This window comes from Cupressus sempervirens, chromosome 9 (assembly GCF_028749045.1).
Source record: "Cupressus sempervirens isolate cs-2001-9-10 chromosome 9, ASM2874904v1, whole genome shotgun sequence".
Classification (NCBI taxonomy): Eukaryota; Viridiplantae; Streptophyta; class Pinopsida; order Cupressales; family Cupressaceae; genus Cupressus; species Cupressus sempervirens.
Window position 1 is genome coordinate 164131479 of NC_143126.1, and position 144179 is coordinate 164275657.

The window sequence follows — 144179 nt, forward strand, 5'->3', positions numbered from 1 at the left end:
GAACATGCAAAGTGATTCATACTAAACAGATCAAACTTCTTGTTACTTTCTAACCATTGTGAACAATATTTGAAATCCTTTAATCAAGGTTGACAGAAGGACCTAATAGTCTATGTAAATCCTTTAATCGAGTGACATTCTAATGGAATGTTCTAAAGTCCTCTAACAAGGCCACTCCTAATAGAGTAATTAAATCCTTTAACAAGGTCACATTTAACGATGTGTTTTGTAACCTCTAATAGGGTTGGCTCCTAATAGGGCTCACTTCAGAAAAGTGAAAATTGGTGACATGTTGCTGGAGGTTTTTCCCAAATTGGGTTTTAACGTAAAATCCTAGTGTCAAACTTGTGTGGATGTTATTGTGATGCTTTATTAATTTAAGTTTACATTCTACAAGTCTTTTATTTTAAGTATAGTGGACAACCAATTAATGTTGCTAATAGTTTACAGTAGAGGTCGAGCAATGGAATGATAAGATTTGAAATTGTTTAAGTGTTTGTTTATTCAATTGGTACATATGAGCCTTGGTTAACTGATTCACCCCCCTCCCCGCCCTCTAAGTTATTCTAAATATTATAACAATTGGTATCAGAGTATTGGTGCTTGTAGAGAGAAGTTTGAAGGTACTCAAAGCTAAAGATCATGACATACAATAGAGAGGTACCAAAGTTGAACAAAGATTTTTTTCCTACATGGCAGAAGTTGATGAGGCTACATATAGCTAGTATTGGTGATGTTGCATTGGGTTTTCTAGATGTGAACATAGCAATAGTTCCCTTGACTGCTCAACAACTGAAAGAAAAGAAAGAACACAAGCAGTCAATGTTGGAGATTGCTTCAACCCTAAGCTATGTTGAGTTTGATGACCTAAAGGAATGCAAGAATTCAAAGGAAATGTGAGATAAACTAAAGACCATCTATGGAGGAGATGATAATGTCTTGAGAACCAAATCAAAAAGTCAAAGAGGTAAGTTTGATGAAATGAGAATGACAAAAGTTGAGAACATAGTACAATATTGTACAAGAATCAAAGTTGTCAATGTTATCAAAGGAGCAAATGGAAAGATTGAAGATGAAACAATAATCAACAAAGAATTGAGAACTCTACTTCCTATTTATTTTATTAGGTTTTCTGCAATACAATAACTTAGATGTACACCAAGTAACAACCTAACTCTAGAAGGTGTGATTGGTAGGCTTACTGCTTTTGAGATGTCTAATTTTGATAATTACACTTCTACTACTATTGAATATGCTTTTAAATCACAACTAGTTCTTAGCAAGAAAGGAAAAGGAAAACATGTGAAAAATAACAGTGATACTTCTAATGATGAAATTGATGAACTTGAGGAAATGATAGCTAGGAGATTTGGAGAGGCAAAGTAAAATACAAAGGTAAACTTCCTATAATATTTTTTCATGCAACAAGGTTGGTCATATTATTACACGGTGTCCTGACAGAGAGGGTGAGGATGAAAGAAAGAGAGCAAGTACAAAGGAAGAAGATATGTCTAAGACTTCAAGAAGAACAAGGACTACAAGGAAAAAGGTAAAAAATATTGTTATGTTGTTGAAGAAGAAACTGATACTAAATCTAAAAGTAATGATGACGAGGTAATCTATGTTGCTATGAAAGAAGATTCTGATGAAGATGAGAAAACTTCTTTAATTTCTTATGTGAACAAAAGTCATAGATGGATAATTAATAGTGGTTGCTCTAATCACATGGCTGGTGATAGAAGTAAATTTGAGGACAGTGGACCATGCAAAGGTGCTTGTGTAAAATTTGGTAATGATGGTCCATGTCATGTAAAAGGTAAAGAGACAATTCAACTAATTGATAAAACCAAATATAACAATGTTTACTAGGTAGAAGGACTTAACTATAATTTGTTGAGTATTTCACTATTAAACAAATCAAGTTACAGAGTTGAATTCCATCACAGCAAGGCCAAAATATTTGATGTTGATGGTAAACTAATTGGAAGTGGTGATCAAACAAGAGGTAACTTGTTCTATCTAGATTTATCTGATGAGACATGTTTGTTTGCACAATATGAAGATATTGTTATTTCATTCTATTTGTAGATGACTACTTTAGAATTATGACTATGATATTTCTTAATGAAAAATATGACACTTCTCATCTGTTTAAGTGGTATTTGGCTAGATTTGAAAAGGAAACAGGGAAGAGTTTGAAGTGCTTGAGATCTGACAAAGGTGTTGAATTCATTTCAAATGAGTTCAACATATTTTGCAATGACAAAGGAATCAAAAGACAGATGTCTGCACCTAGAACCCCTCCTCATAATGGAATAGCTTAAAGGAGAAATAGATCAATCATGGATTGTGCTAAAACATAGATGATGGAGAAGAATGTGACACAAAAATACTGCAAAGAAGTTGTAAGTACAATTGTTTATACTCTAAAAAGAGTACAAGTCAAGAAAGGTACAAATGCTATACCTTTGAATTATCATATGGTTATGCACCTAATATGAAATATTTTAAATTTTTTAGAAGAAAATTTTACATACTTAAAGATAATAGGAACGGAAAACTTGATGCTAAAAATGATGAAGGTATATTCCTAGGATATTTCACCAAGAGTAAAGCTTATAAGTGTTTGAACTTTAACACTAACAAAATTGTGAAAAGAGAAAATGTGAAAGTTGATCAATTTATCGAGAAAAATGAAGTTGAATGTAAGACAGAACCTAAAGATTACAATTCATTCATATATCATATATGTGAATGATAGTGCTCCAGGAACTCCACCTGAACAAGAAAACAAAGATGCAGATCCTCAGCAAACTGAGAATGCCAAGTTGCAATAGTAAATTGTTGAGCAGCAGACTGTGGATGTCGAGAAACAGATTAATGATGTCAAGTCACAAACAGAGGAAGTCGGACAAAAAGAAGGAAATGTTGAACATGCAGAACCTAAACAAGTGAGAGACAATGAGCTTCAAATTACTTTTCAAGATGAACCTATTGAAGAACAAAGAAGAAAAGAGTTTGTGTTAGAAAAATATGTCAAAAGACATCACGCATCTGAAAAAATTATTGGAGATAAAGAGTCTGGTGTTATAACAAGAAAAAGATTCATAAGTGAGACATGCTTACTTTGTGAGTTTGAGCCCAAATCTATGAAAGATGTTTTGGAGAATGAAGAGTGGATATAAACTATGACTGAAGAAATTGAACAAATTGAAAATAACAAAACATGGTTTCTAGTAACTAGACCTAAAGACAAAAATGTTATTAGAACAAAGTAGGTATTCAGAAAAAAGATGAATGAGAAAGGTGAAGTCGCAAGGAATAAAGCTAGATTTGTATGAAAAGGATATGCACAAGAGGAAGGTGTTGACTCTAGGAAAACATTTTCCCCTATAACAAGATTAGGTGTTAGAACTATGCTTGCATATTCTTCTTATAAAGGATTCGAGGTATATCAAATGGATGTCAAATCTGCATTTATAAATGGGATACTTGAGGAAGAAGTATACATAGAGCAGCCTATGGGATTTGTGGACCCTAACAAGAAGAACATGGTATGAAAGTTGCACAAATATTTACATGGTTTGAAACAAGCCCCAAGAGCATGGTATGAAAGATTGCATAACTATTTGTGAACATTGATTTTGCAAGGACAAATGATAACAATAATCTATAGTTGAAAACTAAAAAGAACAATGGGGTATTGTTATCTGAAATTTGTTTTGATGATATCATATTTGAAGGAAAGGAAGCATTATGTAAATCATTCGTTGATAAAATGAAGGAATTTGAAATGTCAATGTTTGGTGAGATCAAATTCTTTGTTAGTTTACAAGTATATCAAATGAAGCAAGGTATCTTCATTACTTAGTCCAAATATATAAAGAAGATACTGAAAACTTTTGGGATAGAAGATTCTAAACCAGTGGGTACACCTATGATTACTGGACACAAACTATCTAAGAATGAAAATTTTGTTGATGTAAACTAGACACAATATAGATCAATGATTGGTAAACTGCAATATATTGTTCATACAAGACCAGATATTGCATTAGTTGTTGGGATTGTTGCTAGATTTTCAACAAGTCCTAAGGACAATCACGTGATGGTAGTAAAAAGAATACTTAGATATATGAAAGGAATAGAAGACTGTGGATTGTATTACAAGAAGAGTGATAGGTTTTAACTAAAGGTATTTTTTGATTCTGATTGTGCAAGAGATGTTGATGACAAAAAGAGCACAAGTGGTGGTGCATTCTCTCTAGGAAAGAGAAGTTTCATGGACAAGCAAAAAGCTGAACTCCATTTCCTAATCAACAGCTAAAGTCGAGTATATGGTAGCAACAGTAAATTGTTTAAATATTATTTGGCTCAAACAATAGTTGAAAGGAATGAAGGAAGAAATTATTGATTCAGTGGTTATCTATTGTGATAACACAAGTCCTATTAACATATCAAAGAACCCTGTTACGCACATAAAGATAAAACATATTGCTATCAAGTATCATTACTTGAGAGAGCTAGTTCAAGACAAAGAAGTGAAATTGGAATATGTGAACACAAAAGAGAAAATTGCTAACATATTCACAAAAGCTTTACCTAAGGATGCTCATGAATATCTTAGAGGTAAACTAGGGGTGATTCCCCTAGACAAAGTTACTTGAGCTAAAGTGAAGCACTACATCAAATGTGTTGTATAGATTATCTTACACATTGATGCAAACAGTTCTACTTTAGGAGTTTCCTAAGGTAGTGGTGAAGAAGAAGAACAACATAAAAAATTAGTCATGTGAAGGTGACAGATGAAAAATTCAGACTTGACATGCAATTATATACATAATCAAGATACATGAGGATAAGAGATAGTGTCTTTGGCATTGTCGTCAAAGAGGGAGAGATTGCACAAAATAAAATTCTAGAGGGAGAGATTGAAAACCTAGAGGGAAAAATTGCACAAATCTTACTAAATGAGAGATTATCTTCAAAGAGGGAGATTCAAGAAAGGATAAATTGGATGCTAGTAGAGACATGCTAAGTAAGAGGGAGTGATTACTTAGAGGGATTTCCTAAAATTTTAAGAAGTGTTACCAAATCAGAGATATGCATAAGAATGAAACTAAGGATATTAATAAAAGATCTGATACATTAAGAGTGTTACTCGAAGTTATACAATTTGGATTGTATGGTAACCTGAAAAAGAGAAAAATAGAAAAAAAAATAAAAAAAAATTGAGGTGTTCCCATCAATTCCAAAGAGGGAGATTGTTTTTTATTAAGTAAAATAGGTTTTTTACAAGGGTTCTTGAAACCCACCAATTAACATAATTTTAAAAAAAACTAACAGTTAAGGTCTAGCAAACAAGCATCAAAAATAACATCAAACCATACTTAGCCACCAAACAAAAGCAAAACCCAATAGGCCAAAAGCCAGGGAACAAGCAAAAACCAAGAAACGTGATCAAGGGACAAGTTCATTAGCCATCTCATGTTTCTCTAACTCCATCTCATCATTGGCCTCAACCTTGTCAGTCTTCAAGTGGCTATCATCCTGATTAGCCTCCTCATCCCTCTTTTTCTTTCCCACTCTCTTTTTTCTACTCGGGCTTTCCCCCTGCAAAGACACCTCCTCCTTGAACACCCTAGTTCCCTCTTTGTCCGTATCCTCCTTCCCCTTTTTATTTTCCTCCATTATCTTGTGCAACTAAATGATGTTATCATTTATCCCTTCAATAATGTTAAGGCTCTAATTAGCCGAGCTGTGAAGTGTAGTCTCCATCCTTTCCACTCTTTTTCAATCTCTGAAACTCTGGCCTCTAGTTCTCCAATTTTGACATTGTCACCCTCCCCTCCCGACCTTTCTTGTCCCTGCAACCTAAACTTAATTTCCTCAATTTCATGAAATATCCATTTTATGGATCAAAAATTATCCACGAGGTTGTTTATGGCATTGTTCATGAGGTTCAAACCCATTTCCCGTGTATTATCACTAAGGATCACCAAGACCAGATCAATAAGTTCTTCCGACTAAATTTTTCCATCCCTTCCCTCTAGCACCTCCTTGTTAATATGTTCTCTAAGAAGCCCCATCTTTGTTGTACTTGCATGGAAATTCCTCCATACATTTTTTTTACCCTTTTTGTCTAGAGAAATCGTAGTTTTTACCATGCCCTCTTCCTCCTTCCTCTCTTCCAGAGCTTCATAAATTTTATCCTTGCCCTTACCGCTAGCCCTCTCAGCTTCCTTCTCCCCTCCTCTTTTCCTTTTAACCAAGCTCTCCACCTTCCTGCTTGCCTATGCCTTACTAGGTCCCTCCTCTTTTCCTTTTAACCAAGCTCTCCACCTTCCTGCTTGCCTATGCATTACTAGGTCCCTCCTCTCTCACATTGTCTTCCCTATCCATGTCCATCCCTTCTTCTTCATCATTATACTCATCCTCTGATTCCTCCTCCTACTTTATCCTTTTCTCTAAACCTCTCCCTGGCTTCTTTTTGTTCTTCTTACCTGTATCCTTCATGATTTTCACCACCTCCTCTTATTCTCCCAAGTGCATACCTGCACTATCCTCAATGTCTAGTGGGAGGTCAGAGCTCTTTATATCTTCGGACAAAACTACCTTCTGGGAAACAACCCTTCCATGAGTTTGAGCTTTAAAATGCTCATATAATAGTAATAGAAAACCCTCATGGAAGGTAGGGTTAGAGTACACTTTCTTCTTATAGTCCATTATACTCTTATTAGCAGAGGAAAACAGATAGTAGGGAATGGAGATCTTAGTTCTGTACCTGAAATGATTTGGAATAACAAAATGGTGGGTTCAAATCCTATCAAACCTGGTGTTGAGCATAATGTAGGAAATAATTACCCTTGGGACAAGCCTCCACAACTTCTTAATAAAAGCAAGCTCATAATAGGCACACGTCTTCATAAGATCCTTCATTTCCTTTGAGTCCTTGGCAAAATCCTTCACCACACTCAGGGAAATTTTCTTGTCCCTATAGAATTTAATGCCCTAGTTAGGGGAGTTTATCACCTCGGCAATAACTCCTTCATTGATCTGAAAATCCACCCCATCAATCTTCACCTTCGCCTCTCTCCATGTCTTCACCATTAGATCTGTAATCTTCGGGTCCCAGCGATGAAGTCTTTCAATGAATGACAAGATACCTCCTTCCCTCAATTCCTCCCACACCTTCTAACACCTCTTCCACTTCTCAACTTCTCCCTTCAGCTCCCTTGTATGCCTCTCTCCAACCATGTTGTTGAAAATAAAATAACAGAGACTCTGAACTTTCCCTTCTCCAAGCACCTAGACTTGGTTTTTCTCCTGAAGCTTGTACTTGACTCTGACCTCGGAAAAGAAAAAGATGTAGTAATTACCATAAGCCCTTAAAATCACCCATAAAACATGCCAATAAACCCCCCCAATTATGATACCTCTAGATCTGCTCGTGTCAAACTCTCATTACTTTATACATCATATTCTCAACATTAACTGCCATAATTGCACATTAAGTTTCCCATTTTCCCCTGAATCCTTTCCAGTTCGATAATATTTTTTGTGTTTGTCAGCAAAACCTCTCCACTTGTCCATCTTTGTGATGTGTCCCTCCTTACTACCTCATTTTCTTCACAGTAAACATGTGACACAAAGACCTTTTCGAATGACAAAAAAATAAATTTTTTTTCCTCTATCATATTCTTTATACTCCATGTTGGGGGGTGATCTCCCTTTAGGCATTTAATAATGTTATTTGAGTTCCCCTCCAACCAAAGGCATTTGACCCCAACATCTTTAGCCAGTTTCATTATGTGAAGGCCAGCACTAGCCTCTACATAATGGTTAGATTGAAATCCTAGGGGGAAAGTAACCACTACTATCCCATACCCATGACCATTTCTAATCACACCACCACAACCTGCCTCTCCTAGATTGCCTTTGACCACACCATCAAAGTTGGCTTTATGCCAACCTTTTGGGGGTAAAGACCAGGAACATTCCTTTCTTTTACTCTAAGAATAAATACCACTATCATTAACACCTACAAAAGGGTTAGTTCCTTTTATAAACATATAGTTTTCCAAAAGGGCATTTTGAATTTTACAAGACACAATCCTAGTTGTTAGGTTAGCATCCCTAAAGATCTGGTTATTGTGTTCCTTCCATATACCCCAGCCAAAATGAAGTAAGGCCCATTTACTAATAGTTTGGATCCCAGTTTCCCTCCAAGAATTTTCCCACCATTTTGGCATGGGTTTTTCAAAGGACACACCTATTAGGAATAGGATGTCCTCTCTTGCATAAGTTATCAATAGTCAAAATCTTGTTCTGGAGTAAAAGCCAAAAAAAAATTGTTGATTTTAGGGGTAAGACCAGGGTACCAAGCTTTCGCCCATTCCGGTCTCAAATCCTATTTCATAGTATCATGGTACCCTGAGGTCATAGAATAGGTACCATCTGAAGAATTCTCCCAAACAAGCTTATCTTGATCCTCATTCACTACCACAGAAAGAAGAATAATCATAAGGGGTTTAAGGTCCATTGAAATGGAAAATAGATCCCTCCAACCCTGGTCTTGTCTGTAATATGATACAAATCTCTCAAACCTCTAGATGCAAATGCAAGCCCATCTTTCAAAATCAGGGATGACTATAAGAGGCCACTGAATCAGCCAATTATCTTGCTAGAAAAGAGTATCATCTCCATTCCCAACACACCATTTCACCCAACTATTTGCAACATCTCTTGCACTTAGGAATCCATTCCAAATATTAGATCCCCTTAGAATTGATTTACTAAAAAGAAAGTTTCTAATTGAAGGTCTATGAAGATATTTGTCTTCCATGATGTCCCTCCATTCCCCTTTACTAGAAAAGATTCTCCAAACCTATTTAGCTTAGAGGGCTTTGTTGAAAGGATGTGGTTTCCTTATCCCCAAACCACCATTCTATTTTGGGAGACACACATTATCCCAAGCCATCGGGTGTAAACGCATGTTGCCTTATGATCCTGACCAAAGAAAGTTCCTCTGGATCTTCTCCATGTGCTCTGCAAACTTGCTAGGAATCCCAAAAAGACTTAAAGCATAGGTTGGAAGGTTCTAAAGAGTAGCTTTGACCAATTGAATCTTGCTAGCTTGGCTAAGAGTGACTCCCTTCCATCTAGCCATTTTTTTGTTAAACCTGTCTAATAAGTTATTCTAGAAAGAATTTGGGGGTCTCAAACCCATGGGAAGACCCAAATAGCTTGAAGGAAGACTTCCTAATCATAGCCCAGAATGTCAATAATCTTCCTTTGATGTTCAACTAGAGTGTTAATGAAGAAGATAGCACTCTTGTTCCAGTTGATAAGCTGCCTCGAGCCCCTAGAATAAGAGCTCAAAATGTTTTTCAGTGCCCTAGCTTCACCAACAGTGGCCCTCCCACCCATTATAGTATTATCAAAAAATTGTTGGTGAGAGAAAACCAGGGGACCAGAAGATGGTTTAATCCCAATCAGTGCACTCGAAATTCTATTAACAGAAATCATTCTACCAAGATAGTCAACCAAGATAATGAAGAGAATGGGGGATATCAGATCCCCTTGTATAAGACCTCTGGATGGCTTAAAAAAGCCCGAGGGGGAACCATTAACTAGCACCGCTAGGGAGGTAGTAGTCACCAACTAGCTAATAAGTTTGATAACCCTTGAATTAAATCCAAAGGTCCTAAGAACTTTGAAGAGAAAGGTCCAATCCACACGATCATAAGTCTTAGACAAGTCAAGCTTAAGGAGGAAACCTTCTCTCTTACCTTCTTCAAAAGAGTGGATCACTTCATGGATAGTCATAATAGAATCTAGGATTTGACGCCCCTAGACAAAACTAGGTTGTTAAGGAGCTATAATAGAGGGGAGAACTTTGGTGATCCTTGAAGCCAACACTTTGGAAATAATCTTATAAAAAGAGTTACACAGGCTGCTAGGTCTGAATTGGTCCATAGAGTCTATCTTTGCCACCTTAGGGATAAGCACTAGGAAAGTAGCATTAATCTCCTTGAGTAGACTTCTAGCACCAAAGAATTCTTGCACAACTTTAGTTACATCCTGTTGAACCACATTTCAGAACATCTGGAAGAAAAAAGATGGGAACCCATCCAGACCTGGGGATTTTTCTGCTGCTAGAGAGAAAATAATCTGTTCCACTTCCTAAGGTGAGGGAATAGCCCCAATCATCTCATTCTCCTCAAGTTGGATCAAAGTTGGAATGTTAGATAAGATTTACAGCTGATCATGTTCATTTAGATTTGGGTCTTTCACAAGAATATTAGTGAAGAAGGAAATAGCCTCACCAACTATTTCATCTTCTTCTTCGAAAACCTCTTCTCCCTTCTTGATGTTGCTAATTTTGTTATGGACTATGTGCTTCAACAAAGAGGTGTAGAAGAACCTAGTATTCCTACCTCCCTCTTTCAACTAGATAGCCCTCGACCTCTATTTCCAATAGGTCTCTTCTTGACTAATAACATTATGAAGCTAGAACAAGATAGATTTATCCACCTCCATCCTCTCGTCATTATACCCCTCCTTTTGAATAGCATCATGAATGATACCTAGGTCCTTCGAGATCTGAGCTTTGGAATGAAAGATACTACCAAAATCTGACTTGTTCCACTTTCTAACATTCAACTTCACATTTCTCAATTTCTTAGCCACCTTGAACATAGCAGATCCCTCAATTTGGATATTCCACCATTCCGAGATATGAAGCCTAATATCCAGGTGGGAAGTCCACATTTTCTCAACTCTGAAAGGGAACTTCCATTTGATATCAATAAGATCTAAAATAAGAGAAATGGGTGAGTGATCTGAACCAGCCCTGGCCATTAATGATAGATTGCAAAAATAAGAAGACATCCAATCTAAGGAGATAAGATCCTAAATACAATCTCTTCCCACTCTTATGTTACTCCAAGTGAAGAGACCTCCCTAAAGATCAACATCAAGATAGGCTAGATCATTGATAAAATCTGAGAGGTCCATCCGACTGTCCAAATCTAGTGACAAACCTCCATGCTTTTCATCCTCCATTAAGGGAGTGTTGAAGTCCCCCATAATAATACACATTCCTACTTGAAATCTAGATAAAACATTCTTAAATTTAACCCAATAATTCCTCCTACCATTCTTATTGTTAGAAGCATATACATTCAACAAAAAATAGGCTTCTTTTCTATTAATATTTTCAACATGAATGAGGAGAATATTACCTTCACCATAAATAACTTGAGACTTAAAGAGATAAGAACTACATAAGGTAAGCAGACCACCCAAAGCTCCTTTTGAATCCATTGCGAAGCCCTCCATACTACTACTAAAAGAAATTCTTTCTACTACCTCCTTTATCATTTTAGTTTCTTGAATAAGGAAAAAGTTAGGCCTGTGATCCCTAATCATATTTCTGATTACCTCTTGTTTGTGGGCTCCATTCAACCCCCTTATATTCCAGGATAGGACCTTCATTTCTTCTTTGTGAATCAGATCTCTAGGATGGTCCTTTGGCTCCCATCTACTAGGTTCCTTCTAGTCTCCTCTTTCCTATTCTGACTATTACTATTCCTTCCAGGAGTGTTAGGTCTTGCTCCAACATCAACCTTAGCTCTGCTTCTTGTTGCAGCTAGGGACACTGGAGAAGGGTCCCAGCTATTCTTTTTCTTAGTTATCGATGTCCATTTCCCTTGGCTTTCATCAATACATATCACAAACAAAGCCTCCATATGTGTGAGTTGCCTTGGTGATAAAGATCTAACCATTTCCACCACTCTAGAAATCTTCATTTGAGAGGCAATCCCCATACTAAGATTATCGCCTCAGTTGAGTATCACCTCACCTAAGAGAGTTGCCTCCTCCTTTTTCTCCTTGACTTGGATCTTGGGATCATAAGGAATTTCCTTTCCTACTGCTGGTTCAGCACTCTCCTTTCCAGGCTGAACCTTTTGGATAGCTTCACCCTTAGGGGATGACTGCTTCAAATCTTCTTGATCCTCTAGCCCAACCACCATCCTCTGCTTCTCAGATACTGGCCTTTGTGATTCCTCACTAATAGTTTTGGGACATGATAGTTCTATCCCTAGCCCTTCCTCTACCACCAAAGTAGGAGCAACCACCAGAACCTCCTATTGTTGCTCCAAACCTGAATCTTTATTGGTAATTCTCTTTCGTTTCCACACTTTCTCTCCCTCTTTCGAACTTTCGATACTATCCTTTGTTATTCCCTTTGCCCTGATCTTATTCTAATTCGGTTTTCCAGCTTTCTTCTCCAAGACCCTAGGCTAAATCTTAGCCACACGGCCTGCCTTCTTACAATGGAAGTAGGCAAATGGGACACTTTCAAAGTCTAGCTTTTGAATATGGGTTCCCAGCTTTAAGTGTAGGTACACCACTTCCGGCATATCTCTACCATCACTTACTCCAATGCATATTCTTGCATAAGTTAACTGACTCCTCGCCACCATAACAAGGTCAATGGATAAGAGTTCCCCAAAGGATTTAGCTATTCCATCGAAAACATCCTCATACCAAAATTCCATTGGAAGTTCTAGTAGACAGACCCAAATAGGAGCTTGGACAAAGAAAGAATCGTTAAGATCCAACTTTGAAGTTCATTTCTACAATGCTAGTGTCAAGCATCCAAAGGACCAGGATCTAGCACACAGAATCCTCATGAGATCCTCCATACAAGAGAACTTAAAAGAGAGGAAACCCTTAGCCATAGCCACTATCTCCACATGCGCTTTCACTTCCCATTTGTTTCTCACATAGGTCCTCACAATATCAATATTCAGCCTTAGCCCAATGAACTTCCCAACCAGAGAGGACGCAATTGAAGCAATGTTATGGTCTACCAGTTCATCAGGGATTTCAATAGTGAACATACCCTTTTCTTTGTCTGAGATGTCTTTGATCTCTGGGAAAGAAGACTTACTTGTAGGTTTAATCCCAAAGAGAAAAGACCATTTCCCTTTCAAACCCGAGTCAAGGACCCTCCGCTCATTCTGCGGGCCCAACAAAATTCTTACAGAGGCCAAAACCTCCTTTCTCAGGGCCTATTGTCATACCCGTGGGCCCTCATTTCCTAAGGGAACAATATTCCCCTAGCCTTTCTCCTCCTGGTCATCCCCAAAAACCTACTCTGCTCCATCCTGGACAGATCCTCCCATTACTGAATTCAAATTTCCAATCTCTCCAATTCCCGCTCCAACACCCACTCCTTCCCCGTGCACCATTGAAGAGGGAGATTGTTGGAAACTACAATTGGAACAATTGTTATGTTGTCATTGATGTCAAATCTATTGGTAAGACAGTTTGCTATCTGATCTAAATGTCATATCTACTTGATTGATGAAGAGGATTTGAGAAGTTGCTCATAACAAAAGCATCTAAAGGAAAGATTGAGTTATGAAGAGGAAACTACAAATGGACATTTGATTAGTTAGACTTTGACAAGACAAAGTGATTGTTTAAATCATGTTGATAGAGGAGAAGACAGTAATGTTCAAGTTTTGGCAGCATAAGCAAAGATAGACCACTTGTGTAAGCTTGACTGAGTAACAGAATAAAAGACTAAGAAATTTTGATGTACAATGTCAACTGAGTCACAGTAAGTGTTGAGCAAATCCAATGTTGACCAAGCATCGGTATGTACCGAGTGACAGTGTTGATGTCGAACGGGAAGTTCTATAGTGACCAAGCAATTCAGTGATGATTGAGTGTCAGAACTTAGTGTTGTTTGAGGAACAGCATTTTAATTATTTGTGAGTAATCATAATTTCCAACCGACTAAGTTGATTTCTTGGGATATGGAAAATGTGTTGAAGATAAGGATCGATGAGTTGGATCAATTAATTCTAGGAGAGGATTAGGTAAAAGATCTAAGAGATGAATTCAAGGAGAAGTTTCTAGAAAAGAAGAGATAAACATAATGGTGATTAGATACATTATATTTGATGGATCGAATCGTGAACCCTAAGATCTATGGTGTTGATTAAGCGGCAAAAGATCATAACTGTCTATTTAAGGAGGTACAAAGGTGAACTTTTATGTATGCATGTGTGGAAGAGAAGAGAGGAGAGAAGTTGTCTGTATGTGAAAGAGTTCCAAATAGTTGGAGTTGTTACTGATGTTGTTGACTGGAAAATCTAAGAAGAATGCTTAATTAAGTTGAAGAGAAGTGTAGGGTGATTGCTTGAAGAGTTGTCAAGCGAATATGAAATTGAGATGACAATGGAGGCCACACAGTAAATTAGTATGATTACTCGAACAGAGATATGAACATGCAAAGTGAGTTGCACTAAACAGATCAAACCTATTGTTACTTTCTAACCATTGTGAACAGTATTTGAAATCCTTTAATCAAGGTTGACCTAACAGTCATAAGGACCTAACAATCTATGTAAATCCTTCAAGTGGGTGACATTCTGATGGAATGTTCTAAAGTCCTCTAACAAGGTTGCTCCTAACAGGGTGATTAAATCCTTTAACAAGGTCACATTTAACAGTTTGTATTGTAACCTTTAACAGGGTTGGCTCCTAATAGGGCTCACTTCATAAGAGTGAAAATTGATGACATGTTGCTGGTGGTTTTTCCTAAATTGGGTTTCCACGTAAAATCCTAGTGTCAAACATGTGTGGATGTTATTGTGATGCTTTATTGATTTACATTTACATATTACAATTTTGTTATTTTAAGAACAGTGGATAGCCAGTTAATGTTGTTAATAGTTTACAGTAGAGGCTGAGCAATGGAATGATAAGATATGAAATTATTTAAGTGTTTGTTTGTTCAATTGATACATATGGACTTTGGATAACTGATTCACCCGCCCCTGCCCCCTCCCCCTCAATTATTCTAAATATTCTAACAGTAAATGACCTAACCATTGGTGACTATTGAATGAGCACTTATTTTTTCAATGGGCCTCCTAGTATACCAATATTACAAAGTACCTAATTGGAGGATGAACACCTCCCCATTTATCACTAAGATAATAAAAAAAATCCCTTTAGTGGAGAGGAGTCATCCTTACTCATAGATATTCATCTATCTCTCCTATGGAAATAAAGATAGATGGCACTTTACAACCCTATAATGTTACGTGTAAGTGGATTTGTCAAGATGAAGATAGAGGGCACTTTGCTACCAAAAGAGTAACATTGAAGAGACAAGGGTATAGTGAGAAGCATTGCGAATGAGTTGATGTTTTTCATTACGAGTTAGGTTATCAAGAATTATTTGGTCATGGAGATAAGAACAGATAGTAGCATAGAGAGAAGAGCCATGACCAATAATAGTAAAAATGACTCGGTTATCTGGGGAATCATAGGTAGGATAATATAGCCCTTCCACCAAGATTTGTGTTCTTGTAACTATAAGATGGATGTCAAGGTAGCCATTGCATCAGTAGCCTTATTTTCAATCTACAAAATTTGTTGAAAGGTTACAAAGGTGAAGTAATTCCTCAAGGCATCAACCAACTTCTTGTAAGGATTGGCTTGTCATCCTTAGTTTGATAGTCATTGTAAGAAATACATCTAGAATAAAGGAAAAACTTAAGTAAGAGAAAATTAAAAAATAAAAAACTTAAGCAAAAGAAAAAATATCATTTTAAAATTATATGAACAATAATTTTTTTTTAAATTGATTAATATTTTCATAATCAACCTACTCTAACCAATACAACTATAAATAAACAACCGCGTCTATATCTTTTGATAGTGACAAGAAGCTACTACTAGTCAATATTGCATAAGGTTGCAATAAAATATATCAAAAGGTGTGACATTTGTCAAAAGATGGTTCGTCTTACTGAAGTGTTAAGATTTGTTTGCAACCACAGTTGGTATTCGCACCTTTTGATAAATGGGGTGTCAACTCGATTGATTTAGTTGATCCTCCTATTAGGAAGGAGTATATACTATAGTGGGCAAATTATTAAACAAATTGGATAGAATTTGAAGCCCAGTTGCATGTTAAGGATAACTAAGTGGTATATTTACTATATGAATAATTTTTTATTCATAATGGGGTGTGTCGCCAAATTATCATCGGTAAAGGATTACAACTTTCATAAAACAAAAAAGACAATAGAGAAAGCTTTCATAAATTACAAGACATTCGTCTAATGATCAAATATAATTTTTCCACTATTGCCAAATTAACATGCATCATCTATCACAATTTTCTAACTAAATACTTTCATTATTTTATTCATTTAATTGACCATTTAATTTATTTAATCAACAGATTTATCATTAACAATTTTAAAAAAAACTTAAATATTATACGAGTTACTTATTTACTTGCATAGAAAAAAATCTATTTGCCCATTCATTTTGAAAATGCTTTTTTCTATTTGAAGGGTACAATTAAACTACCTTGGTGGTTATAGCAAAGGGTTTCAATTCAACTACATAATTCCAAAAATATTTTGAATTATTTGTAAAGAAAGCTATAGTTTGCTAAGAAATGAGTAATTTGTAGCCTATACAAAGATTAGTCACTGAACTTTTAATTTTTAGCAAACAAGTGATTCTCATAAATAAAATTAAAAAAATATTAAATCAATAGAAAAATATTAGCAACTATATTTATCGATTGATTAGTTTATAGAAATATATCATCTAGCAATCACCCTCGTTAATTTGCTCAACCAATTGTACAACAACTCTTTCACATAAACTATTTGGAAAAGTACTTAAGTTTTTGTTTGTTTTATAAAAAAAAATTGTTCTCTAATATCACAATAACTTTACCAATCTAATTTCACATCTACCACACATTTGAACTTCATTTTAATATAACCTTTTTTATAAAGGCCCAAATTCTTTGCTATAAATGCAAACTTGAGTAGAGAGAATAAATGAAAAAAGCTCCCCTAATTTTGACCAACCTAGATAAATATTATTTTGAGAGGTACAATTAAACTATCCTGATAGTTATAGTAGAGTTTGGAGCTAAATTGTCTTGGTGATTACATAGGGCTAGAATTCAACTACACCAATAGACAAAAGCTCTATTGACATAAAAAAATATTTGTTAAATTGATAGAAAAATTTAGCAAGTAGACCAAAACCCAGCCACTCAACAAGAACCAATACAAAAAATATACTAATACTCAAGACAAAGAATCCATTACCAATTTCTTTTTTAAACTAATAATAAAATTTGTAACAACTAATGTCAATTTTTTTTCTTATTCTCTAAAATCCAAATAACTTTATCAATCTAATTTTAAAGTATAATCCCGTCTCACTCACAATTTTTATGTACTTAATTTTCACGTATTCTTTTTTAGAAGGCCCAATTTATCCTTATTAGCTAAATAGCAAACAAAAACAAACAAACAAAATTATAAAGCTAGTTTGAAAAAAAAAATATCCCCTCGAAAGATATGTGTTCTAGTTTGTTGTTTAGAGGTTGCCCAAATTATGTGTAACTACTTTAACAAACCAATATAAAAGTTCAAAAAAGACTCCAAAATCAGATAGATACCAACCAAAGCATGGGGAAAGAGAGAGGTCAGCTAACTTTAGCCAACATCCTTTGCATGAACCCTTCAAGGTCCTCCAAAAGCTTCCTAGCCAAATCAAAGCCAGGGAAGACATGAAAAGCATGCACAGCATTCTCATACCACAAAACCTCCACATCCTTCCCCATCTTCCTCAAATACTCCGCATACCTCATCTGCCAATCCTGCAAAATATCCAGCCCTCCAATCACCACCAAACTTGGCGGAACCGCCAAACCAGAAATATCACTACAATTGGGCCCCACCACATTAGCGGCAAAATGGTCTCTATTCGCCCCCACCGGCAAAAACGCCCTCCAATACCAATCGCTATTCTCCACATTAATAAGAGGCGCCGCCGTCAAATTCACCTCCGCCGCCGTTCTCTCCTCGCCGCCGAAATACGGCTGAATCAACACGTGCGCCAAAACTCTCACCCCCGCCACCTCATCGCTCCCCTCCGCCACGCGGCATCCGACGTGGTGCACTATATTCCCGCCCGCGCTGTCCCCCATCAGAAAGCACCGCGACAGGTCGGCGTGACGTGGCAGATCCTCCGTCCGACTCAGCCACGCCAGCGCGGCAAAGCAGTCGTCGTAAGCCGTCGGAAACTTGTGCTCGGGTGCCAGCCTGTAATCCACGGAGGCCACAATTACACCAACCCGCCGCGCCAGCCTGCGGCAGAACACATCGTACGCCACGTCGGCTGCTGACAGGGCACAGAAGCCGCCGCCGTGGAAATACACGACTAACGGAATCTTTTCGCCGGGGGTTTCGACGGGAACGAAGAGCCGGAGCCAAACGCCGGTGGAATTATCGACGACGACGTCTCTGGTGTAAACGCCGTTGACGGGATTTCTGTTTTCCGGCGCCCTTCGCTCGAGCCATTTCGAAAGGCGTCGATTTATTGTCCCGTCGCTTCTGCGCGTCAAAAAACTGGCGTATTTGACGACCTGACATAAAATCCGGATTTTGAACGGAACGGAATTGACGCTGCCCTTCTTCTCTGCCATCTCTGCAAACAAATTGTAAGGAATTTGAGGAAATAAATGGAGAAATATTGACGCCTCCGCTTTAATTAGAAGAAATAAGTTAATGGAATTATTGGTGGAGTTGGTAAACAGTTTTTATGTGATGAAAGGAACACGCTATTTTAGTTGGGTCGCCGTCATTGTAGTTGGAAGATAGCCAGTTTTTAAGTAAGGTTTTTGGAGGTCTCATGCAAAGGAAAATAGCCCGTGGCTAAATAGCCGAAGGAATGCATTCGATGTGACTGTTTGTTTGATTTATTAATTAATTTAAAACTCTCAGAACCATGTTTCTGTGATTTCTAAATTAATTAATTAATCAAGAAAAACGTCACATTGGATGCAAAAATTCGGCTAGATAGATGTCCCCAGAAATATAGGAAAATCTCTCATACCAAAAAACAAGGAAAATAAGTGGTTGTTGACAAAGGTTTCATTTTTCAAGTATATTATGATTAATAGGAAAAGTTCTTTTGGCTTTTCCACTTTTCAGCAGCTTTTTAGAAATAGATGACATGCATTGTATCTTTGCATTAAGGATGCATTGTATCTTTGCATTAAGGTCGTGGAGAGTCTAGATTGGTATTATGGTTTTTTGAAGATTTTTCATGAGAAAAGATAGGTGGAATAGATAGGAATGAAGAAATTATGAGTGTGCAAGTTGGTATGGTATGGTGGTTCAAGTACAAAGAAGTCATGGGTGGTGGGTGTGACAAGTTCCTACTCTTGTTTGTTTGATGTTATGTGTTGAAAGGGAAGGGTTTAAAAAAAAGTCATGCTAGACTTTAATGTTAGAGGTGGTTGGTTCTTTACATTATTAATAAATATGTTTTTGATTTGTTTTTAATTATTATAAGAAAAATTATATAGTTTTGGCAATCTTTTAAATTTATTCTTTATTGTTATTAATTAGATCTAATGATTGTCAAATATGATTTAGCTCCGTGTTTAAATATGTATGTCTTTTAATTCAAACATGTTTCACTAATCTTGATACATATTTAACATTATATATTAAAAGGGAATAGTTTATAAAGTCTTGTCCTTCATAATTATGTATTGCTTAGGGGTAGCTCTTAGCTCTTAGTATAAACGATCTTGTTGGCTAGAGTGTGTTGATTCTTTATGCAAATAAATATATTTTTTGATCTATTTATTAGCTCTCTGTTATAATTGATTAAAGCGAAAAAGTATATACTTTCAATATTTTTGTCATTCATTTTTGTTGTTTTCGGTTAGATTCAATAATTAATTTTAGAATATGACTTAACTATTTTTAAAATGGTCACTGAGCCCACATTGTACTATGTAGGGTCACTTAGTTCAAAACATGTCAGACTGATACCAATATATTTTTAATTATCTTAGTGATGCAGGAGCATCTTGGATTTACTTGGTGACTACTTCGGAGTTCATGGGAGGAGGCTCAGTAGTTGCTTTGGAGGGTGTTTGGACTGGTACTCGGTCAAAGAAGGATTGGAACTCAGCATGGTCTATGGAGCTCTGCATGGTCTGGTAGCTCGACATGGTCTTTGGTTACTCGGTATGGTCTAGGGAGCTCAGCATGGTCTATGCAGCTTGGCATGGTCTTGGGAGCTCGGCATGGTCTATGGAGCTCGGCATGGTCTTTGGTTGTTCGGCATGGTCTAAGAATTTGGTGTTTGTTTCAAGTTGTATAACTAATTTTCCACAATGAGTTAAAGGATGAAACTTTTAGAGATTGAAGAGAGCCTAGACTTCTACCTACGGTTCGAAGCTCGAGTTCGAATTCATTCGGAGCTAGAAGATATCACAATTTTACTAAGACATCGATTTTGAGAATTTAATTGTTGTAGGAGGCCGACTTTGGCATTTAATTTATGTATTTGCATTTAATTTGTGTTTTGGGCCGACTTGTGGCTTAGATTGGTATAAGTAGGGGTTGTGGGGAAGTCTTTAGTCATTATTCATTCACTCAGAAGAGGAGTGGGTGTGGCAAGTAGCTGAAGAGCGAGTTTTCCTGAGTCTGTGAACAAAGCGCCGAATGTGAGGCAGTTTACAGTAGGATTGTGATGGAGTTGTGAATGTGTGGACAGAGTGCCAAATGTGAGGCAGTTTACACTTGGATGAAGTTGGAGTAGAGCTAGTAGCTGTGGCTTGGAAAATAAGGAGACAGCTTGGTGGGCTTGCGAGCACAAGTTGAGATCTTCCTTGTGGGTTTCTACCAGAGTGTGGATCTGGACTAGCTAGGGTTTGGGTTTGGATCTTGAGGGATCTTGCAGAACTATTACTTGCTTTGTATTTGGTTGTAACCGGGAAGGCCTTACAGCCTGGTACATTGCATGTAATCAGTTATATTTTATGAATATATTATTTGATTTGTTATTAGATCTTGTGTTATTGCTTCCTGTTATTGTGTTTCCGCTACATGGTTTTATAGTAGGGGGCTAGGACATCTCCTTTGGGGATGCTCTTGACCTGCACTGCATCAGGTGGTATCAGAGCGAAGGTTGTTCTTGAGTGTGTAGACAGATCGCCGAAGCTGAGGCAATTTACACCAGGACCTTGGGAGGACATGCAAATTGATCAATGGATGTAAAGATGGGAGTTTGATCTTGTTGAGGCATGATCGTAGAGAGTTTGTGGATTACAGATCTATGGTCCTAGACTTGTGATGTGGTTCCTGATTGTTCATGCAAGGTGGCAGGTTGCGATCTGACTTGCAAACAATTCAAGGTTGTCACGAGGAGCGTGGGAAGGATATTTTGCAGAGGGTTTTTGGAGATCTTGGGAGATGGCTCTAAGAGGATTGGACCCTGAGATGCTTGCAAATTTCCATGATGTGGTGGAGAGGAGGTTTGATGTGGTGGAGAGGAGGTTTTTTGAGATGATTGCTCGATTTGAAGCTAGCTTGGTTGATCGTGTTAAGGATGGGGTAAGGAAGGAATTTCGTAGCTATTTGTGGAGTTGGAGTCCACCGATCTAGAAGAGAGTCGTTTGGCCAATTAAGAGACTTGTTTGTGAGAGAAGATGGCATAACAAGGTCGAGGTGGAAGAGTTTGGTTTTGTTGATCAATTTGTGGAGTCTGATAGAGAACCTGCAGAACAGCTAGAAGTTATTGCTGAAGATATTCCTAACCTTGTTGATGCTCGGATAGAGGTTGGTTTTCATGATCAGTTGGTTTAGTTTGACATGGAAATCGCAGAGTGCTTGGTCATGAATGATCTGGTTGCTGTTGGTGGTGAGTTGTGTGTTGCAGAGCATCTTGTTGTGAGCAATGAGATGGTTGGTGTTGAGAGTTTGGCATGTGTTGATGGAGATCTTCATATTGTCACTGATGTGGAGTTGGTTGCTGTTGGTATGGATTCACTAGTTGTTGATATGGATGGGGGTTTGTTGATGAAGCATTATGTTCAGTTTGTTCCTAGGAGTGAGCATGATGATTGGTTGGATGAGATTCTGGTGTTTGACAGAATGATGTGGATGTGGATGATGTGCAAATTGATTTTCTTATCCCTATTGGAGTGGAAGCCTTTGGTGAAGATGAAGTTGGTTGTTGCTCTTTCTTTGGGCATCAAAGTGTGGGACACACTTTTCTATTTACCTGGAGAGTCTGATGCAGGAGCATCTTGGATTTACTTGGTGACTACTTTGGAGTTCATGGGAGGAGGTTGAGTAGTTGCTTTGGAGGGTGTTTGGACTAGTACTTGGTCAAAGAAGGATTACTCAACATGGTCTATGGAGCTCTGCATGGTCTAGGAGCTCGACATGGTCTTTGGTTGCTCGGTTTGGTCTAGGGAGCTCGGAATGGTCTTGGGAGCTCGGCATGATCTTGGGAGCTCGGCATGGTCTATGGAGCTCGGCATGGTCTAGGGAGCTCGGCATGGCCTTGGGAGCTTAGCATGGTCCTTGATTGCTTGGCATGGTCTTTGGAACTCGGCATGGTCTATGGAGCTCGACATGGTCTTTGGTTGCTCGGCATGGTTTGAGAATTTGGTGTTTGTTTCAGGCTATATAACTAATTTTCCACAATGAGTTAAAGGATGAAACTTTCAAAGATTGAAGAGGGTCTAGACTTCTACCTACGGTTTGAAGCTTGAGTTCTAATCCATTCGGAGCTAGGAGATATCGTAATTTTACTAAGACATCGATCTTGGAAATTTAATTGTTGTAGGAGGCCGACTTTGGCATTTAATTTGTGTTTTGGCCGACTTGTGACTTAGATTGGTATAAGTAGGGGTTGTGGGGAAGTCTTTAGTCGTTATTCATTCACTCAGAAGAGGAGTGGGTGTGGCAAGTAGCTGAAGAGCGAGTTTTCCTGAGTTTGTGAACAGAGCGCCAAATGTGAGGCAGTTTACAGCAGGATTGTGATGGAGTTGTGAATGTGTGGATAGAGTGCCAAATGTGAGGCAATTTACACTTGGATGAAGTTGGAGCAGAGCTAGTAGTTGTGGCTTGGAAAATAAGGAGACGGCTTGGTGGGCTTGCGAGCACAAGTTGAGATCTTCCTTGTGGGTTTCTACTAGAGTGTGGATCTTGAGGGATCTTGTGGGTTTCTACTAGGGTTTGGGTTTGGATCTTGAGGGATCTTGCAGAACTATTACTTGCTTTGTATTTGGCTGTAACCAGGAAGGCCTTACAGCCTAGCACATTGCATGTAATCAGTTATATTTTATGAATATATTATTGTGATTTGGTATCAGATCTTATGTTATTGCTTCATGTTATTGTGTTTCCACTACATGGTTTTCTAGTAGGGTGCTAGGACATCTCCTTTGGGGATGCTCTTGCCTTGCACTGCGTTACTTGGACTTAAGTATAGTTATTATTATCCCTTGGATTGAACTATGAATGTGAATTTGTTCACTATTCTCAAATTTTGAATTCTTATTTTTCAATGTTAAGGATACCAAGATTTGATTAACAATCCTCGACATGGACTACAAACAAATTTAATTATGTGTCTAAACTTGTGTAGCCAATAACAATATTATGTAATGCTTTCATATAATTAGATATTAACTATAAAGTATCAAAGAACAAATTGTATTCTTCATTTTGTTGGAAATAGTCATCAATCATCATTTGTTATCATCAAGCATCACCAACAATCAGTGACACCACTTATTGACACTTAGAGATCTTTTGGACATAAATAGTTCTCAACTTGTAGTAGGCTTCAAAATTTATTAACTCAAAAAAATTCATCACCAACCCCAATATCAACATTCAATTTTACCTAATTTCCCTTTACTATGGTTAACTCAATCCTAGGGGTTTAAATCTCCTCAAGTGTCACACTTCCATTTGTATATGATAGGTTTCAAATGGTGCTATACAACATGATATTGTTTTCAAGACAGACACACACAATTGAACATTATTTGTAGAAACTAGAGGGAAAACTCAACATTAGAAAGAAAAAAAATGCATTGCCTACATCAAATTGCAAGTACGATCCTACAAGCAATAGCTAACCTAGACAACTACCAAAATCCCAAATAACTAACCTTTTCTAACTTTCTTTTATAGAAACAAATTCACACAAAACTACCAAATGATGTTTCATAAAACCATGTAATTAATACCATGAGATTACAAAACTATTGACCCCACATTTAATTATTGAGTACTTTTTCACTTAATTAATATTTCCCCAACATTAGATTAAATGTATTTCTCATGAGACACCCAACATTAAATATATTTTTAATTTTACATACTACATGTAATGTTAATTCTTATTAATGCATGTACTTCTAGTTCCCCTTAAATGCATTATACAAAATAATAAATTAAACATTATGTAAGGTGTACAACACATATTTTCTAACAAATTATTTAATCTAGTACAAGCCATTACATATGTCAAGATACCAACAACCTTATAATAAAACACATTATATGTATCTTATAAATCAACATCTAACTTTGGTTACACATCAATTTCAAAATTTATTGTTTTCAAGGTATTTATTTTAAAATTGTGAATTAGAAAACATTATGAAATAGTACCAACGTACTTTTAAATAATATTATTAACATAATTTAAATAGGACAAATATTTTTATGAACTCATTCCCTACTGATCTATAAATTCAAAATTAAGTGCTCTTATAAATCATTCATGTTAAATACACTAGAAATCTGAGTTTTAAGCCCCATGATCATAATGTTATCATTACCAAGAAGCACATTATCATCATACACCTAGTGATGATTGGAGAATTATTATTAATGCATTTGGTATAAATAGAGTGATCCTCACTACTTATAATTAAATGCAACTCCAATTTTGGAATCATTGAACTTTTGCTATTGTATCTAAGGCAATTGTTTTAAATTATACAACTATGTTAACATGCAAACTAATATTTTTCTTTTTCACCTACCCATTTAGCTAACATATGTAAATTTTCTTCAACATACATGTGTAAGAAAGTATTTGTAGTAACCATTTCCCTTACTTCAAAAAATTGCATATGAAATCAATAAAGGTTAAGAATCTAACTTAGATAGTTTAACATCCTCCAAAATTGATTCCATGTCTTCGGGAGTAGCTCTTAGTCGTTATTCTAGCTATTTTCCCTTTTAGATTGGTAACAGCTTAAGAAAAATCTTAAACAACCACTTGCAACTAATATGATTCCTTCAATCATAAAAAGTGATAAGATTTAAAGTGTCACATCTATCTAAGGATATCATCTCCTCTTAAATGCCCTCATATCTAAGAATTATGTATTTTCAAAGAAAGAACCTCTTTGAAAAATCTTTCAAAATAAATACATGATAAATAAAAATATATCATAGAAATTTAGTGAGATATGAATGTTAATTAGGTTACATTGTCTCATAAACCATCTCAAAGGCAAAATAAGTGATGGTGCATATCTCTTTGCATGCTCAACCTACTTCGAAATCACTTGAATCATGTTCTTCTTATCTATCCTTGAATACATCATCATGTCCTTCAACATGTGTGTCTTCTTGCCTCTTGACCTTAGTCTCAAAATGCATTATTTTCTTTTTATTTTTCCTTTGGTTGTTTCATATCAAAAAATATTCTACATTCTTTGAAACCACATACATAAACTAAATTTGCTTTCTAAATGAGGGATTCTAAATATTAGAATCCTTTGATTTCTAAATATAACCAATAGAAATGTATTTTTAGCCTTAGTCTGCAACTTAGACCACTTTTCTCTAGGAACAAGGATATAGATTTCGCAAACAGTGATCTTGAGTATGAAATAAAGAATTTCTTACTTGTCCATGCCCCACAAGTCTTTATATCAATAAGGTCCAAAAAAGGAGATGTACATGATCATGTAACAAGTAAATATAGAAATAAAGATGAGGATGGGCGGGGGGGGGTGGTGCATACAATTTTCACCTAGCCACTCAATGGCCATATGCATTTATATCAAATGGCTTTCTACTTGGTGACCTACTATTATTACCTTGGTCCATTCAAGAAAAAATCATTGTCCAGAAGAAGTTGTTGGGTAGGACATTTATTTAAATTTAGTTAGTGTTAGAGTAATTAGATGTTTTCTAATTAACTATATTCTACTTAAGCTAAACTTTAGGCATATAATAATTAATTCTTTTATTAATTATTATCTTGCAACCTAGATTTGACCTTTTAGGGTTTTGATTTCCTTTAGAAGGATGATCTCTCTTTGTAATATTCATTTCATTGAATACAATTTGCAATTCTTTTTTGAATCTCTGAATTCAAGCCTCTATAGCTTTGCTCCTCTCTTTATATAAAAGATGTTTGCATACAGTGATTCTTGAGAGTTGTGGGGTTGAGCTTTCATCAACTTCACCATGGTATCAAAGCTTCAAACTTTCATGCCCCTATTCTCTTCATAAGAGGTTTGGCTTTAGTTTTCAGATTTGTGTTTTCCTCTTTCAAAGAGTTTTAGTTTTTAGAAGTGTTTTGTATTGGATCTGGGGGGGTCACTTTTTTTTTATGCACTTTGAGCCCAAACGGAGCTCACCAATGGATTTGTAGCACCCAAAAATCCTTCTTTTCATATAAAATTTGACCAATTTGGACACAATTACAATCTGAGGTAAAATAAAATTTGCCTCCAGATCAAGCACGGATCCTGAGGTGGCAATTCTATTTTTGAAAAAATTAAAATAAAATAAAGGTAAGCAATACTTTTACTAAAAATACCACTCACATTAAAGTGCATGGATTATGTTTTTGAAAAAAAAAAAATTTAAGTTGTCAAAAAGCACCTTTCTAAAAAAGTAGAAGTAATCATGCTTTAAGGCATTTTATGAAGGTTACCAGCAGGTATGCAGTGACATCAGCGCATGAAAAGTACACAATTCAACAGCTGACATCATCTTTCCATGTAAGCTCCTATATTGCAAGTGTCTAGTCAACAGTATTCAACACGTCATTAGTAACATGTCATTGTGCACAGTTAGCATTGGGCCCACATGCCACATCAGTGACACATCAGCATGCCATTTTTTGCTCTAATGGTCATTTAGCCATCAAATTTATAGAGGCATTTATGATGACATCCTCACTACATCATGCCCTTTTGCACCTTCTGTTCCTTTTTTACCTACCTGTGGTTTTTTGGTCATGACAAAATAACTTTGTCATATGGAGGTATTTTTTGACAAATATGATATCATCAAAATTTTGACTCGTCACGATGGTGTAGGTTATTTGGACTTCTGGTTTTTTTTGGCTTCCTATTGATACAACCAAAATTAGGGTTATTATTTTACATTCTAGGAGACATATCTTGAGCATATGATCTATGATTTGGAAATTATTATATCACTGGAAAGGTATTTCAAAGCTCTTTCCAATTATGTTTGTTTTTCTAGATTTTGCTCCAAGCACATTCTATTCAGTTTTTTGCATTTTGGTGGATATCTTTGTCGTTTCAGGTTTGGGGATCAATTTTGTTGCTTTAGATAATTTGTCATGGGTTATACTATCTATTGTATCAGCCTTATGTCTCTTATGGTCTTTGTATGCATTATTGCAAACAGACTAAGATAAAGTGTCATGTTCCATCTATATTTTCATTTCAGTTGTTTTGTCTTGTTTTGTCTTATGATTCAAGTAGTGTCATATGAGGACACTCGTACAAATTATTGTATTCTTTGGATTCAACAAATCTTATGCCTTATTGTACATGCACTACTCTGATTAAAGTGTCATGAGGGATTGATGTTTCGCCTATGTTTGTCATCTTCCTTTGTCCAGTGAGTATTCCCTTTTCTGACATTAGACTCATGACGTGTTTGAGATTGATCACCTCAGTATACACATATATATTCTTTTGTGTATCTTGATCATGGTTCCTTGACATGCAGTTCTTTTGGCTCACTTTTCAAGCTATCTATCACCTCACCCTCGTTTTCATTAGGGGGTTCTTAGTTCTTATGCTTCTTTTGTTCAATGGAGCGAGCTGTGTATTTAGTATATGTTCCTATGTACTAGGCGGATGCAATGGCTGGGTACCTATGCATTTCGATGAGATGGATTATTTACCATATAGACACTCTTCTTTATGTTTCTACTATGGTTGGAGTCTTTCATGTTTGATCGATTTGCTCTTCAAGCTTTGGTGTTTCATGTCATATGTATCTTCAAGTTCAGTTGTTTCCCTTTGTCTGCCTCCTAATTCAAGCAGTGTCTTTTGAGAGCACTCATGCACATTATAGTCTTTTCTACCTAGTCAAGTTCTAATTCAGTGGAGGTTCTTCAAATCAGAAGTTACTTTTGACAAAGTTTTGTAGCTTCTACATGCTTCAGTGGTGGTCTACATGATCATTTTATTGTTCCTATCTTTAGGGACATTCCCTAGTTTGGAGGGTTCTTCAGTCCTTCGCTAGTTCCCTTAGCATTCCTTTCATCTATTCTTGGAGTAGGGTTTTTCCCATGTGATTTTCTCTATTTCGCCTCTTTATAGATATTTGATTTGTTGGAATTACAATAGGAAAGGTAAACTATGAGAGAGGGGGGGGTGAATTAGTGCTTTAAACTTTAGCCCATAAGAATATTCACCATACATCCATCTCTCATATTCAATATGTAAACTCAAATACCATATAAAACATATACATCTAAAGTATGTAAACAAGTAAGCATTCACACATATATATGACACAAGATATGATTACCTAGAAACCCTCTAATGAGAAGGTAAAATTGGAGTGGGGATGACACCCACAAATCTTCACTACTGCAGTAATAAAGTGTATCCAATGAAGGTTACAATGTTTGATCATGAAACATGATCTACCCTGTGTAAGGTATGCCCTGTTAAAGGCTTACAAAGATAGTTAGGTCTCACCCTGTTAAAGGATTTCAAAACCCTATTAGAAGTGTGTCTAGTTAAAGGACTTCAACTCATAATTAAGTAAGCACCTTGTTAGAGGATTTTAATATATCCTGTTAGGACTACTCTGTTAAGAGATTAACTAATTCACCTATTAGAATGTCTCAACAATGATCCTGCGATTAGCACTTTGGTGCTTGATGATAGATCACCTCTATAATGTTGTATACTTGATCCTTCTTGATCAGATGTCTCTTTGTTGTTCACCGTTTCCTTCCTCTATTCTCCTTTTGTTGATTTTGCAATTCAATTCAAATCATAATGTCTTGGTCACCATGAATGTCCTGGTTTGCGCATGCAAAGCTCTCCTTGATCATTCATTCATTCCCTCTCTCACACATATGAAGTTTAGGGTTTGTCCTCCTTAAGAAGACCTAAGTGACTTAGGGTTAGGTACGAATCAACGGTTGTGATTCATCCATATTGCCGCTTAAACCTTCTCTTTACCTGATTGGGTGCATATAATACATAGGGATTTCCAATTAAGATTCATCCTTATTGCCAAAATATCGTAATTCAATCCTTGAGTCAGCCCAAAAATGGTTTACATAGTAGTTTGTGCCAATACAAACAACTATGACAAAACTGTGTTACTCGACATCTGAAGTCCCTGGTGCTCGGCACGTACTTCAATGTTGTCACTTTGCATCTGAATGACTCGGCATACACTACTTGCTCGGCTCCTGAATCACTAGACACATACTGTCTGCTCGGCACTTGAGTGACTCGGCACTCACTGTTTACTCAACATGTTCTGACTTATATGTTGTGCTCGGCATAGTTACTTGTTCAGCATGAACTAAGTAAATGACTTAAGTGTATAAACACTCACTAGTCAAAACCAATCTGAGATTAACATGATTTTGCTTGGGTACCTCATTAGGGTTTGTTGTTAGGACCCAAGTCTACTTTTAGTAGTAGTTTCTAGGTTTTTAGCTACTCCCTAAGTTTATCAGTAATGCATGTCCCTACTTGACTTATTGGATTTTTTTTTACTAGATTCTTTTAGGCCTGTTCTATTATTATGTTTTATGATTAGTAGTGTTGGATTACCAGAATTGATTAGTTGTATTTCATATTCAGTTGATATATATATATATACACGTTGAGGTACTTAATGCCAGTTATTTTAGTTATTGAATGATGTTAGTTAGATGAATGATTTTTATGTGGTTTATATGGATTCTTACCCCATACTTGCATGTGTATGGTGTGCATGTACGTTTTCTTTATGTTTGACGTTTCTAATGTGGTTGAGGAAGGGAGTCATAATCACCTGCTAGTCAAGATCTACACGATGAACCACTTCCTATCATTGTCTATTTAGTTTAGAATATTGTGTTTGTACATGCGTGAATTTTATGCAGATTGTAGGTATCCGATATCGACTTCCCTGAATTGCCAGGACGAGCGTACCCTATCATAGTATTTCAATGGTATAAGTGGGGAGATAACTCTTGAGTCCAAATCGTAAACCCTAAGCCAATTGTTGTAGAAAGTAGGACAACTATCTAAGTTAGTTGACCTTTATGAATTCATCAAGTGACATGAATTCATGATTTTAACCCTAGAATTTAATTTTTGTCCTGTGTCTTCAGTTGTTGAGTTGTCGTATTTGGTTTTGTGGGTCTGTTGTGATTTTATGTTATAATTAAATCAAATTAAAAGATAATTTAATGATTTAATTTAATGATAATTTTATAAAGAAATTTGATAGTTGATTATATTTAATTAATTGAGAAATTAATTAAATAAAAGAATTGAATTTAAAGATTTTTTCCCCTCCGGTGCAGCATGGATCCACAAAGGAAAATGGTGATTTTAAAACTGGCGCGGGGCACATTTCCTCTTTGGATGGTGGCAAGTTTCTTCTTACAAAACAGTCAGCCCTCCAGATTGGCAGATCGAAGGGCTTGGATAATGGCGTGCCAGGGGTTATTGTTGAAGAACATGGTCTAGGAGGCAAATTTAAGGCTTCAAAAGGGACAAAGAATGGTCAGGACCAAAGAAATGAGATAAACAATGGTAGTGAAAATAATTGTTTTGGAAGAGTAGGGAGTGTGGGCAGAAGTAGCGGGAAATATGGAGGAGAACGCCAAGGTGGAGGCAGAAAACTAGGTTTAGCTTCAAAGACCCCCTGTGCAACAAAAAGAAGGAGGGATTGTTTGTAGTTTTAGATACAAGGGCAGAGGAGGAAGTGATGCATAATGTTTCAATCTTCTCTAAGTTGGGATTAATAGGAAGGTTTTGTGGTTTGTGGCCAAGCTTGAGTGAGCTGCATAAATGGATCTCAGAAAACTGGGGACCCCTGTTAACAGGAACAGTCCAGATTTATCCTGTAACTAAAGGGTTTTTTATCGTAGTGTTTGAGAACACCCAAGATAAAAAGATGGTCTTGTGTGATTATTTTTGGTGTTGGGAGGACCAAAATGTCCTGATGCTGAAACCATGGCACCCAAATTTTCGTCCAGATTCTGAAAGTTTTGAGATGATCCCAATATGGGTAAGGCTTCCATATTTTCCTTTACACTTATCGTTTAATTCCTGTTTGGGAGCTATTGGGAATTCGTTAGGTGATTTTTTAGTGGTAGATGAAGGATCCTCAAACTTGTTGCATTCCACCTATGCTCGAGTTTCAAAACCTCAAAATATTTCACTTGGGCTACCGGTAGATATTGAGATCAAAACCTCAAAGGGTTGCTAGATTCAACCCTTGGATTATGAAGGCATCCCATTTAGATGCAGGCGATGTCACCAAGTGGGACATTTGGCTGCAAATTGCTCAAAAGTGAGAGTCCAGCGAGAAGCATCTTGGTGGAAAGATAGCAATGAACAGCACTATACGATAGTGAAGACTATGGACAGGGGTGAGAAACAAAAGAGTTACTCCCAAATTGTTACGGATTCTCCACAAAGGATATCTCCATCAGCCACAAATGTGCCTCCAAAACTAAAGAGAAATTTACCATTGGAGGAAGGAAAGGGCAAGCTACAGGCTGGAGTAGGAACGGATACTCCAGAAGGACAGGAGAAGCGTAAACACTATGAAAGGGCTCCAACACAAGTGACATTGCAAAAAAAGGGTAATGAAGGGGTTTCTCATACCCAAAAGGAGACAGCATGGCAGATGCAAGCTACAAGAGTGGAGGATGGATGGCAGGTGTTGAAGGGTAAAAAGAAGAAGTGGGGGGCAAAAGAGCCTTTTGAGATGATCCTTCGTTCTCAGTCTCGGGCAAGAGGAAAGACTTAGTTCCTTACCCATGGTTTAGTTGTTTTTTCCTAAGGTATTGATGTTTTTGAGTTGGTTGTATTTCCTCTTGTTGTTACTAGTCCAGGCCAAGGTTAACCCAGTTTATTTCAATACTACTCTTATTATCAACCAAAAAAGAAAAAAAGTCTCCTAAATTAATTAAATGAAAGAATAAAATTTAAAGATAAAGTTATAGCTCTAATTTTGGTATATTTATAATTATTTAATTTAATAATAATTTATTTAGAAGTTTTATTAATAAACTCTAAATAATATTATTCGTTAAATTAATAAATATGATATTAAAAACATCTCATGATTAATTAAAGCGAGAAAGAAAATTAATTTAATAAAGATATTTTAATTTAAATTGTATAAAGTTGTTACACGAAAATTGTAAATAGAAAATTTAATATTTAATTATATTCAATTATTTGAAAATTAATTAAATAAAAGAATTAAATTTAAAAGATTAATTTAAAGTTCTAATTTTAGCATATTTATATTTATTTAATTTAATAATAATTAATTTAGAGTTTTATTTTAATAATAAACTCTAAATAATATTATTAGTTGAGTAATAAATATTATTTGATTAAAAAGAAAATATTAAAATATGTTAATATTTGATTAATTAAAAAACTAATTAAATTTATACTTTAAATAAAAAGTCTAAATTTAGAAGTCTAAATTTAGAGGTCTAAATTTAGAAAATTGGTTAAAGAAATATTAGAATATGATGTTATTTAATTAATTAAAAATGTACTTCATTTCAAAATATTTATTTTAAAAGTCTAATTTAAGAAATTGGATAAAAATAGAATTAAAATATTAAAATATTAAAGATTTAATATTGTTTTATTATGATTATTTAATTATTAATTATTAAATTATAGTTGCATTTAAATAATGAGCTTTAATTATTCTTATTAATTTAAATAATAAACTATGCTTTACATAGTGCTTACACTAATTAATAAGTGGAGGAAAAGAAAATATTAAAAGAATATTTTAATTTAAAATTTCTTTAAATGTGCATGAAAGAATTAAAATTTAGAAGATTTGATTAAAGTTCTAATTTGGGCGTCTTTATATTTATTTAATTTAATAATAATTTATTTAGGGGTTTTATTTTTAATAAACTCTAAATAATATTATTAGTTAAATTATTAAATATTATATTAAAAACGTCGCATGATTTAATAAGGGAGAGAAAGCTTTAATTTAATAAAGTTTATTTTAATTGGATTGCATAAAGTGTGTGCATGAAAATTAAAATATAGTAATTAAAGACAAAGGGTTTTCACATGATTGCATGATCAAAGCTTTGATTCGGGGGAAAAACTTTTTATTAAGGAAATTAGAGCTCATTTCTAGATACACAAGTTTGGAGGAGCCAATTTTCGAAAAGAAGGTTTTTGAAGGAAAAGGAAGATTCTTGCATGTTTGTGTGTTCATTGTTTTAACATTAGATCTAGGTAGGATATTGTGAGTTTGTGTAGTAGTTGCCCGTTCTTCGAATTCCTGTCTTCTTCGTGTTTGTTGTGTTTATGTTTTTAGAAGTTCTTTGGGTTGAAACTCTTGTTTGAGAAAATTGATTTCCATTATAGAATTCTCTCTGATTTAATCTGAAAACTTTTAGTAGATATTGAACTTTAGGGTTTTCAAAACCTAATGAATTATGAAATTCACTTTTGTATGCACTTTATTTAACGTGTGATTTACTGGTGTTGGGGTTTTTGGGTTTGACTTAGCTTTGGCCAGTCAGGATGTTTGCTAGAGGCTCGGGAGTTTTGTTTTGTGATGTCATGATGTTTTTATCTCAATCTTTTATACTCAACCACACTAATGTGTCTGGTATGCTCTATGAGATGTTTTGATGCATTGATTTTTATTGCTTTCCACTGTTCCTGTGTGAAACTAAGGTGAATGGTGTGACCTATCTAATATAACTTTTGAGTCTTCGATCAGTTGTATTTGGATTTCTTTTTAGTCGCTTGTATAGGACTGAGGTGTTTGTATGATTTGTTCTCGGTAATGTCATGTTATGACATGGATTGGTTTATGTATACTTGATTTTGGGACAGTCCTATTAGGATGATCGTATTGGTGGAATCCGTGATTATGATCATTTTTTTTTCAATACTTGTCAGTTGCTTGTTTAAGAACTGATGTGTGGTATGTGGTCTTTTGCAATCTTTTGATTTTACTAAGCTTAGGGTAGGTTATCTATATGTCATGTCGGGAAGTAGCTTGCAATGGAGGTCAGGGCCCAAAGTGGTTGCCAGGGTAATCCAATGTAAGTGGTTTAATAAGTGAAAACATTACACTAAATGGGAATAAAATGAACCTAATAAGAGTCTTTGTATTTCCTCGCCCATGCCTCGAGTGCTAGTACAAACTAGGATGGGGGTAGAGAGGATGCTTGGTTGCGACCATGCATCGTTAGTATGCCTTGTTAGTATGAAAGGATACTAGTGCCACATAGTCACTAGGGGGTTGGGGTCAAGTTAGACTGCCAGGGTAACTCTAGCATTAATTCGTGCGATGACACTTGCCCACTTGCAAAGTAGATTTCCTACATGTCTGTGTTGCCTCTGGGATTAGTTGATACTTGTGTCTTGGTACCCTTTGAGATAGTTTGCTTTTAGGTGATTCCTTAAACCTAGATGTTGGTTTTTGATTGTTGAGTTTGTTATCATGTTTGGGACTTGAGACTATCTCCTCAGCGCAGTGGGAGTGGGCCTTTTTGGGTTCCACGAGGTCAGGTGGTAGTGTTTTTTCTTATACCATTGAGATCCGACCGTCAGATGTCATTATTGGATGTGTTCGTGCAGATGTTCATTTCTATCTATTCCTCTATTTCTATGATGGATGGTTGTACTATTGTATTGTATTTGATTTCATAAGATCTTAAGAGATGATGTAACTTATTTCATGATGTATATTATTTCGGCCTTTCATACCTTGTGACCTGTTCAATGGATGATTGTGCATTTTGTTTATTGCCAAGTGGTATCATATATAATTGTATATTATTTAAATGGATTCATACTTGTACATTATTCTTTGATGAGGATTTATTATATATTAGATTTATTATTAATTAAACTTAAATGTGATTCAACATCATGGAACCCTTAAGAATTGTAATCTATTTTATTATATGTGTTTATGTGAATGTTAATTGCTTCTGATGTGTTATAATTGTTGTTGTTAAGTTATTATCTTTAACTTTTAAAAAAAAATGTTTGACAAACTTAGTATAACTTTAGGTTAACTTCTTTTGGGTCACATAGGGGGGCATTACATTATCTTAAGGGGGGTGTTAGAGTAATTAGATATTTTCTAATTAACTCTATTCTACTTAAACTAAACTTTACGCATATAATAATTAATCATTTTATTAATTATTATCATGCAACCTAAGTTTGACGTTTTAGGGTTTTGATCTCCTTTATAAGGATGATCTCTCTTTGTAATTTTCAATTCATTCAATACAATTTGCAATTCTTTTTTGCACATCAAGAATGTCTCATCTTCTTTGGATCTCTAAATTCAAACCTCCATAGCTTTGCTCCTCTCTTTCTATAATAGGTGTTTGCATTGAGTGGTTATTAGGAGTTGTGAAGTTGAGTTTTCATCAACTTCAACAATTAGCATAGTTGCATGTATTGATTAAATTATTATATATTATTTAATTAATTGATGTAATCTCTTATCTAAATTAACTAATCCATTTTCTCTATTAAATAAAAAAAAATTACAAAAAATTCTTATTTAATTCATTTCATATTTTTCTCCTTGATCTAAAATAAGATTTAAATTAATTAATTCTATTTTAGCACGTATCTACTAACTTTAACCACCCTTTAATCCATTTCTCGAATGTAACCCTTGGTCCCAACTGACCTTATCCTCTTACCTCCATATAATACCAACCCTCTATTAAGTAACCCTCCAACTAATACAAGGCTTGAACCTCTCCTTCACCAATCTCATCCTAACCTCTCTAAATGTGTGCATGTTTCTATTTTAAAGAAATTAAAAAGGTACTTCAATTTTTAGTGGTATCCCTCCAAAATTGCACTTAGCCTCATTTTGCATGTCATCCTTTGATATGCCTCTTGTCATTTTTGGTGATTAAGTGTCACATTTTGAAGACTCGGCACTTTCAATCCAAATCATATTTAAATCTTATGATTTCCTTCACAAATCATCCACATTCACATTAAGCATCATTTTAATGCTAATTTGACTTTATAGTCCATCATCTATAGTTCTCATTTTAATCATCATTTGCATACATTTTAACACAATTCTATCCATCATCAAATCCATAGTTTCACCTTCACTTTATGATGCAGTGCAAGGCTGGTGTACCCCACTTAGAGGTGACCTAGCCCCCAGCAAGCAACCACACAACAAAAATATAACAATAACAAAGCTATTAAAATGGCTCGGAAGGCTCCTGTGAAGGTTCCCGCTCAAGGTGGGTTTCAAACCTTTGCTCCTGCCCATCGTTTGATGAGTGCTTTGGGGGATTTTCTTCATTCCCAATGTGTGGCGTGGGATGATCCTCCTGTTGCGGCATGGATTGTCCCTGTTGTTCCTGCTCACGTTGCCCCTCTATTTTTTGTTGCTTCTGGGTCTCAGGCTACTATTGGGAGATCCGTTATCTCCTATGTGGACGTTGATGCTTACAAGGCAGGTATTGGTGGTCCTACTTGGGGGGGGGGGGTTTGGATCTGGTGGTCCTGTAGTGAAGAAGGGTGCTCGTCTAGCTATGCCTGTAAGTAACCTGCCTATGCTTCACCTAAATTCTAATATTGTTGATGAGATCAAGACATATGAGGAGGATTACTTTGCTTCTACTGCTATTTTACATTTTAGGGGTTTTTGGCCCTCTCTTTCAGATCTACATGCTTGGATCTCCAAATTTTGGGAACCTATCATTTCATATTTAGTTCAGATTTACCCTATGGCGAGGGGTTTTTTTCTTGTGAAATTTGCAAATGTTGAAGATAGAAAGTCTATCATGTGCAGTGGTTTGTCTTGGGAGGAGAGGTTCCCCTTGATGGTCAAACCTTGGTATAAGGATTTTGACCCGACTACTAAATCCTTTAATAAGATTCCTCTATGGGTTTGGTTGTCGGATCTCCCTCTTCACCTGTGGCTTGATTTAGTCCCGGAGGCTATGGAGGAGGCCCTTGGGGACTTTTTGTTGGATGACTCGATGTCTTCCAATGTGTATAGGGTGATGTATGCTTGAATTCTTGTAGAGATTGATGTTTCCAAGGGGCTCCCTGAGATGATTATGTTGGCCTCTCCTTCTGGTTCTTGGCTTCAACTTCTTGATTATGAGGGAATTCCTTTCGAATGCAAGAAATGTCATAAGACATGCCATCTTACTGCGAGATACTCCTCTGAAAAGGTTAGATCGAAGAAATCACCTTCTTATTGGTTGGGGGTTTCGGATGATCACAACACGATTCGGAAAGTATCCTCTATTGCAGATGGGTTGGAAAGCTCTTCTCAAATTGATCTTTCTTTGATGGAGGATTTTTTTGTTGTCTCTGATGAGTGAATTGTTGTCCCTAGGGCAGTGACTAGGAATGTTGATGTTGTTCCCTCTTTAGTTGTTGGTATGAATGTTGTCCCTTTGGCAGATCTATTTTAGCATGGTGATGTTGTCCCTTCTTTTGATGTTGTCCAAAACTCTGGTGTTGGTGTTGTTTTAGATGTTTTATCTCCTATTGTGAGGGGGTTGGGGGTTGGTTGTGGGGCTAATGGCCCAAATTAACAGAATGCTACTAGGAAGGTGGAGGATGGATGGACATCAGTAAAATGAAAAAGCTTAAGTCCTCCAAACCTTTATTTGATATGTTTTTATGATCTCGAAAGACGGGACCAAAATGAAAATCTTGATGGTTTGTAATGAATAAGGTTTCAGGTCCTTTCAAAACCTGGTGCTCGCCTGCTCTTTTAGAGGCTATTCCTTTTAGTCAGGCTCTCCTAACCTTTAATGGCCTATTGGTTTTTGGGTTTTGTTCGGGTTTGGACTTAATTTCTATATCTTTTGTAATCTGTTGGATTTTAGGCTCTTGTTAAAACATGTTTTACTTAATCAAAAAATAATAACAAAGATATCCAACTCCAAACAACACTTATATTCTCATAATTTAACCATAAGATTTACATCCAACATGCTCGACTGTAAGGCCTTCCGAGTGACAGCCAATTCAAAGAAGAATAAAACTCAATCCCCATATGTGAAGATCCACCTCCTAGCTATCATCCCTCAAGATGCTCCTAGCTACTCCATGCTCAACTAAAATGACTCTAGACGTCACAAGACCCTCTATTTATAACAAACCAAGCCACAAGTCAACCTGACAGTTTAAATAATACTTAGGACAAGCCCCAAGTTTACAAGATAACTAAATCATATGATAAAGTAACATTATCCGGCCTTAGGCATAGGCCCACACTTTATCTAACGATCCACATCTCAAATCGCACAAGCCAACTCCCAAGGATCAAAGCTAGCAAAAATAATCTCTAAAGTACGCCCAAAAAATAAGGAATACATTGCCATCAGCCACCAAAAGATATCTAAATCCAACATGAACCATCCAATCAGTATGCACACACAGGAAAAGGTCCATAGAGAGGTCCCAAACATAACCCTAAGCTTGCGGAACACAAGGTCCACAAATTCCAAGCTTGATGACCCTGCATCAGACTCCCAAGGTAAATAAAAAAGTGTGTCCCACACTTTGATGCTAAAAGAAATATCTGCACTCAACTTCATCTTCACCAAAGGCTTCCAATCCATCAAGGAAAAGAGAAAAAAATTGCAAATCCAACATCTATGCTTCATTCGTTCAAACATTAAAATGCCACAACTAACCCATTAGCATCCTCACTCACAAGAACAAACTGAACATCATTAGGCTTCACAAAAAATCCCTACAACTTATCACAACCACTAATAATAACATCCTCGAACATTAAATACATGTCAGCAACATCATGAAAATCCCAAACCAAATCACCAACAACATGTATGCCCAAACCCATAATAGTAGCAATATGTAAATCCTAAGCCATGTCAGCCACAAGGAAATCCACATTAGCAATATGTAATTCCAAATCATGCAGTTCCTCAACCACATCAGCAATATGTGAATCCACATTAACAACATGTAAATCCAACTCCACATTAGTAGCAATATCCATAGCACCAACATGTAGATCAATGTCCATATCAGCAACAAGAGAATCCTCAACCATATAAGCAGCAACATGTGAATCCAAATCATATTCAAATCAGTAGAAATATGTACATCCTCAATCATCTCAACAACAACATATAAATTCATATCAACAACAATATGCAAATCCTCATCCATATGTGAATCCTCATCAACACAAGTAAAACGCTCATCATCAACAATCTCATCATCCACAATAAGATGCTCTACAATTTCCAAATCAAATTCATCCATCTACTCATGAAAACCAACACATACCTTATTATCTTCCACAAAGTCAACCTTTACCTCTTCCTTAATATTAAAGTGTCTTCTTCTCTTCACAATCTTTCTAACCGGCCAAACAACTTTCTTTCTAATTGGTATATGCCAACTCAAACAAGGTTCCATCATCTCTTCAATCCCTTGTTTGAATTTAGCCCAAAATTGATCCAACTTATCCATCAAGTTCCTCTCAAGGTGCAACTATCTCACATCGGCAATCTAATTGCAAGACTATAGCTACCTCACACTTTGTAATCTACTTTCCATCTTTACAACCTGTCTTAACTCGATGATATGTTCATTCAAGGAAAGCATCATCTCCCCATATCAAGGTTTCATAACCAAAAAGATCCATCTAAGAGTCCTCTACAATTGCGAGCCAAGACCATGATATGCCACCTCCCAAAAAAGATGTTTAGGGCTCTAGAGACAATTATTTTACCACACAACTAGCACAAGATCCAAATTTTCTCTAATACAATCTGATGTAGTGCAAGTCTGGGTGTACCCCACTTGGAGGTGACCTAACCCTCAACAGGTAACTGTTAGTTTGTGGTGACTGATCAGGAAAGTATTGTACATACTTCATTAATTCTTTGGTGTTCAGTGCATCACCTCGAAAAAAAATTTGGGGTTGTGGCCCATGTTGTGGCCGACATGTTGTAACCCTAAAGCGGCATAAAATTACTTGTATAAAAGGGCTTAGGGTTAGGTATTTTCTTTTTAAGTTGTGATGCGAAATTGGTTCTTGCGGCGGTATTGAGTTGTAAGGGATTACAGATTGTAATTAGGTTGTAATCAGTGGATCATAATAATATCGGACTTGTTGTTTGGTGGACGTAGCCCAAGGATTGGGTGAACCACATTAAATCTTGGTGTCTTGTTTCTTTTCTGTGTGTTCTATTATTTTTGGTTATTGGTTATATTTGCATGTAATTGTTATTTCTATCTGTAGTTTAATCCTAACAAGTGGTATTAGAGCAAGGTAGTTTTTTCAGTTATCCTCTACAGGAAAGTCTCACAGTTGATTGAGAGTCTCACGGTTGAGTGGAAGCAATGGCAGACGAGGGTAAGCTAAGGGTTGACAAGTTTAATGGGCAGAACTTCTAGTTATGAAAGATGCAAATGGAAGATTATCTTTATCAGAAGGATTTATGGAAGCCATTAGAAGACAAAGCCAAGAATCAGGGATCTATGTCAAATGATGAATGGGATCCATTGGACAGAAAGGCACTTGGAAGCATTTGAATATGCATGGCACCATCAGTGGCATTTAATATTACAAAAACAAAGACAACAGAAGAATTGATGAAAACCCTAGCGACACTATATGAAAAGCCCTCCGCTTTAAATAGGGTATTTCTCATGAAGCATTTATTTAATATGAAAATGACAGAAGGTGGATCTGTTGCAGATCATTTAAATGAGTTTAATACTATATCAATTTTGATGAAGAAATTAGGGCTCTCTTGATTTTGTGTTCTTTGCCTGAAAGTTGGAATGGCTTGGTAATGGATGTGAATAATTGTGTTCTTGGATCTAGTACCCTAAAATATGAATATGTGATTAGTGTTATTTTGAGTGAGAGAACTCGTAGGAAATCGTCAAGTGGATCTACATCAGAAAGTGCTTTGAACACACAAAGTCAAGTTAGAACGACTGAGAGAGGATGTAATTCCAAAAATCATGGGAAATCAAGAAGAAAGTCAAAAGGGAGGAGGTCTCAATTGAGAGGACTAAATGATTGCTAGTAATGTGGGAAACCAGGGCATAAAAAGAAAGATTGTTGGAATCGAAAAAAAAATGAAGGAAATAAACTAGATGGAGACAAGGAGGCAAATGTCTGAAGATGATGCTTTACTTCTTTCTTTAGAAAATGTTAAATGTTGATGATTCATGGGTTTTAGATTCTGGTGCTTCATTTAATGCTACACCTCATAGAGGTTATTTCATTGATTATGTCCAAGGAGATTTTGGGCTTGTTTATTTGGGGGATAATGAACCCTATCATATTGTTGGAAAGGAAAAAGTTAAGATTAAGTTGTAGAATGGGAATCATTGGCTACTACATGAGGTTAGACATGTTCTAAGGCTGAGTAGGAATTTAATTTCAGTAGGGAAACTCGGTGATGAGGATTATGTAGTTACTTTTAATCATAAAAATTGGAAGGTTACAAAAGGTTCCCTCGTAGTAGCAAAAGGTGTGAAAGTAGGCACCTTATATTTTGTACAGGTCATATTGTTCCTTCTACTTTAATGTTTCAGAGAAAAATGAATGTTCAGAAACAGTTGAACAGGGAGAACAAATAGCTGTTGTAAATTATGATACAGCGTTGTGGCACAACAGACTTGGGCACATGAGTGAGAAAGGTATGAAAGTACTTCATTCAAAGAGAGTTTTACCAGGTCTAAAATGTGTTAATATGGATTTCTGTGAAAGTTGTGTGTATGGAAAACAAAAGAGAGTGAGTTTTGTGAAGACTGGGAAAGAAAATAAAAAGGAGAAATTAGAGCTTGTGCATACCAATGTATGGGGACTGGCTCACGTATCTTCCCTTGGTGGCTCTCATTATTATGTTAAATTTATTGATGATGCAACTAGAAAAGTATGGGTTTATTTCGTTAGACATAAATCTGATGTATTTCAAACTTTTAAGAAATGGAAATGGTTGGTTGAAAATGAGACTGGTAAGAAATTAAAATGTCTCAGGTCTGATAATGGTGGTGAGTATTGCAATCATGAATTTGAAGATTATTGCTCCACTAATGGTATTTGTAGACAGAAAATTGTTACAAGGGCTCCACAGGAAAATGGAGTGGTTGAATGCATGAACAGGACTATAATGGAACGTGCAAGGAGCATGAGGTTGCATGTTGGGTTGCCTTACACATGTAGGCGGAGGCTATCAATATTGTTGTATATTTGATTAATAGAGGTCTCTCTACCCTTTGGGTTGTGGTATTCCAAAGGAAGCATGGACTAGTAAGAAGGTGAGTTATTCTTTTCTCAAAACCTTCAATTGTGAAGCATTTGCTCACATAGATTTTAAAAATAGAACCAAGCTGGAAGCTAAGTCAAAGAAATGTGTATTTGTTGGATATGGCATTAATGAATTTGGTTATAAGCTTTGAGATTTTGAAAATCAAAAAATTGTAAGAAGCAGAGATGTCATATTCAATGAGAAAGTGTTGTACAAAGATCTATTGCAGCAACATGAGAAGAAAGAAGATGATTATGTAGTGTTGGATGATACTCCACAAGATGATGTTCCAATCATTCCTCATGATGTGCAACAACTGCAACAAAAAATGCCATAGACACCAGTGCATGTTAGATGGTCAACAAGGCAAATTAGACCTCTAGAAAGATTTTCTCCCTCTTTGTATTCTATTTTATTAACAGATGTTGGTAAACTTGAATGTTATGATAAAGTTGTGTAGGTGGATACTAAGATTCAGTGGGAGTCTACAATGAAAGACAAAATAGACTCTTTGCTGAATAATAAGATATGGGATTTATGCAAATTGCTTGCAGGTAAAAAGGCTTTACAGAATAAGTGGGTTTATAGGTTAAAAGAAGAGAAAGGAGGTAAGAAAAGATTTAAAGCCAGGTTAGTTCTAAAAGGATTTGCACAGAAAAAAGGAATTGATTTTGATGAGATATTTTCTCCTGTTGTTAAAATGACTTCTATCCGTACTGTTTTAAGTATTGTGGCTACTGAAGATTTGCATTTAGAGCAACTTGATGTCAAAACAGTCTTTCTTCATAGTGATTTGGATGAAGAGATATATATGGCTCAGCCATGGGGATTTTAGGTCAAAGGTAACGAGAACTTAGTGTGCAAATTAAAAAAAAGTTTATATGGCTTGAAGGAAGCATCTCGGCAATGGTATCTGAAATTTGACAGTTTCATGCATGAGCATGGATACAATAGGTGTCATTTAGATCATTGTGTTTACTTTAAGAGGTTGGATGATGATAGCTACATTATTTTATGTTTATACGTTGATGATATGCTTGTAGTTGGGTCTAACATGGATCACATTAAGAGGCTGAAACACCAGTTAGCACATGCATTTGCTATGAAGGATTTGGGTGTAGCAAAAGAAATCCTTGGTATGAAGATTTGCAAAAATAGGAAGAACAAGAATTTGATGCTATCTCAGGCTGATTATGTTGAGAAAGTGTTGCAACATTTCTCTATGGAGAATGCTAAAGCTGTCAGCACACCTTTACCTGGTCATTTGAAGTTGACTAAAGAGATGTGTCCGAAGACACAAAAAGAGGAGGATAAGATGTCCAAGGTACCCTATGCTTCAGTTGTAGGAAGCTTGATGTATGTTATGGTATGCACTAAGCCAGATATTGCACATCCAGTGGGAGTTGTTAGTAGGTATATGAGTCATCCAGGAATTGAGCATTGGAATGCAGTCAAATGGATTCTCAAATATTTGAGAGGAACATCTAATAAGTGTTTACACTTTGGGGGCTCTACTACTGATTTACAGGGCTATGTTGACTCAGATTTGGTAGGGGATATTGATACTAAGCGGAGTACTACAGGTTAAGTCTTTATTGTTGGTGGGGCAGCCGTGAGCTGGGTTTCTAGGTTACAGAAAGTTAATGCTTTATCCACTACAGAGGTAGAGTATGTTGCTGCTACAGAGGCAGCCAAGGAGATGATATGGCTTCAGTTCTTCTTGGAAGAATTGGGACACCCTCAGAAGGATAATTATTTGTTTACAGATAGTCAGAGTGTCATTCATCTTGCAAAGAATTCAGCTCTGCATTCAAAGACCAAACACATACAGTTGCGGTACCATTTCATTCGGTCAGGAGGATGGACAATTAAAGTTGGACAAGATACATATAGATGACAATCCAGTAGATACGTTTACCAAGGTAGTAAAAGGGAGAAGTTGAACTCCTCTTTAGCTTCGGTTGGTCTTCTAGCCTGAACCTGAATAAAAGAATAGCAGAGTCCAGGGTGGTTTGATCCAATCGGAGCCCCATGTGGTAGCGGTATTGCTATAGGATCAGTCTCCAAGTGGGAGATTATTGTCTAGTGTGGAGTTTGATCAGTCCCCAAGTGGGAGATTGTTAGTTTGCAATGACTAATCAGGAAAGTATTGTACATACTTCATGAATTATTTGGGTCATGGCTGACGTTGTGGCTGACATATGGCCAACATATGGCTAACATGTTGTAACCCTAAAGCGGCATAAAATTACTTGTATAAAAGGGCTTAGTGTTAGGTACTTTCATTTTAAGTTGTGATGCGAAATTGGTTCTTGCAGCAGTATTGAGCTGTAAGGGATTATGAATTGTAATTAAGTTGTAATCGTTGGATCGTAATAATATCAGACTTGCTGTTTGGTAGACGTAATCTAGGAATTGGGTGAACCACGTTAAATCTTGGTGTCTTGTGTTATTTTCTGTGTGTTCTATTATTTTTTGTTATTGGTTATATTTGCATGTAATTGTTATTTCTATCTATGATTTAATCCTAACAGTAACCACATAGCAGAAATATAACAATAACACAAATATTCATATCCAAATATTCTCATAAGATAACCATAAGATTTACATCCAACATGCCTGACTGTAAGGCCTTTTGGGTCACGACCAATACACAGAAGAATACAACTCAATCCTCATATGTGAAGATCCACTTCCTATTTATCAACCCTCAAGATGCTCCTAGCTATTCCATGCTCAACTGAAAATCTAGACATCAGAAGACCCTCTACTTATACCAAACCAAGCCACAAGTCGGCCTGACAAATTACATTAAATAAACACTCACTTCAAATAACACTCAAGCCACAAGTCAACTTAGCAGATTAAATAACACTTAGGACATGCCCCAAGTCTATAACATAACTAACTTATATGATAAAATAACATTATGTGGCCTTAACCATAGGCCCACACTCCATCCAACGATTCATATCTAAGTTTGCACAAGCCAACTCCCAAGGATTGAAGCTAGCAGAAACAATCTCCAAAGTCCACCAAAGAAATAAGGAACACGTTATCAGCAGCCACCGAAAGAGCTTTAACTCCAACACAATCCATCCAATCATTATGCACACACAAGACAAGGTCCATTGAGAGGTTCCCAAACATAATCTTAAGCTTGCAGAACATAAGGCCATGAAATCCAAGCTTGATGCTCCTGCATCAATTTCATCTAATATATCAAGGAGCATATTGGGCACTCTTGAAGAACAATTATGTGAGCATGTATATCAAATTGCTAAAGTAGAGGACAAATCCTCAACCAAGGAGGCTTGCGAATTTGTACCACATGCTTTCAATTTGCTTAATTAGTCTTCTTTTAATGTTCATTCTTGGGTTTTTGTTGTTAGCTTGTGTATTTTAGATTCTCAACTTATAGCCCTTTTAAACATTTTTATTATAAGTATTTTATTGCACCCCCAATGGGAGCAACTTCATAATTCAAACCTCAAACTTGTTATTAAGTGTTATTTTTGTAGATTTCAAATTTTTTGTAGGAAAAAACAAGTAGCAAGTAATATCTGCTTCAACTGAAGGCAACTCGGCTATAGGTCCAACTTCCAAGAAGTGATGAGAATGTTGCTAGAAATAATAGAATTAAAGGTGTAAGAAGTGGGAATGTGAGCTTGGTAATCCACATGTAGGTATAATGTTTGGCTCATTTAACAAGAAAATGAAGGATTGCACTAGTTTTTTAAGCATTATGCTTTTTATACTCTCAAGTATGTTGATTTTAATGCATCTTCAGAAAGGGGGGAAGACTTTACAAGCAATGGGACTTCTCTATGTTTTGCAGACTCTATATCGATTGGATTACAGTGGCTTTTTACGCTCTATGTTTCTTATGTTCTTAGGTCTATTCATTTTAATACATTTTTAGAAAGGTGTTAGTGACATAATAAACAGTGGGTTTGCTCTATGTTTTCTAGTCTCTGTTATATCTTTGTTTTCTATCAATCATTAACTTTTTTTTAAAGGGCAAGAAATCTATATGTTCAAAAAGTGGCAGGATTAAGTTGTTAAGTGGTGTGATTACTTATTGTCTATTTGTTGTCATTTTTTCTAATGTATTTTTACTATTTTTGCACTAATGTTCCAACCTACATTTTATTTTGTTTGTTTTACTAACTAGTTTTGCAAGTGTTTCCTATAAGAAGATCCCAATTGCTAAAATAACTAACCCTTTTTTTTAATTTAGACCAAAGTGGAATTGCCTTTTACTTTCTCTCATAAAGTATTTTGGGGTTTTTTAATAAACTTCATTTAATTCATGTGTTTTTTTTAATTGGGAACCAATTCAATTCATAATTTTAGGGCATGATTTCAAGTTGAAAGGGATTCCTTTTGTGTTGTAAATACTTGCAACACATTATCAAACAAATATGCAATAGTTTAGGGGTGTTTTTGTTTATTTTATTTTGACCCCAAAAAAGTTGGAAAACCCTAGTTTCAAGATTTTTGATGTTGGGTTTCAGTTCTCTATATAAAATCAAATTTGGTAAAAAATAAGGGTTGAAAATTTTTCATTTGAGCAAGAGATATTATTGGTGTTGCAAAGTTGGTGTGGATTCCTTTAATCAACTCATTAAGTGATTCAAAGGATAAATTCGTCTTGCTCATGTGAATGGATAGTATGGCTTTACAATTTGATGACATTTTGACAAATTTACAAAAGTTGTTTCTTTGTTTCATTAGATGATTACATCATGAATATTGTGAATTATGGATTTGACTCCACAGTATTATGGGTATTTGATCAAATCTTAACTTACACATGCAATTTTGGATTTATAATGGTTCATGCCCATTATTGATATTTTTTTTTTACAATTTGAAGTAAAACTCTTGCAACCATATCTTTTATTTTCTTTAAATTTAAGATAGTTAGATTCCATTATTATTTGCTTTAGAATTATTTACTTAGCATGTATTATTAGAATAATCTTTAATGCTCACTATTGTAGTTTACTGTAAATATTAGAATGTTTCTAATATTTAGTTGTAGTGTAGAATAGAATGTTTCTATTCTATTCTATCGTCCTTTTGTATATATTGATCGTTTCGATCTCTGATTAATCAAGCAAGTGTTCTGCCATTTACGTTTGTAACATGGTATCAGAGCGAGGTTAAATTTTCTTTGAAAATAATAATTTCTTACTGAAATTATCTGAACCTGGTTTTCGAAATTATTTCTTCCTAAATAATTTTGCTTCGTTATACCTAGTTCAAGCTAGGGTTTGGATGACTGTAAATCACGTTTTTCTATGGTAAAATCGCGGCTCTGGAAAATTTGAAAATCGCTGGTTTTTTAAAAATCACGTTTCTTGTTCCTTGGTGATCTGCGTCTCAGTTACAAACGGCGGATCTTTGGTCTATGCTTGCGACTGACATCAATCAAGACAAATATCTTCTGGTTGCAAAGACGTCAATCCGCCATTTATTTCTGCAAGTTCGCGATTTATTGGAGGTCCAACGTTCGCAGGTTTATGGTCGTGTTTTTTGCCCATTCGTATGACCTCCAGGCATCGGTGTTCTGATTTTCGATGTTTGTATGACCTCCTCCATCCTGCCGTGACCTCCTTCTAGCAATGGTCGACTGTAAAACCACCATTTTTTTTGCTAAATCGACCTTCAAAGCCAACGACTAGGGTTTTGCCCGAAACCTTACTTTGTGGGTCTAGACAAATTTTTCTGTTTGCAGATTCTTTGTGGGTTTTTCGAGATCTTTAATGGGTCTTCATCAGATTTTTGTGGGTGTCTCGATTTTTGTGCCTCGATTTTTGAGCCAACATATCCGAATTCCGACAGCGTATTATTTCTAGATTTTTCAAGCTCTCGTCCATATACTTCTCCATTTTTTTTGGGTCATTCATTTTCTCACCTCGAAATTTGTGCCATTTGAGACATTTGCATATTATGACCATCTGTATCAACAACATCACAAGTCAAACTCAATTCAACAGCAAGCCAATGCTGCCCAGCACTCAGAGCAGAAAGAATCTCTCTATCATGCCTTTATGGCCAGCATACCTACAAATCATGCGAAATCTTCTGCCTGGTACATCAATTCTGGTGCCTCTCGACATTTCACTCATAGGCGTGATTGGTTTGTTGAATTCACTCCCTATTCTGATTCAGTCATCTTTGGAGGCGGCGAAGAATACAATATTGTCGGAAAAGGCAATGTTCAGATTCAGTCTAGAGGAAGAAAACTCATGTTTCTCAATGTATGTTATGTTCCTGGCATGAAACATAATCTTCTGTCTGTTAGTCAGATTATGAAGCACTCTCCTCAGTTGGATGTCGTCTTCAGTGGAAATAAGTGTTCAATTATTGATCGTGCTTCTCGCACTATCCTTGCTATCGGTCTTGAGGATCACGGTATTTATAGACTTATAGATTCAGGAGATTCTCTTGAGCATGCCTTCATCGCTGAATCATCCGCTCTCAGCAGCCTCTGGCATCAGCGATATGGTCATCTGAACATGCAATATCTAGCACAACTTGCTCAGGATAATTTAGTCCATGGCCTACCTAACATCCAGACCCAGAACCATCGCGTTTGCAGAGCTTGCCAAGCAGGGAAGCAACATAGGACACCATTTACGAATGGCGAATCATGGCGGGCATCTAGAGTGCTACAGTTGGTCCACGCTGATGTATGCGGTCCTATGAATACTCCTTATTGAGGGTAGAACCTCTAGAAATAAGAGCATTCAGCACAACACAGTTAATATAGCTCTTATGGCAAACATCCATAGTATCCCTGAGCCCCAGACATATGCAGAGGCCAAAGGAATTCCAGAATGGGAACATGCAATGGATGCTGAGCTTCAAAGTCTTCAGAAGAACCACACCTGGGTTCTTTCAGATCTTCCTCTTGGGAAGAAACCCATTAGCTGTAAATGGGTCTATAAGGTCAAGTACCATGCAGATGGTACCTTGGACAAATACAAAGCCAGACTTGTTGCTCGAGGATTCACCCAACGTGAAGGCATTGACTATGAGGAGACATTTGCTCCAACAGCTAAGATGAGTACTATTCGTATTCTTCTTGCCATTGCAGCTCAGTATGGTTGGAAAGTTCATCAGATGGATGTGAAGAGTGCTTTTCTCAATGGTGAATTACAAGAAGAAGTCTACATGACACAGCCCCCAGGTTTTAAGGTTGTCGGTTCAGAACCAAAAGTATGTAGACTCAAGAAGGCCATCTATGGTCTTAAACAGGCTCCTAGGGCTTGGTACATAAAGATTGATCAGTACTTGGTTACTCAGGGATTTCAACGCAGCCCGTCAGATGGTAATTTGTATATTAAACACCCTAGTAATGAAATTCTTTTTCTTGTTGTCTACGTGGATGATCTGATCATTACTGGGAGTTCAAAACATTTGATTTCAGATATCAAACAGGATCTATGCAGAACTTTTGACATGACCGATCTTGCATTGCTTCATTATTGTTTAGGTATTGAGGTTTGGCAGACTGACAACAGTATTTTTTTGTCTGAGTCCAAGTATGCCAGAAGTTTGCTTGACAGGTTTCGAATGCAGGATTGCAAACCTGCCTCCACTCCTATGGAGACTGGTCTGAAATTGTCCGCACAATCTGATTCTCCTCCTGTAGATGAAACACTCTTCAGGCAACTAGTAGGTAGTCTCATCTATCTTACTACTACTAGACCTGATCTTAGTTTTGCAGTCAGCTACATCTCCAGGTTCATGACAAACCCCAAGACTGATCATTGGATTGCAGCAAAACATGTATTACGCTATGTACAGGGTACTTCAGTTTATGGTCTTTGTTATACAAGGAGTACTACTCCTCAGCTCCGTGGATTCGTCGATTCTGATTGGGTCGACTCAGTTGATGACAGGAAATCTACTTCTGGTTATGTGTTCAGTATCGGATCTGCAGCAATTACCTGGACCAGTAAGAAGCAACAGGCACATGCCCTCTCCTCTACAGAAGCAGAATATAGAGGAGCTGTCAAGGCAGCTTGTGAAGCAGTTTGGCTCCGTCAGATGCTTGCAGATATGCATATTTCTCAAGCGGGTCCAACTTCTTTGTTTTCAAACAATCAAGCAGTACTCAAACTCGCCAAAAACCCAGTGTTTCATGAACGAACCAAGCACATAGAGCTTCATTGCCATTATATTCGACAATTAGTAGAAGATGGAACTATTCAGTTACTCTATGTCCCTACCTCAGAGCAACCAGCAGATATTTTCACAAAACCCCTTGGTCCTGACAAGTTTGTTAAATTCAGGGGATCTATTGGTGTAGTAAATAGATTGAGCATTATAGGGGGGTATTAGAATAATCTTTAATGCTCACTATTGTAGTTTACTGTAAATATTAGAATGTTTCTAATATTTAGTTGTAGTGTAGAATAGAATGTTTCTATTCTATTCTATCGTCCTTTTGTATATATTGATTGTTTCGATCTCTGATTAATCAAGCAAGTATTCTGCCATTTACGTTTGTAACATGTATCTCATTATTCCAAAAAATTAAAAAAAACTTAGAATCATTTTCAGACATTCATTAATCAAATCAACAAGTCGACATTGTGAACATTCACATAATATTTTGAGACCTCTCCCAACATTGTAGTGCCCCTTCTTTCCAAAACGTTGGGAGTGATATCTTACTATATCAAGAGAGGGACTCTAGCCCCAAATTCCTTATCGTTGTATTGTGCTAACAAAGCAGTCAACAAGGTCAAAAAATTGTGATAATAATCAAGTCTTTTAAAAGAACGAAGAGAGTAGAATTTAAGTATATGAATTGATATGAAGGACTATCGACCTTCAATCAAAAGAAACATCCTTGGGAACTATCTTATATGTAATAGCAACATGGTTCTAAGAGATCAACTCCATACAACTTTATCTTGTTGATAGTATTTGGGGTGGTGGGAGGAGATAAAGGGGTAGGTTGAGCACCTTGAAGCTATCTCTAGCTAACTCTTTTTTTGAGTAAAGTTCGCTCGAGATTACCACAATCTTAAGTTATATGCTACAATTATGTACAATAGTAAGTAGGAGCATTTCAAGCTCTTGTAATGAATACAACCTATATTTAATTTACAAATGTGACTTGGATTTTGTATTTGATCCCTATGGGCTTGTAGGTGTTATGAATTGGTGAGAAGGCTTGTCCCTACAGATAGTATAACATTTTTGCAATTTTGATGATGAAGTAGGTAAAATGCTTGATGGTTCCTAGTGGTATATAAATGATCCAGTGTTGCAATCATTTTCCCTCATTAGATCAAAAGTAGAGAGATATTGTTATTTACATCACATAACTTATCTTGAAAGAAAGGTGAGACACTACTATTTATTGGGAAAACCCCACGTTGAATGACCTAATTGAAATCTCCCACTACCTATAGTATAAGGTCAATATATATCAAATCATTTTCCTATTGCTCGTTGGAGAGAAAAGAAAGGTGACAAAGTATCCATCAAACTATATCATGCACATTATATAACTAGCACTTGCACCTTTGAAGGGTGCAAGGATAACGTCGATAGTTTGATATATAAGATGATGCTACAATATTTACCAATTTTCAATATTATGTCCAGTAACTCACAGTCTTGAAAAGTTATCTTTTGTTTTTGGCTAAGCAATACTATAAGGACTCTTGGGTAATCAAGAAAGTGAACATATCTCTGATTTATCAATATAAAAATGATTAGTCAATGGGTGGGTCTTCGCTTTAGTTGCATGGTGTGAAGATACACAAACAAATTTGTTGCAAAAGCATTCAACTTAATTTATACATCTATACAAGCTGAAAATGACCATTTCAATTTCAATTTTAAGAGTTGGTTCCATGCTTAGATAGCACCATGGTTACAAACTCTTTCAGATTTAATGCATAAGATCATCTCAAATCAATATAAATTATCAGTCTGGAGCATTCCAGATCATACTTCAAAATAAAATTTGAACGGAGAAATAAAACTTTGAATGGGGGCATGCACATTTGTAATGGATAGAATCCCTGCTAAATCCAAGCCAAAGAGAAACTCGGAATCACAGTATGATGAACATAAAAATTTGTGAGCCACAGATTCATAGAAAATATGCACATTCTATACGTCACATGGGGGAAAACGCACTCATAGACACGGCAGGGCAGTGCAACGATGGCGCCATTCCAGATATTTCTAGACTTCGTCACATGCCCCCTTTACCCCCTCTAGAATAAGTTGTAGGGGCCTATAATTTCATGGGCTAAGCCCCATAGAATTTTAGGGCTCCTGAAACATCGCGAGGTTGCCATAAGGCGAGTGCCCAATTAAGCCACTTCTCTTTAAACACGAGGTAAGATCCCAAATATAGATAGGAGGCCACTCATCGAAACGCAAGGATCGATTGGCACCAAGAAATCATTGTTGATTTCCATTTTTTTTCTCTTACAATGTATTGACGTTGTTCATCCAAAATTTAGAGCAACCAATGAGTTAAACACACCCACCAGATTTGACATCAACAAAACCCCACATTTTCCACGCTACAAATAGCTAAGAATATCCTAAAGAGTCATCCTACCACTAACCAGAACTTTAAAAAGCTCACTAATTTGTCTTTCAAAAGGTGTCATATCATTTTCCAAATCTAAGATACATTTCTTCAAAGTCTGCACAGATTTCCTCAACTCCAACGCTTGGTTTTCATTAGGAGGGATAGACTTGATAGTCATGAGTGTGTTAACCAAATCGTACAAACTACATGAAGATAAATCGACGACTTTGAGATCATAAAGAAGCGTGCAACAATTGCCCTTGTTTCGACCCTTTTCGATCTCTTCCCTAACTTTAAGTAAATATCAAGCTAGATATCTAATGCAACATGCTATGACCACGTTGTTAACAAGAAACACTTGTATCTCACCATCCCAATTCAACCCCCTTAAGATCCCTCATACACGAAACTCTAGTAAACAAGATTAATTCCTCCCACTTAAATCCTAATCTACTAAACTTTAAACACAAAGCTTGCCAAATGCAAATAATAGATCAAACTAAACTTGAAAACTTTGATGCAGAATTGTGCACCCACTTAATATTTTGATTCACCCACCTAATATTTCATTTTGGATTTGTGAACGCACTTTCTATTTCAATCTTACCCAACAAACCAAATGCTCTAGTCAACTCACTTATCCACATAAAATACCTAAATAGCACTTATGTGGGTAAAAAGCAAAATAAGTTTCAAATTCCACTTTCATTGGAAGAGGACATTTATTTGTACAAATTGAAGCTTGCTGATAATATCTTACAGTGTGATTGAATAGTTCCATATAAATGCTATTCATTAAGTCTTCCATTTTGCAAAGAATATTTAAAATTATTTAAGCACATTGAAGAAACAATTGAGTGTGTGAGTGTGTGATATGCCTTAGTATATGTTAGATAGAGCAGAACGTTGCATTAATTGATTGTTGTAGAAGTAAATATCATGAGCAGTATATTGGGAGGTGGGCTCAAAGAAGGGGAAGAACATATTCCATTTCTTGTGCATCTTATTCAAGTGGGCATCACTTGATTAAGAGAAAGGTATTCCTATAAATAAACTCAAGCCTTTGAATCATGTGTACTTCCCACCAACAATGACTATCCAGCCATATCATTCAATATGGATGTATGCATCCCAAAAAAACCCATCTCTAACAACTGTCCTAAAACTCTATGCACAAACATGATACATTTTCTTATGTCTAATCAAATGTCATTTACTTTTAAACAATGGAGAATATTTTTTACATTTCAAACCTTTTACAATTATATTGCATATTTATGGAATTTCATGTAACATAGTTGCTTTATTTTTTATTTTTCCATTTCTTATTTATGATTTCTCAGCAATAAAAATTATAATTTAGTACTCCATGCACACACTCGTGTGTGTGTGTGTGTGTGTGTTTAGTAAAAAAAATTAATTAATTTTAATTTTGTTATAATTCAATTATATTTTCTATGCAATTCGAGGGAATATAGTTGTTTACTTTTGTTATAAATGTATCATAAAAAATTTATGTTTCAAATTAGCGCATTTGATTTTCATTATTAAATTTTTCATATGAATTAGTGATTTAAGTGTTTTATTATTTAAGTTTTAAAAATACAAAAGTAATATTAAATTTTTTAAATGTAATTATCTAGATTTTTTTTTTTAAAAAAATAATATATTATATTACTATCACTTTTACAAGATAAAGATGTATTTAAGGTGGGTAGTTTTATTTGAGCGCTTGTGCCATTCTACTGGATTATTCTTAGATAATCAAGCAAAAATAAATATAAATATTTTAATAGAATCTCCCATAATTCTAATTCTAAGGAATCGAAACATTTATCAAATCTTCCCCAACTCTATCATATGCATACCCGTATTTACATCCAATCCAATCCTCAATACTGACCTTCGGTGTCTATTTCTTGACAGCCATATTCACTCATTTATAAACCCATTTATTTCCCTTCTCATATGAACACCTGTGTAATTCATTGTGTATTGGTTACTAATTATTGTGTATTGGTTACTAATTATTGTTTATTTCCCAACTTCCTAACCGCCATATATAATTGGATTCTTCAATAATGATTCAAAAGAGGGTATGCACAGTCGTCAATTCCTGAATTCCAATTCTGGAAATGCATATAAGGCTACTGTTCCTTTAGAACTGATCTTACGTGATTCCTTATTTCTAATATTGTTTAATGATTGGGAGATGGGTTTCTTGATCTAATTGACAGTGATTTTTTATATACAATGAAAATGTGTATGTTCGATTGGCTAGAGTAATACCAAATTGGATATACAAATCCATCTCATTAATTTACACTGCAGTTTGAGAACAACTTATATATACACCGCAACATTAGAAGAGATCATGATGATTACGAATACGGCAGAGTTTTTGTTGGGAACAAAATTCTTCTTGCTCACAATGTTACCACTGTCATCTAGAAAAAGTGATGCATCACACCCCTGTTATGGACATACGCACTTCATAAATATCCGGAGTTTCTCCCATATGTATGGTTGCAGGTTTGAATTACAATTATGAGTTTTAAATAGGAGAATTGGAGACATTATCACAGAACAGGCTTCGCACAGCATTATAAAAACCAAGATCTCAAGTATTTTACTGAAGCTATGGCTGAGCCGAACAAATGCTTGATCCACGATTGCACTCAAGCGGCCATTGCCTGTAATCCATGCTCCCATCCAGCAGGCCTGTTCAAAGCATATTTGTATCGCTCTGAAAATGGTGATGTTGAAGGCACTTCTCGTACCTACACGACATTGACAATTTTTTGGACACCGCTTCAACTGAGTTTTCTATTTTCCATTTCCGTCACTGTTCCTTCTTTCCCAGCGTCCAACTATCGGAAAATCCGAACAAACCGTTCAAAGATGTTCAAGGAGTGAAGCCTATCGGCTTAATAATGAATTAGCTCCAAAAGTGAGAAACAATGGTGACAAGTGGCTTGTTTGCTGGTTGGGGAATAAAATATCTTATTTTCATTATCACAGGGAAATAAGTAAGGCAATAAGTAAGGCAATCACCTTATCAATCACAACAAAAAATTATGAGAGAAAACTCTCGTAGCTAGATTTTTCTCTATGGAGATTTGGTCTAATGGAATCAATTAAAAAAGGTCCTACTCTATGAGGTCCCTTCTAAGGATTAATATGCTTGCTAGAAAACTCATTGTAGAGCACCACAACCTCCTTGGCATCAAGAGATAGGAGGTCCTCAACATGTTGGATAGTATTTGGGAAAATCTACTCACCATGGAATAGATCGACTAAAAAGATATAGATTGTGCTATTGCATGTCCTTATTAACAGGAATTGATTACATGAATTCAAAACACCCTTATGTATAAAAGAACAATGAACTCTTCTACTGGATGTGCTCCACCAAGAAGAATCGAAAGTTTACTTTCTTAGTCCCACCAACATCATTATAGAGTAGGGTCACACATTCACAATCTTGGCTCCCGTCTTAAAATGGTTTATATTATTAGGACTTTGTTAGTGTCCTCTTTGTAGATATCAGCAAATTCCATGAAGCCTTGTGCAAATAACGAGTATCACACTCCTGCTTAGACATTTTCACAGGAAACCGGTATACAATGGAATGGAGACTGTCAATTTATAAGTGTCAAAACCATTGCTTAACGGATCAACCCTTTGATAGCTGAAAACGATCTCATTGGCTTTACACACTGGAAATCATCTAGCCTAGAAGCCTCACAATGGTTGCTAAATATAGAGTTGTACTCATCATTATTAGTCAACTGAAATGGTGCTTTGCGATGCTTTATATTTTATCCTATCATAGATTTTAAGTGTTATTCTGCCAGGCTCCTTAAATGATAGTATTCTTAAACTACTCCATATTATTCTATACTTTCTAGCTCGCAGAATTTTGGGGCTATGCTAGACACACCCAATTTAAGTTTTACTTCATAACAAGGAAATCTAAGTGAACTTGTATGAAGCAAATAATGCAAAACAAAAACAAATTTCAAGAACATAAACCTGGAAATTTACAAGGGATACATATAATTATACAATTCCAGTTCTTATATAAATTATGGACCAAGACTGTTGCACAAACAGATTACAAACCGTAGCATGATCCAATGGTTAACTTAGTCTCACTGACATATATATAAGCTTAACACCGCCACTCTCCTAATCTACCTATATCTTGTATTCTACTTTCATCTTGGTACTTGTGCACCTTCTACGTTCATCACTGTACAAAGCATTATGTCCATTTGCTATAAGATGCCTCACTATAGCACAACATATAACCAAGGGGAAAATGTTATATCTGGACACAAACTATAGACACACTAAAATGGTAACATCAAGAATATATGGCAACTGCAGAAAATATCCACATGCTGGCAGTTCAACAACAAACAAATCTCAATTATCAGCTGCAATTACAAAACAGATCTGGAACATGAGAATCATCCACCTCGTCATCTCCTTTGCCGCTTTGATTCAGGCTGCTAATCCAGAAAAAGACATCATCAATACATGCTTGTCAAAGGGAAAAGGCAGGTGTACTACTCATGTCAAGTTTGTCGTGGAATTTCAGAAATGAAATCATCACAATTCTTCAATATATGAAATGCGTTTCTGTGCTCACATTTACAGTTTACTTGTGCAATTTGACACTAAATTGTTTCGTGCAAACTGCAATTACCAACATGCAATGTTTATAAGTGTGCAATGCAATAGTCTCTAAAGCCCTCAATTACCACAAAAATCCTAAATATCAAGTCAATTAATTATCCATGCTAGAGTTGAAAAGGACAAGGCACACATGAAAGAAATACTGTCAATTCACAAATGTTAAGAACCACAAATCAAAAACCTCAACAGAAAAACACACAAGCAAGAAGATGGTAAGTCTGTGTGGACAACAATGGCAACTTACTGAAGATCACAGAATATTAGAAACAATGGCAAGTTACTGAAGCAACCAGAATTGCAAGATTTGATACAATGCCTTTGTTTACTCAACTCTGATGCAAAACAAGACAATCATGGAGATGGTTTAGTATATGATTCCCAACAAAGGTATTCTGCATAGATATGAAGGTGACACATTGCATGTGCAATGTATGTATTTTCTAGAAAAGCAAAAGTAAATCCTTGCTAGGCATTACACCTGAATAATCTTGGTGTAGATTGAAACCTAATGTAACAAATTTTCATGTTTCTAATTCAATGACTACATATAAAATTTACTAGCTATAGTGAACAATTTAAACCATTGATTGATTGATATTCTACAAACAATGACCCATAAATCCTTGGAGATACTCTTCAAGGGATACTATACATAAAATTGTCTAGCTATAGTGAACAATCTAAACCATAGTCTGATTGATATTTCTACAAACAATGTCACATAAATCCTTGAATATCCTCCGCTAGAGACAACCCACTACCAATATTCTTCTTGTCAACACTGCTAGCACCTTCATACAAAATGGAAGTGATTACAGTCATACATGTTCATTTATTATACCCACATTAATGAAAACACAAAACAAAGATAAAAACAGGCAAAAACAACACAAACAATAACTATATCCTTAAGAAACCCTTACCCTATAACTATAGACGGGGGGGTGGGGGTGAGCAGGCCCCCCCACTATAGTTGAACTATAAAGGGGTGGGGCTCCCCCCAGACCCATTATGATGCATGCAGAGGGCCCCTACTAGAACTATTAGTGCCGGGGTGGGGGGGGCTCGGCGTGAAAACTTCAACAAGAGTGTACAAAATGCATCTATAATCGTAGTCAAGTACATATGCGATACAATGCTCTGTTTGCAATCTAGACAATCACAAATTCACTCCTTATGTCTGCAACACATATTTGCAACTAAGAACCATTGATCTTACAGTTCCAGTCACCAGATGAACTTAAGAATAATGGAAATAATGAGACCCTTCTAAATTAGTCTACGAACATTATATGGCATTCCTCTATCCTTCCATAGTGCCAAAACGGAAAAACAAACATCAAAGGAGTTATTCCATCTTCTATTTTCACAGTGACAAAATTGTCAATTCCAAAAATGATGAGGAGAGATGGAACTAATTAATTGGTTTGCAACTCTTCAATCTCCTTTGTTTGCCTTCTCTAGTCCAACCTTGTCCAACTAGGCCTTCTAGGCCTCACTTTAAGGTATTCTACTTGTTTATATTTCCTTTTAGACCCTCGCTAAATATTCATAGACTCATTCCAAGGTAGATAACAAATTGATCTTTAACCTTACTTCCACATTCGCCATTTGTTCCCTTCATTATTACTATTAAGAGGTTTGGATGCCAACCCTTAACCCTTGTTCCCAATCTCCTAGACACACTGTCCTAGAGCCAAAACACTTCAACCTATGCAAGATTTAGGGATTAAACCTCCTTTAGCACCGGATCTCTTCACCTTGCCTAATTAGGCCTAATGGCTCAATTAGGTCAACCTAATAGGAAAATTGGCTACCATTCTGGACTCCAGAGGGCTCTGACAAGACTAAGACCATTCGCAGAAACCCTTTTTTGCCCTCAAAGAATATCACAAAAACAACTTCTAACTCTTTGATTTGACCCCAGTTCCTTCATAGCCCCTCTATTAGGCCTAAAGACCTAATATAGTCGCAGCATATGCAACTTTGTACAAAACTTGATTTGGAAAATACACGCTAGGATGGATAAATTAAGTCATTTACTACTCAATCCATCCATCCAAACCTCAGTCCTAATGTTTAGGCTATCCCTTCAATGCCTGATGCACTTAACTGGCCTGCCACATAATGGATGTCAGGCATGTGCTTGGGCTTGCTCACAAAAATCATTGCTTGATGAAGCCAGTCTGCAGGTTTTAGATTCTTATAATACATTAGAAAACCTATCATTCTACCAAGTTTCAGAATTTTCGACCTGTGGATTATAGGTTAAAACTAATATTCTTTACCAAACCCTTGGGCAATCAGAGTTTTGAACCACGCAAGAAAGATTTGATTGCCAAATTCACCTATGAACAGATAGACTTCAAACCAAATGCATTTGAAAGCTTACTCAATCTAGTTTCTTACCTTACAAACAGTTGCAATATGAAATGTATGGGAATTGCAGAATAAAATCTCGGTTTTCCATTACTTCAACCACCAAAATCATTCCAACAATACATCTCCTCCAGTCAGTGGTCATCTAACATCATGTTACAACCATGCCAAATAGTCTCAACCAACATTTGAATCTAAACACAACCGTCCCAAACAGTCTCAACAACCATTTGAATCTAAAGACCGTCGGTTGACAACTTGCAACAAACGTTGCAAAAATTGCAAAGTTGCTTGACAACATTTTCAGCAACTTTTGCAACTTTTGGCATATGAACCTAAACTTTGACCTATGACTACAACTTGGACATTTTGCTCTAAATATTACAAAAACAACCAAAACATGCCATTACACCATGCTATTGGCTATATTGGTCACTATTACAATATTTTGCCCTATTGGCTCTGAATGTCCCTAAAGGACATTTTGGTCCCAAACTGGACCCTACTATATTGTATCCTATTACAAGCTTGTTGAAACTTCTCCATGCCACCTTAGACCAATTCATCCTCCCTCTCTGATTGGTCATTGCTCAAGGGCATTGAGTTGCTAGGAAGGTGCTCCTGCACCAAACGAAGAATTCATTGACAAGTACCCACAATCTATGTTAAAATCACTGATTCTAACATATTATCAGTTACAAAATTGCCACATCCTATGAAAAATAACCGCTTTCATTAAAAAACCATTTGCAATCATTAAGATCTAGTGTGAAAGCATTGCCAATTCAAAGCAGCAAAAACATTGAATTAAGTTTTCAATGTAGTTACAAACTTGTGCTTCTATATCAAAAAGACTCCACGATGCTCCAAATTGCCTCAAATACCTCTCTAATAAGAATGCAAGCGTTCCTCCTTTGCAGCACACAAAATTTTGGCAAACTCTTGGTTCTAAGATGCTTAGATAACTTTCTTGACTAAAGTGGGATCTCCGTGACCCCATTGACTGAGCACTTTTGAACAGATTTACCAATCAAACAAAGCCTGATATCATTAGTCAAGATGGTAATGTAAAAGCAACAAAAACTTTGATTTGATTTTAACTAGCAAGCAATCAATTATATGCCAAGAACTAGAGTTGTGGCTCCTGTCAAAGATTAGAGTTCTAGTTTGTGTCTTCACAAACCAATGAATCAGCCTCTAGTCACTATTATTTCCACAGAACTAGTATAAGAGAGATGAAGATCTGAAGTAAAAACTCAATATGTGATAGCTATGCTGCAAGAATCTTGCATTACAAATCAACAAAGACTGAAGTGGCATTATTTTTGCTTTTTTCATTTGCTGGAGGATTAACTTCCTTGCTTATATGCCCAACCCACAAGCAAGGAAATAGATTGCTAATTCCTACAAAAGTGGTCATTTTGCTCTCGCTTCTAAATTTTTCAAACTGCCTGAACTAAAGTAGTGTATAGAAGCTAAGAACAAATCTAAACAGGAGGCTGCCATTAAACTTAAATTAGCAAAATTACCTTCAAGTAGAACATCCATTGCCTGCAAATGGGTGTGCAAAGTCAAGTAATGCCAGCATAGCAATATTTTAGAAAAGTACATACATTATCTAGTTGTGAAGGCTAATAGCAAAAAAGTTGTGAAGGCTAATAGCAAAAACAGGAACCAGACTATGAAGAGTGGTCACATTTTTTTTGCTTGTTTTCATAGCAGACCAATTTGGTTGATAGTTGTCCAAAGGATGTCATGAGGCTTTCTTGTCCAATGATTTGGACAAACAGGTCTATATCATAGTTGAAAAACTCAGACTCAGCAATAATTTGGCCGACCCAAAAAAATTTGAAAAACTCAGATTCGCCAAAAACTCGGCAATAAATCTGCACTTTTATCAAACATTTGAAAATATATAATTCTTTAAAATATTCTCAAAGCACACACAAATACTAGATTATAATGTTTGTTTGTAATTATTACCTAACTTACCATATTCGCTCACAAACATGCAAAATCGGAAGTTGATTCACCCTAAAGTCGAACGCAGTTCGAATTTGGGTCAAATTCATTGCTTGACTGATAAATTCACTGCACATTCGATAAAATGGACCGTCGTCAAATTTGAGCGTATTTTTAACAAATTTCCTTTTAAGCAGTTGAACTGGGGTGAATTAGGGCGACATTGACCGAATGTCTGATGACTTCAGGCAAAATTGATTAATTTTGTTGTTTTTTCTGCTTGCACAACAATGCATGGCAATCACAGAATCAATACCACTTTGAGCGTATTTTTAACAAATTTCCTTTTAAGCGGTCAAACCAGGGTGACTTTGGGCGACATTGACTGAATGTCTGATGACTTCGAGCGAAATTGATTAATTTTATTGTCTTTTCTGCTTGCACAACAATGCATGGCAATCACAGAATCAATACCAATGGCAATCCTCAGAATCAATGGGCTAGCCTCACTATTGAAAAACCAACTGCAATCATAGAATCAATGACAAACACATAGAGAATGAGGTGTCAATGGAAGTATGCATGGAATGAACACTGAAAAGAAACATACTTTCAGTTGTGTCTGCCATTTCTCCTTCTTGTGCTATTGACATTATTCAGCAGAACAAAGAACTCCCACATTTAACGTTGACCAAATTTGCAAGAAGCTATTATGCTTTTTCATTTGGGCGGAAGTGATGTTTTGTGGATAATGTCTACAAATATTAATTACTATTATTTAATTTTTTCACTATAATTATATTAACATTTGTTTAATGATATTTGTATATTTATTTTATTTAATATTATGATATAATTATTTTAAAATTATCATTATAAATTTAAATTATTAAATTAAGATTGTAATATATTATTTAATTATATTTTAATAGTATGTCATATTATTGTCTTAATGAGTATAATATATATATATATATATAATTTTTTATTTTATTTTTTTGTTTAAATAAATCTAGTGCTGGCAAACCCAATACGAACCCGAACCCAACCCCAAAAAATTTTGAACGAATGTCAAACCCAAATTATTAACCTGCATTCGAACCAAAATCCGAACCAACAACTTGGATTATTACGAATTATCTAACACATTTATTTTGTAATTTTTTTTAATAGATCACTTATTACATTTTATTTCTATAGTTATAAATTATATAATATTTATTTAATTTGTATAATTTTTAGTCACAATAATATTCATTGTTATTTAATCCCAATAAAAAACTCCATATTCAAATCTCATATAAAATATATAAAACTTGTGTGCAATATTGCATGTGCACTTCTAAATCTCTAAAACTATGTCACAAGGTTCCAATTAGAGTTCCACAAGAACAAATTTGAAATAAAGTTTGACAAGGAAACACTTTGAAAAAAGGTCAAGAAATTGAATTCGTCTTCTATAAATTAAGATTAATGTTTAAGTTTTTAAATGTAAAAGTAAAATAAAAAACATTAAATTTCGTTAAAACACTCAATAATAATAAATTAAATATTTAAATGTTCTAATTATAATATAAATAATATATTTTTTAAGTTTAACTTAAATATTTTGAAGTCATTAAATTTTTTTAATAATTTTTTTAATTTAGATCAAATATTTTTATATAGAATAGTTTGACTTATTTTGTTTTAATGCTAAAAATAAAATAAGAATATTAAATTTAGTTATAATAAAGGTTGAACATTATAATAACAATTCAATTAGAACAAAATATTAATTAATGTGTAATGTTATAAACATTTTTTTAAGATTCAAAATACATAACCTAATTTTATAGATAAATAAATACCAAATTTGATAGTAAATGAAACCTTCTGAACCAAAAAGAGAGAGAGAGAGAGAGAGATTTATCTTCCTCAGCCGCTATTGCAAAAGCCCAACTCATCAAAATGCTGAGAAATCGCTAGTTTACTGTGCTAGTGTCAAATTTACTACCTCGTGACCACCTGTTCTATAACATGTAGGAAGATAAATGACGACGCCCATAGCAGAAATGCTTTCTTGTGCCCACCGCAAAACTGGTCTGTTGCAGAATGAGGATGCCACAGATAACACATGGCAATTTTTTTTCCATTTTCTCACGTGATTTGGCGAGTTTTTCAGGAAAACAATGCTGCGCGAAAATCATTATATTGTTGCCGATTTTTGCAGTGATAAAATCATCCGGCAATTGGGCTTGCAATATATCGCGAGATCTGCAATATCTCGCAGAGTTTTTCAACTATGGTTTAAAATTTTAAATGACTCAAGCTAAAGTGTATCAACTATGATTATCACATTTGCAATCTTTTCAAGTCCATAGAAACTTAAGTAGGGTCCATGAGCTAAGTACATTGAAGTTGATCGCCAGTTTTAAGATTTTGGATTCAGAGCAAGTCTCTCTAAAACCCAAATATCTATGTCACAAGCAACAATGATGACACTGAGATTCTTAATGCCTATGTTAAGATGTTTCCATCAAAGGTAAGCAAGGTAAGAGTGGCTACTACACTAAACTGGTCAAATCTTGCAAAAAAAAAAAGAAAAATTGACAGGACTAATCTAAGCTTCCTACAATATTATTTGGGTGTAGAATTCTAGCAATTAAGCCATCTCGTTTTTAGGACTGAGTCAAAAAAGCTATGGAACTTTCAAAATGAAAAAAGATTTAGCACAACAAATTATAATCTTTTAGCTAAACTACAGAGATCATACTAAAATTGCCAACCTATAGTGATTCATCATAAGCAGATTAATCACTCTATAGACAACCAGTGAGCAGCTTGATATTGTTACTATGAAATATATATATATATATATATATATATATATATATATATATATATATATTCAATAGAGACGAATGGCTCTGCGAATAAAAGATTACAGGGCGATGTTTCTAAATGAAAGAATTGCAAACAAAATATAGAAAAGGTAACTTCCTAAACCAAGTTGACCATTATAGAAACATTATAATATTTTAATAAACACCCCCCCACACCCCACCTTAATGCCCATTCTTCTAACTACCCTAATTATGACATAACCTTAAGGCTTTTTGATCACAAATGTATAGAAGGCCGCCCCTTCTCTTCAGAATGCTCTGCAACATGAGCCTGCTGCTGAGACTGCTCTTGGTTCTGCAGATTTTCTAGATAATACCAAGATAACCAAAAGCCTTCTGACTTGACTTCGGGTTACAGCAAGGCATGTGCGGAGATATGTAAAAGAAGCACCTGATTTTGGCATTTTGTACAGCAGAAGCAAAGACCCTCGCATGTGATGAAATATGTGAAAGGAGCAACTGACATTGGCATTTTGTACAGCAGAAGCAAAGATCCTCAACTGATCGGTTTTACAGACTCGGATTGAGCAGGTTTAGTTGATGACAGGAAATCTAGGTATTTCTTCAGTCTTAGCACAGGTACAGTCACATAGACCAATAAGAAGTAGCAGATGGTAGGTCTTTCCTTGACAGAAGCAGAATGTCTAGGAACTCTGAAAAAAGGATGTGAGGTAGTTTGGCTTTGAGGGATGCTTTCTAAATATGCAAATGTCTCAAGTAGGTCCTTCACCCTTGTATTGTGACAATCAAGGGGTTATAAAACTTGCCAAGAATCCAGTCTTCCATGAGCATACCAAACACGCTAGCTTCACTGTCATTTCATCTGCAAGCTTTTACGAGATGGATGAGTACGGTTGCAGTATGTTCCAATTGAGGATAAAACTACAAACATCCTCACCAAGTCTCTGAGCCTAGACAAGTTTGTAAATTTAGGGGGCAACTTGGTGTGGTTGAAAAGATGACCATTAAGGGAGGGTACTAGAGTATTTAATTCTTATTTAATGGTCATTTAGTTGTTTTTAGTTTAATGTAGTTTTATTAGATAGTTTCCTTTTTAATCTCCTGTTCACCATTGTTTGTTTTAGAAAAACATCTAGTAATTGCCTATATATACAACTTCGTTTTCATTATTCAATCAAGCAATTACCATTCAGATATTTCTTAAACCCACACAAATAGATCTTTACTTTTCTGTCAGCTGTCTCCTAATTTTAAGCACATCTAAAAGTCATTCATTTGTATGCAAGCAAAGTGTGTGTTGAGATATATCAAAGGTACTCGTGACTTTGTCAGACCTCTCAAAGGGCAACAGATTTTAGATTGACAAGCTATACAGACTCTTTTTGGGACAAACCTATTGCTACTCAAAATCCCCATCGCTGCTCAAAGTGCTCACCTTAATTGTGTTTGCTACAGTTGCAAATTGCATTGGAACAATAAATAAGTAAACTCAAGTACATCTTGAAGAGTCGTTGCATTGGAAAATGCAGGTCTCCTGCAAATAACACATTCAATTTTCAGCATTTTAAAATGTAGACCATTGGGTATCTCCTAGGCCATGGATTATCATTTTACCATGCAAGGCATCAATCTCAAAGAAAAGTTTGTAATCCCCAAACCCCGTGGAATTCCCTGCAAAACAAAAAGAGGCCACCTAGCATTTTTAGGACTTGATTTCTCCTCTCCTACATAATAAGTTTCAAACTCAATTATGAGACAAAGTTGTCAATAAAAAAAAGTATCAAATTTTTCCAAAAAGTTGCCGATCCAGAGGTCACTAAATGTTAGACAGCCAATTATCTTTTTAACAGCCTTGCTAAATACTGCAAAGGCTTTATGTCTACATGTTACACATTTGTTATCTACAATTATTAGACTTGACTCAACAAGAGTATATTTACATATATATACCATAATTCCAAGAATCACGGTGATTCACGCAATTCGGCTATTCGATTCAAGCCAAACGATTTTTTGTGAATCAGTGAATCGAATCAGTGATAAAGGGTTTATGAAATATGTTATTCACTAAATTTCAATGGTTTTTTTAATTTGCCGACTCATGGCCGATTTGATTCCGATTCATGGCTGATTCAAGGTTCAATTCGGCCTTTCCAATTCCAATTCTTGTTACTCTGATATATACACATTGGATATCCATCATTATTGGAGGAATGAAAATGTGCTGATACTGTGGGTACACCCTTTAAATCAAATTTCATCATGCTGAAGAATACAACCATTCTCATCATACCAAATGCATTATTTTATCAATTCCATGAAAATGATTTGGCTGATGCTTCTACGTGCCTTTTTATCAATAGCCTTAGACTAATCATGTTGATGCACCCTATGATCGTCCATTAATATCAACACTGGATATGCTATAATATCGATACTTTGAGTTATTTTCTTGCTATTCAATTAGACTACCAAAAAAGACACCAATTTAACTCGTTGTTCCAAACTGAAAACATCCAATTGACCATCTGGTTTTTATGTTAGGTTTACAATAAAGGTTTGGTGTTAGACACTGGTTTTTATTGCTTCCTTTCAACAAGATTTGATTGTTGTTGATCATATACTTGTGGCGCCATGCAAGGCCCAGAGAATCCCCAAAGGAGATGTCCAAGACCCCAACTAATAACACCACAGCAGAAACTCAACACAAATACAAGATCTTATACCAATCTCAACTTCTTTATTCATAAAACAACTGATTACATGAAATGTACCAGGCTGTAAGGCCTTCCTAGTTACGGCCAATACAAAGCAAATTACAATAACACTTTTAGAAGACCTTGCAAGATCCAACCCAATCCCAGCTAGCCCAGATCTGTAACAGCACAGCAATCTGGCTGAAACTCCAAGCAAAATGTAAACTTGTGCTGGCAAGCCACCAAGCAATCTTCTTGTTTCCTAAGCCCACACTCAACTGCTAGCTCTGCTCACAAATTCGCAACTCCAGATTCCTTCTTGAATCTCTAATCTTCTCAATGCATCACACACTAGTCTCCCACTAACTGACTACCTAAAACACTATCCAAAACCTTCCTTTATACTTGCACGGCCACAAGAAGTCGGCCTAATACAAATAGAATCATCTAGAACCCAAATAAACATAAATATGCCTTAGTCGGCTTACAACAGTCATTAAATACACATAAGATAAATAACCAAGATCCCAAATAGGTCCTCACACATCCCAAGATCGATCCACGTCACAATCACATGCTACACAAATTAAATGCATGTCGGCCGATCAAATCTCCCAAAAACACCATTCAGCAAACCAAACACCGAGCAAGCACGTCCACCGAGCTCCCACAAGCATCAACAAGCATAGGTTCCACCAAGCAAAATATCAACTAAGCTCCTAGGGCAACACTGCACCTAGGAACAACCCCATAATGATTGAGCATCACGTCTTCTCTATGCTCCACGGAGTTTTTGGGACAGGGACGTTTTAGGGGACGAGGATGTGTTTCTAGTACAGGGACGGGTCAAAGCCAAAATTTAGGGGATGGTGATTAAAAACAACGGGAATTTTTTTATATAGAGACAAAATTCAAGTATGCATATCATAACATTGATAAACCATTCACCATAGACATTTTCAAAGATCAATACATGGAAAATTATCAAATGACAAATATTAAGTACCTCCACTATAACATATCACATACATACGTAGTAAAATTAAAATGCCTAAAGTCTCCAAGTATTATGCATGAATCAAAATAGAATAAAGAGAAGTGAAACTAAAATAGTAAGTAGTAAATAGAAATACTAAATGCAATCTTTCCTCACTGCTGCTACTGCAGTTGCTCTATGTTTTTTTCCCTCTTAGCAAGTACATCATATCTTAAAATGAGTAGAAGAATTAGTGTTTTAGTGTTTTAATGGACAAATATGGTTTGCACATTTTTATTATGTCTTTAAGACAACTACGGACCCGCACAAAAAGTAAAATTTACTGTTTTGCGTTTACCCCACTAGCTGGAAAAAAGGGACGGCTAGAAGTTTCGGGGACAGCTAGGGGACGGCAAAGCTGTCCCCAGTACTGCTGGTCGTCCCCAAGTTTCCTGCCCACATTTTTTTGCCGTTTCAAGGACGTTTCCGAATTTGGCAAAAAGGGGACTGCTTTGGGGATGGCAAAAATCCGTCCCCGCATCCCCAGGACGGGGACGAGCCAAAAAGCATAGGGGACGCATCCCCGTGGAACACTGCCTCTTCTTCAACTGAAAACCACTCCAACATACAAGATTGCCAACTACACTAGGATGCTCCTGCATCAACTTGTGCTCCTTTGGAGTTCTTCTTTGTTAATAAAGTACTCCAGTTTGCTTGTATATGGAGTGTGGACACTAAACTCAACTAGTTGTTTTACAAGGCGGGTGACCAATATGCACTACAAGCTCTTTGAAATACATGCCAAAAACATTTGTAACCTCACTTCTATTTTCAAACATCGCTTTAATAATACTTGCAAGTGCTTAAACGATTTTCAGATTAAATGATACTAGCATCATGTCACTTAACACAGTAATCTGTAGCAATCATATGGTAAATTATTTACTGATAGCATTACACATTTTCATCTTTTATCATGCTCGGTTGCTCTAACCACAATATCAGTTAATCCTATTATTGCCTTTGGAGTTCCTTAAGAAGAAACCTAGCTGGAGTGCTCTTCAATCATTGGACATTCTTTTTGGGCCTTCTAAAGTTAAGCATGGTAGCTGACCCATATTTGCCTTTATGTGGTTGGCTTGGGAGTTGGCTAGAGAATTCACAAGGGGTCATGGTACTTGTATAGGGAAGGGAGTGCCATGACAATTGCATAGGTCCATTTGGAGGAATCTCTAGTTCAAAGATAAATCTCTCTTGTATAAGAGGGTGTTCTGCTAAGAACTGATTTCCTAAAGGACTCAAAAATTATAATCAAATTCTAAGAAATGAGGGATTTCCTTCTGGGTGGCATAACAAGAAAGAGTATTGTTTAACTTTATATATAATGGTTAACATATCCACGAATGTATTATTTCCTCTCCTCCTTCAAGGATCTCTTCTACAAGCACAATGTCATGTGGGAACCAACAGATTTTCTTGATATTCAATCTAATGAATTTAAGGTGATTTGGTCTTCTATTGTAGAGCCTAAGAAGTCCCTTTTCAGATGGCTTCTCATTCAAAGGTTTTTTGCTGAGTCATTTTTCTTTAAGTTTTCTCCATGAATCATGTCTGGTACATGATGCTGAAGAATCAGTCTCACTTATTATCTTTTCCCCTTAGCTCACATGGTTTGGAATGTTGTTAACCCATCTCAGCTCAGTTTTTGCAAAGAAAGATGTCATTAGTTGGAGGATATTTTGTTTGGATATATTTAATGAAATGCTATGTTGCCTAAGAATATTTCTAAAATGCAATTGATTTTTTTCCCCTAGGCTATGCAATACATTTAGCTAGCCATGCATAAGAATGTTTTCAAGAGGACCGAAAGGATATTATAAGGTTATCTAAGGAAGTCACTCTTTTATCTTGTTTTCTTGAGTAGAATTTCCAAATCAGTCATAGCCTTCAGTAAGTCCAAAAATTTGCTTCAGATAGTGCCCTAATTCCTCCAACAAATTAAAATGAAGAGCAAAACACCTCATGACATACATATTGTTAACTTGCTTAGGTTGTTGAGACTCGTTTTGCATCTCATACTATTGTTATGAGATGACTTCTCAAGGTGCAAGATGCTTTGATTCAAATGGTCATTTCTCTTCAGTGGGGTAAGTGGAAGGCTTCAAATATAGAAATTCAAATACAGAAAGAGCCCAAAAGGTCAAGGCTTTGGTCTTGGATGATAGTCGGTGGGCTTGTGTGCAATATGTATTGGATTTCACAAAGCCCATCATGACAATGCTTCACTTTGCCAATACAGATACACCTTACTTGGGAGATGTGCATGATGGTATAGACACCATGGTTGAGAAGGTAAAACATTTTATAAAAGCACATGAGCGTGACCCTTCAGAATGTCGAGCCTTATGCAGTAAAGTGGAAGCAATAATTCTTCATCATTGGGAGAAGATGACTACCCTATTACACCTCTTTGCATATGCCTTATCTCTGAGGTATTATAGTGAGGCAGTAATTTCTATGCCAGATAGAATTGCACCATATGCTGATGAAGAGGTTGTTAATGAGTGCTCCAAAGCTTTTGTAAGAATCTTCCAAGATGATGACATGCATGAAAAGGTGAGGCTAGAGTTTGGCTTATTTGCTTCCAGAACAAAGCTTACACCATATGCAATTAAGGACCAAAATAAAATGGGAGCAATCACATGGTGGTACATGTATGGTCAGCCATACAAGCATCTACAACCTCTTGCAATCAAAATCCTCTCACAATTACATTTTGATTTTTGTTTTAAGATTACAACTTGTATTCTACAATCTAGTGTATAACAGCTGTTTAGAACATTTTTTCCATTTTGCCCTCAAGTCCAAACTATCACATATCTCCCATATCACATTTGATCAAAACAAGCACAAGTACAGTAATTAACTCAGCAACAACAATTCACATAACAAAGATGTCTACCGTGTCCGCACATAACATATGGAAGTTCAACAACATTGACTGTTTTTACTTTTTAATGAATTAAATATTTATTGTGCACATGGGCATGAGCCTTTGCAGAGAGGGTCTTACCAAGTTCACAATCGTAAAATGAAAAATAGTCTGTAGTATTTGTTGATAGACTCCTACATGTATGAGGAAGCATTATTACATAAAGGCCTCAACTTCTGATCATTTTATAAAATTTGCATTTAATCAAGAATCATAATGAATCTTGTTATTCCATTCTACTAATATTACTTGCTGGCTGTAATCTATAGACCTTTAATTTGATGTGTTGATATACAAACTATTTGCATCGAGGCCTAAAGCAAAGCATTGTAATCCCCTAGTAGGGGGAAGAAAGAGAAATTGCTTTTGTATTGGTGTGTCTGATATTGAGGAAATGGGTAAAGAGACAGTGTCATCTATGATCGACTAGCTAATACAAACAGGCAGACACAGAGCATACTTGAGAGGCAGAGAGCAAACAGAATAATACCTTAAACCCAGCAATATTTTTGTTTTTCAAAGCTCAAAAAACTACAACTGCTGACATTAACCTTGGCAATAATCTTTTCAATTACTTTTGTCAATTGTCATATGACCATATGGTGTGACAAGGATCTAATTATATCTTTTGGTATTTACATCCTCGAGTCTTGACAACAATTAAACACAGCAAGTCTAATTTCCTTGCTTTATCAACTGCAATGATGCACTTATAGTAGCTGTAGTTTAATTTATTTTACTATCATGATTCAAACACCTCCATGAATCCAGGAGTTTGACAGAATAAACCATGGGGAAAGAAACACACCTTCTTTGCAACTGATTTTCTTGGTTTATTAACTGCAATGGTGCACTTATAGTGGCTGTAATTTAATTTAGTTTACTATCATGATTCAAGCCCCTCTATGAAGCCAGGAGTTTCACAGAATAAACCATGGGGAAAGAAACACACCTTCTTTGCAACTGAAAAATCTTTGACATGGTTTCCTTGTTTCTTGTCACCATCTGTACAATCTGGACAATAGAAATACTCCATAGCTTTTGCCTGTTCTATATTTAGATTCATGCATGCTGGATGAAACCTACAAACAACATACAATAAGAAATAAAACTGCAACTCACAATAGAAAGATGAGATGTTTCAAAAGACCTTAATAACTAAATCATTAAAACATACCACAGAATTTTTTTTATCATGGGAAAACCACACAGAGGATAACTAAATTACTAAGACCTCAAGCACAGTAGTAGTAATAAAAAACTAGACTCTGCTAAAAGTGAAAATAATGTGGACTAAACAAAACTGAATTTTTTTTCTTAAAATGTGTTTTTCTTGGAAAATTGTTCACAAGCTTAAATGCCAAACTAAATAGTTTGCTGATTGCTTGTCGTTCTCAGATTTAATTTATGTTCTCAATAAAACAATTTTTAAAAGCAGTCAACTCAAAGCATTATTGAGAGGACAAGCACATGGAATCATCAAAAGCATTTAATGAAATTGCATAAAATCAAAGAAAGACTGATAACAATTATTGCAGACCTGTGCATAGCAGATTTAATTGGGATTTGCAAACAGAACCACCAAATGTAATGAATCCGTCCAGAATGCCTCCACAAACTGTAATGAATACTTACAGAATAAATGTGGAAGCCTAGACGTCTCCAAGAAGGATAATTTCAAACCAAAGAAGGCAGAAAAGTCACATCAAACTCCACATGTGCTAATACCAAGGTTGGACTCTTCTTCCAAGAGGGGCGATTTCATCTATTAATTCAAACATGCATCAAAACTTACATATCACATGTGGATAGGTGACACCTAGTAGCTGGAAGTCCATTGAATTAATACCCATACACAGAAAATGATTTCTCCTTGAAATACATGCCAATATATAGTTTCATATGTAGCTGAGATGATATGGCCAGCACTGTGAAAAATGATCAAATTCACCAAACTCAAACAGTACCCCAAAAAGGAATCCAACATACTAAAACCATGCAAACACCAAACCGTAGACTAAAAACCCCCTTCAAAACATGCTGAAAATCTTTATCCTCAAACTCCAAAACACACACCAAAAAACCTCAAACTCTTATCTTCTAACAATAACCAGCTTGAGTGGGTCTTTCACTACTGAAACCGGTGTCCTAAATGAGGGTATCTGTCCTCAAACCAGCAGATTGTCCTTTCTGGAAATACTCCAGCAATACTTTGTGCCAAAAATAAGATGATGAACTGAGAGCCAAAATGTTCTTTTTAAAGAACGAAGAGAATTAGGGTAACACCTGTTTAAAAAGTCATTTTCCCTCCAAAACTCTATGCCCCCTTTGGGTTTCTTTATTTATTTTTATCTCCTTGTGTATACCTTCCTAGGCGTCCACCCTCTTTGCATTTTTATAACATTTTTGCCTTTAACATTTAGTGTCCACTTTCAAAGGCATAATATTAGCCTCATGTTGAATAAATACATTGGTTACCTTTTAAAACAACATTGTCTAACTAGGACATTAGGTACTTTTCCGAGAGATTTAAAGATGGTATTAAAAAAACCAATAAGCCAAATTAATCAAATATTTCTTTGAAACCTTTTAACACGCCAAAGATATAAATAGAAGCTCTGCACTACTGGAGAAATGGTGGCCCACTGGATTACTCTAAATAGTAAGTACTCTAAATAGGTCCCTGCTAAAAATAGAAACCCTGCCGAAAAGCTCTGAAAACTCCTGTATGAACTCAGCTAGGACACAAAGTCCCTTACACTAAACCACTAAGCCTACTGGGACATAGAAATAGGCTGACGTATTAACCATCAGATCAAGTGAAAACAGGGGGCATTACAAAAAAACAATAAATCTCAAGTTGCAAACAAAGAGAAATCTCTCAAGGAATATGTGTCATTGTGACCACCTCTTTACTACACTTCTCTAAGTGTCACTGCCAAATTACAAAGCTCCATCATGCAACAAAGCATTATTTTTTAAAAACACTTGAATGGGGTAGCAACCAACTAGTGCCCAATACATGGCCAACTCTGATAGGCAATTGCAATTTCACGTCAAATATTTATCTCAATCCCTATGGACTATAGAGGTGGCTAAAAATGAAACATTAGGGCCTTAGCATGTATACCACCAGGTATGTCATTTTAATTGCTTTGTTTTTCAGGTACCTCTATGTTTCTGCTGTAGGTGTGACCCAAGTATTATCAATCTACATCTTCGTTTTTCTTGAATTCTTTTATAAAATCTGTACTTATTGCTTGCTGTACATCCTATATTGTCGTTTGCTCAAGCCATGAAATTCAGAATTTCAAGCTGGTCCAGTATTAACCTACAATATAGTACCCCCGGAGCAGTAACATAACCTTTGATTGAACATATTTGAAACAGTCATCATGCACCATTTGATTTAATAAGGCTGTTTGCAATTTTTCAGGCATCTACAACATTGTTAAAGGGCAGCAATAACATATAGGCCTTTATTCCCCCCCCCCTGATGTGCAATGGGTAGATAAAGTTTCCAACTGGTCAATTAATGGTTAATTCTCTAAGAATTGAATATAAAACCATGAATTTTTGACTTTCCATAGAATGATGGCCATTATCAGCCAACCACAAGCAATTAATATTCTCAATCCTAACAGGACAACAATTATCTTCCTGCACAATCTGATGACAAGCACAAAAATCAAGGTCAACTCTTTCTTCAAATGATATCAGGTGATGCTTATCCAAAAACAAAATTACTATCCTTGACCTTTTTGAAACTATAACTTGCTAAAAACTAATATAGAAGATGTGTACAAAGAGATGTGAAAGTTTGTAAATGAATTTTGCCTTAAGGTGGAATTCCAAATGATGAAGACTCAGTCAGGCACTATCTTCCTACAGCAGGGCTGAATTCCCTATTATCATTCTAGCTGTTCCAGTTCTACCCTAAGATGTGGCAATATGTGCTTTCGCAATTACTCCGTTCAGGCTTGCCTTTATGAGATTCTCCTATATATCCTTGCTTCTTGTGATCAGTTTCCTCAATGGTATCACTCATTAATGGCAAAGCGTGTCATTTGCCTCTTCTCATCTAGTTTGCAGTTTCAGTTCCTTTTTGGCTGAGTACTAGACTACAAGCAGTTACATCATTGTGCCTGCCCAGTGTCGAACTTGTGTCAAACTTCTACCATTGTCCAATTCATTTGGCAATCTGTAATGCCCCAAATTAGACACATACAATATTTTATTATATTTTTCTGATTATATGAGACAAAAACACTCCAAACCGCAATAGCACACCGATAATTTTCAAGCCCTTATTTTGCTGATGTCATCAAACAATAAATAATAGAAGGATAAAATGCTTAGTCCAGAAATATTTTTCCCTTACGAATTAATTCTATTTTATTGCAGCTGATCAGAAAGTCAAAAGATGATAAAGAGCAACAAAATATTCTTCCATTAATTTTTTTAATCACACAAGCTTCTGTATGGCATGGGACAGAGGCTCTAACTGCTGGAATATGTCAGAATTGCTAGAAACTACTATCTACTATTTACCAATAAGAATAGCCACAAATAATATTTATGAATTTTCTTTGAAACCCTGGATGGTATGGTAGCTTGCTGAAGATATGCTGGTAAAATCGGACTTGTCTAGAAAAAATGTCCAACATATCAAAATACCCATTTCGCTGATCAATGACGACCGAAACGACGTGGAGAGATGTTGATATGACTGATCTAATTTTCAAAATGACTGAAGTTCTCCTTCTAATGTAGTTGTCAACTAGTGTTGACTGAAACAAATTGATCCAGCTCTATCTATTGCGACCCAAAATGCACCAAAATTCTGAAGATCAATATATAAATCCTTAAATATGCTTGCTCAATGAAATGATATTTTGTGCTTGCAAAGAACAGTAGCTTCATTATGGCAATCTGAAGAAATCTCCAAATCCTCCACGAATCAGTAAAATTGTGATACCCAAATGGAATCACCCAAGATTGGAAGCAAGGATTTCAGTCCTTGATGCCAAATGTGGAGTTCAAGAGGGTTTGAGAGAACAAATCCTCCACAAATCGATGCAATTGTGATTCCTAGACAGAATTACCCAAGATTGGAAACGAGGGTGTACTTATTGATTCCAAATGTGGAATACAAGAGGGTCTTCATCCTCTCAAAATCCTGTTCACATCAGAGGGGTTTTCGTCCTTGGATGCCACAGATTGAACAAACTAACCAAATTCGAAAATTGGATGCAAGAGGATAACTCAGAATTCAAATGAACAAGAAATGAAATGAGAAAAAGCTCTCCTTTTATATTTGTCTCTTTTGGACCCTCCCATCTATTTTATTAAATTTTCTCTATGAGAGCTAAAAATACTTTTTATAGTTGAGTGTTTTAAAAATTCTTTTTAATCTGTCAAAATAATATTGTTAAATATTTTGGTCCATAAAAGAGGACATGACAATCTTCTACGTAAAACTGGTTTAATTAATCCATGTGACATCTCAAGCTCTCTTTATGATAGGTAAATGCCACAAAAAGACTAATTTCCATACATAAGATTGGTAATAACAACACAAGAACCTTTTCTATCACCCCATTTCTTAAGTTCCTAGATACCAATGCCACTAGTGTAATTTTTGTGGTTGTGTGAGCATTCTATTGACAAAGGTGTCCTAGAAATGCTCCAAACCTTCTAGATCAAACTTGAGCATATCTAAGCGGAAAATATTTTTTGTTCTTTTCTTTGTCTTTTTCTGTTTTACAGGACCCTCACTTTGATCTGAACATAAAGTTTGTGCAGTCTCGTGTGTCCTTGAGGACCTGTCCTTGAGGACCTGTCCTTGAGGACCCTGCGATGGTATTTGCCAATGCGACAAGGTGACTGCCATTCTTGCCACAATTATTCATGGAAAGGCCTTTCAATTTTTTCTCAAATGTTGATAGTCTAAGTTGTGTGATAACAACATGATAATGTTTTGCACTCAATAATTGTTCGGACAAACTTAGATACGTTTGTCTTAATATTCAGACATAAAGTTTGTGCAGTCTCGTGTGTCCTTGAGGACCCTGCGATGGTATTTGCCAATGCGACAAGGTGACTATGGCATTCTTGCCACAATTATTCATGGAAAGGCCTTTCAATTTTTTCTCAAATGTTGATAGTCTAAGTTGTGTGATAACAACATGATAATGTTTTGCACTCAATAATTGTTCAGACAAACTTAGATGCGTTTGTCTTAATATTCAGAATTATCTAGCCTTCAAAATATGTGAAGATAAACATTCTCAACATATAGAAGGAAAATAATTTTGCAGCTAAGCAAAGAAGTTTAACTTCCAAATCTTTCCATTTCTAGGGCTAACATCCAACCATAGGACTATGCGCAATGGGTGTCTCAGGTTGCTGGGTTCCAAATCTCTACAAGACAATTGGACTAATCAAACAACAAAGTGCAATTGCACGAGAAGCACACATTGTGTTCTTTACAACCCACACCTAAAGTGATCCATCTTGAGCAAGTTGAAATCCTAACAACATGACAAAATCAAGACGGCTGTTCCAATGCAAGGGAGAATGTAACAAGTTTTGTTTTGAGCAAGATGTGTATGTGTGTGCCTCCTTAAACTACAATGTATATCATTTGAACCTTCAAATATCCTTTCACAACTGTAAGGAGATTACTCCAATTTGTTGCAATTCAATCCTCCACCTTGTTGTATGAGTTTAAATTTTAAATTAACAAGGATTCTTGTCTTTCCTCCCCATCTTAAAGAGTCTTGAATTGTTGTTTTTATTGTATATTTGTGTTGAGTTGCTTGGCTTCAACTGAATTCTCTTACCCTGACCTGTTCAAAAGGCATCAAAGCAAAGTGTGCTCTAGTAATGTGTGAACTCCAGTATTTATCTATCAAATCCATGAAGCCCAATGTCTATATAGTCATAGATTTCTAAAACCCACAATTGACAATGCTGCCCAAAGATTTGTTGAAGAATCCAAAGCTGAGATTGCAAATATGAAAAGGACACTGAACAAAATTAACAAAATTACAAAAATGTAGCATAATGCATCAAACAATTGATGCAATCGAACAAGACAGCTGCAACATTTTTGTTTAGCAAGAAAAGTATTAGTGACTAAAAGGAGCGAATTGAACAAAGAAAAAGAGTAAGCCAAAACATTGAATGAGGATGCAAGTGAGGAGAAGATGTTGCAAACCATCTTTGAGGATCAATAAAGACACGAAAGAAGTGTCAAGTTTTGTTAAAGCATTAAATCTGAGGGAATTGTGATTGGACCACAGAAATAATGAAGAATTACGAGTTCGCAAATATTTTATGCCTGCGAAGGGTGAAGATCACCTAGTCTAGGTTGAAAGGTAAAGTCACATTGAGGTGAAAAAAATTGCTACTACAAAAATGAAACACATCAACAAGAAGACTCCCTTGTGATATAATGGTTCCAAGTTGAAAGACTATGAATTGGATTTTTGAAGAAGTTCCAAACGTGTTTATCAAGGAATACAACAAAAGATTAATCATCAAATATGTACAACATAATCCAAACCAAGGGAAGGTGGTATAGTACATCCATGTTTTGTGGCTCATAACATCCTAGGGGCATATGAGTATGTTGAACACAACACCACTGAAGTAGCTTACCAACTTATCATGAAAGTTGTGAGAAGTTCACCAAAAGATAACAAAATCACAAGGATAAAAAAAAGTGTGTAGATTGAAATGCCAAATTATGAGAAATCACTACATTAAAGGGATTTGTTCGATTAGACCATAGACTAACATTACCAAATTTCCACAATCCATTTTTAATGCAAATATTGGCATATTTTTCTTTTCTTTACATATCCTTCTCTCTCATCCTAATGATAGATCACAAAGTGTGATCTGAAACGTTGATGCTAATAAAACATACACAATCAAATCAATGAGCAAATATTTACATGAGATCATAGAGATCAACGAGAATTTTAAGCTTGAAGATATTTCAGACATAGAGTGAGGATCACCCTAATAGGATTGAGAGAAGGTATGTAGCTTTAAGTGAAAGGGGTGGCAATTGAAAAAAAAAATAAGAGTACAGCATGAAGAAGGTCATTTCTCGAGATAAAATGAATGCCAAGTTAAGGCACAAGTTCTCGATGGGAGATTATGACTTGGAGCTTTTGAAGAAGTTCCAAAATGTATGCCAACCTAAGAACGATGTCGAGGAATACACAAAAGAGTTTTATGACTCACCATCAAATCTAGACAACATGATCCAAACCTAAGTGGTCCAATACATCAATGACTTGTGGCTTAATATCCAAGGAGAGACCTATACTGAACTTTACGCCATTGAGGAGGCTTACCAATGCTTTGAAAAAGTTAAGGAGATTCTCAACACAAATATGCTAAGGTCCAAACACAAAGTTCTATTATAAACTTGCCATCAAATCTAAACAACGTGATCTAAATAGGAGAAGGTGATGCACTATAGCAATGGCTTGAGGCTTGGGATCCAATGGTAGATGAGAACATTGGCCTCTACACCATTGAGCAAGCTTACCAATTTACTACAAAGTTAAGTATTAGCTCTGCTGAAACCAACAAAAGAATGTAACGAGGAAGAGAGGTACAAATAGTTGTAGAATTGAAGTTAATATTGAAAAATATCAACAAGGTAGTATAGTTTCATAGTATCCCTTTACAATTTCACCCTATATTTCGGCCCCTAATTTAGTGGGCGTTCTCTTAGATCATTTTAAGCTTAGATCATTTTAAGCAGCCCTATCCTAATCTATAGTTAAATTGTTAACACAGCAGCTTAATTGTTGTCATATGCTAATTTAGAGACGATGTCCTATTTTATGGATCCTAATACTCTACCATCACTTTTGTTAGAACATTTATAATGGATCCTAGCACCCTAGTATATCTAAAAGGAACTCAAATTCAAACTGGTACAAGTTTCAGCCTCCATCTAAAGTATCCTCTTTTAATGGATCCAAGCACCCTAGTCTATCTATGGATAGTGATTGGGTCCCCATTTGGTCACATAACTGTTAATTGTTGCCCTAAATTCAAAAATACCTTGTGAAATACAATTCATAAGATCCAAGAAGTTTTATGAATATTCAACATATTGAGCAGCAAGATACAACAACCTATATTCAAGGTATGATTTCATGATCGATTTCGTTATGTTTTGTCATGTTAATGCATTAACACTTAAAGAACTTGACTAATCTTGTCAATTTGGCATTCCAATTATGATTTAGGCTTTATCCTTTGTACAAATAAACTCTCTTTTTTATCATCATAGCTGTTGCAAAGGTGGAAGACCAACACAAGGTTAGACATGCACCTAACCAGCACAATGATTTTTTTCTCATTTTTGTGTGTGCAAATGTAGATCCAACAACAGACAAGGTTACAGGTACGCAAAACAAATTGAGATAGACAACTCCAACTAGCAAAAACCCCTAGACTAGGCCGCCCTCCAACTATGTCTAAGGCTTTTTCGTTAGAATTTCAAGAATGAGCTTATATAACTTTCTAATTGCACTTCTGCTCCTATCTATCAGTTTGGACACCCTTTGGAATAGGACACCCTCCAATCATGTCTGGCACATTGAACTCCAAATTTCAGAACCTAATTCCTCTTTGTATCTTATTTTTAGATTTAAGCTACTATGTTGGTTTTATATTTTGTATTTCACTGTATATGCTAAAAGTCAACACTATCATTTTGCGTAATTCATTCTCAAGCACTTCACAATCTCAATTCCAATGCAACAAAATAAAATTCCTATGGATCAGCTCTTCTATTAGGAACTAATTTGTGTTTCAATGACATACAATGGAGATTTGAGATCTTAATTTATGTTCCAAGGCTAGAATCTCAATGCCCCTCATATCATTTTTGTGAACCCAACATCATACCTTCTGATTTGGATTTTCAGATCTGATTTCTTTGCATAAATTTGTTTGATTTATTAGTTTTTTTACTTTTATTTATTTTATCGGTAATGAGCCGAAGTTGAGATTAGTTGTTATTATTATTTGTTGAGATTAATTATTATTATTTCTTAAGCTTCAATAGACATGAACTCAAGACCTCCCAGATAAGAGGCTCACAACTTACCATTGCGCTGTAGGTTGTTGCTCGAATATTTAGATTTGTTATTGTATATGTACTTGTATTGGTTAATAAATCACATTGTTATTCCATATTGCATTATTAATCACGTAATTAGAGAGCTTATTTAATTGAATATATCATTGCATGCTTAAATAGTGGATTACTTTTTCAGTTTCCCAATGACGATATATCATGATTGCAATGATGACTTAATCACTTCATCCTTATCTTGACGGTATAAAAATTGTGATAGAAGATGCTATTAAAACTATAACTTAGATCCATTCCAATGCTCTCCCTTCAAGAGATGAAGCCTACATGAATCATGCCTATCCCTCTCCCAAAACTTCTCTTATTCATGAAGATATTTTGATGCAAGAAGACAATATCATAAACACTTAATAGTTGTAGAAAGCAACAAAAGAATGCCAAGGCGAAGAGAGGAACGACTAGTTGTAGAATTGAAGCTAATGATGAGAAATATCAACAAGAAGGAAAATTAAGCATTGATACGTCGGTGCAAGATTATATTGCCTTAAATCTAAGTTGTCAGTTTGGGTTCGGTTCCAAGTTCACGGTTCGAGAACCGGTTCGCTGGTTCGATAAAATTTTGGAAAGGTGTTGGGGTTCATTTGGGTTTGTTAGTACAAAAACATGTAAAAATTATATATATATATACACATCTTTATGAAGCATGAATCAAAATTATAATGTAGCATAGTAGCATAAACACATTTAAACAACAAAAACTTTAAAACAACATAAACAATAAGTTATAACATATCATGGTAATTATACCATCATATAGTAACATAGTTCAATCAACTTCAACATCAAAGATGAAAGATTGAAAACATTTAAAATATCAAGTTCATGTAATGTCCCCCATTTAGCCAATTTGGATATGTGTTGTCGTTAGCCTACTTCTATGTGGTCCCAGAGGCTAACAAGGACATGGATGGGATCTTGTGGTGTTTTGGCCTAGTCGATTTTGTTTTGGGCCAAACTGAGTTCGTTTGGAGGCATTTCCAATGGGACTTACTATTTTTAGTAAGTCAGCCAAGCTAGTCGAATGATAATTTTGATGATGGGGTCGGATGTGTTTTTCTGAGCTCTTTCCAACGAGCTATCATTTGTGGCGTTTCGAGATCATTTGCTATGGAATTTTAATGCCAGAAGTTATTTAATAAAGTAACTTCAATTAAATTAATATTATAAGGTTACTTTATTATATTTTGTATTTATATGTGTGCCTAGGAGTGGGACACCAAATGAACTCCTTGGGTCTTTAAAGTGATAAATGGAAACAATATATTAAAATGCAAATATGAGATTTAATCCCACATTGCTTGTGGAGTGGGGGTCGACCCTCTAAGAGGACTTTATATACAGCCATGAGTGGGGGGTGGAGAGAGGGGAGAGTGAGGAATTCAAGCTTAGTTTGGTTGGTTCGATTGCTGGCTTTTGAAGACGAAATCCTCCATTGGTGACAATCCTTTCGCTCTTGCAGAGTCAAGGGATTTAAGATCTATCAGCTTCATACTGTGTGCATTCAACTTCAATTTTCAGCTACAAGCAAGATTGAAATTGTTCCATTTCCAAAGGATTATCATTGCAGACATTGAACGGCATGGAGGGCAGATTTTTAGGAGAGATTTGGAGCAAGTTTGAAAGTAAACACTGCTGCTACAGTGTCATGAACAGTGCGCTTGAACAATGTGTGAATGGTGCTCATTATGTGTTATTTGGAGATCATATTTCATACCCTAACCGAGCAGCTATTAGATGGGTTGCTAAACTGGACACTCATCATCAAATTGCGATCAACAACGATCATATCATTTCCAGGTTCTTCTACACCCGATTATAATAGTTAGATGAATGTGTAGGTGTCATAGAGGTCTACATTTTCAGTCACTGTGTAACAGTCACTTCAGTCACTGTGTAACAGTCACTTCATTATAAACTCAGTCACTTTGTACAAAGCTATATGAAGTTTGTATATCTTGAATAGAGGATAAGTGTATGTGACATTCATGATCAATCCATAAGAACTCTTTACATTGCATATTTGTAGTAGTGTTCAAGTGCCAAGATATTTGTCCTTGCTATTCTTCAGATCATATTGTCATTTGTTTGGTAGAGAAGCATTTTAACATCTGAACAAGAACTCAGAAATTTCAAATCAGACTTTGCGCACCGACTGTTTGACAAAATGTCGTTGAATCAAAACTAAAAAAATCAAGGCAAAATTAGTAGGGTATGTTACAGTGGTATAAGAGCTTGTTTATCCTGCCATCCTAGTGGGTACAAACGCAATGAACAGGTGGTGATATGACAGATTGGAGTGTTCAACCTTTAACTCATCACTATAATTTAAGAAGAACCAGGGCTCGTCTAAACACAGGACAAGAGGAATAAGGAAATCTAGAGGATCACATTGATACAGGTGAACAGGTTATGAGTAATATGGGAGACAAGAATGTTGGGGATCCTGGAGAACAAAGATTCTTACAGTTATTAGAGACCTTGGCACAAGGACAGCAATTAGCAGAACAGAGGGCACAGGAACAAAATCAGAGATTGGAGCTTATGATGTAGATGATGGCTTGTCAAATGGGGTTGAATGCTAACATGGGTGGAGGAAATAATCAGAATGGTAACAATCAGAATGGGAACAATCAGGATGGGACACATAATGGAGGTGAACAAGTTGGGAACAATTTCGGTCATGCACCCCAGCAAGCTAGGATAGTGAGTTCGAGGCCCATGATTCCCACATTTCCTCCTAGAGCTCCAGAGTAGCCCGTACCAGAGCCCCAAATCATTGATATACAAGACCAGTTGAGGAGAGATTGGGAAGCCGGAGGTCCAGATTTTACTGCTGCAATTACCTTTAGGGAGTATATGGATGTGCGGATGAAACATATGCCACGTGGACATGACAGGAACCAGAGCTATGAGCTACGGAAGAAAGTAGGGAGACTTGAGTTACCATATTACGATGGCTCGAGGAAGTCTACAGCAAGAGCTTGGGTTCAAAAGCTTGACACTACTTTCAATTGAACCCTATGCCTGAGGAAGAAGCTATTAAGTACGCAGCAATTCATCTAGATGGGTTAGCACACGAGTGGTGGCACCATGCACACATTACCTCATATGTGGAGTTTATGAAGAGATTGATTGAACATTTTGATAGGAAGGATCCAAAACTCCATTTCAAGGAGTTAGCTCAGCTTAAACAGTGGGGATCATTGGAAACATACATTTCAGAGTTTCAGAAACTTGCAGTATTAGTAACAGATGTATCTGAATGGAGGATATTGGTTCTATTTATGGATGGGTTAGCTGATCCGTTGAGAGGGTGGATTAAAGCTCTCAACCCTCCCACCTTGCAAGAAGCCATTAAGAAAGCTCGTGACATGGATTCCTCTTCATCTTCTAAGAATAAATTCCAGGCAAAGAGTTTCCCTTCGAGGAAAGATAAGGACAAGGAACCCTTTTCATAGAGAGGCTCAACCACCTAAGGAGGAAAGTAAGAGGTTGGACAATGAGACACTTAATGATCTCAAGACGAAGAAGCTTTGTTTTCATTGCAGGGAGCCTTGGGATTTGTCAGATAAGTGTCCATTGAAAGCAAAAGCTAAGCAGATGGAGTACTTTTCAGCCGAAGAGTCAGCGGATGGAGATTCAGAGCAGTCATCAGAATCAAATGGAGATGATGATAATTCTTCACATAAGGAAGCACACAGTGATAGCACGATAGCTCAATTATCTAGTATACAGGAGGCTGTCACTTTCAGAGTTAGGGGAACTTTGGATGGACAGAGATTTGTGGCACTCGTTGATACAAGGGCAACACATAACTTCATTGATGAGAAGTTTGTGTCATGTAGAGGGCTACATACAAAGGAGCATAGGGGATTTAAGGTGATGGTTGCCGATGGCTTCAAAATCGACTGTACCAAGAAAATCTCCAACTTGCAGCTTCGTTTGGGAGATTATGATATGGTGGGAGATTTCTTTGTGGTCAACATTGGTGATCAAGATATGATGCTTGGAATAAACTAGATGAAGTCTTTGGAAGAGTTTACATTCAACCTCCAGAAAATGGGAATGAGGTTCGAGGCAAATGGTAGGAAGATAGTGCTCTAGGGTTTGTCAGATGGGAGACTTCGAGTGATGTCACTCAAGCAGATGCAGAGTTTCTTTAGACATGATTAGGTGCAATGGGCAACAGAGTTCAGAGCAATGCCTGAGATGACAAAGCAGCATGAACAAGAGTATCCACCTAATGTGCAAGAACTAATAACCAAACATACTAAGGTGTTTGGTGAGATACCTCCAAGGAGACCCCCGAATAGGGGAATCGAGCATGTTATTGAGTTAGAGGAAGGGGCTAAGCTAGTTATCATCACACCTTACCGCCATCCAAAGAGATATAAGGATGAAATAGAATAGGCAATCAAGGAGTTGATTGACATGGGGCACATACGACCAAGCAAGAGTCCTTTCGCTTCTTCAGTAGTATTGGTGAAGAGGAAGGATGGTACAATGAGGATGTGTATTGATTATAGGGAGCTAAACAAGAAGACAATCAAGAACCAATACCCTATCCCGCGCATCGATGAGCCTATTGATGAATTGCACGGTGCATGCTACTTCTCTAAGATTGATTTGAGATCCGGCTACCACCAGATACGGGTTAGAGAGGTGGATGTTGAGAAGACAACTTTTAGATGCCACTACGAACATTTTGAGTTCTTAGTCATGCCTTTCGGGTTGACTAATGCTCTCGCCACTTTCCAATCCTGTATGAATAAAGTGTTCAGGGATCAGTTGAGGAAGTTTGTGTTGATATTTTTTGATGATATATTGATATACAGCCGTACTTGGGAGGAACATTTGAAGCATATTGATACAGTGCTCAGTATTCTAGAGAGCGAGTCATTATATGCCAAGATGAGTAAATGCGAGTTCGGGATGTCAAAGTTGCTCTATCTAGGGCATATTATTAGTGCAGGAAGTGTTCGGGTTGACCCAGACAAGATCAGGGCCATTCTGGATTGGCCACCGTCAAGGAACACTTCACAACTCAAAGGATTTCTCGAGCTTTGTGGGTTCTACCGCAGATTTGTGAACGGATTTTCACAGATAGCAGCACCACTTACAGACTTGACACGGAAAGACAATTTCAAGTGGTTAGAGAGGGCTCAGGATTGTTTTGACAAGTTCAAGGAGCTAATGAGTACATGTCCTGTTTTAGCCATTCCAGATTTCACTAGGCCTTTTGAGCTACAGTGTGATGCCTCGAGAGAGGGCATAGGAGTTGTTCTCATGCAGGACAAATATCCCATCGCATATGAGAGCAGAAAATTACGAGGTGTTGAGAGAACTTACAGCATCTATGACAAAGAAATGCTAGCAATCATGCACGCGCTAGCTAAGTAATGGCTTGAAACATTTCCTTGGACAAAAGGATCTTAATGACAGACAACAAAAATGGGTGAGTAAATTACAGGCCTATGATTTCGACATAGTCTATGTCAAGGGGAAGAAAAATATTGTCGCAAATGCTTTATCCAGGAGGCCTCATTTGCTTGTTGTTGGGATAGTCATGGATGATTGGAGAGAGATGATCTTGGCAGAATATGCTAAGGATAGTTGGGCATCTAGCGTTATTGAGGGGGCTACTCAGGATAGCCGATACACCGCTGTAAATGATCTGATCATCTACAAGGAAAGGATTTATTTAGTACCTGGGTCTGTCGTGAAGCAGAAGATTTTGAGGGCATTTCATGATTCCCCATTAGTAGGACATCCCGGATTCTTTAAGACATCGGCAGGTGAGAGGCGCTTCACTTGGAAAGGACTCAAATCAGAGGTGCTTCAATTTGTTAGGGAGTGCCTAGTGTGTCAACAGAACAAACAAGAACATTCCTTTCCGGGTGGTTTACTACAACCCCTACCCATACCAGAGAAGAAGTGGGATAGCATTTCCATGGATTTCATCATAGGCCTCCCCAAGGTACAAGGTCAGGATTGTATTTTTGTTGTGGTAGACAGATTGACGAAATTTGCACATTTCTTTGCAATTTCGTCTACGTATTCAGCAGCACAAACAGCAAAACTATTTTTTCGAGAGGTATTCAGACTACATGGGATACCACGGAGCATAGTCAGTGACAGAGACAGTAGATTTATGAGCCACTTTTGGCAGGAGTTGTTTAGGTTATGTGGAACACAGCTCACTCCGAGTACCAGTTACCACCCCCAAACCGATGGGCAAACAAAGATAGTGAACAAATGGGTTGAGGGGTACCTTCGAAACTACATTGCAAGACAGCAGAGGGCTTGGGTGAAGTGGCTACATCTAGGGGAGTACTGTTATAATACTTCTTTCCATATGTCCATTCAAATGTCCCCTTTCATGGCATTGTATGGGTATGATGCTCCTAATTTCTTGGATTTGTTATTTGGGGACAGTAGGGTGCCTAAGGCCAAGGATCTTTTCCAAGAGTGTCACGACATTATGCGATCCTTGAAGGAAAATTTGCAAAAGGCACAAAATCAGCAGAAGCAATATGCTGATCAGCACAGGGTTGAGAGGTCTTTTGAGGTGGGAGACATGGTGTACCTCATGTTACAGTCGTATGGACAATCCTCTCTCAAGAGGAGTGGAGCAGAGAAATTGAAACCCCGCTACTATGGACCATTCAGAGTAATCAGGAGAGTGCGTGAGGTAGCTTATGAGTTGGAGCTGCCTGCAGACAATAAAGTGCATAACGTGTTCCATCTGTCACGCCTTAAGAAGGCATTGGGGCACAATGTGGTGCCTTCAGTAGTATTGCCACCTCTCGATGATGAGGGGAAGCTTATCCTAGTTCCTGAAGCTATACTTGACACTAGGGAGAGGGTGCTTCACAGGAGGACTATCAAGGAGCACCTAGTGAAGTGGAGGAACCTACCTGTTGAGGATGCAACATGGGAGGCAGAGCAAATTCTTCAGCATCCAGAGTTGAGATTGCTTGGGGACAAGCAATTTCAAGAGGGGCAGATTGTAACGTCCCCCGTTTAGCCAGTTTGGATGTGTTGTCATTAGCCTACTTCTATGTGGTCCCGGGGGCTAACAAGGACATTGACGGGATCTTGTGGTGTTTTGGCCAAGTCGATTTTGTTTTGGGCCAAATTGAGTTCGTTTGGAGGCATTTCAAATAGGACTTACTATTTTTAGTAAGTCAGCCAAGCTAGTCGGATGATAATTTTGATGATGGGGTTAGATGTGTTTTTTCTGAGCTCTTTCCAACGAGCTATCATTTGTGGCATTTCGAGATCATTTGCTATGGAATTTTAATGCCAGAAGTTATTTAATATAACTTCAATTAAATTAATATTATAAGGTTACTTTATTATATTTTGTATTTATATGTGTGCCTAGGAGTGGGACACCAAATGAACTCCTTGGGTCTTTAAAGTGATAAATGGAAACAATATATTAAAATGCAAATATGAGATTTAATCCCACATTGCTTGTGGAGTGGGGGTCGACCCTCTAAGAGGACTTTATATACAGCCATGAGTGGGGTGTGGAGAGTGGGGAGAGTGAGGAATTCAAGTTTAGTTTGGTTGGTTCAATTGCTGGCTTTTGGAGACGAAATCCTCCAATGGTGACAATCCTTTCGCTCTTGGAAGACAGAGTCAAGGGATTTAAGATCTATCAACTTCATACTTTGTGCATTCAGCTTCAATTTTCAGCTACAGGCAAGATTGAAATTGTTCCATTTCCAAAGGATTATCATTGCAGACATTGAACGGCATGGAGGGCAGATTTTTAGGAGAGATTTGGAGCAAGTTTGAAAGTAAACACTGCTGCTACAGTGTCATGAACAGTGCGATTGAAAAATTTGTGAATAGTGCTCATTTTGTGTTATTTGGAGATCATATTTCATACCCTAACCGAGCAGCTATTAGATGGGTTGCTAAACTGGACACTCATCATCAAATTGCGATCAACAACGATCATATCATTTCCAGGTTCTTTTACACCCGATTATAATAGTTAGATGAATGTATAGGTGTCATAGAGGTCTGCATTTTCAGTCACTATGTAACAGTCATTGCATTATAAACTCAGTCACTTTGTACACAGCTATATGAAGTTCATATATCTTGAATAGAGGATAAGTGTATGTGGCATTCATGATCAGTCCATAAGAACTCTTTACATTGCATATTTGTAGTAGTGTTCAAGTGCCAAGATATTTGTCCTTACTATTCTTCAGATCATATTGTCATTTGTTTGGTAGAGAAGCATTTTAACATCTGAACAAGAACTCGGAAATTTCAAATCAGACTTTGTACACCAACTGTTTGACAAAATGTCGTTGAATCAAAACTAGAAAAATCAAGGCAGAATTAGTAGGGTATGTTACCATTCAAGTATCATTGTTTCACGTTCAATGTTTAACAGTAACTAAAGGAATGAAAATCTATTAAAATTCTGAATTTTTAGTTCTAAGTTCTTCGATCTTCATCTTCTTCATATTCATCTTCTTCTTCTTCATCTTCTTCTTCATCTCCTTCTTCGCCTCCGCTATTACTTGCACCAAGGCCAATGGGATCAGCAACAGAATCAACAATTGTATTGACATCAAAGACATCAAAATCATCAATTGTAAGCCCAATAGTGGAAGCATCCAAGTCCGCAATCTCTACATCTACATCCCACTTCTTTGTCTCCCCTTCTTTGTATTCTTGACTCTTGTGTGAAAGAAGGCACAAGTTGTTATGCACAAATACCAAGTTCTGTGCTTTTTTTAATTGCAACCTATTGCGCTTCACCAAGTGGATGAAAAATAGGTGCTCCAATTTCTTTCTGATGCTGAAGAACTAGCAACCTGTAAAGACAACATAGGGTAAGCAATTAAAAAAGAATTAATTCAATCTTACAAAAAAATTCTTTTGAAGATAAAGTGAGGTAATTTTTTTTAAAAAAAACTTACTTGTGATATAACTTTGATTGCAAGGGGCTGTAATGTTCGGAATTTTTGGCCATGGAGGTACCACCAAGCATGAGCATCCTTCTTGAAGCGATGACGAAGAGCATCATTACTTAGACCTCTAGCATTGACAAACTCTATGAACTCATCTATGATTACATCTCTTATATCATCATCAGGAAATATTCTTCTAAATGTTGCCTGGTACCCCTCACACTTCCATATCTCTATATGGTGGCAACCTTCCTGGTAGATCACAATATTGTGAGCTATAGTATTTGGGGGTCAAGGCATCGGCAAGCAAATGTAATGGAGTGGTCATTTTGTTCCATCTTTCATCAATAATTTTTTGCACTTGTTTGAAAAAGGTCTCTTGCAGATCTTGCTCCTCCTCATTTATAACTTGCCTGACCTTCTCAATCATTGAGTCTATGCCATCATAGATCTCTCCAAGGCAAGGCCTATCCATGTTAGTGTACCTAAGCATGCTCATAATGGGCTCGGTGATCTTAAGGAGATATTCCACACGTTTCCACAATGACTCAGCCAATAGCCTATCCTTTATTTTGTTTTCCCTTTAAGTGTTCTTTTGCTTCCATACACCCCAATTGTTGCTGATTACCATACCTTGAAGTGCATCTTTCACTTGCACAAGTCATCTTAAGACGATTATATGTGATGCAAAACAGGTCTCAGCAACCTGTGACATAAATTAGAGCAAAAAACAACAACTATTAGATACATATTTTAGAAAACTAAGAAAAGTATACACATTGGCAATTGCACAAGTAAAATATGAAAAATAATAAATTGTCAAATATTAAAAATTAAATTACTAACTTGAGTTCAAGTTCATTTACCTTCAATAGCTTCAATTTTGAGTAGTTCCTAAAAAGAGATTGAGTCGTGGTGGTTTGTGACAAACATTTGTACGTCCTCAGCCTCTTCAATCACTGTTTTGATCCACTCAATTTGGTTCCCAATCTTCTGTAGCATAAGATTGAGTGAATGGACTGCACAAGGTGTCCAAAAGATATGTTGATATCGTGATTCAACCAACAAACCTGCTGCTCTACAATTCTTTGCGTTGTCCGTTATGACTTGGACAACGTTTCTTGCACCCACTTGTTCAATGGCCTCAATTAGGATATCAATAATAAATGGCCCATCTTTTACTTTGCCCTCACAATCCACCGCTTTTAGAAACATTGGCCCTGTAGGGAACACCGCAAGGACATTGATCAAGGGACGGTTCTTAGAATCCTTCCAGCCATCTGAAACAATTGTCACCCTTGTCTCAACCCATGAGTCTCTTATGGGCTTCAATTGATTTTCAACCTATTGGACCTGATCATCCAATAAGGTGGTGCGCACTTTCTCATGCTCGGGGCCACAATACCCTTTTGGAGCTTCATTGGCACCCCTCAACATGTCCTTCCAAAATGGAGGGCAGACAACATTCAAAGACAACCCATTAGCATATAGGCATCTTCCCACCTTAATGTTAGCAACTTCTCGGGCCTTATTTTGAAAAGAAGTTTCTAGTGGCCCCTTTCTTTTGTGTACAATGGGGACAAATTCAGTGTCAGTGTCCATTGCAGTATTGAAGAAGGGGTGGTCTTGTACTATAACATCTGAGGGGGGCTGCATTCCCTTTGCTTTTTCACTTTTATTGCTACTAGTGCTGAGTTCTATTGCCCTGCGTCCTTCTCTCTCTTCTGCTGCCTCATGCTCTTCAATAAATTTTAACACAGTGTGATTTGGTATAGGGACACCATTTTTGCCAGGGCATTTCTTGCCTCCTCTTCAAATATAACCACATAAAAGACCTACCACACAATAATAAGGACTATTTCTTTCTACACCACATCCTCGACATCTCCAACGGAATGCACCACCTCCTAGAATGGGTTTTATAACGTCTACATACTTCCATAGAGGAGAATTAGAGTTGGGTTCCATTCTTTGTTCGGTGTTGCCTATTGATGAAGAGGTAGATGACATTCCTTTCGAACCTTTCCCTATGGCAAGAAATTTGATACATGTTCATAATCTATATGCAAGAAAATGACAAATTTTGGAATAATGGAAAAGATTCAAGAACATATGAATATTGAAAGAGAAATGAAAAAATGGAAAAACTAGAACAAAAACAACAACAAATGGAATAAGATCTTACCTTTTGGTCCTTTTCCAACAATTGCAAGTTTGCAAATGTGTATGAATGATGCACAAACACTTGAAGAACACCAACAAATCAATCTTCAAAATCCTCCTTGCACAACCGAATGCTTGCTCAAAAAGTCATATGCTCTCCTTTAAGGCAAAATAACCTATTTAGAAACATCAAATAACAATGAGAGGGCACAAAACCAATTAATAACACCTTTTTAGGTTACATGGACGCCAAAAAATAATCCAAAATTGTAAAAAAATCAGTCATAATGACGTCCGTAGCCGCGGGTTCGACCTTGGTTCGAATTTTTGGACGTGGTTCACCCGAGTTCAAACCCTGGTTCGAACCAGATCGAACCAAGCCTGCAAAAAAGGACCCTAGTCGAACCAAGTTCGAACCGGACCCGAACTTGGAATCGGTTCAAACAGGTTTGTGGTTCGGAGGGGGGGGGGGGGAGGTACCTGTGCAACCTAGCCTTAAATATTAATGATCCAAATCCTAACAAATTAATAAACATAAATGTCTATCCCTCTCCTCCAAACATTTCACTACAACATGATGTTATTCACTTTCATAATGACATGACCCTTGTATTACATTAACTAGAGATCAAACACTAGAAAATGAAAAAAATGGTCATACTTTAAGAGCAACCAAATGAAAAACGACTCCTTTACCTCCCAAATAAGCATGAAAGATGTCGATAATGACATGCATCTTCCCAAAAAGATCAATATCCTTATTCATCTAGTCATCCTTCTAGTACTTTATAATATGCTTCCACAACCAATTTTAAAGAGGTTAATGACGAAGTCCTTATCAATTAGAGTTGCATAAAACTTATAAACTTGGTTTTGACATGCTTTCTATGCAAGGATATAGTTGACAGGCTATTAGATGTATTGAACGAGCAATGTTGCCTAGGGATGGGTTTCCTGCATAATTTGACCCATTCTAAAAACTTGGAAACTTTCGAAAACCTGTCTCCAGGCTGTCTTTTAAAATTAACGTTTGAATTTTGATAATTTGTTCAACTCTCACTCTCATGTGAACTCTCAATTTAAATTATTTAACGCAAACTTATCTGTGAAGGTTCTATAATGTATATAAGAATGCTTTACCCATTTAATCATGCGAATATTTTAAATTTTCCCCATATATTTTATATAATTGTCCCCACTATTGTCCCCTATCGTCCCTTGGTTTGGGAAAATTAATCTGTCCAAAAAAACCCATTACCCCATCCCCCTATCTCCCCATCTCAGAAACTCATTTCCCCATTCCCCTATCTCCACATCCTGGAAACTCGAGGTAACATAGGGAACGAGGAACTAAGATCCCTATAGATCCCACAACTCATAATAGAGAAGGCATAGGAGTTCCTACTTCCTTGTTGATTCCTTCATCAGAACATAATCTTCCTAACCCAAAGAGATAGAAGATTTTTACCCAAAGCTTATTCCTTGACTAACGAGGAAAGAATCTTGTTAACATGTTCAAAAGACCATTTGATCATCCTTCCACATTTAAAAGATCATAAATCTAGAAAAGGTTACCATACATCTATTATATTGTGTTTATCATCGCACGTATATGCTTATGCTAGTAATGATTGTAGAGCATTATAGAAAAGTTAAAAGAGCTCATTCATAATGGTATTATTCCTATAACATGTGGTATGCACCTCTTTGCTTAATTCAAATGGATAGCATTTTTTATCTGTTATGTCGCTCTTCCCCAAGTGAGATTTGCAGTGTACCTTTCGGGGTCTCATTATCATTCCTATAGAATTTTATGTGCGATCTTAGGCAGGAACATAATTGGACACTTACTCTTGTCCATACAAGAGAGGCAACAGTAGTCTAGAAACATTTAGCCTTCATTAGGACCCACTTTCCCTTTGTCAAGTTTTAACTTTTACAATGATATATTCCTTGCATAGAATTGTATGTTCTTCATGAGGATTTCCTCTTAGTTTTAAAGATATTATCTTTGTTTGAAAATATCTTGTATTTATGGAGGAAGATACCTTAGACAAAGATCTCTTCCTCCCTCTTTTTTAGTCATGTATCCTTGATATGGATCCCTTTACTCTTGTTGCAAGATGTTACTTAAAGATTTGTATAATTTAAAAAGATATCCACCTATCTTGAACACATACATTGCTTAAAAGGATATCTCCTTAGTGGTGAAAGTATTTATTCTTGACATGGATCTCTATCTTCCTTAAGATATTAACGTGTGAATATGTTGGCCTATGAGGCCTCCTTGTTGATTGTTCTCAAACAAAGATCTCTTCCTCCCTCTTTTATAGTCCAATATCCATGATAAGGATCCCTTTTCTCTTGCCACAAGATGTTCCTTGAAAATTTGTATCATTTATAAGGACCTCCACCTAGCTTGGACGTGTGTGTTTTTTTAAAGGATATCTCCTTGGTGGTGAAAGTGTTTATTTTTTACCTCAATTTCTATCTTCCTTAAGATATCCACATGTGAATACGTTGGCATATGAGGCCTCCTTGTTGATTGTTGTGTTTGTGTTAATTAAAGCCCAAGGCATGGTTATCAATCCATTTCTAGCAACTTTCATGAATATAACCTTATTTCGATCATCTAGAATAGCATGGTTTACTAGTTTGATTCTCCTATAACATTGATGATCTATGGATCACCTAGCATAACACAACTTGCCAGCTTAATTCCTCATTTTGCGCTCCCCAAAGCATTACTCAACTAGCATAGAAAGACTTACTAGTCTAATCATTATTGCTATATGCTTTTTGAGCATTGGTCATCTAGCATAATGTAACATGTTAGCATGATTGTGTTGTCATCATTGGCTACCTAGCATCATAGTAACTAACTTATTCGTTGATCTTGACTGTATAATTGTTGTTTATCACGATTGTTGTACATGGTAATAAGAGTCCCTTTTTAATAAAATATTCCTAGCTTGTCTTTAATTTCTATGTCTTCTACTAATTAAATCATTGCTCTCCTTAGTAGACATTGACCCCTTACATAGCAAATATATTTGTATGTGTCTTCAATATGATCAACCTTCATAACTTATTATCTTCAGCGCCAATAAAATTGAAAAGTATAATCCTCTACCTTCAATCGTCTCTAACATAAATCCTTGCATCAAAAAAACCATAATCTTCTATCAACACTTGCATTAACTCAACCTTCAACTTTAATCAAATCATCACGACATCAATGGCAATTTATCAAAAGTAGTCGTTTGCACATTCTAAAGTAATGGTTACATAGCATAGCAAAGTTTGCTAGTGTAATTGTTTGTTGTACTACATGTCCAACGAAATTCATGCCTTTTATGGCTCACCCAACATCGCACAACCTGTCACACACTAGAACCCATGCCACAAACATGAATCATTGTCATAACACACCTTGTTGGTCAATAGAATCCATGATTTTTCTATGCAGCCCTAAAATAACATAACTTGCTAGTTGCTCGACAGTAAAACCTTATGTCTCATCACAAATAGCCAATAGGGGTACGCTTGTCACTTTCTTTAAGTCTTCTTGTGCTCTTGCAATTAAATTTTGAAAACAAAATGACAAATTTATGATACTGAGGTTTCTTCAACGAGTTGTCTTGGAGCCTTTGTCTTTTATACTGACATTTTTTGTGTCTTTGTTGTTTTTGCTTTGCTTGTGTGTTTTGTGTTGTCGTTGTTATGTGAATCCTACTTAGGATGCTATGTGAATTGATAAGATCCTACGCTTCAAGGCTTACTTTCCTTGACTTGGTAACATCTTATCACTTGTAAGTCTTTCTATCGGCTTCTTTCTCTACTTTATTGTGAGTGACTCGTAAGTTCATATCCACAATAAATTGGGGGCTAAATATAGTGTCACAAATTGTATTCCTCTACAATTTACACTATACTTGAGCCCCTACTTAAGTGTGCTTTTTCCTAGATCATTTTAAGCCTATCGGGGCCCTTTCCTAATTTGTCATTCTATTGTAAAACTTGTGACTTAATTGTTGTCATATGCTTATTTTGAGACTATGTCCTATTATCTAGACCTTGGAACTTCACCAACCCTTTTATTGGTCCATTTTCTAGTGGACTAGGGTGCTAGAAGGAATCCAAAATAAAATGTGTGGGAGTGTCAACCTTCATTATTTGTGATCTATTCCACTTTTTATAACTAATTGTTAGTTATTGGCCTACATTTGAGAATACCTTGTGAACCCTATACAAAGCAATCTTTTATCGTTCATAAGATCTAAGAACTCTTATGAATTTGCATATTTAAGTATTTAGCATATTGAGTAGAAAGCTATGACTACCTATATTTAGGTATGGTTTCATGATTGATTTTGTTTTGTATTGTCATGTTATTGCATTGACCCTTGGACTTGTCTAAAGAGCATTGCATTACCACTATTATCATTCCTGGGATATAATCTTGTCAACCTACATTCAAGTATGATTTTATGAATGATTTTGTTATGTTTTGTCATGTTATCGTTAACACTTGAAGGACTTGTCTAAAGAGTATTGCATCGTGACCATTATCATTCCTGACGTGTAATCTTGTCAATTCAACATTTCAATTATGACTTAGCCTCTATCTTCCTAGGGGACATGCTCTATTTTTCATCATCATACCTATTGTAAAGGTGGGAAACTAACATGGCTAGGCCGAACCCTATACAACGCAAACATTTTTCCCCACTTTCACATTTTTATAGCCAACAAGTGGAGGTTACAAGTGTGCAAAATAAACTAAGTAAGATGGTTACAAATTCTAAAGAGGTAAAAACTCATGGACCAAGATACACTATAATTGTATCTCAGGCTTTTTAGCTAGAATTCTAGAAAGAAGCTTATAGGACCTCCTAACTACACATAGCTCCTTCCTAACAATCTAAACACCCTTAAGAACAAGGTTCCCACCACCCCTGAAGAGCACTTTCAACTCCAACTTTAAGCTACAAGTTCCTCTTTGCATTTTATAATAAAAGCCATCACTTTTGTTATCATTTAACCTAGTTCATTCACACACTTCACAATCACATTTCCATTGTAACAAAGGAACAAATTTCTAACGCTATCCTATTAGGACTACAATTGGACCTAATTGATCTTCCAAAGACATGCAACGGAGATTTGATCTTTGTTTATGTTCCTATGCTAAGAGATCCCATTTCGCACCATATCAGGCAAATAAGAAGAGATGTAGGACCTTCCTACTTAGCCACTAAGAATTGTAATGACAAAAACTTTAGTAAAAGTTGAGAGGAGCTAAAAATCGTGGAAGGGTCTTGAGATGCTTGTTTTCAATGTGGCTAGCAAGGCCAATGAATGTCATTAGCTGGAATATATTGGCAGCAGGAGGAAGGATGAGGTGTGCAATGAAAAATCAATAACATTGGCTTATATAGCATAGAGAAAAATAAACAGCGCATTGGGAGATGCTCAAGATGATGAGAGTGATGAGTGCATAGTTATACCTAGAGGTGTGGGTGGGGGATGGATCAGTTAATAATCTTTTACTTTTTCAAACTTAATACCATAAGCATATTAATTGCACGATAAAATTAACATAAATTGTAAAAATTATCTTTTTTACAAACATTACAGCCATAAATAGAGTTAATCACATCAAGGCATGAAACTATAAACAAAATATTTTACACTAACTACACTGTTTAGAAAGAAATCATAAAATGATCAGGCAATGCACCAATCAGGGATAAATTCATCAATACTCACAAAACTATGTATCTGGCAAAACTCTGCCCAAACTCTTAAGAGAAATCAATATAGAGTGTATATAAGAACTCCAAAAGACAGCCACCAGACTGAACCCAAAAAAGGAAAAATGATACAAAAGTCAATAAGAGAGTTATTTTGAGGGTTGAAAAAGACATAATCTTTCTCTCAAGCAGTGGTAGTGTAGATAACTGGACAAACAATCGAAAACTATATCACAGATATAGCATTTTTCTTTATATCAAATATTTGTTTTTTAAAAGTATTTAATGCCAGCATGCTCCTCAATCTGTAACATTTTGATGCATTGACTGTTAGGTCATACATTTACTAGGCTCCAATGAAAGCATATAAATATTTATTCACTCTGGTGCACTGATCTACAAGACACCCCATTTGCACTCTTAGATGCATTTCCTTATCAAATGAGCATTGCTCTACATTTAATTTCCTTAACAGCAGTCACATAAAATGTGCAGATTGCTTTCCTTTGTGCTCTTAGTAGACAAACATCTTTCTACTTGAGTTCTTTCTCAACTCTATTGATCAAAAAACACTAGAAACTAGGCTTAAACAAAACAGTAAATGTATAGGAAAGATGTTTATACATGCATATGGTAAAAGAATGTGATTCGGAACGTGGAATACTGAGTATAAGGAAATGCTGAGTGATTGAGAAGGTAAAATACTTAAACTGGGACACTGTTCAGGTGAAGAAATGTACTTACTTGTGTGTATGTTTTTGTCTAAGCTATTGCAAATGCAACTCTAAATCTATCCTATTATTTTCCCTTCCCCCTGTGCTATAGAGCAGTCTGATAAATTTCAACAATACCCATATGTTAGATGAATGTATAACATCTCAAAACACTGACTCCAAAACCATGTTCATATCAAAAGGAAACAACTGCAAGAGAACTTAAAAAAACCTCACAGCTTAGAGCACTGTTATTAGAGATATGTAAATTTCAAAATAACTAAAAATGATGGGACGGTAATAACCTAAACTATGGAGCTTGTTGCATGATATCCATCCATAAAGTGCAGCAGCAGAGAGTACAGGACAGTTTTCAGAGCAGTTCAAAAGTAATTTTGGAGTTATTACGACATATATGAATAATTTTAACTTATGTTTTTACTGAAGAAACATCATCAGGAGAAAAAAGCAAAAAGTAATATCATATTTAGGGCTTACCATATTTTCCAATCATTTTGAAAAAATGCTATCAGAAAATTGCTTGTGTACTACAAAAAGAATCTCAACATGTAGAAAGTAGAGTATGCAGATGATAAAACTCGGCCTACACAATACTCATGTGAGAGCAAATTTAAGCTTCCTAGACTTAAGTCAAAATTCTCATACCATAAGTGCACTGTTTCAATTTATATTCATAGCACAGAAACATCTGTCTCGTCACATTTCTCCTGAAAAATTTAATAACAGAAGGAAGGTAAGAGATTTACAGAAAGTCTTGCCAAGTTTTTTCAATAATATCGACAGAAGCGATCACAGAAAAGTACTATACGTGTGAGGTACTAAGATACGGTTGACGACGCTGTGTCTTAACAACGTGATGTGAGAAAAGAAAATGTGCATATATATGATTACTACATTTATTCTTAAAGTAGAAAGCACGCTCACAAGGAATGAGATATATCTCTATCACAAGCAAGAAAGAACTACAGATTTGAAGCGAGGATTTCGCACAAACCTATACAACTAGGGGTCTAAACTTCAAGGGTTTCGATTGACGATCTCAATGGTCTCAATGAACGAGTGTTCAGTCAAGTGTGGGTACCGCCATTGTAGTAAAAGGCGAACTTCAAAACAGTCAAAATCGTGTCCGAAGTTTGCTAAGAAAGAAGTCAAACACCGCCATTAATTTAAAGTAACCAAAGTTGTCATTCATATCAAAAACTTTACCACGATAACATGCCGGCATAGATAAGCCCGACGCCGACTTTTGTTTATGCCACAAAGTCCAACGAAAAAGATAGGAAAGTGCCTACCAGTCTTTGCACAATTCGCACTGCACCATCAAATCGTCGGGGTTGTACGGCATTTCACACTTGCAATACCTACGCAGAATGAAAACCAAGCATATCTCAACTAAAGGCCGCGGGTTCGAAACATGCAAAGAATACGGCATGGCTTATTCTAAAGGGAGTAGATTCTAGACACAAGAGAACAAAAGAAGCGATTTTCTTACACGGCCACCCTGTCGGGAGTAAAAGCGCCGGTGGCGGCCTTATACTCGAAGCGACAGAAATAATCCTCCGCGCCCACGCTGTCGAGCTTCGTATAATTCTTGAACGAATGAACGACACATTTGTCTTCAATCGTGTCGGCGATCTGCGTATCGAAATGGTCGGACAAGAAGAGCTCCTTCACGCCGTGAAACGGCCGTCGACCGCCTATAGATTCCTCCGGCCTGTAGTACCACCGCACTCGAACCCTAACATGACCGTTGCTACGCGCTTCGCTTTCAATCTTCTCCACCCGCGCTACGTATGGCGGGTTATCGGGATCCTGAGCGCGCATGAGCACGGTATCCCCGACTACAACAACACAAAAACATCGAACTCAGCCACAAGCCATTACTAGGGTTTCAAGATCTGCAAACCTACTTTTTTCTCGATAATTTACAGCGCGCGCTTACCTTTGACGAGCTTGCCATTCCCCTTGATAGTCCAATAATCCAAAGCTTCCTTTTTAGCCCTCGTCATAGTAGCGACTCGAACGCGGGACCTCGCAAAGCAACAAAACCGATATAATGGACTCCTCCAGAAATACTACTACGTCTGTGTGGTCGAGTTGGAGTGAGTAGATATTCTACTACGTGATTTCCATGCTACGGCGACCAGCCTCAATTCTTTGTCTGATGTCAAACCCTAGCCAACCAACGATATTATCGTTTTCTTTGCCCATTTCCTTTATTCTCGCGATACCCAACGCATGATACGTCGGCGGCAAGAATTCTACGCACCTGGTCACATGTACGACTGAGGGCTCATATATAATGATAGTCCTTCTGTCCAAACCGCGGAATTTTGATACGGCAGTCACGGAGAAGATTTTCTTTTTACCGCGGTAAAACTTGATTAAACGAGAGTCACACGGCTTCAAATGACAGGTAAGGCCCGTTACAGGGACTCATACAATGCACGTTACTTGTTTTGGTATATTTATTATCCGTTGTCGTGCTTTCAGTTTTACCCGTCTTTCTGGTATCGCTATCTCTGCATCACTTTCTACTTTACTCTCTCGCCTTTCACCCGGCAAAATAATCGCGTCAGTCAACCGGCAATTTTTTTGATGGGGTTACTTTTTGGACAAAGTGCCGTTTCTTCTCCCTTTCGAGAGATGGAAACAGATACATGATCTAACCGCCCGCTTCCCAATTAACTGAGTTCATTCAGACGCGTCTATCCTCCATTCAAACTGTACCGCTGATTAATTTTTAAGAAACTTAAAACATTATAGATTTTTCTGAAAATTTCAGCCTTTGATCTTCATGATCTTAATTTGTAGTCAAAAATAACAAAAACAGAAAAATGAAAAAAAATCCCTATGTCTGGGAAAATAATTGACTTTGTTTTATCTTTGGTACATTTTGGATGAGATTCATAATTATGATATTAAAAAGAATAAAAAATTAGTTTTGAATTTTTGTTATGATTTATGGACTTTGATTAAACTATTGTTGTAAAGTTTAAAATATATTGGATGCTCTTAATTCATTATATTGTGAAACTTTTAGAGTGAGTATGAGTTTTGTGTAAATTTAATTTTTCAGTTCGATAATCTAATTTTTAAGCTAAATGTAATAATAATAATAATAATAATACATAATTCGAGTTTCATAAGATAAATGTAATAGTTTGAGCATTTGCACTTAATGTTTGCGTGTTTATTGAATAAGTGTGACGTACATTTATCCTAATTACAAGATATGAATGTGTACCTATATACCTAATAGTGGGACTAGGAGATATGACCTCGACCTTTCATGTTAAGCCAAAGTCATCCTTGTATGGGTGACGTATATGTAACATTATTATTTATTATCTAGTTATTATTGTAAATCCAAATTCACAAAACATTATGTGATTAGACTGGTGAGTGTGTCTGTGCATTTAGGGTTCCACAATTATCATTGAAAATATTAATCGAAACACTGGTTTAATTAAATATCAGGGGATTTTAATTTTTTAGTTTTTAAATTTTATTTATTAGTTTTTTTTGCAATTGAATTCCAAATATCTGGAATTATTTATTTAATTTGGAAAAGGGGACAATTAGTATATTAAGTGGTTAATACTCTAATTTATCACTTTTAATTAAAGAGCTTATATTAGGCAAAAAGTTAGTTTTTACACTCACTTCTTATTGTTGAATTGTGGAATTTGTGAATTTGCTCCAAACCCTCTTTAAAGATTTTAGAGATTAATTTAATGTGAGAGATTGGCTTATTGGATCATTGCAAGGATAGGCTCGTTGGATTCATAGGGGGAATCTCCATCTTCCTCAAGATTTTTATTATAGTTAGAGCTCCCTCCATTTATTTCTTTCATTTCCAAGTTTTAAGCTTTTGAAGTGAGGTAGGGCTCTATCATTTCTTTTGTTTTTGCTTCATATTAATTTCTTGTTTTGATTTCTAAATGGTTAGAGGTTGAGGAGTAGTGTTCCCCTCTATTTTCATGCAACTCCATAGCTCGGTTGGTCTTGAACATTTGTGGATTTTATCAATTAAAAATACATGTTGTTGTGTTGGTATTCTATCTGATTTTGCATGCATGCCTGTAATAGGACTTTTATTTAATTTTTGAAAGTTTGGGTACATTTTGGAAGTCGGTTTTTTATTTCATTGAATTTTGAGATGTTGGATTTTTGGGCACTTTCCTCGTGCCTCATTTTGTGTGTGATCCAAATTTGAGTTGGGATTTGTGGCATAAGTTTGGATGATAAAAATGGATTATCCTCCACATTTTCATTCATCCCATATTTACACTTTATGACTTTTGGATTCGTTGATGAATTTGTATTCCCAACAAAGTGCTTGATTGAGTGTATTTTATGCGTGTTTCTTTTAGTTTAATTTCTCCAATCAAATCCTTGCATATTAATCATATCATTGTTTTATTTTAAGTTGGTTGTGCCCACCCACATGCACATGAGTGTGGCTATTGTGAGATCTTGCAAGACCCAAACACCTAGATTTAGGCCAGTCGAGTGTTTGGTCATTTATGGGTTGGATTGGGAACTTGCATTGCCTTGTGACACTCATTGTATAACGAAAAGGGTGTATAGGGTAGAGGGGTGGAGTGGCCTCTCACAGATATCCCACCATAGAAGTGTAATAAGGTAACATGAGGAGGTTCTAAAAAGTGATAACCAAACTAAACACATGCGATGATAAATCTTAAGTGATGTACCCAAATGGATGATAGTCTATGTCCATAGGGAGCCAATGTGAGGGAGGCGTGTCTAAGGGTAGCTAGTATTTTGTGGAAGTTGGTGTGAGGGCATGTTATGCACCCTCCCAAGGGAGTTGATTTACCATACCCACATATAGCTTGGGCTAGTACAAGCCAAGTTGTTACACTCCACCAAGGTCCCTACATAGTTATGATGGGTGTAAATTGTGTCTATGTTTTATTTCTTATATCATTTGATTAATAAGAATTAAAAAATAGACACAATTTGTAATATATCATGTATTTTTATTTTTATTAGTAATTTATTTCGCATAATTTATTTATTAAATCAATTAAATGTCATCACTTTATTACATAGTTGATTAAGTTACATTGTTTTAGATTACGGTAAAAGAAAGTTTTGAAGGGACTTGAAACCCTTTACAAAAAACTAAAGATAAGCATTAAGCACTACCAAGTTTTACAAGGACCTATAACCTAAAGTTTTAAACAAAGAAACTTGGTTTTACAGGGACCTAAAACCAAAAGTTTAAGTCATAAAAAAATATCTAGGTTTTACAAGGACCTAGAACCTAATTTAAACAAGCTAGAAAACAAAAAGCAAGAAACTAGTAAAACCACCCAGACCAGCACCAACACCCAACACACCCACTCCAAAACCAGTGCCTACAACAACTCTTTGATGATATTTGCCACCTCTTTACCTGCTTCTGCAGTACTCTGGATAATGTTCATCGAAGCTAAAATAGGAGCCTTAAGAGCTTCAATGGTCTTTTTCCATGTGCTCTGTCTAGTTCTCTTACTAGGACCACCTAAACTCTCTAACCCCACATTACTAAGAGACATTATCTTCTTATTACTCTTCTTACCCAGACTAGGCATCGTGGCACACAAACCAAAAGTGACATGTTGCATTCTTTAACCACTTTCCTTAATAAGGTAACGAAGCTCCTACTCATATTCTTTGAGCTTTTCAGGGATGTTCCCAATTTGTACTTCCATATGAGTTCTCATGGTGAGTTTGTAGTCCAGCACTCTCTACATAATCCACCTCTTCTTCTTGAAAACCATTATTTCATTGTAAAGCTAGGAAGCAACCTATAGGGAAGCCTCCGCTTTAAGCTTAGCAGTGTGAAGAAAGGATAATTTAGCCTCATGAGAATCTTCCCTGCCATCAACAACAACCCTAATCTTATAATCAATGGCAGTAGTAACAGTATTAATCTAGATATCGGAATTGAATGTTGTTATCTTATTATTTGTTTATATGATTTTGGAATATAACATTCTTTGTATATTATTTACTTCTTCTTCTTTTTTCTTTCATTATAATTATAATATCGATGATGATAATTATGTTGCCCTCATATTTTATATTAATAATATAATTACAATAAGTCTATTTACTTGAATAATTATTTATTTTGTATTTATGTTTATTTTTATATATTAAGATATTTACAATTATTATCTATATTTATACTTATTATATGAGCTTTATTAATTTATTATATTTAAATCCTATTTCAAACGTGGATGGTTTAATTAAAATTTAAAATAAGGGGACATGACAATCCTCCCCTCTCAAAATTGCTTATCCCTAAGCAATGATAGTTTATATAAATCTTTCTATGTAGATTCAAGATTAAAATATCAAATATGCACTTCGATGTTGGAAAATACAAGATGTGTACAAGGTAAACATGTAGTGCCTGCCCCTAAGTCGCATTTTAGTCTTCATTGCCAAACTCTTTTAGGCCAGTTTTATACTTGATGTTTAGTAGCATTACTTTTAGATTATTAGATGTTGTTTTACACTCAATTTATTATATGATGAGATGACTTGGTACTCTATATTTCATGCATGTATGATGATTATTCAATGTTTTCAATTATCAATGATGATTAGTTATATGGTTTATTATCACACGTGCTTTCTTATGGATACTTACCCCATACTGCATGTGTATGGTGTGCGTGTTTGTTTTCTTCATGTATGGTGTTTCTGATGTGGTTAAGGAAGGGAGTCGTAGTCACCTGCTAGTCAAGATCTACACGATGCACCACTTCCTACCATTGTCTGTTTAGCTTAGAATATTGTGTCTGTACATGCGTGAATTTTATGCAGGTTGCAGGTATCGGGTATCGACTTCCCTGAATTGCCAGGATGAGCGTACCCTATCGCATTATCTCAATGGTAAGAGAGGGGAGATAAACTCTTAAGTCCAAATCCTAAACCCTTTAGCCAATTGTCCTAATTGATAATTAGGACAAGTATCTGAGTTAAGTACCCTCCGAATGCATCAAATGATGTTATTTCGTGATTATAACCCTTTTTGTTTGATTTAGTATGTGTTCTTCTATGATGGGTTTTCATATGTTGCTTTATGAGTCCTTGATGTATTTTCTATTAATTAAGTTTAATTAAAAGGATTAATTAATGATATAATTTAATAGAAAATTATTATGATATTTTAATATTTAATTATATTTAATTAATTGAGAAATTAATTAAATAAAAAGTATTAAATTTGGAAATAAAAGTTTTAAGTATAATTTTAGAATGTGATAATATTTATTTAATTTAATAATAATATATATTTAGAGTTCATTTTTAAATAAATGCTAAATATTATTATTAATTGAATTAATAAATATTTTATCAATTAAAGTTTCTTAAATAAATTAAAAGTGGAAAAGATATTAAATTATTAAAGGTTTCTAGATCGCATGATCTAAGCATGAGTTTAAATATAAAAGAAATTAATTAAAACGATTAATTAATGATTTAATTTAATAGAAGATTATTATGACATTTTAATATTTAATTTTTTTTTTTTAAATTGAGAAATTAATTAAATGAAAGGAATTAAATTTGGAGTTAACTGAGTTGTGCAAAGAGTCTTCTCGGGTAAACGCACAATTAGTGCCCCGAATTGAGGAGAAATTGCTTATCACAACTTTGGGGGTTCATTTTTGGGATATACGAAGTTGGACGGGAAATTTTGGGGAGACATCTTTTGGAAGCGATTTTCAGAAGGCAAATACCAAAGAAAGATTTTGGGAAGAAGGTTATTGAGAGGAGCGAATTCTCTTGCAGTTCCTGGGGATTTCATAATAGCATCAGGATCAGGTAGGGTCTTGTGTTGTTGATTATCGATTAAATACGCAATTATCCTTTCCTGTCTTCTTCGTGTCTGGGATTTGTAAATCCGAATTCTCTGTGATGAAAGTTTTAAGCTTTCAATATTGTGAATTTATTAATTGTTCGTCAATAATTTCTGTATCCATGGAGACTGGATGAATTATTAGAACCCTTGTTTTCTTGATTTAGAAATTAAGATTTATTTAGGTAAGGATTTTGAATGTAAAACTGAAAGTTCTAAGTTTTAAAATATATATATATATATATATATATATATATATATATATATATTCCTTGGAGGATATTGTCTTAATGAAAATTAAATCAAACTAAATTTAAAATAAACATTATTTATTATATATATATTTATTTTTTTAATAAAATTAAATAAATCTTATTTAAAATAAGATTAATTATTTAATACTTTTATTAAAATCGAAAATGGAGATTTGTTTTAAAATTTTTTTTTTAAAAAATTAAAATAAAATAAAAAGTAATATATTTGGGGTGGGGCGGGGCCACCACTTCCCACGCCCCACACTCTTTCCCACGCTGCCGCAGCAGTAACACCTGCGGCCGCAGGTGGACGGCGGGCCTTTAAAAACGCCATTGTTTTATTTTAAAAAAATATTACGATTTAAATTTTTATAAATCATTTTAAAAAAAAAAAAAAATGTTTTAAATAGAATTACTTTATTTAATATTGTTATTAGATAATTTAAAATTATTAAATTTTAAATTATATTGAAATTTTATTATTATTTATTAATAATTTTATAAATAAATAAATTATTAATAAATATAATATGATTCTTTATGTATCATTAATTAATCTTAGTTATAGTTTGACTTAATTAAGATTAATTAAATCGAATATTTGTGTAAGCAAGTTTAATATTATAACATCGATTTTAATGGAAGCTTAGATTATTATAATCAACAAGGATTATTAATAATTTAATTATTACCTTAGATTGTTTTAGGACTTTGATTTAAGATCAATTAAGGGTAATTAGGTGTTTCATTTGGAGTTAGGAACGGGTTACTTTGTAAAGGTGAACTATGGGTTCTATCTGTTTAAAACATACGTTCAACTGGAAATGGAAACCTCAATAGTATATTATCAATTAAATTGAACTATAAAAGTTTTTATTTGAAAATAAACACTGAAAACTGAAACCTTATTGTTTAACTCAACTGTATATTTCAAATCAAAACCAATTGTGAGACTATGATGTTTTCTATATATTGTTTATGTTTGAGTGTTATGGGGTTGGTTTAGCATTGACCAGTTTAGGTTGTCCCCAGAGGCTCGGGGTTGTGAATGTGATGTTATGATGATTTTTTCTCGATCTTTTCAAACCAACCAAGGTAATGTGATAGTATGCTCTATGATGGATGTATTTACTGTTTGTTATTGCTTTCCAATTTCCTTGTGTGAAGCTGAGGTGTATGTATTTGAGATACTTGACTTAACCATTTTCGAGTCTCGATCAGTTATATTTGATAACCATTTTTGAGTCTCGATCAGTTATACTTGGTTTGCTTTTCGGTCGCTTGAGAGGACTGAAGTGTTTGTTATGTTCTTGATGATGTCATGTTTTGACTTGACCATTTTGGAGTCTTCGATCAGTATTGTAATTTACTATTGGGATACTTTCTGGTTGCTCATTGGAGAACCATTGGATTTTGTGATTTATCATTGATGCCTTCAGTTGCTGATAGAGAACTGTCGTGATCATATGATTATTATTGGATGCTTAGCTGTTGCTCATGAAGAACTGATGTAATTTTGTGGCTTATCTTTTATGATGTCTTTTCAGTTGCTTGTATAGGACTGAGGTGGTTTTATTATGATTCTTTGATTTATGATTTCATGAGCCTAGGGTAGGTTATCTATGTGTAGAGTCGGGAAGTGGCTTGCAATGGGGATCGGGGCCCTAAGAGGCTGCCTGGAGTAACCCATTGTAAGTTGTTTTAATAAGTGAAAACATTTACACTAAATAAGGGAAAATGAACCTAATAAGATAATTGTATGTTCTCTCCCATGCCTTGAGTGCTAGTACAGACTAGGATGGGGTAGAGAGAACACTTGGTTACGACCTTGCATTCCATAGTATGCCTCGTCAGTACGAGAGGATACTAATGGCCGCAGGGATCAGTAGGGACCCGAGATTCCTAAGGGATTGCTCGGGTAACTTCTACGTGACTTTTGCGATGACACTTTCCCGCTTGCATATTAGGTTTCCTACATGTCTTGTGGTACCTCTGGGATTTAGATGTCGATCTTTTTAGGAACCCTTGAGTTAGCATACTTATAGGATTTCCTGGACTTAGAGAGTATTTATGATTATAGGTTTTGTTATCCTATTTGGGACTTGAGACTATCTCCTCAGCGCGGTGGGAGTGGACCATTTAGGTTCCACGCGGTCGGGTGGTAGTGCTTTTACTCTTACCATTGAAATCCATTCCGTGGTCACCGTGGCTGGAGTTTTCATGATTGGCATTTACCTTCACTATGTCCTTGGATTATTATGATGGATGGTTAGATTTTATGTTAGATGTTTTATCATTATGGATGTATGGACATATCAAATATGGTGAATAGTTTTGTATATATCTTTACTGTACTTTGTATCATGGATTCATGGAGGTTGATGTATTTCTATTATTACATATGTATATTCTTTTAAGCCTTTCATACCCTGTGACTTGTATAGTGGATGATTGAGCATTCCGAATTAATTTGCCGAGAGGCATTCAGAACAAATGTATATTATGGACATGGGACTTTTTGATTATTCTTTCATATGTATGTGATAGTTGTTAGACTTAAAATTAATTAAATTTAAACGTGACTCAACGTCTTGGGATCTTTAAGAAATGTAACTTACAATGTATGTTGTCAATGATTACATGTTATTGCTTCCGCTACTATGCGTTTGATGTGTACGTTATACTTCTTGTTAAAAAACAAAATGTTTAGCAAACTTAGTAAAACTTTAGGTTAATTCTTTTGGATCCCTTGGCGGGGCGTTACAAAACATATGAATGCATGAAGACATAAAGTATACACAATGTAGACATATGAGTACATGAAGACACAAAGCATACATGATGTAGACATGTGATGCGTGAAGACACAAAGCATACATGATGCAAACATAATGCAATTCATTTATTAAGCTCTATAATTTACATTTTTTAAGGGTAATTCCTTATTTTACTTGACTGTGAACCCTACAACCACAAAATCATTAGTACATATATATATATATATATATATATATATATATATATATATATATATATATATATATATATATATATATATATATATATATATATATATATATATATATATATATATATATATATATACATATATACATATCTAAAATTCAAAGAAAGTTGCTTCATGATAAATTAGGTTCAAGCTAATTCCATACTAAGCCTAAGAGCAGGACTTTGACCCTATTGCCCTCGATGGTAGGTGTTTTCTTCCATAATTTCACTTTATCTTGATCTGAGCCTAAGGGCGAGACTTTGACCCCCTTGGCCTTGATGGCAGGTGTCAGCATCCACCAAGGTGGTCTACATAGATACCTTCTTATATTGGTGGAAGAACTACAATAGGGTGCCCTATTACCCAACCCTAGGCCCAAGGGTAGATCCTCTACCCTCCCATTGGCCCCAAATCATATGGAGTGGTGTACCTCGTGGGCCTCACCATTCCCCTCTATCATTGTTACTTATCTCTTATCATTACTTCCAAGATAGTGTCATTGTGTGATGTAACCTAGGCATATTCCACCATAGGCTTTACCTGGTGCCCTTGTATGATGTAAGTCATGCCCATTCCACTGCAAGGCTTACCTAGTGCATTTGTATGATGTAGCTCATGCCCATTCCACTGCAGGCCTTACCTAGTGCCCTTGTATGATGTAGCTAATGTCCATTCCACCGTGGGCCTTACCTAGCACATTTGTTTGATGTAGCACAGTCCATTCCACCACAATAAATAATTCAAATATTTGTAGACATAGTTTAGTTTGCTTTTAAAAGGACAAATGTTTAATCAAAATTTAAAAATGTATTCATCTTTTTAAATAATCAATTCATCATAATGTCCCTCGAGCTAGTAGGAAAATGCTCTTATACCACTTGTAATATCCCCAATTGAACTTTATCTAATTTTTACTCTGTGTTGTCAAATATATTTCGTTCCAAATCTATATGTAATAAGTGAGGTTTCATCACCTTTATATACATAGTAAGTCTAGGGGTCGTGCCCTTTGAAACCATTTGATTAATAATATATCATGTATTTTTTTGTGAGTATTCTACTTTGCATAATGTATTTATTATATCAATTGAATGTTACCACTTCATTACATAGTTAATTAAGTTACATTGTTATTATTGTGTGTTGTTATCTTATTGTTTGTTTATATAATGTCATAACATAGCATTCTTTGCATATTATTTACTTATTTATTTATATTTTAATTTCATTATAATTATAATAAAATGATGTTAATTATATTGCCATTGTAACGCCCTTCCAAGGAAGCCAAAATAAATTAACCCAAAGTTTCACTAAGTTTGCCAAACATTTTTCTTTAAGATAATAAAAATAAGAGATAATATAGCAGAAGCAATATCTCACATACACACAACTATCATAAATAGATTACACCTCTCAAGGGTTCCATGACGTTGAATTACATGTATAAGTTTATAATTATTAAATCTAACACAACCAAATTCCACATCATGGAATAACCACAAGTATGAATCTAATTAAGTAATATACATTTACTTAAGATGCCACTTGGCATAACTAGAATGCGTAATCATCCACTATACAAGTCACAAGGTATGAAAAGCTCAAAAAATACATCATGAATAAATACATTATCTCATACGATCTCTGATAATCAAATACAATATATTAAAACAAAATATAACCATCCAATAGAAATACAAGATTAGAAAAAGAAAAGAAAAAATGCATAAGTACATCCAGCTGCCATATCCTAATGGTATAAGAAAAATGCACTACCACCCAACCTCGTGGAAACTAAATGGCCCACTCCCACCACACTGAGGAGATAGTCTCAAGTATCAAACGGATAACAATCCCAAAAGTCATAACCAACATCTAGGTCAAGGAAAACCTGATAGCAATCTATCTCAAAGGTACCAAGACACAAATAACATCTAAACTCAGAGGTAACCAAGACACGTAGGAAATCTACTATGTAAGTGAGCAAGTGTCATTGCATGAGCCAATTCTAAGGTAACCCTGGAAACCTCTCTGGACTCTGACCCCCTAGTGTCTCTATGTGACATCAATATCCTTTTGTACAAACAAGACATACTAACAAAGCAAGGTTGCAATCAAGCATCCTCTCTACTCCCATCCTAGCCTATACTAACACTCAAGGCATGGGTGAGGAAAAACACTCTTTTAATTCATTTTACTCTCATTTAATGAAATGTTATCACTTATTAAAACAACTTACAATGGGTTACCCAGGCAGCCTCTTTAGGGCTCCGACCTCTATTGCAAGACACTTCCCAATGTACACATAGATTACCTACCCTAAGCTAATGAAAAGTACAAATCATAGAATCATAGCTTTCACCTCAGTCCTTTACAAGCAACTGGAAAGCACCTATAGATAAAACACAGTATTCACCTTAGTCCCATAGAAGCAACTATAAAGCACCTAAAGACCAATCACAATAATCACCTCAGTCCTACACAAGCAACTGGAAAGCACGAAAGATAACCAATCGAATACTCAAGGGTTACACTAAGAAAATTACACCATACACCTCGATTCTACATAAGTAATTAGAAAGCACTAACAAGCAATTGATTAAAACTCACCATAAAATTACATGAATACATCACCATGGTCGGGTATAAAAGATCATGACCAAAATATACATAACATCATCACATCACAAAACTCGCCAAGCCTCTGGTAAACATCCTAATTGGTCAACGTATTAAGTCAAACCCAAATCCCAACATGAAATACAACATACATCTCATCCAAAATTTAAACAAGCATTTTCATAGTTCATTTTTTAAATCATAAAAGTGTGATTTACAAACAAGTTCCAATTTCGTTTTCCTCAAGTGTTCTATTTGTCCGAGTTTTCTTGAGTTCACAAAAATAATAAGATTTCTTTTGTATACAAATATTTCATAAAAAGTTGAATCATTTATAGAATAACATTCTTCATTAAAAAATATATTCTTAATTAAAATTGAAGAAAACATCTATTCATTTATTTTAATATATGATTATTTATAAATAAAATATATTATTAAACCAATTTATTGAATTAAATATTATTATCATAATTTAATAATTATTATTAATTATAATATTTATAAACTTATTAATAAAATAATATATATATATAATTAATAATAATAATTAATATTAAATTAGATAATATAATAATTAAATTATTAATATTAATAATATTATTAATTACAATCTATATTATAAACTATAATTAAAATTTAATGCCTAAAAAAATAAATCTATAACCCAATAATTCATTTAAGGCCCGTCGGCCAACTTGGTACACCATGGCAACCACTATTGCTGGCAATACCTACTGCTACAACAACAATAGCTTGTTGTGTGGCCTGCTTAAAGCAATTGCAAGTGGGGTGGGGATGTGGTGGCTCCCACCCTCCTCCTAAAAACATTTACAACTAGTATAGATCTTAAATAAATCTATCTATAGAAATGTCGATAGATATCCACTACAAAATTTATTTAATTTCCTTTATCTCCATTTATTTATTTTTTTACCAACTTAAGCTTTTTATTTTAATTTCTTAAAAAATGGATGATTTATATCTCCAAATATTATAATTTAAATGGATATTTTATGTGGTATTTATTAAATTATTTTAAAAAGTATATTCTATTTATAATAAGATTTAAACTTTTGGCATGTAGATGGTTGTCAAATTTAACCTAAAAGAATAAAAGTTAACATTAACACACTCACACCATCCCATTCCCCCATTCTGCCATTTTAGAATGCCTCTTGGCATTAATTGTTATTTTTAAAATAAAACAATCAAAACCAATTTCGTAATTTCCATTTTTTAATATGGTAATATAATTATCATAGTAATTTTAAATTACTGTGGCAATTATATTATTATTATTATTTAATAAATTTACATAATAGATCTAATAGGAAAAACACAAACAATCAATCGAATTTTGTATATCAAATTTTGATCTCTTTTCCAAACCCTACCTGAATTGTACTTAATCAAATTACAGATCTCTAAAATTTACCAAACAAAGTTTTCCAATCTTCAATTCATTTATAGAGGTTTTCGAAATGAAGAATAATAAATTCACAAAGAAGGGTTTCAACCCAATTAAATTGTGAATATAGATCCACAGACATGGAGAAGACGAAGATTTTAAAAGAAAGAAACTACTCTCCAAAATTCACAAGATCTTACCTAGATCTAATGCTAAATGAACAAATGCACAAAACTCGCAAGCAAATTTTCTTTCTTTCGAAACCCTCTTCTCGAAAATTGGCTCCTTGTAATAACCCCAATAGGTTATAACTTCTTCAAACACCAAAAATCTTTATACTTCAGTTGTTTGACATTTTGTCAAACACTTTGCAAGCAAGATCTGATACCACTATAATAACCCTCCTCAAATCTGCCCTAAAAAATGATGATGAAAGCTCAAGGAATTTCATCAAACAATTCACATACAAGGGACGTATGACTGATATAGTATTTCAGCTAGTTTCAAATGACTTTTTTTTCAATTTGCATCAATGAGAATCTTGTGCTAGAAGACTACAATGGACTACGCAATGACCTAACATGAGTGTGCTACTAATTTTGACAATATTCAGTGCATATATATGAGCTAAGCATGAGAAATGAACACCTACATCCAACTGACATTTTTACAAACAGTTGATATGCAAACTAACTAGCTGATAAATAATGATATTACATTTCTTAAATGACACCAGTAACTATTATCTTCTTAATTGCAATGAAAAAATGCAATGCTCATGAAATATGGCCAAGACTTTGGCATTTACATGGATTACAAAATGATAATGCTGGTATAATGCACACTTACAGCTGAAAGTTTATAACACCCTAAAAAACAACACTAACAAGGAACCTAGTTGTAGATGGCTGTAATAATTTCCTTCAATGCTGCCCCTTCTGCTTTGCTTTTTACGAACTGCTTTTTTGGCCTGCTTTTTCGGACTGCTTTTTCGTACCCATTTTTTCAGCCTGCTTTTTCGGTTCCGCTTTTTTTGGACTGCTTTTTTGGATCTACTTTTTGGGCTGCTTTTGCGGACTGCTACAATGTTGAATCTCAAGACCATATCTTTCAATGGCATCAAGATTTCCAGCTTGAAGGGATTTCGTCCTCCAAACTATTGAGACATAATCTCCAAAAAAAATTTCAATTTCTTTGGTATTTCCAAGCATACTTAAAAGAAGCTCTTCCCTTTCTTTTATAGTGTTCTCACAAGAGCTCAATCTTTCATTTTCTCAATGTGGGATAAAACATTACTCCCTTTATGTAACTTATGTCTCCAATGTTATAAAATAAAGGGGACTCTTTTAATTTTTATATTTCCCACAAACTATAGTCTATGCATTAATAAAGTTAAATATTTAAATTTAACTTTATAAAATAGTTTTATCAATGCAAAACAAATCTTATCAATAATAAACAAGTCTTCTTGCCGATTTTAAACAATTACCATCGACATACCACTGCCACTGGATGTCCACCCATGCCCAAGATGACTTACTATAAATAGTAAGTATGCCCAAGGTTGCCTCAAAACCCCTCAGAAGGACCTGCAACTGAAACTATCTAGGCCAAATGGCCTCTAAGTCCCTTTAATGTCCTGGTTAGCCTACAGGACTGTGGGGAAATAGGCTAATGACAACATCATGCTATGAATGCTAAAAAAGGGGACATTACAGTCCACCCTTCCCAAAATTGCTTGTCCCCAAGAAATGGTCGAACAACAACCCAATCAATCCACCTGGATCCCAAATGTAGTCATGAACTATACTGCTGTCAGTCAACATAGGCTCCTACAACAACCTCTGAAAATTAACCAAGAGGAATCCATAATCAAATTGGCGGATACAACTCACCCAAACTCCAAAGTCAGGAACCCATGAGAAATAAGCTCTCGAAATATCAGAACCCAAGTAAAGTAGATAACCCAAACTGCCAACATAGTAAATACCATCAACACATCCCACTGGCCTATATAGAATGTACAATCCAACTCTGCAACAATGGTGACCACTCCCACATGAAACTGCACCAAACACAAAGAATCCACACACTGTACATCTACTGGAGTTAACACAACTCTATAGATTATCGGCCACTATCTCATAACCATAACTCCCACGCACCGCTGATGGTGAAAAGACATCACAAGATAAATAGCAAGAAATGGAACCCAAACCAAATCTACCTGCCATCAACTCCTCAACACAAGGATCAAATGCTAATTGATGTACATACTCTGCAGTATAATGCTGATAAAAAGAACCAACCCTAGTCAACAGCTCACCATGAACAAGTGATACAACCCACTATGACTGATCACCAGTTAAGTCAGGAGATGTCATAGCCAAAGGCGTACAATCAATAACAACAACTGCTAAAGCATCACTCCCAAACTCCTGCTCTAAGTCATGTATTATCAAGCTGTCAACCGCAGAACCTATCGCCATGTCATGCCCATTACAACTCTCATCCTGAGGCGTCAAACCGTCCCGTAACTGATGATAAGCACTAGGAACCAAAGTACATCTCTGTATCTCATCTCATCAACATGGTCATCAAAGGTAAATTGATGAGCATACCTCACAGTGTAATGCTGATAGAATGCGCCAATCTTAGTCAGTGGGTCTGATTGCAATCGATCATTAACCATGTTGGAACTGACTACTACCTCCGAAGACATCACCAAGGGAGTAGTATTACTAGCAGGAACCATGCCAACTGTTGGCTCACCAATATCACACATGATCTTTGATACAACATCTCTAGTCTTCGTGCCATCAGTACTAGAGGCCACCACCATGTTAGGCATACCACAAGAATCTGCTGCAGCACCCAACTCAACTGATCCTGACTCTAGTGGGAACAAACCCGATATGCCAATGTTAGTATCAAGGATGGATGCATTCCCATCTCCACTGTCTTTAACAATCTTGACCATGGATATCCTCGGATCACCAAACACCACAGCTTGTGACTGTATAGAATCTGGTAAAGACTGCAGTCGCTCTAACTCCACGGTCACCTTAGCCAAATGAAATTGTGACTCCTCGAAAGCCAACTGTGTACTCTCAAGAATCTTAGAAGTCACCTCGAGCTACTGACTAAGCTCACTCACCTCATCTTCCTTGGCCAATAATGCTTCGTATGCTGTACTCCCCCACTCCATAAGATAATCTTTGTTGACTACCAACTGCATATAATTTTGTCTCAGATTTCGAATAGCCTCCCATAAAGAGTGGATCTCTGTCAAGGAAAGATAACTGCCTCCCTGCTCATCACTAGTAGGAGAACCCCATCCATAAACTGCTAACAACTGGTGAGCAGCATCAAAATATTCGCACGCAATAGCAATGTCTCGCTTGCCAACTCTCAGCTAACTAGACACATGATTGTGCCGATTGGTCAAACTCCTATACTCTATCCCTGGTACACTGTCCAAAGGAGTAACCTCAGAATAGCTATCATCTATAATACTCAAATCCTGGGACTCTCTTGTAAACTCTGTCATCTCTGAGAAATCATCAACATGTGACCTTACTATAAAAGAAAACTAAGTCCCTACTATATGCGCTAACTCTCGAACTGAGCTCACCTCAAGACAAAGCTCGTCCACATGTCTCTCAGAATCCTAGAGAGCCAACTGAATACACACCAAGGAATTCCAAGTATCCTCCAACTCATGAGAAAGCCGGTCAACCTCCTCCTCCTTCTTCTTCAATGCATCTAAATAGATCCCTGCAAGATTAAGGAGATGATCATGATCTGAATGTAGGTGTATGTAACTTACCTTCATTGCCTCCATGCCTTCCTTGATCTGTTGTAAGTCGTCACAAGAAGAACCTGTTGTGACTCTTTTCTATCTCTACTGCAGTTGAATCATCCAAATGTGATTCTCAATCAATCCATGCATCCTGTCATGATGAGATAAAGCCGCGACAATATCCTTGTTCCCTGTCTTTAGCTGGCTTGCCAAACCAAGTGAAGAGCTACTAGCCTCTATCTCATGTGAAGAAGCATCCAACTGTGCTTGATACTCATTTTTTGCAAAGTCCTGAATGCTCACTTTCTGATCAACTGTACTATCCTCAAACATGACAGTATCCTCAACTGCTGTAACTTCATCCAGCCCAACTGTACTGGAATCACTATTTGTGTCAATCACGCAATCCGGTGTGCCTATGATATCACCTTCTGATGCAACTAGCTCAACCTGCACAACATCTGAAACCCCTTCTGCCTGTGAAGATGATGCAGGTAAACCATTACCTGAAGATTTGCTAATGTCTCCCTGTATTGAATTAGCATGTCTGTTAAACTCCTCATACAAGTTTTTGCCTGTCATAGGGAAAGTACGATCCTTAGGCCTATCAAAACGTTCAATCAGTCTCTCCGTAAACTCCACATATGAGGTAATGTGTGCATGACCCATAGTGACCATACCATGATGCCACCACTCGTGTGTTAACCCATCTAGGTGAATTGTTGCATACTTAATAGCTTCTTCCTCAGGCATAGGGTTCATTTGAAAGTATGTGTCAAGCTTTTGAACCCAAGCTCTTGATGTAGACTTCCCTGAGCCATCATAATATGGTAACTGAAGTTTCTCTACTTTCTTTTGTAGCTCATAGCTCTGGTTCCTGTCATGTCCACGTGGCATATGCTTCATCCGCACATCTATATACTCCCTAAAGGTGATTGCAGCAATAAAATCTAGACCTTCGGCTTCCCAATCTCTCCTCAGCTGGTCTTGTATATCAGTGATCTGGGGCTCTAGTACGGGTTGCTCTCGAGCTCTAGGAGGAAATATGGGAATCATAGGCCGTGAACTCATTGTCCTAGTTTGCTGGGGTGCATGACTGAAATTGTTCCCAACTTGTTTGCCTCCATTATGTGCCCCATCCTGATTATTACCATTCTGATTATTTCCTCCACCCACATTAGCATTCAACCCCATTTGACAAGCCATCATCTGCATCATAAGCTCCAATCTCTGACTCTGTTCCTGTGCTTTCTGCTCTGCTAATCGTTGTCCCTGTGCCAAGGTGTCTAATAACTATAAGAATCTTTCCTTTCCCTGATCTGGACTGATATACATGTTGTCAAACATTCTTTTCTCTCTATCCGGCTATTCCAAATAAGACCTCCACAAGGTGGCAGGACTTATGGCTCTGATACCACTGTAATAACCCCAATAGGTTATAACTTCTTCAAACACCAAAAATCTTTATACTTCAGTTGTTTGACATTTTGTCAAACACTTTGCAAGCAAGCTTTGATACCACTGTAATAAACCTCCTCAAATCTGCCCTAAAAAATGCTGATGAAAGCTCAAGGAATTTCATCAAACAATTCACATGCAAGGGACGTATGACTGATATAGTATTTCAGCTAGTTTCAAATGACCTTTTTTTCAATTTGCATCAATGAGAATCTTGTGTTAGAAGACTACAATGGACTACACAATGACCTAACATGAGTGTGCTACTAATTTTGACAATATTCAGTGCATATATATGAGCTAAGCATGAGAAATGAACACCTACAGCCAACTGACATTTTTACAAACAGTTGGTATGCAAACTAACTAGCTGATAAATAATGATATTAAATTTCTTAAATGACGCTAGCAACTATTATCTTCTTAATTGCAATGAAAAAATACAATGCTCATGAAATATGGCCAAGACTTTGGCATTTACATGGATTACAAAATGATAATGCTGGTATAATGCACACTTACAGCTGAAAGTTTATAATACCCTAAAAAATAATACTAACAAAGAACCTGGTTGTAGATGGTTGTAATAATTTCCTTCAATGCTGCCCCTTCTGCTTTGCTTTTTACAAACTGCTTTTTCGGCCTGCTTTTTCGGACTGCTTTTTCGTACCCATTTTTCAGCCTGCTTTTTCAGTTTCGCTTTTTTCAGACTGCTTTTTCGACTGCTTTTTTGGATCTACTTTTTGGGCTGCTTTTGCGGATTGCTACTATGTTGAATCTCAAGACCATATCTTTCAATGGCGTCAAGATTTCCAGCTTGAAGGGATTTCGTCCTCCAAACTATTGAGACATAATCTCCAGAAAATTTTCCAATTTCTTTGATATTTCCAAGCATACTTAAAAGAAGCTCTTCCCTTTCTCTTATAGTGTTCTCACAAGAGCTCAATCTTTCGTTTTCTCAATGTGGGATAAAACATCACTCCCTTTATGTAACTTATGTCTCCAATGTTATAAAATAAAGGGGACTCTTTTAATTTAAATATTTCCCACAAACTATAGTCTATGCATTAATAAAGTTAAATATTTAAATTTATTTTTATAAAATAGTTTTATCAATGCAAAACAAATCTTATCAATGATAAACAAATCTTCTTGCCAATTTTAAACAATTACCATCGACATACCGCTGCCACTGGATGTCCACCCATGCCCAAGATGACTTACTATAAATAGTAAGTATGCCCAAGGTTGCCTCAAAACCCCTCAAAAAGACCTACAACTGAAACTATCTAGGCCAAATGGCCTCTAAGTCCCTTTAATGTCCTGGTTAGCCTACAGGACCGTGGGGAAATAGGCTAACGACAACATCATGCTATGAATGCTAGAAAAGGGGACATTACACTCCTCCAAACCTGTGTGTGGAGAAATTGTAAGGAAACAAAGGTGCACAGAATCACTTCCTACGCTAATCTTTGAGAGGATGATTATGCAAATTCAACTAACTATTGCAGAGACCTCAAGAAATGCATAATAACATAATCAAAATAACAAAGAACATGTAACACAGTGATTACCGTGGGGAAACCCTTTTGGGAGAAAAACCCCACCCTCCAAAACTCGCACAATGTATTATCAAACCAAGATGATTACAATACGCTTGCAATGCAAGTTCTTATAGGAGTGCATCACCACAACTCAAACTCGGAGAGACTCCTTCTAGCACTAGTCTTGCAAACTGAACTCAATTACACAAACACCTCCTCAAGCCCTCCTTTTATAGTGATTTTACAACCTAGAAACCATTTGTGGTTTTACAAAACCATGGGCAAAACTACCATGCCACATGTTACCCATTTTTAACATTTACATTTCCAATATGGAAAAACAACCAGGTTAAAATAGTAATCCCATCCACAATTTTGTCTCTTAGTCTAGACCCCCATAAAAGTCACAAAATGAGTCATCAAGGCTCTAAAAATGACCTACCTATATTCTACTATGGACAAGACTCATTTTTGACAACTCATTAACCAATTTCCAATGTGTAAACAAGTGGAAAACTTCCACAAACAAATTCTAGAATTTTCCAAAAGAAGATTTCAAGGTTGAGACACATGTTCTCAACATTCTCCCACTTTTCGAACACCTTCCAAGAGTTAGGGGATCCAAAAATATCATGGACTTAATTGCTAGGGGCCGAGAGGCCCATAGACTCTGAACACCATCTAAATTTCTCTGTGCTCACGGGCTTAGTTAATGCATCAACAACATTCACCAAAGTCTCTACTTTTTCCAGCTTCACCTTGCCATCCTTGATCAAATCTCTCACAAAATGATATTGTACATCAATGTGCTTGGTCCTCGCATGAAAAGTCAGGTTCTTCGCTAAGAAGATTGCACTCCTTCTGTCACTATAAATTGTCACTGCACCCTGTTTGAACTCTATATCTGAACACAACCTCTTTAGCCAAATGGCTTCTTTGCAGGCATGAGTAGCTGTCATATATTCTGCCTCAGTAGTGAACAAAGCAACCACAACCTATCGCTTACTCATCCAACTAATTGCACCACCAAATAATGTAAACACATATGCACTGGTGGATCTTCTTCTATCAACATCATTGGCCCAGTCTGAATCCACATAGCCTCAAATATCCAAGGAATGCTCGTTTCCTATTCCATGAAAACATATTGAGTACTCTGAGGTACCCCATAAGTATCTAAAAACTCTTTTTACTGCATCCCAATGTGCTCTTCCTAGATTAGACATATAATGGAAAAGTACTCCCACTACTTGGGCAATGTCTGGTCTTGTATAGACCATAGCATACATCAAACTTCCAACAACACTCTGATATGGTACTCGACTCATCTCTTCCATCTCCAATGGGGATGTAGGACACTATGAGCTAGAAAGCTTTGTTTCCATAGTATCAGGAACACTCAATGGTCTTGACTCCTGCATATTAAACCTTTTCAAAATAATACCAACATACTTACTCTGGCCTAGCCAAAGCTTTCTGTGTGCCTAGCTGCACCAAGATCTTTCATTTCAAACTTTATCGAGAGTTGAGATTTTAACTCTGCAATCAAACCTTTTCCTTTGCTAATAAACAACATGTCATCGACATACAAGGCAATAACCAGGAAACCATCACCATCATATTTGAAATATATACAGTGATTAGATTTAGATCGCACAAATCCCAAACTCAACACAAATGTATCAAACTTCTGGTACCACATCCTAGGACTCTGTTTTAAACCATACAAGGATTTCTTCAATTTACAAACCAAATGACTTTTACCTTTCACCACATAGTGCTCTAGCTGTGACATGTAAATTTCTTCCTCCAAATCTCCATGAAGGAAAGCAATTTTCACATCCATTTGCTCGATCTCTAGATCATAAGCTACTGCAATAGAAAGCAAAAATCTAATGGATGTCGTTTTGGCTACTGGAGAAAAAATCTCACCATAATCTACTCCCTCAACTTGAGAGTAACCTTTTGCAACCAAACGTGCTTTATACTTCTCAATGCTTCCATCTGAACTCATATTCCTTTTGAACACCCATTTATAACCAATAGGCTTTTGTCCTTCAGGAAATGGTACAAGGTCCCATGTTTGATTCCTCTTAAGAGCTGTCATTTCTTCATCCATGGCTATTTTCTAGGACTCTGAATCATTCATACCAAGAGCCTCTTGTACAGATCTTGGTTCATCAATGTTAGCATTCAATGCAAATATGCATCTCCAATCATCAGGAGAATACCCATACCTTTCAGGTGGTTTCCTTTGTCTAGTAGATCTTCGAACAAGATTTGGTTCAGGTTCAGGAGGTTGAGGTTCATAATTATGTTCTCCCTCTTCCTCTAATGATTCAAAAGTCATAGAGCTCTCTTCAACATCTCATCTTTCTAAGGGCCTCGATTCAACTTTCTCAAGTGTAGCAGGAAGTTGAATCACATCTTTTTTTTCTTCAATCTATTATGGCTGCTTTATAACAAAAGAAGGCTTAATTTCTCTAAAAATAACACTTCTAGAATAAAATACCTTTTGTGAAATAGAATCACAATGCTTGTATCCTTTCACACCATAAATATATCTAATGAAGATACATTTGACAACTTTGTTGTCCAATTTGTCCGCTTCTCCTTATGCATATGAGCATATGCGTCACAACCAAATACTCTTAGATGTCTAAGTGAAAGCTTGTGGCCCGACCACGCTTCCATTGGCGTCTTATCAACAAGAGCTAATGTAGGAGACCTGTTTATTAGCTAGCAGTCAGTGGCTATAGCTTCAGCCCAAACTTTTGTTCTAGTCTAACACCACTTAGCATACTCCTAGCCTTCTCCATCAGGATCTTGTTCATTCTTTCTGCAACTCCATTCTGCTATGGTGAATACAGAGTTGTCTTCTCTCTTTTAATACCACAATCCTTACAAAATGTGTCAAAATCATTGGAGCAAAATTCACCACCATTATCAGTTCTCAAACATTTTATTTTATTTTCAGTTTGCAATTCAACCATTGCTTTAAATTCTTTGAAACGACTGAAAACTTCAGCTCTACTCCTAAGGAAATAAACCCATGTTCTTCTACTGAAATCATCAATGAAAGAAACATAATAAATTGATCTACCAATAGAAGGAACATCTACTAGACCAAATACATCTGAATGGATTAGATCCAAAATACATGAAGACTTATGAGAACTCAAGTAAAACTGAATGTGGTTTTGTTTACCATAGATACAATGCTCACAAAAATCAAATTCAAGATTGCAGTCATTTAACCCATCAACAAGGTTCTTGTTTTTCAAGATCCGTAGGCCCTTCTCACCTATGTGGCCGAGTCTCTAGTACCATAACATGGTCTTCTCTACAGGCAACTTTGATTCGGTAGACAGAGCACCCTTGGGTACCCAAAACCATGACCATCTGTTGAAAGAGAAATATTCTCCTTCTCCAACTGAGTAGTCTTTTTTACAATCTTATTAGAAGTGCTATTGCACTCAATTGTGCATGCATCAAGCTGGTACAATGTACCCAATCTACTTCCTATTACTATTACCATAGCACCTCTCACCATTTTTACAATTGCTTCAGAAAACTGTATATGCACACTCGCATCTATTAGCTTACTAACAGATAACAAATTCCTTGCTAGTCCAGGGATATGCAAGACACCATTAAATCTTCTAATTCTACCATCAAAAAAATTTACACGAATACTTCCACGACCAACAATAACAAGTACTGAATTATCACCCAAATACACCTTACCACCATCAAAATTTTCATACTTACTAAACTAGTTTCTATTAGGAGTCATGTGGAAAGATGCACCTGAGTCTATTAACCATGCATTTTCACCTGCATGAGTGGCTAAGGCTGCAATGAGAGCATCTCCATCTTCCTTCTCTGACTCAGAATTAGAATCTTGCTTCTTCTTCTTCTTCTTTTTCTTCTCCTCTTTGCAGTCCTTTCGGAAGTGTCTAGGTTTGCCACAATTCCAACAAATTGCCTTAGACTTACTAGGAGATTTCGATCTCCCCTTATTTTTGGACTTAGAATGGCCATGTTGCTTTTCATTATTGCCTCTTTCTTTTGGTCTTCCTCGAACACTCAAAGCCTCTTTAGCATTCAGAGAGACCTTCCTTCTCATCTCTTTAGAAAGTAGAGAACCAACAACGTCCCCCATCTTCAAGAGAACTGAAGTGCTCCCTATAGCCATCACAAGACTATCCCATGAGTCTGGCAACGAACATAGCAAGATTTGACACCTTTCTTCTTCATCCATTGGCACCCCTACTGAGGTCAACTAAGTCACTAACATATTAAAGCTTTCCAAATGCTCAGAAAATTGTCCACCTTCTTCCATTCTCAAGGAATACAACTTCTTCCTCAAGAAAATCTTATTCATAAGTGATTTTGCTTGATAGATCTCACTTAGCTTTTTCCAAAGCTTCTTCGCAGTAGGTTCTTCATGGACATTAAACAGAATTGAGTCTACAAGACACAATTTGATGGGACCTTTAGCTTTTTTGTCGGTCACATCATATTGTGCAGCTAATGTCGGATCTGTGGGCCTTAGCTTGTTTTCATTAATCGCATCCCATAGATCTCGATCAATCAATAGATCTTCCATCTTCAGCTTCCACATCTCAAAGTTTGTGCCAGAAAACTTTTCAACATCAATTCTCCCTGACATGCTTGCCGTCTTTTCAATCCTACAACACAGAAATGAAATACTCTACACAAGCTCCCCCTCAAACCTTGAATAGCTCAAAAAACCCTGTACCCAACAAATAGAACCAAAACTAGCCAGGCTTTGATACCACTCGTAAGGAAGCAAAGGTCTGCGAAATTGCTTCCTACGCTAATCTTTGAGAGGACAATTATGCAAATTCAACTAACTATTGCAAAGATCTCAAGAAATGCATAATAACACAATCAAAATAACAAAGAACACATAACATAGTGATTACTGTAGGGAAACCCTTATGGGAGAAAAACCCCACCCTCCAAAACTCGCACAATGTATTATCAAACCAAGATGATTACAATACACTTGCAATGCAAGTTCTTACAGGAGTGCATCACCATGACTCAAACTCGGAGAGACTCCTTCTAGCACCAGTCTTGTAAACTGAACTCAATTACACAAACACCTCCCCAAGACCTCCTTTTATAGTGATTTTACAACCTAGAAACCACTTGTGGTTTTACAAAACCATGGGCAAAACTACCATGCCACATGTTACCCATTTTTGACATTTACATTTCCAATATGGAAAAATAACCAGGTTAAAATAGTAATCCCGTCCACAATTTTGTCTCTTAGTCTAGACCCCCATAAAAGTCACAAAATGAGTCATCAAGGCTCTAAAAATGACCTACCTATATTCTACTATGGACGAGACTCATTTTTGACAACTCATTAACCAATTTCCAATGTGTAAACAAGTGGAAAACTTCCACAAACAAATTATGGAATTTTCCAATAGAAGATTGCAAGGTTGAGACACATGTTCTCAACAGAAATGAGCTCTAATTTCTTAATAAAGAACCTTCCCCCTTTAGGGTTTCGGTTTAGCAATCACGCGAACCATTTTTCTTTATTATTTTATTTTATTTTTGTTACATGTGCAAACTTTTTGCATTTTAATTAAAATAAACTTTATTAAATTTATTCTTTCTCTCTTTTATTAAATTACAAGACGTCTTTAATAAAATATGTATTAATTTAATTAACAATCATATTTAGAGTTTATTATAAAAATGAAACTCCTAAATAAATTATTAATAAATTAAATAAATATAATTATGCCAAAATTAGAACTTTAATTAGATCTTTAAATTTACTTTTTTATTTAATTAATTTCTTAATTAATTAAATATAATTAAATATTGATTTTTCTATATAAGATTTTCATTAATTTTTTTAAAAAATTGGTTTAATTATAATTGAAAATCACAACAGACCAACAAAACTAAATAAGAAAACCCATAATAAAGGACAGAGTACTAAATCAAACTCAAAGGTCAAAATCATGAATTCATGTCTCTTGACGAATTCAGAAAGGTAAACAATTAAGATACTTGTCCTACTTTCTAGGACAATTGACTTAGGGTTAGGCTTTGGACTCAAGAATTTTTCTCCCCTCTTTTACCATTAAGATACTGTGATAGGGCATGCTCATCCTAGCAATTCAAGGAAGTCGATGTCCAATACCTACAATCTACATAAAGTTTGAGCATGTACATACACATATAATCTAAATTTAACAGGCAATGATAGAGAGTGGTGCATCATGTAGATCCTGACTAGCAAGTAACTATGGCTCCCTCCCTCAACCACATCAGAGATGTTAATTATAAAGTAAAACATACAAGTACACCATACACATGCAAGTATGGGGTAAGTAACCATAGAAAATGCATATATAAAATCCATCTATTTATCGTCATAAAATAACTGAAATCACTATGAGCATCATATTCAAAAGAATAATCATGAATATATGAAATAATCGAGTATCAACTAGCTCATCAAATATATCAATTGAGTGTGAAATAACATTCAATCAAATGTGGTAACCAAGTACTACTAATCATTAAGCATAATCATAAAATTGGCCTATAAGAGTTTGGCAACATAACATGAAAAGTAAACTAGGGGTAGCTATTGCATCCGCCCTAGGCTTACTCTTGGAAGCCCACAAGAAAGATAATACTCAAGCACTCACTATACGAGTCCCATTGGACCCTTTCCCCATGTAGGAGGATAAGACTTCGCTGAAAACATCCTCTATGATCTACCCATATCTCCAATTGTGGGTTTTGAAGTTGTAGGTCTTTGATCCAAGAACTGTAATTTCCATTGAGGAAAATGGGATGACTCGTGTCCATCTTTTCCACATGAAAAATATTCTCCATCAAAACTCCTCTGCGTTCTAGGTGCACTAGACTATTGAAAACTACCCCCACTAGCAAAGGAATGAGTACTTTGTGATGGTTGGTCGTACTGGTTGTGCTTATTACAGTGAGAGTACTACGAATCCCTATAGTGTGAACTATCATCACCACTTCATGTTGGAGGATAAGATCCTCCCTACTGCTATTGATTGCCTCCAGAAGAATAAGGCTTCCTACTACTACTCCCTCATTGATTACCTTTGGACCCTGATGTTGCAGGTGCTCCCACAAAACCACCACGTCCCAAAGTAACATTTTTCTCTACAAGGATAGCCTGATGCATCACATCCTTGAGGGTTTTAGGTTGGACAACTTTTACACCCCCTATGAGATGATTGTTCAGAACTCGAATGAAGTGTTGAACCATCAATGGTGAACTGTCACTGGTTCTTGCACAAGACATGAGCTCATAGAATTTCCGCTCATACTTTGCCACAGTCATAATATATTGCCTTAGATCATGGAACTCATCTATCCTATGTTGGTTTCATTCCTTTACTAGGAAGCGTTAATAAAAGTTCTCTAGGAATAACTCCCATGTAATAGTGTTCATGTTCATACTTAGTTTCTTCTCCTCAATGTTCCACTATGTAACCCCAAAGAGCTCTAGGTGGGTGATGGCATACCTTGTTTTGACATTGGAGTCAAAGTCCTGCATCACAAAACATCTATCTAAGGAAATTAGCCATTGCTCTACCACATATCCTATACCAACCCCATTGAAGGGTTTGATCTTAGACCTTTGTAGGTCTTTCATCTAAGCAACTTTAGTTGACCTTTGTTTAACACCATGGAGGTCTCTATGAAGACTCCTAGATCTCTCTCTCTTCTCATTCCCAACATGATGTGATCTCTCCTGATCAGCACCCTTGGAGGAGGTGGGTACTCTAGGATCGTCCTCATCATTTGTCTCAAATTAGTCTCATCTGAGTCAGCATGCTCTTCTCTATGAGTCTCCTTCCTATTCTCTTCTTGAATGTGACTCTCTCTAGGAGTCAAAAGGGGACTATCATGTCCACCTCTCCCACAATCTCTACCTTTGCCTGCACTATGACCCCTAACAATGGATTTAATCTTGGACACCATCCTCCTACAACACCCAAGCAAGAACAACAAAAATGCTCACAAAGTCAACAAAGGCATACCACCTTAAAGCATAATCATAAGAAAATATGTATGAAATCCAACTCAAGAGTTATTCAAATTTTTCCTTTTCCTGTGATCTAAGAAATCAAGTCTAAAGTTCAAAGTGTTCAAGTTGTAATACATACACATAATAGTTTCAGTTTCATTTTAGTTTAGCTAGTGGCATTCCAATATACCCAGACCTCCTAATGTAGAAACTTAGGCTCTAATACCAGATGTAACGCCCTGTCAGGGAACCCAAAAGAAATAAACCTTAAGTTTCACTAAGATAGCCAAACAATTTTAATAACAACAAGAGATAACATAGCAGGAGCAATAACTCACATACATACAACCATCATAAACAAATTACATCTTTTAAGGGTTATGTGATGTTGAATCACATGTATAATTTTATTAATATTAAATCTAACACATAACCAAAATTCCACATCATGGAATAACCACAAGTATAAATCTAATTAAATAATATACATTTACTTAAGATGCCACTCGACATAACTAGAATGCATAATTATCCACTACACAAGTCATAGGGTATGAAAAAACTCAAAGAATATAGATTATGAATTAATATATCATCTCATATGATCTCTAATAATCAAATACAGTATAACATAATATAATTATCCAAAAGAAACACAATATCATAAAAAAAAGAATAACTACACAAGTACATCTAGTTATCATATCTCAATGGTATAAGAAAAATGCACTACCACCTGACCTCATGGAACCTAAATGGCCCACTCCCACTGCGCTGAGGAGATAGTCTCAAGTCCCAAACAAATAACAATCCCAAAATTCATAACCAACATCTAGGTCAAGGAAAACTTGACAGATATCTATCTCAAAGGTACCAAGACACAAATAACATCAAACCTGGAGGCAACAAAGACACGTAGGAAATCTACTATGTAAGTGGGCAAGTGTCATCACATGAGCCAACTCTAAGGTTACCCTGGTAGCTTCTCTGGACTCTGGCTCTCTATTTTCTCTATGCAGCATCAATATCCTTTCGTATAGACAAGGCATACTAATAAAGAAAAGTCGCAACCAAGCATCCTCTCTATTCCCATCCTAGCCTGTACTAGCACTTAGGGCTGGGTGAGGAAAAAAACTTGACTCTTATTAATTCATTTTACTCCCATTTAATGAAATATTATCACTTATAAAAACTTATAATGGGTTACCCAAGAAGCCTCTTTAGGGCCTTGACCTCCATTGCAAGCCACTTCCCAATGTACACATAGATTGCCTACCCTAAGCTCATGAAAAGTACAAATCATAGAATCACAATTTTCACCTTAGTCCTTTAAAAGCAATTGGAAAGTACCTATAGATAAAACATAATATTCACCTCAAACCTATACAAGCAACTAGAAAGCACCTAAAGACCAATCACAATAATCACCTTAGTCCTATACAAGCAACTGGAAAGCACCACAAGATAACCGATCAAAAACTCAAGGGTTACACCAGGAAAATCACACCATACACTTGTTTTGTATAAGCAATTGGAAAGCACTAACAAACAACTAATCAAAACTCATCATAAAATTACGTGAATACATCACCATGGTTGGGTATAAAAGATCGTGACCAAAATATACATAATATCATCACAACACAAAATTCCCCAAGCCTCTGGTAAACATCCTGATTGTTCAACATACTAAGTCAAACCCAAACCCCAACATGAAATACAACATAAATCTCATCCAAAATTTAAACAAGTATTTTTCATAGTTCCTTTTTAAAATCATAAAGGTTTGATTTACAAACAGGGTTCTAGTTTCATTTTCCTCAAGTGTTCTATCTATCTAAATTTTCCCGAGTTCACAAAAATTAATAAGATTTCTTTTGTATACAAGTATTTCATAAAAAATTGAATCATTTCTAGAATAACATTATTCATAAAAAAAATTCTTAATTACAATTGAAAAATATCTATTCATTTATTTTTATATATAATTATTTATATATCAAATAAATAATTTAAAAAAAAAAATTATTATTATACCAATTTAATTAATTAAATATTATCATCATAATTTAATAATAATTATTAATTATTAATTATAATATTTATAAACTTATTAATAAAATGATATTTATATATTGAATTAATAATAATAATAAATATTAAATTAGATTATATAATAATTAAATTATTAATATTAATAATATTAATATTAATTACAATATATATTAAAACTATAATTAAAAATTTATTGAATTAATATTTAATACCTAAAAGAAAAATTTCAAACCCAATAATTTCATGTGTTTAAGGCTCGCCAGCCAACTTGGTACACCACGGCAATCGCCGCTATTGCAGCAACAACATACCACCTTACGACAATACCTGCTACTACGACAATAGTAAGCTATCATGCGGCCTACTTAAAGTAGTCATGGGTGGGGTGGGGATGTGGTGGCTCCTGCCCCCCTTAAAAAATATTTACAAATTATTATTTTTAAATTATTTTTTAATAAAAATAACCAAAACCAATTTCACAATTTCCATTTTTTTAATATATGGTATTATAATTATCACAGTAATTTTAAATTACTATGGTAATTATATTATTTTATATATATTTTAATAAATTTACATAATAGATTTGATAGGAAAAACGCGAACAATCAATCAAATTTTGTATATCAAACTTTGATCTCTTTTCCGAACACCACCCAAATTGTACTCAATCAAATTATGGATCTCTAAGATTTACCAAACAAGGTTTTCCAATCTTCAATTCATTTAAAAGTGTTTTGAAAATGAAGAATGATAAATTCATAAACAATAGTTTCAACCCAATTAAATTCTAAATACAGGCCCACAAACAAAGAGAAGACAAAGATTTCAAAAGAAATAAACTAATGTGCAAAATTCCCAAGATCCTACCTTGATCTAATGCTAAACAAGCAAATGCACAGAACTCGCAAGCAAATTCCCTTTCTTTCGAAACCCTCTTCTCAAAAATTGGCTCCTCCAAACCTGTGTCAAGAAATGAGCTTTAATTTCTTAATAAAGAGCCTTCTCCCCTTAGTGTTTCAATTTTGCAATCGCGCAAACCCTTTTTATTATTATTTTATTTTATCTTAATTACATGTACAAACTTTTTGCATTTTAATTAAAATAAATGTTATTAAATTTACTTTTTCTCCCTTTTATTAAATTACAAGACGTCTTTAATAAAATATTTATTAATTTAACTAACAATCATATTTAGAGTTTATTATAAAAATAAAAGTCCTAAATAGATTATTATTAAATTAAATAAATATAATTACATCAAAATTAGAACTTTAATTAAATCTTTATATTTAATTATTTTATTTAATTAATTTTTCAATTAATTACATATAATTAAATATTGATTTTTCTTTATAATTTTTTTATTAAATTAAATTATTAAATTATCTTTTAATTAGATTTAATTATAATTAATAATCTCAACAAACCCACAAAACTAAATAGGACTCCCTCCCTCAACCACATCAAAAATGTCAATCATAAAGCAAAACATACAAGTACACCATACACATGCAAGTATGGGGTAAGTAACCATAGAAACTACATATAAAACATCCATCTATCTATCATCATGAAATAACTAAAATCACTATGAGCATCATCATCGAAAGAATAATCATGAATACATGAAATAATTGAGTATCAAGTAGATCATCAAATATATCAACTGAATATGAAATAACATCCAAGAAAATCAGGTAACCAAGTACCGCTAATCATAAAACATAATAATAAAATAGGCCTAAAAGAGTTCGACAACAAAACATGAAAAGTAAACTAGGGGTAGGCATTACAACCATCGTATTTTATATTAATAATAGAATTACAATAATCTAGTTAATTAAATAACTATTTATTTTATATTTAATGACATTTATATTATGTTTTTATATTAATATATCTACAATTATTGTCTATATTTATACTTATTATATTTGAGCTTTATTAATTTATTATATTTAATTCCTATTTCAAAGGTGGATGGTTTAATTAAGGTTTCAAATTAGGGGATATGACAATCCTCCCCTCTCAAAATTGTTTGTCCTTGAGTAGTGATAGTTTATATAAACCTTTCTATGTAGTTTCAAGATAGAAATATCATGTATGCACTCTGGTGTCAGAAAACACAAGATGTCCACAAGGTAAACATATTGATGCATAAAGATGCAAAATATACACAATGTAGACACATGAGTGCATGAAGACATGAAGCATACAAGATGCAGACACATGATGGGTGAAGACATAAAGCATACACATTGTAGACACATGATGTGTGAAGACACAAAGTATACATGATGTAAACACATAATACACACGTTATGCAATTAACTTATTAAGCCCTATAATTTACAAAAAAAAAAAAAAAGGGTAATTCCTTGTTGTACTTGATTGTGAACCCTACAACCAAAAATTCATTAACATAAATATATATATACATGTATAAGTTTCAAAGAAAGTTGTGTCATGATAAATTAGGTTCAGGCTAATTCCTTACTAAGCCCAAGAGTGGGGCTTTGACCCTCTTTGCCTCGATGGAAGGTATTAGCCATCTACACGAGGTGACCTACTTAACAAGATGATTGTTTTCTTCCATATTTTTACTTTATCCCGATTTAAGCCAAAGGGCTAGATTTTGACTCCCTTGTCCTTTATGGTAGGTGTTAGGCATCCATCAAGGTGGTCTAATTAGATACCTTCTTATATTGGAGGAAGATCTATAATAGAGTGCCCTATTACCCGACCCTAGGCCCAAGGGAAGATCCTCTACCTCCTTTGGCCCCATATCATATGGGGTGGTGTACCTAGTGGACCTCACTATTCCCCCTTATTGTTGTTACCTCTCTCAGATCATTACTTGCAAGATAGTGCCTGTGTATCATGTAACCTAGGCCCATTCCACCGCAAACCTTACCTAGTGCCCTTGTATGATGCAACTCATGCTCATTCCACAACAGGCCTTACCTAGTGCCTTTGTATGATGTAGCTCATGTCCATCCCACCATAGACCTTACCTAGTTCCTATGTATGATGTATCTAATGCCCATTCCACCGTAGGCCTTACCCAATGCCTTTGTATGATGTAGCACAGTCCATTCCACCATAGTAAATGATTTAAATATTTGTAGACATAGTTCACTTGGATTTTAAGAGGCAAGAACATTTAATCAGAATAAAAAATTGTATTCATCTTTTTAAATAATCAATTCATCATAATGTCCCTTAGGCTGGCAAGAACATTCTCTGATACCACTTGTAATGCTCCCAATTGAACTTTACCTAATTTTTACTCTATGATGTCCAAATTTATTTTATTCTAAATCTATATATAGTAAGTGAGGCTTCATCACCTTTATATACATGGTAATCCCATGGGTCGTGCCCTTTGAAACCATTTGATTAATAATATATCATGTATTTTATTTTTATTAGTATTTTACTTTGGATTATTTATTTATTATACATTACATAGTTAAATTAAGTTATATTGTTAGTATTACATGTTATCTTATTATTTGTCTATATGTTTTCATAACATAGCATTCTTTGTATGTTTATTTACTTATTTATTTATATTTTATTTTCATTATAATTATAATATCAATGACGTTAATTATATTGCCAATATAATCTATTTACTTGAATAATTATTTATTTTATATTCAATATATTTATTTTTATGTTTGATGATTTTTTTTTATATTTATATATTAAGATATTTGTAATTATTATCAATATTTATACTTATTATATTTGAGCTCTATCAATTAATTATATTTAAATTTTGTTTCATTGTTCCCCCTTAAATTGTTGTTACCTCTGTTTGATCATTACTTCCTAGATAGTGCCTTTGTATGATGCAACCTAGGCCCATTCCACCATTGGCCTTACCTAGTGCCCTTGTATGATGTAGGTCATGCCCATTCCACTGCAAGCCTTACCTAACTTGCCTTTGTATGATTTAGCTCATGCCCATCTCACCACAGGCCTTACCTAGTTCCTATGTATGATGTAGTTGATGCCCATTCCACCATAGAACTTACCCAGTGCCTTTATGTGATGTAGCACAATCCATTCCACAATAGTAAATAATTCAAATATTTGTAGGCATAGTTCACTTGGAATTTAAGAGGCAAGAATATTTAATCAGAATAAAAAATTGTATTCATCTTTTTAAATAATCAATTCATCATAATGTCCCTTAGGCTGGCAGGAACATTCTATGATACCACTTGCAATGTCCTCAATTGAACTTTATCTAATTTTTACTCTACGATGTCCAATTTTATTTTATTCTAAATCTATATCTAGTAAGTGAGGCTTCATTGCCTTTATAGACATTGTAATCCCATGGATCGTGCTCTTTGAAACTAATTGATTAATAATATATTGTGTATTTTATTTTTATTAGTATTTTACTTTGCATTATTTATTTATTATATACCAATTAAATGTTACCACTTCATTACACACTTAATTAAGTTATATTGTTAGTATTGCATGCAATTATTTTATTATCTGTTTATATGTTTTCACAACATAACATTCTTTGTATATTATTTACTTATTTATTTATATTTTAATTTCATTATAATTATAATATTGATGATGTTAATTATATTGCCATCATATTTTATATTAACAATAATCTTTTTACTTGAATAATTATTTATTTTATATTTAATGATATTTATTTTGTGTTTAATGTTATTTATTTATATATTTATATTTATTATATTTGAGCTTTGTCATTTTATTATATTTAAATCTTGTTTGAAAGGTGGATGGTTTAATTAAGATTTCAAATAAGGGGATATGACAATCATGCCCTCTCAAAATTGCTTGTCCTCAAGCAATGATAGCTTAAATAAATCTTTCTATATAGATTCAAGATAGAAATATCAAGTATGCACTTTGGTGTGAGAAAACACACGATGTACACAATGTAAACATATGAATGCATGAAGACAAAAATGATACACAATGTAGACACATGAGTGCATAAAGACATGAAGCATACAAGATGTAGACACATGATGCATGAAGCCAAGAAACATACATGATGTAGACACATGATGTGTGAAGACACAAAGCATACATGATGTAAACACATAATACACATGTCATGCAATTTATTTATTAAGCCATATGATTTACATTTTTTAGGGTAATTCCTTATTGTACTTGATTGTGAACCTTGCAACCACAAAACCATTAGTACATATATACATAAATTTCAAAGAAAGTTGTGTCATGATAAATTAGGTTTAAGCTATTTCCATATTAAGCCCAAGAGCAGGACTTTGACTCTCTTGGCCTTGGTGGCCAGTATTAGGCACCCACACGAAGTGGCCTACTTAGTAGGATGCTTGTTTTCTTCCATATTTTTACTTTATCCAGATCTAATCCCAAGGGTGAGACTTTTACCCCCTTGGCCTTGATGGTGGGTGTTAGGCATCCATCAAGGTGATCTACTTAGATACCTTCTTATATTGGACGAAGAACTACAATAGGGTGCTCTGTTACCTAACCCTAGGCCCAAGGGTAGATCCTCTACCCTCCTTGGCCCCATGATTTGGAGTGGTGTACCTAGTGGGCCTTACTATTCCCCCTTATTGTTTCTACCTCTCTCTGATTATTACTTCTAAGATAGTGCCTTTGTGTGATGAAACCTAGGCCCATTCCACCATAGGCTTATATAGTGCCTTTGTATGATGTAGCTAATGTATATTCCACTGCAGGCCTTACCTTAAGACTTTGTATGATGTAGCACATTCCATTCCACCACAATAAATGATTCAAATATTGTAGACATAGTTCACTTGGATTTTAAGAAGCGAGAATATGTAATTAGAATAAAAAATAGTATTCATCTTTTCAAATAATCAATTCATCATAATGCCCCTCAGGCTAGCTGGAACATGCTCTGATACCACTTGTAATGTCCCTAATTGAACTTTATCTAATTTTCACATTGTGTAGTCCAAAATTATTTTATTTTGAATCTATATCTAATAAGTGAGGTTTCATCAGCTTTATATACATGGTAATCCTAGTGGTTGTGCCCTTTGAAACCATTTGATTAATAATATATCATGTATTTTTTTATTAGTATTTTACTTTGCATAATTTATTTATTACATCAATTAAATGTTACCACTTTATTACATAGTTAATTAAGTTACATTTTTTTATCAATAAACAACTGAAGCCTAGATTAATTATTGTTATTTATTGAAATTAATTATTTTTATATAATAAGTGAATTTGAACCCAAGACCTCCCACATGAGAGGTTCACAAGTTATCATTATGTTGTAGGCTCTTGCCTAATTAAGTTACATTGTTAGTATTACATGTTGTTGTCTTATTATTTGTTTATATGATTTCATAACATAACATTCTTTGTATATTATTTACTTATTTATTTATATTTTAATTTCATTATAATTATAATATTGATGATGTTGATTATATTGCCATCATATTTGACATTAACAATAGAATTGCAATAATATACTTACTTGAATAATAAAATATTTTATATTTAATAGAGGAGGAAAATCAGTGGATAAAATTAGCAGAGCGTTGGAGAAATGGCTTCCAAAAAAGGTTTACTGAGGATTACAAAAAAAATAAAGGTTTGGTCAGTTTAGAGGAGGCTTAGAGCCATTTAGAAGACATAAAGGAACTATTGGGGGAATAGGAATGGGAGATGGCAGGATGGGAGCATAAACTACCAAGAAAGATTTCGATGAAAAAAGTGGGACAACACAATGGTGATAAATGGCAAAATGAAAGAGCAAGACAAAGTTTAAATGGCTTGAGAAGTCACCCAATGCAAAGATTCACATCAGTAAATCTTGGAGGAAAAGTGGTTTTTGTAAATATAGCGAAAAGATTGAGAAAACCATAGATTTTGGAAAACCAAGAGCAACTATTGATAGAAGAACAACAAATGACAATATGTACAGTATAGAGGGTAGTGCTTAATAGCGGCCCTATGAAGGAGAAGAAAGATCTTTTGGAGGGAAATGTTTTTTTCTTGAAATGGGGAGGACTAAGGCCAAAACTTGGTGTGATGAGAAATGGGGAAAGGTGAAAGATTTTAAAACTTTAGAAAATGGCTTTTGTATGGTAACAGTGGAAATGGCTCAAGATAGAGATTGGATCTTGAATAGTGGGCCATATTTTCTGGATGGATTTAGGTTTTATATGAAAAAATGGATCCCAAACTTTGATCCTAAAAAAGAAATAATAAAGGAACTTCCTCTATGGGTGAGGTTGAGAAATTTGCCTCAGGAATATTGGCAAGAACATTGTTATAAAGCTATTGGAAATAAGCTAGGAACATTTATTAAGGCAGTTGAAATGGTAGATAGAGAAACTTTTTAAATGTTCCCAAGAATTTTCATAATGTGGAATGACTATCACCCAATTCCTGAAATGGTTGAGATCTTCATTGAAGGTGTTGAGATGATTCAGAAAGTTGCAAGCAAGAAGGACATCATAAAGGTAAAGAAGAGGAAAGGTTACTCTAGAAGGTAATAGAGATGGCCCGGATAAGGGAAGAGGAGAAGGAAGTGGCAACAAATTTATTGAAAAGGGATAATGCAGAGGTGGAAAATGCAATGATGTTAAAAATTAGAGCAAATAACTGTCAAGAAAAAGGGAGTGGTTCATTTGAAAGTCTAGAAATGACATAGGAGAAAGGCCTTGTGGATGGAAAATGTAGTGTCTCACAAAAGGCACTACAACAAGAAAAGGATGGGGGTGAGGCTCAGTAGAGGAGGGCTTTAAATGATAGTGATGGAAGGAGGGTAGAACAAAGGCAAGGGCCAGTTATGGATGATGTTGTTGTTAGTAGGACTCTTGGTGGGGGTGAATAGAGGGGATGTAAGAACCTCAAATGTCCCAAGAAGATAGGATCAGGGAGGTAGAGACATCTAAAAGGTTGAAGGAAACACAAAGGGTTTGGGAAGAAACTAAAGGGTATATGACAGGTCCGAAAGGAGAAATAGAAAGAGGAATGGGAGAGATTTTTAAGGACATTGAAATTTCTCCAATTAGAAACTTGAAAGGAGGATTAGGGGAGTCAAGCTTGGAGGAATTCTTGAATGAGGAAGATTAGGATAGGGAAGTTGAAGGGGAAGAAGATTTTTTTGGTGTGGAAGAGACTATGGCTCTTAAAGAAAAAAGAACCATTGAAAAAATAGAAAGTAAAAAACATAAAGCCCATATTGGGGAAAGCCAAAAAAGAGGAAGAAGAACAATTAATGCATTGATCCAAATTGTAGGAAGTGCAAGGGCTAGAGTAAATTGAAAACTAGACGGGGGAGAATCCCTCCCAAAAAAGGATGAAGATTCTTTCGTGGAATGTCAGGGGATGTAATGCCCCTGACAATATGTGCTTGATCAGGAGGAGTCTTGATCAAGCAAAACTAGATGTGGTTTTAGTGCAAGAAACAAAGATAAAGTTGGCAGGTTTGGATGGTATGAAGTGGAACTTTAGTAGATGGAATAGTGAGTGGGTGGCAGCAGAGGAAGCTTTGCAGGGGGGGGATTTGTGTGTTATGGAATCAAGAGATAGTGGTTGGAACAGTAATGCAAATGGGTAAAAACTAGCAATGGATGAAGGTTTCCTCAAAACAATTAGGACATGAATTTAATGTGCTTAATGTATATGGCCCAATTCAAAGCAGAAAGAAGAAAGAACTGTGGAAGACTTTAATAGATATTTTAGAAATTCTACAAGATGAAATTACAATTTTAGGTGGAGATTTCAATGCTATCCTCTACCCAAAGGAAAAAAAGGTGGAAAGGGGTGGAGGACAAAAACAAGGGAGGGTTTCTCAAGCTTTGTAATGGAAAATGGTCTCATTAATATTCCCTTTAAACAGGGGGATTTTACTTGGAGCAACAAGAGGCCAGGTTTTGTTAACATTGTTGAAAAACTTGACAGGTTCCTTCTAGGGGGGACTAGATGAGAGTGGATTGGTCGGTTGAAACTAAAATTCTACCTATTTATGGTTCAGACCACTTCCCTATTAGCCTAAGAATTTAGGAAGAATGTTCTCCTGACCGTTGTCTTTTCAAATTTTAAACTATGTGGCTAAGGGCAGATTGTTGAGATAATGGGTGTTACACACATTGCATAATATTGTTATATTGTATTATTTTATTTTATTATGTAATGTCGCATCTAGATGGACACACAACATGTAAAGATTCCCATAGGATATACTTGATGAGTTGTATTGTAACATTGTGACAATATTTCATGTAACTATTTAATATTGGGGAAACATATCAAATTTTCAATACTAAAATGTGGGGTCAATGGGTTAAGTAGCACATGGTTTATTTAATACCATTTGGTGGTCTTGTGAGGCTTGCTACTATATAAGTAGCCACAAGGGTAGTTGTTGGAGTGAGAAGAAGAAGGCAAAAAGGGAAAGAGTCGAGTGAGACAAGGCTTGACAGGTTAGCCAAGGGAGAATTTGTGAGGTTGGAAGCATGACATGAGATGTGTAGATTCATGCTTGTTCACATGGGTTGCTTGGTTGTGGCTATGGCTTTGAAGGCTTCCATGGCTGTATTGCAATGGCATTTTTTGATGAATAATACATGGTGATGGATTCTTTTGGAAGCTAGGATATTTCCCTCAATGAGGGTTTCCCAAGGTATATCTTATGTCACATTTTTGTGGGTATGTTGTCTATTCTTTTGCATGTGGATTTCAATTACATAGTTATTTCAGATCTATCATGGGTTATGTGGAAATGGTTATATCATTTCTTGCATGTTTCCTTACAAGTGGTATCAAAGCTAGATTTTTTTATTGTAACCCTGTTGGGTGATGCGACACGCTCCCCTGCCCATAGGTGGTTAATTATGTAGTGTTCCATGTTCACTAATAGTCATGGCTTTTGGTGCAACGGCAAATGGGCCCTACAATTGGTATTAGAGCCTGGTTTTGGCCTGGTCATGGGTTCAAATCTCCTCGGTGCCTTCCCGACCCGTGTAAGCACCTGGTATGCGCGTCGAGGGGGAGATTGTTGGGTGATGCGACACGCTTCCTTGCCCACAGGTGGTTAATTATGTAGTGTTCCATGTTCACTAACAGTCATGGCTTTTGGTGTAACGACAAATGGGCCCTACAAACCCTAGATTGAATCCATGAGAATGCATGAGAGAATAAAAGAAAGGGCAAGATATATGAGTTTTTTATTGCAGATTTGAGGGTTTTGGATTTGTTGTTATGATGAGATGTTGGTAGATTTTGGGCATGTGAAATTGTAGGACAAAAGTTTTTTTTTATTAAATACACATCTTCTAATATTTCTATATACAAATTGCCACAAAAATCACCTTCCATTAAGTAATTATTCTTTTTATAATATTTCTAAATAAATGTTAACATAAAAATTTGATTTGACATAAATGTTAAAATAATATCTAACACATTTTGTAGCAATTAATATTTTAGTATAAGAGTAATTAATTTATTAATTTCAATGACATATTTATTATTTTAGATATATTATAAAATTTATTTTAAGCAACAATTTAATAATTATGATTCCACACTTTGCAATTTAAATTATCTTTATCTCCTCAATACTTTTGCTTTACAAAATTCATACAATAGCTTTTTTTCTTCTTCTTCTTCTTCTTTTGTTTCAAGATAGAAACCATACCAAATTTAAGATAATTAAAATAAAACAAAATAAAGCATGATAATATATTTACTAAGGAAGATAATTTAAATTTTGATTTCCTCTCTAAGGAAGTACAATAAATTATTAACACCGTCACTTGAAGTGTACCTACAATATTTCTTACAATCATTTACTTCCCACCAAAAGTTACAATTATGCTTGCAAATACTCAAGTTTATTCATCTTCAATGATGTAAAACAAATACACAATCTTCATGCTCTCCTAACAACTCAAGAAAAATACACAATGCATAATACATTATGCATTTTACAATTCCTTTGTTTACATGGCCTTCAAGAGATTCTTCAAGTAAACTTGCTCATTAAGATGACCAAATTGTATGGTTGCTTTCCCACATTTTTTCTTGACTCAAATCTTCACAAAACCTATAATAAAACAATTTTAATCATGGGAAGCTCACCTTCCAACCTAGGCCTTCACAAGGCCACCCCCAAGCAAGAGGAACCGAGTTTGAATGAGTGACATACAAACTTACACACAACATAAATAGAACAAGAAACAATTACACAAAACTCCCACCAAGATTTGTTCACAAAGGGTCTATTTAAGCCCCAAAAATGGGGTGAACGTGGACCAAGTATCTATATGGAGAAAGCCAAAGTTAAACATAAATAGAGTTGCCTTCAACAAGGGCAACATACAATAATTCCCATATTTATTTTTCATTCACATTAACCCTGATCACCCCCAATTCATATGAAACCTTATCACTCCCAAATATTTAAAACAACTTTGGCAACATGGAGCCCATACATCCATGATTTTCCACTCTCCTACACAAGGATAGGCTCTACACATAATGGGTTGTCAAACGCCCTTCACTTCAGGCTACTCTGCCCTCCCAAGGTTGAGTGTGCCTTATACAACCAACATTACAAGACTCATAACAACACAAAAACAAAACAAACTCAACATTATGGTTACATTTTTTTACAACAATAAAACTTCACAAGGACTCATTTCAATCCAACATCAACACTACATATACATTGCACATATAACATTTCACTCTATCAACATCTCTCTACAAAACACATAACACAACAAAGAACATACAAATTATACAAGGAAAGTGAAATAACCAATCTAGAATCCAAGCTTAAGGCAATGAAATTTGTAGTAGAGCTCCCTTAAGACTTCCCACCAATTCTTCACACAACTCCCTCTTTCCAAAATCTCTCTAACTCCTACTGGTCTCCTAGTTTGGAGCGTGGGTGAACACCCAAAAATGTCACCAAATATTCCCTAAAAAGGGGTCTTCCCTCTCCCATCTAACTCTCATAAATGAGGTATGGGTTTCTTTTTCTCATAAATCTTCCTTGTACCCCTCTCATAATAAGGATAAAGACTAGGGGTATGGCATGAAGTATGGCTTTCCTAACACTCCACTTTTCACATCTCTTTAAAGGTACCATCTTTTAAGGCTCATAAATAAGGTATGGTAAGCTTTTTGACTAGAAAACATCTCCTAACCCAAGGCACCATAAGTAGGGTAGGTTATTTTGGCCTTAACTACCTCCTAGGGTCCCATATAACCCTCCAAAAACCCACTTCTAACTCACCTACGGGTTCAAGAGGTTTGACTCAACTCATGGCTCATTTAATCATGGGGTTTGCATAGGTCATCTAATAGATGTTAGGTTTTATTTCAAAAATCCTTATTGGGACATGTCAGTTA

General features: G+C 35.6%; 2 protein-coding genes across 7 annotated transcripts; both read right to left on the bottom strand.

Moving 5' to 3' along the window:
• Positions 1-17490: 17490 nt before the first annotated feature.
• Positions 17491-18697, bottom strand: LOC149538016 (putative carboxylesterase 18). Its single transcript, XM_089799408.1, has one exon. The coding sequence runs from the start codon at positions 18554-18556 to the stop codon at positions 17555-17557; it is 1002 nt and encodes a 333-aa protein (XP_089655534.1). The 5' UTR covers positions 18557-18697; the 3' UTR covers positions 17491-17554.
• A 26581-nt stretch (positions 18698-45278) lies between these two features.
• On the bottom strand, positions 45279-102045 carry LOC149538017 (chromatin remodeling protein EBS-like). 6 transcript variants are annotated; one of them, XM_089799411.1, is made up of 6 exons: positions 101581-101909; positions 101131-101479; positions 100931-100999; positions 72801-72930; positions 57951-57997; positions 57347-57807 (listed from the first exon to the last, which is right to left on the bottom strand). In XM_089799411.1, exons 1-5 carry the CDS (start codon positions 101645-101647, stop codon positions 57953-57955), a joined length of 660 nt encoding a protein of 219 aa, XP_089655537.1. In that variant the 5' UTR covers positions 101648-101909; the 3' UTR covers positions 57347-57807; positions 57951-57952. The 6 variants fall into 6 exon arrangements, with proteins under 6 accessions (XP_089655538.1, XP_089655537.1, XP_089655540.1 ...); XM_089799412.1 differs by lacking the exons at positions 57347-57807; positions 57951-57997 and adding an exon at positions 45279-45910; XM_089799414.1 differs by lacking the exon at positions 57951-57997 and having other exon boundaries at positions 101581-102045.
• Positions 102046-144179: the final 42134 nt, after the last annotated feature.

Excerpts from the sequence above, each read along its gene's own strand:
- LOC149538016 (XM_089799408.1), bottom strand. The coding sequence starts at position 18,556 with ATGGCAGAGAAGAAGGGCAGCGTCAATTCCGTTCCGTTCAAAATCCGG.
- LOC149538017 (XM_089799410.1), bottom strand. The coding sequence starts at position 101,647 with ATGACGAGGGCTAAAAAGGAAGCTTTGGATTATTGGACTATCAAGGGG. Across the intron at positions 101,000-101,130 it reads ACTCCCGACAGGGTGGCCGT|GTATTGCAAGTGTGAAATGC; the intron begins GTAAGAAAATCG and ends CATTCTGCGTAG. Across the intron at positions 72,931-100,930 it reads TGCGAATTGTGCAAAGACTG|GTTTCATCCAGCATGCATGA; the intron begins GTAGGCACTTTC and ends TGTTGTTTGTAG.